Source organism: Lactuca saligna, chromosome 8 (genome assembly GCF_052625555.1).
Source record: "Lactuca saligna cultivar CGN05327 chromosome 8, ASM5262555v1, whole genome shotgun sequence".
NCBI lineage: Eukaryota > Viridiplantae > Streptophyta > Magnoliopsida > Asterales > Asteraceae > Lactuca > Lactuca saligna.
Window position 1 is genome coordinate 129,503,763 of NC_136424.1, and position 144,179 is coordinate 129,647,941.

The following is a 144,179-nucleotide window of genomic DNA, read 5'->3' on the forward strand; positions in this document are numbered from 1 at the left end:
TACAACAACAGCTACCACACGAGTATTGACTGTCCTTCATTCGAGATGTTGTACGGACGGAGGTGCAGGACCTCGATGTGTTGGGGTGAAGTTGGCTAGAGGGTCATGGGGAGCACAGAGGTGGTGCTCAAGAAGACCAAGAGGATTCAGTAGGTTCGGAGCAGGCTTCAGACTGGGCAGAGTCGGCATAAGAGTTACGCCGACAAGCGCCGATCAGACCTACAGTTCCAGGTCGGGGATATGCTTCTCCTGAAAGTGTCGCCTTGGAAGGGCGTCATTCGATTCAGGAAACGGGCCAAGTTGGGCCCGAGATACATTGGACCGTTCAGGGTTGTAGCCAGGGTGAGCAAGGTGGCATATAGGCTGGACCTACCATCCGAACTCAGTAAGATCCACAACACCTTCCATGTCTCCCAGTTGCGGAAGTGCCTAGTGGATGACTTAGTGGTGGTGTCGTTATAAGATATCCAGGTTGATGACAGCCTGAATTACATTGAGTGCCCAGTCGCAATCCTCGACCGGAAGTCGAAGGACCTGAGGAACAAGATCGTGGAATTGGTGAAGGTGCAATGGTAGCACCGGAAGGGTTCGCAGTGGACTTGGGAGCCGGTGGAAGAAATGATGGAACATTACCCCGAGCTGTTTCAGGATCGAGCAGCAGACTTCGAGGACGAAGTCTAAAATAAGTGGGGGAGATTTGTAGCAATTGGTTCCTGGTACATATAATCTATCCAAGTGATTTAAATTTTTAGCCTTGAACTCGGCGAGTTGTAGGACCGATTCGCCGAGTAGTGACGAGACATTGATCACGTTTAAGTTGGCGACTCGGTGAGTCCACATTCTGGACTCGGCGAGTCCCCGCTGTTTGGATAAAACCCTAATTTCAAGGGTTTGCACCCTATTTAAACCAACCTTATGCGCCCCAAGCCCGACTCCTTCACTCTCAAATCTCCCTATATCGTCCTAACCCCTTTTTCTTGTGAGATTGAAGTGTTTTGGTGTGATTTCTTGAAGATTTTGAGAGAAGAAGAGGAGTATATCAAGAGGAGAAGAAGGAGGTCGAATATCTTGGTGATATTTCAGTGATTCATTGAGGTATAACTCAGTTCCTTCTATTTTTATGCTTAAAGTCCCTTAGAGCACCATTAAAGTCCTTCTTGAACCATTTCCAAGCTTGAGTATGGATTAGGGTTTGTAATGAGTTGTGTAACCTCTAGATCTAAGCATGTTTGAGCTCCAGAAGCTCGGATTTAGGGCCTTTATGGAAGCATATTTCTTGAATGTTCTAGATCTACCATTTTAGCCCTTATTTGGCCTTAAATCCCCATTCTATGCATGTTTACACGTAAAGTTGGAAACTTTACGTGTAAAACCTACCCTAAGAACTCAGATCTATGTATGGCATAAGTTGGATTCAAGCAAAATCGAGTATATAGTAATTGCATGTGAATGACTCGGCGAGTCGTTCATCGGACTCGACGAGTCGAGTCGCGAGTCCCCGAGTTTTCCCCCTTTTCGTGTTTGTTGAGTGGAGTTGTGAGTCATGGGTGGACTCAGTGAGTTGGAAGCCAGACTCACTATGGAAGGACTCGGCGAGTCAATGCCCTGACTCGGCGAGTCCAAGGCAATCATCTTACCTCAAGAACAGACTCGACGAGTTGTTCTTACAACTCGGCGAGTCACAGGCTAGAGTGTTCTTCGGATGAAGACGAACTCGACGAGATGTTCATACAACTCGGCGAGTCGGATGAAGGATCATTGGTCATCAGTTAGAAGGATAACTCGTCGAGTCATCGCCTAACCCGACGAGTGGAGTTGTGTATGAGGACAAATGGGAAGGATAGGGACTCGGCAAGCCAACTCGGCGAGTCAAGTAGTTGACTTTGACTTTGACTTGTTCAGGGGTAAAATGGTCATTTTACCCCAAGGGCAGTTAGCAGTGTTTGATTGAGTATTTTGTGGGAAATTATAGTAGGAGGATTTCCGGAGCAGCCGTAGCAGCAGACAGACAATTCCCACACAGACCAGCAGCTACTACGAGGTAAGTTACCTTCCAGTAGCGGTAGGTCTACAACCACAATGCCGGCCCACTAGTAGGAGTTGTATGTTAGATGATTGTCTCTGTGATATTCATCTAAGGTTGCTACTACCTGTGCTATGTTTATGTACTAGTATGATATGATGCTATGTGTTAGTGACAGTAGGGGAGATAGTCCCCAGATTACCGGTCGATAGGGCCGAAGGGGCAGTCATGTCCAGCCATGCTAGGTAGATTATGTGATATGTGTTATGTGGTGGTAGTAGGGGGTAATAGTCCTCAGTATCCGGTCGAGAGGACCGAAGGGGAGGCCAGCACCCAGGTATGCTAGTCAGTATCCGGTTGAGTGAACCGAAAGGGAGGCCAGCACCTAGATATATCTAGTCAGTACCCGGTCGAGAGGACTGGAGGGGTAGTTCGGGTACCCAAATATGCCTGACAATATATGTATGTTATGTGGTTATATGGTATATGGTACAGTGGGGGAACTCACTAATCTTCGTGCTTACAATTTTCGGTTGTTGTTTCAGGTACCTCTTCTGTCAAGGGGAAGGAGCTGGCGCGGTAGTGGCGCATCACACACACACGCTTTTGTTTTCCGCATCATAAGTCATTATGGGATTTTGTACTCTGATATTATTATGTTTTACGTTTTGGTTTACGGTCACGAGATATGTTTCATTAACAGTTATTATCGTATGATGTTTTGTTACCAACGTTTTGCAAATCACTTAATTAAAAAAGAAATTTTTGACCCGTAATTTTTAGGATGTTACAAATATTATCCACAAATACAAAAGAATACTTCAAGCCTCCTTGTCATCTTCTATGGAAAGCATTGCACCCTAACATTCTCCCTTTCAATGCTTGAAATATATTATATGAATCTCCAAAAATGAGGTTTTACACTCCGAACTGGCAACTAGCAAAAATGTGACATATACGTGATATACAATAGCGAAGCCACCAAAAATCTAGCATCTCCGTAGTCTCCAAACCATCATTTGGGATATATAACATTATAAAGCAAGCTCCAAAGGGCATAATCATCCTTGAACTCCAAAAATTAATACCAAAATAATCATATAAAATTTGAACCCACCATGAAATCACACTTCATAATCAAACTTTTGAATCACTTCTTAACAATGAATAACTCTCTCTCAATGTCACACCTATCTACAAATAATACATGAATAACAAATGTTAATGGCGTTATCACCCAAAAACGCCATATAATAAATCAAAATCTCCATAATCCTTTCCTGATAAAACAAATTAAGCCATTAAAGCGTCTTAGTCATTAGAGCAACTAAGCTTCAACGAGACATGAAGTTATACTCAACTCCAATAATCCTTTCCCCAAGTTTAATACAAAAAACATTGACTTTGAAAAATTACAGTCTTTTTGCAACTAATCAATACACATTCTCCCCATTTTTATGATCGAAATAATATAAGATCATAAAACATGTAGTTGTCGTGAGAATGTGTTGGATTAGATGAACACTATCAAACTCACCATCGACAGGTGAAATATATAAATAAGCTCAAATTAGAAAAATTAGAAAATTTTGAAATTTTATTGAACTTTGAACTATTCAACCTTTGAATTTGACTTTAAAATCGGAATTATACGTGTACTATTCATCTCTTGCACGAGCTAAATTCTTTTGTTCACATTCATACAATAATCAATTAAAATTAATTTGAAATTGACATTTGATCTCTAATCCTTAATCAAAGATTATATTTAGAAGACTATATATAAAGGAGTCAAAGAATTCTCCACAAGCACAATATTCCAAACCTTCCTCCCCAACATAACCAAATATTATTTTTTTGATTTCATCTTAATGCAAGATTTCAAACCTACTACAAGTATAATCGAAATATTATGAAGCCAACAAATAAGTCAAATAATTGGGTGTAGTAACATGATGAAAAACATGCATATTTTATCGGTTAAAATTTATTTTGTAAATAATCTATTTATATATTCTTCGAAATTTTATCTTTTAAAAAAATATTATATAACTACTGAACAATCAACCTGAAATGAAATTGTTCTTTTACTTCAAAACTATTATTATTATTATTATTATTATTATTATTATTATTATTATTATTAGATAAATTACATAAATAGTTCATGTTATTTACCAAAAGTTACAAGTTCAATCCTTAATTTCTTTTCAACGCACATATGGTCCCTGTGATTTTAACTTCTTGCCTAGTTGGTCAGTTACCCATGTAAAATAACTTATTTACCATTTTTACTATTTTTTTTAATCTTTTCTATTTATTTACAATTTGAAATATTAAATTATACTGTCCCAACATACCCACCTACCCACCCTTCTTCCTCCAAGTCACACGTATAACAACAACCTTGTTGCCCTCAAAGAACTCCAGATCTTGATTAATCTTTTTTCATCCTCATGAGGTAGTATCATTCTCCTCGTATTTATATGGATGATGGTGGATTTGATGAATCTGTATAAATTCATGTAAATGCATCAAAACCAAGTTCATTTGTTAGATTGTATAAAATGACAAATATACCCATTTGGTTGAATATCAATATATATTCAATATCAATAGTGGTAGTGGACTTGTAAAAATTCCTGTAAAAACAAGCTTCATTTGTTAGATTCTATAAAAAGGAGAAATATAAACATTTAGTTGAATAGTAATAGCAATATTGTTATCCATGGTCATGGTGATGGATTTGATAAATCTGTTAAAATTCATGTATTGGAGGCATCATCTACATGCATAAAAAACCAGGTTCAGTCATTACATTGTGTAAAAAGACAAATATTCCCATTTAGTTTAATAACAATATCATTAGCAGTAATGTCATACCCCCAAACCAGAACGGTGGAAATGTCTGAGGGTGGATGACTTTCATGTATAGTATCATAACAAATGAATAGTAGTGATCAAAGCATTACAACCATCATATTGATAAATAGTAAGTTTACATTGTATCCAAAACATTGTTTACTTGACAACATATACATATGACCATAAATAAATGACGTAACGTTGCGACGTCCCGTCCTCAAAACCGTTTCGGTTACCTATCTACTGATGTCCTGAGAATACAAGTGATTTTGAAAAGTGTCAACAATTAAGTTGGTGAATTCATAAGCGTTTTGTATGAGAGAAATCGGTAGCATTTCCTTGTGAAAATGATAGAGTGTGCTTTCAGAAAATCCAATATTTTCTTTAAAAATGGACTGTAAGTCTTAAACTCAAGACTAAAAATGTAAGTAATGCTGTACTGGAAAATAGTGTTATGAAGTTTTATCTTTATATAAAACTACTTGAATGTATGTTAACCCCGTAAACCAAATGTTTTGTTAATACCCCATGTGAGTTATCATAACCATATTAATGGCTAGTTGGCCTGCTACGACGCTCTTTAGGCGTCAGAATGTTATGACATTTGTCACCCTAGACTAGCCTGTCTAACTGTAGCTAACAGCTTAGGTGCGGGGTTGTTAATCATGTATAGATCTATATACAAGTATCACGCTATCCTTACAAGAGACTCAGGACTTAGTATGTACTTTGGTAGGTACGGTGAAGCCAAATGTCTCACAAAATTGTATCAACCGGTTTACGTGTACTGAAAACCCATTTTTCTTGTAAATGAATGCATTACTCTTCCATAGTGGTTGCATAGTGTAAAAATATTATACCTTTAAATAATTATATGTTTCTTCCGTAATGATAGCGTAGTGTTTGTGACTCCGAAACTGTACCAATTATAGTTTATTATGTTTGTTTGTTAAGACTATTTATATAATCATTTATATAAATATATAGTAGTTATCTTGGCTAGATGTCTATAAAAGATTATGCCATGAAAACTTACATCCAATACAAGTATGATAAATTTATATGAAAAAGTCCATTTAGAGCTTTAGCCCCGCTTTTAAGGGTGTTTTTGTCTAGTTCCAAAATAAATGGTCAAAGCATCATATTTTGGGTAGTATCCCACAAAATAATGAAATAACTAGAATGTAACCCTTTTTGTTAGAAAAACTATATTTTTGTAAAAAGTCTCAAAATACATTTTTTATGTTTTGTTTTTGTTACTTTTGCGTCTTGAAACTAATATATCATCAATAATTGTCTAAAAACTAGTGATAACCATATTTCAGGCAAATAATATTTTATATTTAACATAGGGATGACACATACAAGTATTTGTGTGACAAACCAAATTTTACTTGTATTCCTCCCCCCTCCCCCTCCCCCCTTAAAACATGAAAAAATCGAAAATATGGGGGTATGAACTCACCTTGAGTGTGGTTGTTGTTGGATAAAGAGATGATTGTGAAGATCTCCAAGCCTAAAACACTTGAATGTGGTTGATGAACTCTTTGAAGATGATATTATCCTAAGAGTTTTAACACATGATAATGTGTGTACATAAGATGAAACTAACATGAACGTGTGTAAAAACACTAGATAATCAAGAACCACTTACCAAAATTCTAGGAATCAACTTGGAGAATTTTCCCTTGGAAGTTTTGGACTTGATTCTTGAGAGAGTATGGAGTAAACAGAAGGAGAAATGGAGATGGTGGGGGTTTGTGGGTGTTCTCGGCCAAGATAAGGAGGGAAGAATGAGGTGATGAATGCTTTGATATTTTTTGGACAATTGCATTGATACATGCTGAATAAAACTTTGTGTTGGAAAGGATGAAAAATCAAGTCATGAAGTCAACCCTCTTTTCCCTTCTTTCCTACCGAAATCCATCCTAAAACCACCGAAATCACATGTGATTTCGGCTTAGCACCACCGAGATCACCTATTGATTTCGGTCCATACACAAACCGAGATCACCTAGTGATTTCGGTCCATGTAACAACCGAGATCACATGGTGATTTCGATCTAGGTGCCAACCGAAATTACAAGGGTTTGGGTCCTAACCGTTGACTTGTGGACTTTATTTGATTTTTGTTGGCTCGTTTAACTTCTGGTGGATCCAAAATTGCCCGTTGTCATAAATAACAACCTTTATCTAAAACAATCTTATTTCTAACTTCTTTCAGTTTCTTTAAAATTTTCCTCGGAGTCTTATCGAATTCATCCATAATTTTCCTTTGTATATCCAAGGGAAATGTCGAAAATTGTTCACACAGGTCTCCATCAATCACAACCTGCACATAAATGAATGAAATATATTTATTCTTATTTTTTTTATCAATTTATTATTAGATAACCACTTCATACAATTACGGATAACTTGGAGAGTTTTAACAATTAAAAAAGTTAAATCCAATCTATAGTTTAAATAAGAAAATATATCAAATTAATTACATTTTTTTAATATTATGGTGTGTGAGTAAAGCAAACTGAAAATGTGTGTTCGACTGTAAATTAATTCATGGTTTTATGTTTTCCGTAAATAAGCTATTTAAATTTAAAATATAAAAATTTAATCAAAACTAAGAAGACAATTATATATATATATATATATATATATATATATATATATATATATATATATATATATATATATATATATATATATATTCAAGAACATACTTTGAACAAAACAAAAGATTTGACGTATATCTATAATTGGGTAGATTTGTCATACTACAATCTTATAATGTGAATAAATGAAAGTAAAATGCTATAAAAGAATTAAAATGTAATCTATTATTTTTATATCGATCGAATCGGCCACTGAACGATTATTGTACTAGTATTAATATAAAAGGATTATTATACATAAAAGAACACATGCTTATAATATATAGAACACTATTTTTGGTGTAAAATTTATCAAATACTATAACTTATTAACGTTTTTAATCAAAGTATTTGACTATAATAAATCAATAAAACTTTAAATAAATCATTCCAAGCACCCTTAAAAATAAGGTTGTAAACGAATTGAACGAACATCAACGGGGGCTTGTTCATGTTCGTTCGTTTAAATTAGTTGAACAAAGAAATGAACATGAGCGGATAAACGAACGAGTTTCTTGTTCATGTTCGTTCGTTTAACAAATTACATTGTTCATGTTCGTGAACATGCTAAACGAACATAAACAAACAAAGATAAACAAACATAATTAAATCTATATGCACATATAATATAGACTATATAGTAATGCAATCAAACATAATTAAACATATATGAACATAAAAGGAACTTATATAAATGAACGTACACAAACGACATAAACAAATGTTCAAGGATACAATTGAACGCACAGGACCATTGCTCATGTTTGTTCGTTTAATTAAACGAACAAAAATTTGTGTTCATGTTCGTTTATTTATTAAATAAACGAACTTTCCGTTGAACAATTCACGAACAGTTGGATGAACTTTCGGTTTGTTTACGAGCCTGCTTAAAAATGTAATATGCCAAACAAAAACCTTTAGACAGCTAGGATTGGGCAACGGGAGTTGTCGTTATTCCGATGTGGACATGCAAAAATGGCGTTATAAACACTCGAAACAGCACGCCCCACATGCGTTATTAGGCGTTATGATATAACGCGTTACTGTGGTAACACGTGAAAACAACATTTTTTCCGATCCAAATATAATTCCAACGTATACATTTCGATTTTGAGCCGTTGTAAAACGATCAAAATGTAAAACAAAAAAATAATTTTTTCAATCTTTTTACCTCATTTACACCTATATATATATATATATATATATATATATATATATATATATATATATATATATATATATATATATACACACACACACACATGTATACATCTACTTTAGTTTTTATATCATATCAAACCATATTTCAAATCTTCAAAAAGTTTCTCTTTTCAATATTATGGATCAAAACCTCAACACTCCTCCTCCTAATCCAAATACACCTCCACCTGTCGGTTTTGCACGATACGAAATGTACACGAACATCCTCAACACTCAAGACGGCTGTTTCAATCCCGCCTTACCCCCACCACAATTCCCTACAACCATTCCAAAAAAACCTTTTCAACCCATTTGCTACAATGCAGCAAAATACCATACAACCACCGTCCACCCAACAAATGGTACCCGAGACGTAGGCAAGGGGAGCGGGAAAAAAACGGCCAAAAAAGGGAGAACATGAAGGAAAAGGAAAGCGGTTGCGGTCGTGTAATCGGAAGACGAACCTCCAACATGGTGGACCGCGAAGGAGGAATACGCATTGGCGGTGGCTTGGTGTGGGACATCAAAAAATCCAACGCAAGGAAACAATATGAGAAAAGTTGCTTTTTGGGAAGTCATGATCGGGAATTTTCGTATCATTTTGAAGAAGGATCAAAAGTAACGCAATCACGACATGTTGAGTAGCAAATGGACTCAAATAAGCAAGAAGTACACGAAGTTCAATTCCGTCTACAACAAACTTTCCTCGCACAAGCAAGGTGGTGTGACCAATTTTGACGTTTATGGAGCGGCGATGGACCAATATCATGTTGAGACCGGTCACGTTTTTGAGCACGAAAAGATTTGAGAGATTGTCAAGGAAGACCCAAAGTGGAATAAAACGGACATATTTACGGAACAACAATCGAAGAGGTCGAGCGGCTCGCGTTCGATCGATGTTTCGGACGCACGCACGAACATCAACCTCCATGCGGACACAGATGGGATACTGGACGATTTGAACAACCTTGAAGAGATCTCACCACCTCGACGACCGATAGGCCGCGACAAAGCGAGGCGTGCTCAACAACACGTGGAGGAAGGCGGAAGTAGACGTCGAGAGCAAGCCGAAATGAAACAAAAATTTAACGATCCCAATGAAATCGCGATAAAAGATATGAGTTGCAACGGGATCATTTGGAGTTCCTTCGTCGTGAAGTCGAGGAAGATCGCATTGCGAAAGATTTGATAATTTTTCAAACTAGCAAGGAGAATTTGCCACCAAGACAGTTGGAGGTGCTCCAAAAAATGAAGGCGATGATCGAGCAAAAATATTTAGACGAACATTAGTGTTTTTTTTCGTTGTAATGTTGTTTTTGGTCAATTTTTTTTTCGGTCAATGTTTTTTTTCGTTGTAATGTCATTTTCATTTTTTTTTGTTGTAATGTCGTTTTTTTTTTTGTTGTTGTAATGTAGATTTTTATTAGTATTTATTTTAATTTGTATGTTTTTTTAAAAATTATTATGATATAAACTAAAAAAAATAAAACAAAGTAGAAAAATGTAAATTAAAAACATCAAAAAATAAATAAAAATAAAATAGAAAATTGTAACACTGTAAATTTCCAAACAATATTTTTCATTTTAAAAATACATAATTCTCATAACATATCTCACAAAAATCTCATTTATTTAATTTACAAAACGTAACTCCATAATTGTTCGATTAATAATCCAGGATCCTCAAAACATAACTTTTTCTCTTGTGTGTACAATCAAACCGATGCCTTCTCGCGATCCTGAGAAGAACCTGAAACACATATCACATAATACGGTAAGCACAAAGCTTAGTGAGTTCCCCAAAATACCACACATATCTCAGTAGCCTCTCATGACTATACTCAAATAAGACCCTCCGGTCGATGTGTCTTAGTGGGACCCTCCGGTCCCAAAACTCGGGTGTACCCTCCGGTACCAACTCAATAAACTCATAATAATAATAATAATAATAATAATAATAATAATAATAATAATAATAATAATAATAATAATAATAATAATAATAATAATAATAATACTCAGCATAAATCACAAAGATATAATGCAGAATATCATAATACACAGATAAGCACATAAGACAGCTCAGTCACACATAGATATCACTCATGGTAAGTATAGTGAGAAGACTCACCTCGGATGATGAACAACCCCTATAAACGTTGTTGCTATGCACCGGTCACTAACTCTGTGCCAAACCCACAATTTACCCAATTAGGAACTAAGTCCAAACTCTCACTCATTAGGTCTAAAGGTAGTCCACTAACCAGCTCATCAATAACCTAAAACCTATTGGGCCCACCAAGGCCTAATAATAAATGGGCTCTCCCGAGGCCTAACTCTCAAATCTAAATGGCAAGCCCAACTCAAGGGCCTAAAGCACTTATATATATTCCGCTGGTCCAAACTCTATTGCAACAAGCCCAAACTCTAGTCTCAACACTCAAGGCCCAAAATGAGACTTAACCCAAAAGTCCACAGTGAGGTTATGCGGGGCGTACCTCCCTTGGTACGCTCAGCGTACTCAAGAATCCAGATTGGCCATTGGGGACACTGGGGCAGTATGCGGGGTATACAGGAATTACGCTCAGCGTACTCCCCATATTCACTCTTTCTACTCATTTGGTCTTAATCCGTTAAGACATTAACTCAAATCCTAGATCTGGACTCCCTAATGGCTCTTACTCCATAAAGTTAGTGACTTTAAGGCTTTGCATGGCTGATCAAGTCCCCAAACCCAAATACACTCACTATTTACTCCCAAAAATGCTCATATCTCATGCATGGAGAGATCTTGACAACCAAGATTCAAACTTTATGCTTTCTGGAGCTAGATCAAACTGAATAGGGCTTGGATCCACAAGCTCCAAGCCAAGCAATGCTTCCTCAAGGAACTCCTTCCACAACATGCACCAAAAACTCACTAAATCACCAAAATGCTCAAAAATCACTTAAATGGAGGCTTGGGTTCGATTTCTAAGGTTTAGAGGGATGGAGGTTGAAGATCTTAGGGGTAGATTATGAGATAAAGAGCTTAAATAGGGTCCAAGACCCTAGGTCTGATCAGCGTATGCCCAGCGTACATATGGTACACCCAACGTACTCCGAAGAACATTTGCGACCATCCCTGGTCAGTACGCCCAGCTTACTCCAAAGTACGCCCAACGTACTTCCTTCTGCACTAGTATGCCCAGCATACTCGGCTAAGCCTGCAACCATAAAACTTCTGAAAGCCATAACTTCTTCGTTATAAATTCGTTTCTAAAGATCTTTATATTCACAAAAAGGTAATGAGAAGTCCTAAACTTCTATCAACTTTATTCCTCCTGAAGCCCACTCGAACTCAGATCTAAAATTCATAAAAAACCCGCACCAGTGCCTTTAACAATACATTTGGGCTCTAAAGCACAAACCGAACTCTTTTATCACACAACCTACCCTACAGATATCCCAAAAGGCCTAAACCTTTATCCTTCAAAGACTCAAAACCTCCTCATACTCGGAGTAAGGCCCACGGGCCTTAAATCACAAAACAATCTGGAACAGGATGTTACAATTCTCCCTTACTTAAATTAGATTTCGCCTTCGAAATCATTCTTTTACTTCGCATAGATCGAAACAAATAACCCGAGAAGCACAACCGGAAAATATCTTAACATTCAACGATCCTTCTCCCACAACATCCAAAACCAAAATAGAAATTCCCAAGCCAAAGAAGGACGGGCCCCTTTTCTCGTGGAGGTATCTGCTCTAACTCTCAAGAACTGGAAAACTATAGTGGTATGTCTCCCCGTTAGACCACTGATGCAGAATATCACCCTGATAATTACTCATCGAATAACATACTTCAATAAAACACTCCCAACTCTAAGTACCAGGTCAGCTCCCGACCCAACGGTTGAACCTCCAACGGCTAGCCCTTGCACACCCAATAAAATGAATTTACAACCCTCCTATTCATAATATCTATCTCAACTCATCGCGACACACAAGTCACGTAGTTCGCTTTACCCCAAGAAAATCCTACAAATTATCTGAAATCATCTCACCTTTGACCTTTGTCGTCTACCAACCACTGATTCCATGCATTTCACGGTTCTTCCCATACCGACAAACTAACTCACTCAGGTCTAATACATCTGATGGAGAACAATACTTCTCAAAGTGAACCCATCTACGAATCTGAAACCTCATCTTGTCTACTAAACACACGAACGAATCCAGACTCAAGCTCTAGAGTTGAATTCAACAACAGAATTGGAACCACTCAATTCCAATATGGTACTCAACTCATGACCCAAAATTTGCAATCCACGTGTACATCACTTCTCCAATTCCATTCGGTTGCGATAACCACGACTTAACTCAGAATATAACAATTCCTGACAAATATGGAGACCTCGGTCTCTCCCTTGGTTCAACCACCAAGATCCTACAGACTGAATTTGACAAGGCTACACAAACCTAGGAACTCTCCTGTGTCATGCCCTGACTAGTGGATACTGCGGCTTCACGTAGTATTACCATACCCTCTAGCTGACTGGTGAATACTACGGCTCCCCGCAGTATCACAACACCCTCTCGCTGACTGGAGAATACTACGGCTCCCCGCAGTATCACAACACCCTCTTGCTGACTGGTGAATACTATGGCTCCCCGCAGTATCACAACACCCTCTCGCTGACTGGTGAATACTACGACTCCCTGCAGTATCACAACACCCTCTTATCACCTCACAATCTAATCCTCAAGTCGACACTACACTGCATTCACTAACTTATGCTCCGTGGTCCCATATAGATAGGTGCACATACCTACCCAAATTATGCATCACTACTCCTAACGACAACCACCATGTCCAACACTTTCCCTTGATGCAATTAACATTCTTAGATAATCTCGCTTAAAGTCAATTAGCTAAAAAGACCCCCACTGGGACCGTAGACACCTGATACGCCACTTGCCATCTCATAAATAATCTTCATTTCACACAACACCGTATCTTCGAAATATTCCAACTCTCAATTGAAACACAGAAGAATTCATCATCGGCTGAAAACATGCTGACGAAAATCAAAAGCTCCACCCTCTACTGATCACCGCCCATACGAACTACTCATACCAACTCTGAAATTGGTTGACAATTCAACTGTTGCCCCTTCTGAAGTATAGATCACAATCTATACCTATACCCGCAAATCTCAGCTATTGCACCCTGAACTCAACGACCCAACTGCCTTGATCTCAACATTGCATTAATTTTAAAACACACAAAATCAAATACTAAAATATTTAAAAAAAACAACAAAATAAAATCCTAAATTACTTATTTATCCTAAAATACTTTAAAAAAAATCCTAAATTACTTAAAAAAACACACAACATAATAACACAAACATAAATATTAGAACCAAATCATCATACTTAGCACAGACATGTTGTTGGATTTTGAGAAATATCGCGAGATTTTCGAGGTCAAGATCCGGCAGGGGCTTCGAGTTTATGATTTGAAGATCGGTAAGAGTGATTTTTTGGCGACGAGATTCCTCCGTGGATTCGTATTTTCTTTCTAGAAAACTTAAAGTTTTATCTATGGATTCCATAAACCCGTTGTCGCTAGTTGCGGTTGCTTTCCCGCTTGAAAATGTTGTCCGTTTTGCTTTGTCCCTTCCCGATGGTCAACAAAGTTGGACTTCAGGTGGATCCTCTCCCTCGGCAACATCGACGTCATCATTGAGGTCTAGCCCAAAACCCGTGTTCGAATCTGAAGTTTTTAGTCTTTCGTTGGAGCCGGTAGTCGAGTCCAAATGCGATGTCTCTGGATTAAAGACCCATTTTGGACCTTGACGGCACACTTCCCATGCTTTTTGGTGACCAAATGGTTTACCATTGTTGGTCACTTTGAATTGGTAGCACGCGGTTGATAAAATGTAACACTCTGTTTATAAAATAAATAAATAAATGCATAGAAGCCCTAAAATCAATAATATTTGAGCAAGGCGTTAGTTTCGAGGGTTAATTGTTACAATTTTAGAAGTTGGGGGTTAAAATTGTAAGTTTCGGATTCACTTTGTAAATATTTATGAAGTCGGGGGCTTCATAGACATTATTGGGACCTAATTTGATAATGGAATTTGATTTGAGGGACTGGAAGTGATTTATGGCCAAAGTTCCCATGTGACCGCGTATAAACCCGTCACTTCCTCCTAACCCTAACTGGTAGCACTAGCCGTCATCCCCACCTTATCACCCCTCCTCCAGCCGCCATCATCGACCCTTCCCCCTTGTTTCTCCGATCAGTCACCGACGAGTAAGACCAACGAAGCCATCAACCTTGCCCCACCTTTCTGACCAAGAGCTTTGTTGGAGACCAAGTCGGAGCAAAGGTCCCCAGACGCCGCAACCATGGGAATGACTTCAATCGTTGCTGCTTCGCCATGGGTTGCCGCCGTCGCAGCCTCGCTGCCGGTAATGACGTGTTTGTCGTGATAGCCGCCAAGATCGACGGCCGAGTGGGGTTTTGCTGCTGCAAGAGGTGTGAGTGATCAGAAGATCGATGGTGAGCCCGTCCGCCGCCATAGAGTCGCTATCCGTTGATGCTGTTGATCTTTGTGCCAGTCGATCTGCAACGCCCCTCTCCGCCTCCTTCCATCGCTTTCCCATGTCGATGTGCTACTATTGTTGCTGTTGGAGGTTATTGCTGCTGTCGGACCACCGTGAGCCACCAGGTGGGTGGGTGGGTCCATAGTGCAAATGATAATCATGTGTGTGGCGTTGTATTTCCATATTTAGTGTGTGATATGTGTGTGTTGTCTAGCTGGAATTCCCAAGAACAGCCGCCGGCCACCGTTAGGGTGGTTATGTGCATGTGTTATAATTAGTTAGTGTGTGTGTGATCATTTTGAGTTAAGTACTGTAATTGTAATGAGAAAGATGAATAATAAAAAGAAACTCAAAACCACCACTGTAAGGTGGTGGCCGTTTCCGTGTGCCGCCATTGACCACCACTACCCGAGGTGGTAGTAGGTGGTGCCCCACTAGCAAACCCTAATGGGCATAGAGTTTGGTTTTGGGCCTATTGGACCATGTTTCGGTGGAAAACCCTAATTATGAGTATTAGGCCTTAGACTTATTGGACCCACTTTTGGTCCATTGAGATTGGATTGAATATTAAGCCCAATTATTCCATGTCATTTATCTAGTAGAGTAAAGGACTTAATGGACTAAGTCCTTAATGGGCTAATTGAGAAAATCCTAATATTTGAGAAATTATCAGGACACACACGAGAATTATTTAATAAGTGAAATATTAAATAATAATCATTGGTAGGATTAATCTAAATAATAATGGACTTAATGGATTAAGTCCTTAACAAATTAAGTACTTAGTGGGATAAGCCCTTAATGGGTTAAGTGAGAAACACTTAACCCTAATTTTCATTTTATGTGAAACCCTAATTTCACTTGGGCTTTGTGTTAGGCCATCCAAGAATAATTAAATGGACTAGAGTAATTAGTTGAGCTTTAGGGTAAGGCCCATATGAAGGATTGGGCCCAATTTGGAAAATTGGGCCATAGTTGGGGCCTAGATGGTTGTATGATGTTCGGCCCCTAGAATGAGACATGTTGGACTGGATTGAACAATTGGGCCTTAAGGGAAGTCCATGTAGACATTTGGGCCCAATTTGGAAAATTAGGCCATATGTTGGGCTTTGATCCCTAGTTGACTTTGGGTCTATGGATTGGGCCTTGGGCTTGGGTAAGCCAAGCTAGGGGTAATGTAGTAATTATCCAAAGCATGTATTTTTTTTAGTTATGTGTTAGAACTCAATTATTAATTGGGTGTTATTTGGTGTTGACAGTTCGGGAATCTGTCAACCAGCAGCTGGGGTGGAGTCTGCGGGACTTCAGCAGTGTGGGATTGTGTCTGCATGACATCAGCAGTGTGAGGTGAGTTTCCTTCCAGTAGGAACGGGTCTAGGGCCACAATGCCGGCCCGTTTAGTAGCAGTAGTTTCCGGACTTTGATGGGATGCAGTTGTTAGTTTGTTTGATGCCTTCGTGGCTTAGACAGGATTTATGTGTTAAGTGTTATGGGCTACAGCCTGACGTAGTATGCAGTATATGAGTTTATGTTCATGTGTGTTATGCTATTTGATATGTGTTTTTGCTATGCTATGCTATGCCCAGTCAGTTCCGGATTTCGGTCCGATGCAGTTAGTTCCGGACTTCGGTCCGATGCAGGGGACAAGGTCCCAGTCAGTTTCGGAATTCGGTCCGATGCAATTAGTTCCGGACTTCGGTCTGATGCAGGGGACAAGGTCCCAGTCAGTTCCGGACTTCTGTCCGATGCAGGGGACAAGGTCCCAGTCAGTTCCAGAATTCGGTCCGATGCAGTTAGTTCCGGACTTCGGTCCGATGCAGGGGACAAGGCCCCAGTCAGTTCCGGACTTCGGTCCGATGCAGTTTTCGGGCTTCGGCCCGATGCAGTGGGTAAGGCCCAATATGTGTTTATATGTTATTGTATGGTATGTGGTGGTTTGGGGGAGCTCACTAAGCTTCGTGCTTACAGTTTCAGTTTTGGTTTCAGGTACTCAGTTTTCAAAAGAGGAGCTCGGGAAGATTGCAGTGCACACACCATTTGTTCAGCCTGGGATGTTTATACTCTGATATATTTGACAGTTGTTATAATATTTTGAGATACATTGCTTATGATTTCTATATGAGGTTTATTGACTATAGTTTTATCATTAAATTAAACGAAATTTTCAGACTGTGTTTTTGGGATGTTACAAGTTGGTATCAGAGCCTTGGTTTGAGGGATTTGGGCACACTTTTGGGTGTGTCTGAACTCAAACTAAGGAAGTGGTATAAAGTTTTCAAGAGAAAAACCATGTTTAGAAAAAGATTTTAAGAACAGAAAACAGTTTTAGTAAAGGTATAAGGAAAAGAGTTTTAGAAAAAACGAAAAGAATTTTAAAAAGAGAAAAGGGTGTGGTGCATGCAATCAGCCGAGCTCAAGTAAGTACTCCCAAATTACCCATACAAGTTATGTTATGATCGCCAATTTTAATTTCAGTAGAACAGCATGCTAGAATAGGACTAAGGATCTAGGAGGATGCCTTATGTGCCTGCTATATGTGTTTCAGCTTTATGAGAATTGCATGCTAGTATTGAGTAGACAGCAGTAGGATAGCCTGTTTAGGTTATACCTGATATTATGAGCTTAGCATTGTATGCTAGTACAGTTTCTTGTTATGAGGATAGAGTTGCTTGAGTAGTCTCTTGTGTCTGAATGTTGCTTGCTTTGTGCTTTGTGGGACTCAGAGTGATGGGAGTTAGCCATTAGGTGAATACGTCACATCGCATGTGATCAGCGTTGAATAAAGCGCGATTGGTTGCGAAGGGCTTTACTCAAACTCCCGGAGTTGACTATGATGAGACCTTCTCACCAGTTGCGAAGATTAAATCTATTAGAGTGATGCTAGCAATTGCCACATTTCATGATTATGAGATTTGGCAAATGGATGTCAAGACCGCTTTCCTTAACGGAAATTTGGCTGAGGATGTTTACATGGCTCAGCCAGAGGGGTTTGTGGATCCGAAGCATCCGAATAGAGTGTGTAAGCTTGAGAAGTCCATTTATGGACTTAAGCAAGCGTCTCGCAGATGGAATCTTTGCTTCAATGAGAAAGTCAAAGAGTTTGGATTTGTACGAAGCGAAGACGAATCTTGTGTATATGTCAAAGCCAATGGGAGTATAGTAAGCTTCCTCGTTCTATATGTCGATGACATATTACTCATAGGAAACGACATCCCGACTCTGCAGGAGGTTAAGTCCTGGCTCGGGAAGTGCTTCGCTATGAAGGACCTCGGAGAGGCTTCTTACATTTTGGGAATAAGGATGGTAAGAGAAAGAAGTAGGAAATTAATTGGACTTAGTCAGAATACTTACTTGGAGAAGGTACTAAAACGTTTTAGTATGGAAAACTCAAAGAAGGGAGAACTACCGATACAAGGAAATGCCAAGTTGAGTAAGACTCAAAGTCCGAGTACCGAAGCTGAGATAGCAGAAATGAGCCGAGTACCATACGCTTCCGCAGTTGGCTCAATCATGTACGCTATGACTTGTACTCGCCCTGATGTAGCCTTCGCTTTGAGCATGGTTAGCAGATATCAAGGGAACCCTGGCAAAGCACATTGGATTGCGGTGAAGAACATCCTTAAGTACCTTCGGAGGACGAAAGAATGGTTCTTAGTCCTTGGAGGGAGTGATGACTTGAAGGTGCGAGGGTATAGTGACGCCAGCTTTCAGACCGACAGGGACAACTACCGTTCGCAGTCGGGCTGGGTCTTTACCCTAAATGGAGGAGCAGTGACATGGAAAAGTTCCAAGCAGGAAACTGTAGCTGATTCAACGTGCGAATCAGAGTACATCGCAGCAAGCGAAGCGTCGAAGGAGGCAATATGGCTGAAGAACTTCATCGGTGATCTTGGAGTTGTGCCAGCCATAAAGGAGCCCATGGAGATTTTCTGTGATAACGAAGGTGCGGTTGCCTTGACCAAGGAACCGAGGGATCATGGTAGATCTCGACATATCGACAGAAAATATCACTTCATTTGACATCGTGTAGAAGAAGGACAACTCGTAGTGAAGAGGATATCATCAGAAGATAACCCAGCAGATCCGCTTACGAAGGGACTGAGTAGGGTTAAGCACTTGCAGCATGCTAGGAGTATTGGGCTGAAGGATGATATTAGCATAGATTAGATAGTATTAGAAACGTATAATAGATAAATGTAATTAACATTTGATGATTAAATAAAGGAGTTTTATTTATGAGTAAAGTTACTGTCACATGTTAGTTGTTTAACTATTGTTTCACTTTGCATGTTTTGACTTCCAGAATAATTGAGTTTATTAGGAATAATCGAATTATTCAAATGGTCCACAATCGTTCATATGTTGGGAGTAGATATGAATGAAGATTGTCATGAATTGGTGTGTAGAGTGTCTAAATGGTGTTAGACATAGCAAGGGTTGCTGCAACGTTCATGAGTGCTTATGAACTGGTTTTGAGCATTGGAATAAACCCGTGCTTGCTGGAATCACCTTATGGAATACGATATAAAAGGTGATCGCAAGACGATAATATCATATGGTCTTAAAACCTAGATATATGGTTTATTATTTGTTAATTGATTGTGCATTGATAATGCGAAAACGCATCAGTAACTTGATGTTATAAAACGCATTGGTGTGTATAGTTGGTTAATGAATAAGTAAATGCATATAAGTCGAAGTTTATCTGTAAATTTTATCCTAAGAGGGTAGAAGAGATATCTTGGCCACTCGATGATTTGATTTGACTTATGTGCCGGGCCCGGTCAGAACTGAATTGATGTGTTCGATTAAGTTCTATGTCAAATAAATCGGAAATCGAGAAATCTAAATGCTAGACTAACCATTCCATAGGATTGTCAGCATGATATCTAACAGAGGACTGTACGATCCCTTATCTAAAGGACAAGATTGATTAGATCAGAGTTGACAGCGTCTTTGAGAGCTACGATTGCAAACCGTATTGTACTTGTATAGTTACTAGACTTATCCAAGTGGGAGACTGTTGGAATAGTGTCTAAGGCTATAACTATATTCGGTGGTGCATGGTCCTTTTGGGTTGCCTTCACCATAGCAACTTGAAGGATGATTTATTAAGAGAGAGTAAATATTATAAGGAATAATATTTAGCTATTTGATTAATATAAGTCATAAATTAATTGGTATTAATTTGGTGACTTAAAGAGATTAATTAAATAAGAGGGTATAAACTGTCAATTGTTTGATAGTTAGACTTTAGACTGTAAATCCATTAGGATATACCTTGGACGGATTCTAAGAGCTTTAGGATAGCTCAAATCGTCCATAGGGTTATCTATGGAATGGATTTGGATAGCCTTAAGAGAAGATTATCCAATTAGGGTTTAGGGTGAAACCCTTAAGGAGTCTAATAGTATAAATAGACCCTATGGATGAGGGAATTCGACACACAACCTTAAGCAAGGAACCTCTGGTCGAATTCCTCCCCTCTTCTCTCTCCTAAATCATCTTGCTTGCTATTGGTGTTTGTAAGCCATTAGAGGAGTGACAATTGTGACTCTAGAAGCTCCAAGACAAACAAGATCAACAAGGAATTCAAAGGTATGATTCTAGATCTGTTTTAATATTGTTGTTTAACCTAATTAGCCATTAGAAGTCTTGGATTCAAAAGCATGTTTATTAGAAAGCCTAGATCCAAGCAATAGGGTTTTGCATGCGCACATAGGAAAGTTCTTATGGCTAAAACCCATCAGTGGTATCAGAGCCTAGATTGGTTTTCTTTAAATTGTTGCTTGAATAACTGGAACAAACCTGCAAAAATCGATTTTTTGGGTTTTGAGTCACTAACTCGGCGAGTTCCAAGGTGGACTCGTCGAGTAGGCCTGACTCGGCGAGTCCCCTTGTGCACTCGGCGAGTCCAGGCGTCAGGAAGGGCCAGATTCGGGATTTTTTCATAATTATCTTATGGAAACTTACCTTAATCATATTAGATCAATCTAAATCCGATTTTTTGATAAATATGACTATTATCTTGATCTAATTAAAGATATTTATCATCTAATAAAATATTTAATTTCCTTATATGATAATGATTAATTATTTTGGTAATTATCTTCAAAGAAATCAAGATAAATCAAATAAAGATAATTAGAATATTAATTGTTAATTGGAATTATTTGATCCTTCATGTTTTAAATGTTTAAAACCTACCCTAAAGTTTTGAAATTTATATTTGTGATTAAAAGTTTTAATTTAGACAACTTAAATTTCAAACCCTAGATTTTGAAAAGTTTAAAATGCAACCCTATACTTATATGATATTACTAGAATAATATATATATATGTATAACTAAATGCTAGTCTTACCGCTAGTAGGCCTCATTCACGAAGCCGATCTATAAGGTGGGTATAAGGTTGCGACCTATAAAATGGCGCTTAATGGGTGTACACTCACACCCACCGCTTGCTTGATTGGTGGAGGGTCGTTAGCCGAACGGGTAGGATAGGGCAACCTTATCCTCTCATTAAAAGTATAATAAGAAATACAAAGTAACTAAACTTTTTTTAAAAAAATTTCCCAATCTTAGTTACTTTAGGAAAAGTGAATTGATGCAATCCCATGAAATTACACTTTGCACCTTGCTAAGATGTTAGTGGAGCGTGTGTGGTTTACCGGCACACTAATTGGTTCTAAGCGAAGGTGGCAAAGGGTGATTCATTGTTCATCATAGTTCGATGGAGCGTGTGTGGTTTACCGGCACATCGAATAGGTGATCGTTACAATGAAGGCACCATGTGAATTTGCATGGTAATTCACACCCGCTTTGTGATCCTCGGCATCCCAGTCACAAACAAGAGGGGCATATCGAGATTTAAACATGCCATTGAATAGTTCAACGAATCTCATCTGAATCTAGGAATTCTCAAAAACACTTAGGACTAATAGTTTAAGTTTTGTAATGGAGAATTAGTGAATCGTCATTCACTTACCTTCAATTTATTTGCATATTGGATTACGGCATCCCTTTTCTAGTATGTAAATGTTATTGTTGGATCCTAGCCCTAATTTTTCTTATTGGGTGATAATTAGGGATTCTTGTTCTAATCTATCTTTGTCCTTTCTATAGATGTCAAACGCAAACAACGCTGCTGCTAGCTCTTTCACGTTGATGAGCCTTTGCCAAAAGGTCACCTTCGATGGAACGAACTTTAGCGAATGGATAAGATACATTCGCACCATTACTCGCTATGAGGATAAAGAGTATGTCCTCGATGAGAAGCTCGAGAAAATCAACCCCGAAGTTGCTACTTCCGAAGAAATCACCGCCTTTGAAACTCATGAGCGAGATGCAACGAAGGTACATTGCATCATGATCGCCACCATGAACTCCGAATTCCAAAAGTCCTACGAGGACATGTATCCATACGAGATGCATCAAGACTTGTTGGAGAGGTACCACCAAAACGCGAGACAAGAGCGTTACGAGATCTTCACTAACATGATTTCCGCTAAGATGGGTCATGGAGAATCTCTTACCGTGCACTTGCAAAAGATGCAAAGGTATGTCGACCGCCTTCGCAAGTTAAATGTTGACTTCGGCGAAGACTTGGCGATCAACATGGTGCTTCACTCTTTGCCTCCGATGTACAATCAATTTAGGATGACCTACCATATGAACAAATAGGAGGTCACCCTAAGTAAACTCCAAGGTCTCTTAAGGGTTGCTGAGAGCAACTTCAAGGACAAGTCTGTTGCACCAACTCCCAATCCATCCGCTGCTCCTGTCTTAGCTATTGGTCAAGGGAAGGGAAAGAAGAGGAAAGCTTCTTCAAATAACTATCGAAAGGTGAAAGCCCGAGATGGTTCCTCTTCTAGTGAGACCAAAGTTGATCCCTCTAAGCCCTGCTCTAACCCGAAGGAGGCAGAGTGCCACCACTGCCACAAGATAGGACATTGGAAGAGAAGCTGCCCGGATTACCTGCAAGCCATCAAGGAAGGAAAGATCAAGCCATCTTTCGCAGGTATATATGCAATCAAATCTAACGATTCTAATCATGCTATTTCTTGGGTTCTTGACACCGGTTGTGGTTATCACATTTGTTCTAATCTGCAGGGACTAAGAAGAAGTAGGGATGTGGAGCAAGGAATGATCAATCTAATCATGCGGAACAGAAGATCATCGCCTGTGACCAAGATTGGAGTGTATTCTTTAGTGCTTAAGAATAGTTTAGTTTTAGATTTGAACAATTGTTTCTATTCGCCAGAAATGGCTAGAAACATCATTTCATTTCATGGTTTATATAGACAAGGATTTAGATTTTCTTTTAATAATGAGAATGGTTCTATTTTGGCTTATCTAAATGGTGTTTTTTTCTTTGAAGCTATACCATGTAATGGAATATATGAAACTGTTATGATTGTTGATAACTTAGGAAATGATGTTTTGAATATAGATTCTTCCACTAGTATGGATAAAGCATCCTTGTGGCATTGTCGTCTTGGACATGTCAACAAGAAACGCATAGCCCAACTCCAAAAGGATGGAGTGTTGGAGTCATTCGACCTTAAGGAAGATGACACATGCGAGTCTTGTTTACTTGGAAAGATGACTAAGTCACCCTTCACGAGTACTTGTGAAAGGGGTGAGGGGCTATTAGACCTAATACATACCGATGTATGTGGACCTTTTAGATCAACCACGAAGGATGGGAACCGCTTCTATGTAACTTTTACCGATGATTATAGTAGATATGGGTATATCTATTTAATCAAGCAAAAGTCAGAAACCTTTGAAAAGTTCAAAGAGTTCAAGAATGAAGTGGAGAATCAATTGGGCAGGAAAATCAAGATGCTTCGATCCGATCGAGGAGGAGAGTACCTAAGTCTTGAATTCCACGATTATCTCAAGGAGTGTGGAATAGTTTCGCAATTGACGCCTCCTAGGACACCGCAGTTGAATGGTGTGGCAGAAAGGCGTAATCGAACCTTATTGGATATGGTTCGCTCTATGATGAGTCGTGCTTCACTACCTATCTTCTTTTGGGGGTATGCCTTGGAGACTGCCGCCCATATCCATAACCGAGTCCCTACTAAGAAGGTTGCCAAAACACCTCACGAGATGTGGACGGGGAAAGCTCCCTCGTTGGCACATATCAAGGTTTGGGGTTGCGAGGCTTTCGTAAGACGAGATACTCACGACAAGCTTGAACCTCGAAGTGAGCGATGTATTTTCATCGGCTACCCGCAAACTTCCTTTGGATATCTCTTCTATAGACCGAAAGATAATGTTATCTTTGTTGTGAGGAGAGGAGTTTTCCGAGAGCGAGAACTCATAAGCCAAGGAGACAGTGGGAGGCAAATCGAACTTGAAGAGATTCAAGAATCGATAGATGAAGGAACCTCTACCGCTGGCATTCAACCCGAGGAGGAAACTCCGGTTGAACCGATTGACGAATCCTTACCTCTTAGACGTTCCGATAGAGTTAGAGTTCATCCCCAGTTTTATGGTTTTCATATTACTACCGAAGGGGACACGTATATTAGTAATGGTACACTAGTAAATCTTGATGAACCTAATAGCTATAAGGAAGCCATGGCAGGCCCGGAGTCTGCAAAATGGAAAGAGGCGATGGATAGCGAGATCCAATCCATGTACGATAACCAAGTTTGGAATTTGGTTGATTACGTGCCCGAACGTAAGACCGTAGGGTGCAAGTGGATCTTCAAGAAGAATACCGACGTGGATGGGAACGTACACACATATAAAGCGCGATTGGTTGCGAAGGGCTTTACTCAAACTCCCGGAGTTGACTATGATGAGACCTTCTCACCAGTTGCGAAGATTAAATCTATTAGAGTGATGCTAGCAATTGCCACATTTCATGATTATGAGATTTGGCAAATGGATGTCAAGACCGCTTTCCTTAACGGAAATTTGGCTGAGGATGTTTACATGGCTCAGCCAGAGGGGTTTGTGGATCCGAAGCATCCGAATAGAGTGTGTAAGCTTGAGAAGTCCATTTATGGACTTAAGCAAGCGTCTCGCAGATGGAATCTTTGCTTCAATGAGAAAGTCAAAGAGTTTGGATTTGTACGAAGCGAAGACGAATCTTGTGTATATGTCAAAGCCAATGGGAGTATAGTAAGCTTCCTCGTTCTATATGTCGATGACATATTACTCATAGGAAACGACATCCCGACTCTGCAGGAGGTTAAGTCCTGGCTCGGGAAGTGCTTCGCTATGAAGGACCTCGGAGAGGCTTCTTACATTTTGGGAATAAGGATGGTAAGAGAAAGAAGTAGGAAACTAATTGGACTTAGTCAGAATACTTACTTGGAGAAGGTACTAAAACGTTTTAGTATGGAAAACTCAAAGAAGGGAGAACTACCGATACAAGGAAATGCCAAGTTGAGTAAGACTCAAAGTCCGAGTACCGAAGCTGAGATAGCAGAAATGAGCCGAGTACCATACGCTTCCGCAGTTGGCTCAATCATGTACGCTATGACTTGTACTCGCCCTGATGTAGCCTTCGCTTTGAGCATGGTTAGCAGATATCAAGGGAACCCTGGCAAAGCACATTGGATTGCGGTGAAGAACATCCTTAAGTACCTTCGGAGGACGAAAGAATGGTTCTTAGTCCTTGGAGGGAGTGATGACTTGAAGGTGCGAGGGTATAGTGACGCCAGCTTTCAGACCGACAGGGACAACTACCGTTCGCAGTCGGGCTGGGTCTTTACCCTAAATGGAGGAGCAGTGACATGGAAAAGTTCCAAGCAGGAAACTGTAGCTGATTCAACGTGCGAATCAGAGTACATCGCAGCAAGCGAAGCGTCGAAGGAGGCAATATGGCTGAAGAACTTCATCGGTGATCTTGGAGTTGTGCCAGCCATAAAGGAGCCCATGGAGATTTTCTGTGATAACGAAGGTGCGGTTGCCTTGACCAAGGAACCGAGGGATCATGGTAGATCTCGACATATCGACAGAAAATATCACTTCATTTGACATCGTGTAGAAGAAGGACAACTCGTAGTGAAGAGGATATCATCAGAAGATAACCCAGCAGATCCGCTTACGAAGGGACTGAGTAGGGTTAAGCACTTGCAGCATGCTAGGAGTATTGGGCTGAAGGATGATATTAGCATAGATTAGATAGTATTAGAAACGTATAATAGATAAATGTAATTAACATTTGATGATTAAATAAAGGAGTTTTATTTATGAGTAAAGTTACTGTCACATGTTAGTTGTTTAACTATTGTTTCACTTTGCATGTTTTGACTTCCAGAATAATTGAGTTTATTAGGAATAATCGAATTATTCAAATGGTCCACAATCGTTCATATGTTGGGAGTAGATATGAATGAAGATTGTCATGAATTGGTGTGTAGAGTGTCTAAATGGTGTTAGACATAGCAAGGGTTGCTGCAACGTTCATGAGTGCTTATGAACTGGTTTTGAGCATTGGAATAAACCCGTGCTTGCTGGAATCACCTTATGGAATACGATATAAAAGGTGATCGCAAGACGATAATATCATATGGTCTTAAAACCTAGATATATGGTTTATTATTTGTTAATTGATTGTGCATTGATAATGCGAAAACGCATCAGTAACTTGATGTTATAAAACGCATTGGTGTGTATAGTTGGTTAATGAATAAGTAAATGCATATAAGTCGAAGTTTATCTGTAAATTTTATCCTAAGAGGGTAGAAGAGATATCTTGGCCACTCGATGATTTGATTTGACTTATGTGCCGGGCCCGGTCAGAACTGAATTGATGTGTTCGATTAAGTTCTATGTCAAATAAATCGGAAATCGAGAAATCTAAATGCTAGACTAACCATTCCATAGGATTGTCAGCATGATATCTAACAGAGGACTGTACGATCCCTTATCTAAAGGACAAGATTGATTAGATCAGAGTTGACAGCGTCTTTGAGAGCTACGATTGCAAACCGTATTGTACTTGTATAGTTACTAGACTTATCCAAGTGGGAGACTGTTGGAATAGTGTCTAAGGCTATAACTATATTCGGTGGTGCATGGTCCTTTTGGGTTGCCTTCACCATAGCAACTTGAAGGATGATTTATTAAGAGAGAGTAAATATTATAAGGAATAATATTTAGCTATTTGATTAATATAAGTCATAAATTAATTGGTATTAATTTGGTGACTTAAAGAGATTAATTAAATAAGAGGGTATAAACTGTCAATTGTTTGATAGTTAGACTTTAGACTGTAAATCCATTAGGATATACCTTGGACGGATTCTAAGAGCTTTAGGATAGCTCAAATCGTCCATAGGGTTTTCTATGGAATGGATTTGGATAGCCTTAAGAGAAGATTATCCAATTAGGGTTTAGGGTGAAACCCTTAAGGAGTCTAATAGTATAAATAGACCCTATGGATGAGGGAATTCGACACACAACCTTAAGCAAGGAACCTCTGGTCGAATTCCTCCCCTCTTCTCTCTCCTAAATCATCTTGCTTGCTATTGGTGTTTGTAAGCCATTAGAGGAGTGACAATTGTGACTCTAGAAGCTCCAAGACAAACAAGATCAACAAGGAATTCAAAGGTATGATTCTAGATCTGTTTTAATATTGTTGTTTAACCTAATTAGCCATTAGAAGTCTTGGATTCAAAAGCATGTTTATTAGAAAGCCTAGATCCAAGCAATAGGGTTTTGCATGCGCACATAGGAAAGTTCTTATGGCTAAAACCCATCAGAGTGATGATGCGGTTAATGCTATGTCATGAGATGACTTTTAGACCAGATTCTGGACAGAGTGTGCCAAGGCAATTGAGGCGCAACAGTTGGCGCAACAGTTGTTAGATCTCCACCAGACGACTGAGACTGTGGTAGAGATCACTGGCAAATCTCGGGAAAGAGCTTATATGGTACCACAGTATGCAGCAGATGAGGAATTTAAGAAGGTAAGTTATCAGAACATATTGTAGAATGATAGCCAGGAGATCGTGAGTATCTCGGGGTGCAAGACCCTGAATGATATGAATTCTAGAGCTTGAGTTCGGGATATGGACTTGGTGCACATTGGTAAGAGGGAACCAAATCAGTGCTTATAGTGAGGGGTCTCGGGTGGAGACCGTAGATTTCAGATTAGCTTTCGAGAGACCAGCAGGACCCGATTCGGTGCAGCACTTGCAAGAAACTGCACAAGGGAGCCTTTCGTTCCATCGACTGAGTAAGTGTAACCCTGATTTAACCTCAGTTTATGTCTGAATTATATTTTTTTAGAAGAGATTTCATATGCCAATTGCATACCGAGAAGCATTAGCGAGTAGTGATAGACCAAATCCCCAGATTACGGGATTGGGAAGTACAACGTCATCTTGGTTTATTCCAAGACTGAGGAGCAACACGAGAAGCACCTGAGGGAGGTGCTAGAGACTTTGAGGAGGGAGAGAATTTTAGCAAGGTTCTCCAATTGTGAGTTCTGGTTGCACGGGGTGCAATTTCTTGGGCACCTTGTCAATCAGAAGGATATTCCAGTCGATCCGGCCAAGATAGAGGCCATGATGCAGTGGGAGATTCCGAGGTCTCCAATTGAGATTCGGAGCTTCTTGAGTCTAACAGGTTATTACCGGAGATTTATTCGGATTTTTATAAGTTGTGTGATCTTTTGGATTAGCTGGTGTTGAACACTAGCAATGGTAAGCGTGGTTTCTAGCAGATTGGTCATGGGTGGTGAGAAAGATTAGGAATTCTTCCAGTTTTGTGTGTTATAGGGCATTAGCTGAATCAAAGTGGGGGAGAATCGGCCGAGGATTCAAAAGCAGGAGCAGTTTTGAGACTAGGATAAGTTTTGCATGCTTGTTTGAAAGGAAGACAACCCATGTGGCTGTATGGTTCGAGGAGAGTGTGAGATGGAAGTTTGAAAAAAAAAAAACTTGCCAAAGATGATATCGCATTCTCGGAATGTTTACTAGCAAGCTTTAGGGAATCCGGTTGGGTATCCCAATCAGGACATGAGTTCAGCTGAGTGCAGGTCAAGCTCGTGTTAGATCCAGCATAGACAGTGATAAAGTGTTGTGATTCTGCGGGTGTAGCCGTAGCATTCACTAGGATGGTAGATAGCGTGAGTACGCTTTTGGGATGCGAGAAGAACAGTAGTACCCACCAGTTCGGGTGTAGCAGTGAGGATATGGAAATCCATGGATTGGATTTCGGAATTACCCAGATGGATTAGACCTGGTTAAGATAGTGTTAAGACGGTAGAAGCACCACTTTAGTTATGGGATTAGAAAAGCAATGGACTGCTTAAGAACGTGTGAGATAAGGCTACCATGGGTCTAGTGGCAATCGCTTTTAGCATTGGGTTTGGTGACGTCAGGATTCGACGTATGGAATCAGTTAGATAGATCAAAAGGTCGTTAAGGCCACAGTGACAAGATAACTAGTAGCAACTAGCTCCAAAGAGTGATTTCGTTCCGAAGTCATGAAAGGCGACGAAGTAAGGAGTCTTTTGGCTACGTAGTCAAGCTGGAAAACGGTATTGCAGATGATTGACGGACCAATTGAGACCGGGAAGGTCTAGATAGATTTCGGGAGGCAGCCATGTGGCAACATACTGCTTCATGCAGTTCAGTGTTTCGGGCGGTTCAAGTGTTTCAGGTAGTTCAATATTTCAGGCATTCCAGTGTTCATGCAGTTCAGTATTTCAGGCAGTTCAGTGTTTCAAAAATTTCAATGCTTCAGACAATTCAGTGTCTCAAGCAGTAATGGTATTTTGAGATTTCATGTATGGATAGAGTCACAGATAGCTTGGGATATGCTAAGTCACTCACAGCGGGATTATCAGGACGTTGGCCAGTTATAAGTGAATAACATGGATAAATGGATCCGTGATTCTATTTTTCTAGTGGGAGCCTTGAGATTTCAGGAGAGGAGTGGGCAGCTGAGAGACAAGTAGAATTGATTCATCTATAATGATTGAGTATGAGTGGTCTGTTAGGGATTCAGATCATCTAGAGACAACAAATTTCAGACAGAGTACAGGTAATCTTGTTGCGAGAAGTTCGTTCACCTGAGGGTTTTAGGGCCTTGCAAAGATTGGTCATGGCTACCCTAGGAGGGCTAGGGTGTGCCAAGGATGGTGACCATTTTACTAGAGTGGTTGGGCGTGAAGGGTATGGTAAGGAATGATTTCGAGAATGAAATCTAATTTAAGTGGAGGAGACTTGTAACACCCTTTTTATAAAATAAATAAATAAATGCATAGAAGCCCTAAAATCAATAATATTTGAGCAAGGCGTTAGTTTCGAGGGTTAATTGTTACAATTTTAGAAGTTGGGGGTTAAAATTGTAAGTTTCGGATTCACTTTGTAAAATTTATGAAGTCGGGGGCTTCATAGACATTATTGGGACCTAATTTGATAATGGAAGTTGATTTGAGGGACTGGAAGTGATTTATGGCCAAAGTTCCCATGTGACCAGGTATAAACCCGTCACTTCCTCCTAACCCTAACTGGTAGCACTAGCCGTAATCCCCACCTTATCACCCCTCCTCCAGCCGCCATCATCGACCCTTCCCCCTTGTTTCTCCGATCAGTCGCCGACGAGTAAGACCAATGAAGCCATCAACCTTGCCCCACCTTTCTGATCGAGAGCTTTGTTGGAGACCAAGTCGGAGCAAAGGTCCCCAGACGCCGCAACCATGGGAATGAATTCAATCGTTGCTGCTTCGCCATGGGTTGCCGCCGTCGCAGCCCCGCTGCCGGTAATGACGTGTTCGCCGTGATAGCCGCCAAGATCGACGACCGAGTGGGGTTTTGCTGCTGCAAGAGGCGTGAGTGATCAGAAGATCGATGGTGAGCCCGTCCGCCGCCATAGAGTCGCTATCCGTTGATGCTGCTGATCTTTGTGCCAGTCGATCTGCAATGCCCCTCTCCGCCTCCTTCCATCGCTTTCCCATGTCGATGTGCTACTATTGTTGCTGTTGGAGGTTATTGCTGCTGTCGGACCACCGTGAGCCACCAGGTGGGAGGTTGGGTCCATAGTGCAAATGATAATCACGTGTGTGGCGCTGTATTTCCATATTTAGTGTGTGATATGTGTGTGTTGTCTAGCTGGAATTCCCAAGAACAGCCGCCGGCCACCGCTAGGGTGGTTATGTGCATGTGTTATAATCAATTAGTGTGTGTGTGATCATTTTGAGTTAAGTACTGTAATTGTAATGAGCAAGATGAATAATAAAAAGAAACTCAAAACCACCACCGTAAGGTGGTGGCCGCTGCCGTGTGCCGCCATTGACCACCACTACCCGAGGTGGTAATAGGTGGTGCCCCACTAGCAAACCCTAATGGGCATAGAGTTTGGTTTTGGGCCTATTGGGCCATGTTTCGGTGGAAAACCCTAATTATGAGTATTGGGCCTTAGACTTATTGGACCCACTTTTGGTCCATTGAGATTGGATTGAATATTAAGCCCAATTATTCCATGTCATTTATCTAGTAGAGTAAATGACTTAATGGACTAAGTCCTTAATGGGCTAATTGAGAAAATCCTAATATTTGAGAAATTATCAGGACAAACACGAGAATTATTTAATAAGTGAAATATTAAATAATAATCATTGGCAGGATTAATCTAAATAATAATGGACTTAATGGATTAAGTCCTTAACAAATTAAGTACTTAGTGGGATAAGCCCTTAATAGGTTAAGTGAGAAACACTTAACCCTAATTTTCATTTTATGTGAAACCCTAATTTCACTTGGGCTTTGTGTTAGGCCATCCAAGAATAATTAAATGGACTAGAGTAATTAGTTGAGCTTTAGGGTAAGGCCCATATGAAGGATTAGGCCCAATTTGGAAAATTGGGCCATATTTGGGGCCTAGATGGTTGTATGATGTTGGGCCCCTAGAATGAGACATGTTGGACTGGATTGAACAATTGGGCCTTCAGGGAAGTCCATGTAGACGTTTGGGCCCTATTTGGAAAATTGGGCCATATGTTGGGCTTTGATCCCTAGTTGACTTTGGGTCTATGGATTGGGCCTTGGGCTTGGGTAAGCCAAGCTAGGGGTAATGTAGTAATTATCCAAAGCATGTATTTTTTTTAGTTATGTGTTAGAACCCAATTATTAATTGGGTGTTATTTGGTGTTGACAGTTCGGGAATCTGTCAGCCAGCAGCTGGGGTGGAGTCTGCGGGACTTCAGCAGTGTGGGATTGTGTCTGCGGGACTTCAGCAGTGTGAGGTGAGTTTCCTTCCAGTAGGAATGGATCTAAGGCCACAATGTCGGCCCGTTTAGTAGCAGTAGTTTCCGGACTTTGGTCTGATGCAGTTGTTAGTTTGTTTGATGCCTTCGTGGCTCAGACAGGATTTATGTGTTAAGTGTTATGGGCTACGGCCTGACGTAGTATGTAGTATATGAGTTTATGATCATGTGTGTTATGCTATTTGATATGTGTTTTTGCTATGCTATGCTATGCCCAGTCAGTTCCGGATTTCGGTCCGATGCAGTTAGTTCCGGACTTCGGTCCGATGCAGTTTCCGGGCTTCGGCCCGATGCAGTGGGCAAGGCCCAATATGTGTTTTTATGTTATTGTATGGTATGTGGTAGTTTGGGGGAGCTCACTAAGCTTCGTGCTTACAGTTTCAGTTTTGGTTTCAGGTACTCAGTTTTCAAAAGAGGAGCTCGGGAAGATTGCAGTGCACACACCATTTGTTCAGCCTGGGATATTTATACTCTGATATATTTGACAGTTATAATTTTTTGAGATACATTGCTTATGATTTCTATATGAGGTTTATTGACTATGGTTTTATCATTAAATTAAACGAAATTTCAGACTGTGTTTTTGGGATGTTACATAAAATGTTGACATCGTTGGAACCATTTTTATGCATATTTTTTTGGTTTTTCAAATATGTTATTAAACTTTGTGCAAATCGCGCGAAGATCACAACATTTTCCGTTGACCGCGTCGTACGACCTATACGTTTTCCTTCCAAGTAGCGCGTGAAAGTGACCCAAAACACGATTTCCAAAACTTTCTCCAGATCGCGCGTTGCCTCTCCTCGAGTCACATGATATGAAAATCCAAGCTTTTGCTAAAGCGTCTTCTTCTTCTTCTTCTTCTTCTTCTTCTTCTTCTTCGTTCCAAGCCATTGCTTTCTTTTCCCTTTTCCTTTTGGTTGCCTTCTTCGAGATGGTTGTGGTGTTTCTTGGACCATTTCATCATCGTTGTCGAGGTTTACAGTTTGAGATTGAATTAATGGGACTTGAGATGATTGTGTTTGGAGTTGTGGAGAAACTTGTTGAAAACCTTGGAATTGGGGAATGAATTGAGGTTGAGTGAATTGTTGTTGTGGTCATTGTTGTTGGAAGAATTGTGGGTTGTATGGAAGGTTAGTGAATAAAGGTTGTTGTTGGATTGGAGAATTTAACAATTGCATATATGCTTGATAATCAATTGGAGTGTTTGGAGTGAGTGAAGTATTTTGATTGAGATCCATTTATTTTGAAGAAAAGTGAAATAAAGTAGGAAGATTTTTTTTGATTTAGAATGTAAAATGAAGAGTGAAAGTGTAGTGTGTGTGTGTGTATATATATATATATATATATATATAAAAGATGTTATTTAAATTTAAAAGTCAGTTTATTTTTTTTTGGTAAACTCCAAACAGTCAAGAAAGAGCCGTTTACACACACTCTCTCTCTTTCATTCGTCGCCGTGGTAGACACTACGCTACAAGGCACATACGTGCATCTGGGACGGTGTTCACGCGTAGGTGATCTTGCCACGTAGGGCCCCACGTGTAGCCACCAAAACTTCATGATGCAAAGCACCAAAAGTATGAATAGAAAGATGAGGGGACATCGGCCTTAATGATTCATGAATACACAACTATTCGACGCAAACTGAAATTTGGGCTCGTAACCTTATTTTCACCGAAAGGCTATAAACGATAACGGCCCAGAAAGAAGAACGTTCCAGACACTTGGATCAAATCCTAGGGCTCTCTTACCTCTTTGTCATTTTCAATCGGAAGCTCAATTAGATTGAAAGAGATTCGGAGACCTATTTGATAAAGATCGGAGCAATCGACGATGGGAAAGATTCCGGTGAAGGTAAAGGCTGTGACGTACGCCCTGTCTCCGTTTCAGCAGAAAGTGATGCCAGGTCTCTGGAAGGATTTCACGCATAAGATTACTCACAAGGTCACCGAGAACTGGCACAGCGCTGTTCTCCTCGTCGGCCCGGTTGTCGGCGTCTACGCGTAATTCACAACCCTACTTTATATATCTAAACGATGTTAGCTATATCTAATCGGTTTCAATTTTTATGTTTTGCAACGTTTCAATTATCTGATTATTTACAGATCCATATCTAAGCATAGTTGTGCCCATCCATTGCTTTATGCTCATGATTTGACCTATTGTCGTCTCTAAAGTTGTATATGATTGTGATGAGTTGACTAGGTCAACATAGTTATGGATCCGTATAGTTGTAATGCTCACTTTTTTTTTTCTACTCTCTCGACTATAAATTGATTCAAATGATGAGCATATATTGTGCATTTGTGCTTGCTTTGTTTTCCTGAGAGATCAATTTATGAACTTGTTTAATGACAAAGATAATAATGGGTTAACTGTTATATGTGAAGAGTTCTTGCTCTTCTTATGAAATGCCTTCATTCTTACTCTAGATTTCATTGATGACCACATATTGCTCTTTAGGAAATTGGGTTGTAAGTAGACAAATGGTTTGTTTAGGTGCTTGCTAGTTAGAATGTTTTCCTATATCATTTTATAAATCTCTGTATCTCTCATTACCTTTTATACATAATACCAATTTTGATTCAGATTCTGATTATAACAAAAAAACTCTTCTCATTTTTAGCAATGTTTTGATATGAATTTTGTCAAAAACAGACAACCATATTGATTTGGCAATATTTTAAGAACATTGTTTCATTATTTTGTTTAAAGGATTTTTATGCTTAGTTAATGTTATAGTTATGGCCATATGAAATAATCAATAATTTTGTTTATTGGTTCATGCAGGTATGTGCAGAGTTACCAAGAAAGAGAGAAGTTGCACCACAGATACTAAATCAAACTCAATTTGGCTTGTTGAAGAGAGAGGAAGAATAATAATATGTTTTGTTGTAGTATATGAAGATACTGGTTTATGTGTGTTTCTTTTAAACAGGATATTTCTTTTGTGGTGTGGATTGGACATATGTAATGGTGATTTGAGACATATATCACCTTGTTAAAACATATCTTTCCTTTTTCTAATGTCATTTTTCTGTTTAGAGTTTGATTGTTTGTTCACCTCTCATGACATAATTGTTGCTAGTGTTTTGTTTTTTCTTTACCATTTGCATATATTCTCAACTAGTTAGCATTGATGTTACACTTTAGAATTCCTTTTTTTTTTTTGTAGCTTAAGTAGATGGATTTATATGATGTATATATATGTGTGCGCTGTATGAAAGAGGAATTTGAGGTAGAAAATTGGAACTAAAAGTCAAAATACCAACAAGGAATCGAATTTGAGGTAGAAAATGCTAATTTGCAACTGTAAAATGGAGAAACAGCGGTTGTGGTCAATATAACAATATTCATGAAAATTGCTTACTGAGTTAATCCATAGAGTAGTAAAATATAAATTGTACAAAGGAAGCTTTCGAATTAGAATTATTAGATGCAATACATTCTCATTCTCGTTACAACAAAGAAGCAAACGAGTATTGAGTTTTCCAAAATAAAAAACATTTAAACATGACTGAAATATAGTTTATTAATTAACAAAATCCACTTTAAGCAACAGCATTTATAAATGCTCTTCCAGGTTGACGATTTGCAAGGGGTCCATGGCATCCAAGAAGCTGCAAAATAATTATTAAACATTATAAGCATACAATCCGAGACTTAGAGATCAAAATAAAATTAAACAAAATAAAGATTAGTATTTGTAATCAAACGCAAAAAATAAACACATTTCTCATATGTTATAACAAAAATAAATACCTTGGCATTAACACCATCAGACATGATACGATTCTCAGATTTCCATTGCACATAATCAGTTCTGCTAAACTTGGTAAATCCCCTGTAATTAACAATCAATATTAACATTAAAAAAAACATTTCTTAATTATTAAACAAATTAATCAAATTCTTATACTTACCATTTCCTGCTAACAATGATCTTTTGTCGACCAGGAAACTTGAATTTAGCCCTTCTCAATGCCTCTTGAGCATTTTGACTATTCCCATCTTTGCATCTAACAGAAAGAAGAACTTGACCAATGCTAACACGAGCACATACTCCCTGTGGTTTACCAAAAGCACCCCTCATGCCTGTTTGAAGCCTATCAGCACCAGCACATGACAACATCTTGTTGATACGCAACACATGGAAAGGATGAACCCTAACTCTCAAATGGAAAGCATCTTTTCCTGCAAATTTTGTCATGTATTTGTTGCAGGCAATTCGAGCAGCTTCAAGTGCTTCACTTGAGACATTCTCTTTCTCCCAACTCACTAAATGGACACAGAAGGGGAACTCATCGACTCCTTTCTTCTTCATTCCAACATCGTAGATTCTGATTTTGGGATCAGGGACACCTCTGCAGTATCGTGATTTGGGATATGGCTTGTTTTTGATCTGTCTGTAACACCTTGCAGGTCCTGCACGATAGAATTTCGTGTTGGTTAATTCCACATCAGTTTGCAGGATAATTTCAGTTTTATATGTTGCAAAATGTAAATCGAGGATAAGGTATATGTAACAATTATCATCGAGCTATAAAATAATGATTCTGTAGAATAACGTATTCATTTCGAAGACAAAAGCCCTAAATTATTGAAAAAATCAACAAAAACAGTTTTAATGTGCGTGGAAAAGGAGATTTGGACTCATGTGATTTGATCTCAGATCAGAACATTACAATCAACGTACTAATTGAATCTTAATAATTAAACATAGAGCATAGATGTCCTGAATTTGAATAAATTACAGAGACGAAAGAAGAAACTAGAGTTAAAAGACGTACTTCTTCCCATGGCGAAGTTTTTCTTTGATCGTTTGATGCTGTGCAAAGTTACCAGTAAAATCCTAACAAACGTATGAAGAAGTGGTATTTATAGTTTGCGGGACGTGGAGATCAGTGGGAATGGGTCGGGTTTACGCATGGGCTTACGTCAGCTAGCTCGGTGCAAATGGGCAGCTGTTCGTGGTTTCACACGTTTATCTTGACTTTCTAGAAGCACCCACACGTTTATTACTTGATAAATCAAATTCCCTCTTACTTTTTTTTTCATTTAACTTATTAGATCAAGTGTTAATTCGAATATCATAAGCATAATCTTATAAGTAAAAAAATAATAGGTGGATATTTAATTTTGGCAAAATTTCATAATTGCTCCTTGATTTGCAAAATATTATATTTTGAGGACTTTTATGAAAAACGTAACATCGTTGATCAGTATGGTTTCAAAAATTATATGAATGATCATTTTGATGTTAACTTCAACTTTTAACCAATTAATTTTTTTCTAAATGATCAAAATGCATTTGGACGAAATTTGAAAATTATGTATACCTCAAAGATCAATTATGAAACTTTTATATATATATATATATATATATATATATATATATATATATATATATATATATATATATATATATATATATATATATATATATATATACACTTTAGTTTTTTTTCAACAACTTGATAAAAAAATTATCTTTTTAAAATTTTTATTTTTAGTTATTTATGGATTCAATTTATTTTTATTCAAGTAAATGAATTTAAATTCGATAAATCATGTTGAAACCATTTTTTTAAAATTTTTTCTTATTTGTGAATAGAATCAATAATGTTTTTTGTTTTGTTTTTTTTAAGGTTCATATTTTTTACTTGGATGCTTCACCAAATAAACGAAATTGTTATTTTTATTTACTTAAAATAATTATTAGGTTAAAAGCTTATATTGAATTTTGTGTTTTAAAATTTTTCATAGTAATATACACTAATATATTCATATATTTTATATTTTTTGTTTTTTTTTTAATTTCTTTTCATACTTTTAAGTTTTTTGTATTATTTTTAATTTTTTTGTATTTTTTTTCTTTCTTTTAATTTTCACCAATTTGATAACTTTTTTTTATCTTTTTCGAAAACAGTAAAATGTATGAATATATTGGAGTATATTGCATATTACATATTTCATGTTTGAGGGTTTTTTTTTATTTTTTAAAAAAAAAAATAGTTTTGGTAATTTACGATTTTTCTATTCTTTTATGTTGATTCAAGTAAATAGGAATATTATATTTATATTTTTAATTCCCGTCCAACTTTTTTTCTTTACATTTTTTTGTTATTTAGTGGCTATTATACTTATGTTACGACCAATTAAAATAAAAAAATAAAATTGACAATTAATGTTTTAATATGCCATTTTGCGATTTATAATTATTACAAAAAGAACAATAGCTAAAAAAATTTAAATGTAACTTGCAAATTAAATACCATTTCTATATATGATATCAATAGTTCAAAATTCAAGATAATATTTTTCAAGATAATATAAACTTTTGAGCTTTCATTTGGTCTTATTAAGATATCATACTTTGAAAACTGTATCCAATTTCTACTTAGTTTTTGGACGATGTTGTCATATTATAATATATAAATTCATAAAAGTACATTGTTATTTTTCCCATTCAATCCTTTTTAGGGTTCCAGCTAACAAATTAACAACGATACATCGCTATATTTTAACTTAATCCTTTCCAAGGTTCCGTGATAACGCACGGTCGTGACAAGTATAAAAACACAATATTAGTTTCTATATAATAAATTTTCGGATACACTTCAATGTTGGTGTATATGTAACATCCCAAAATTCAAGACTAAAAATTTCGTTTTAATTGAGTTATTATATAAAACCAACAGTATAAAAACATTCATATTAATATCTCATGTCAAACCAAAATGTCAATAATCAAAACATATTATCACAAAACCATATCAGAGTGTAATCCCAAAGATCTCATGTGCGGAAAACATAGTGTGATGCGCTACGATCGAGCCAACTCCTTTCCTTGAAAACAAGGTACCTGAAACCAAAACTGAAAACCGTAAGCACGAAACTTAGTGAGTTCCCTAGATACCACATACCATACATACCAATTGGTCCATACATGCCATACATAACCAAAAAATCCATAATCATGTAAGGTGCTATGTGCCAAACATAGTCTTGCTAAGGTGATATGTGCCAAACATAGTCTTGCTAAGGTGCTATGTGCCAAACATAGTTTTGCGGTTATGTCACGGGCCGCACGTGGTCTTCCTGGTCAAGCCTAGGGCCACTCCCTCGGTCTTACAGACAAGTGCCAAGGACCACCCCATGATTTACCATGCAAGTATCACCAAGACAACTATACATACTACTCTACTAGGTAACTCACCATATAGTGTGCCAGGAGCCACCTCCGGGTCTTTCATACATAATAGCATACAGTGCGACAGGAGCCACCTCCTGGTCTTTCATATATATTGCCTAGGGCTAACCCCAAGGTCAATCAGACGTAATAACATATTGTGTGCCAGGAGTCGTCCCCTGGTCTTTCATGCATAATGCCTAGGTCTAACCCCCCGAGTCTTCCTATCATACATAAACTAAATGGGTCGGCATTGTGGTCGTAGACCCATACAAACAATGAGGAGACTCACCTTGAACTGCTGAAATTGCTGATAACCCTCTGGCTGTTATCCACAACTCTTCGAACTGTTGCTCCTCCAGCTCTCCGAGCTACCAATACTAAAAATAGCAACACTTAGCCTAACTGTCCTCAAGAAGCCAACTAAGTCAGCTTTGGTCAAAGTCTGGTCAAAGTCAACCTTGCAGTTGACTCGACTCATCGAGTTGTTCTGCCAACTCGCCGAGTCCATGCTCCTTAAGTCCCACAATAACCCCGACTCCACTCGTCGAGTCTAGCGAGAAATCGACGAGTTTTCCTTCATCTAACACTTCGGGATTATCTTCCACCGACTCGTCGAGTTCATCCTTGAACTCATCGAGTTCATCTTCATAACTAAGAAGATTGCCTTGGACTCACCGAGTTCCTCTTCAACCCGTCGAGTACTATGACCTTCAGGTCCATTATAGACCCAGACTGGTTGAATCCTTTACTAACTCCACTCACTGATCCGAATCACAAATCGAAGGGTTTGGGTTTGCGACTCGACTCGCCGAGTCCATGAACTGACTCGTCGAGTCCACCTTGTGACATCTCTATTCTGCCGATTACAGTCCATTCCAACACCTTCAAACCATAGATATGGACTTCTAATGCCAACATTGCACGTAAAGTTGCTAACTTTACGTGCATGCAAGGTGCTATGGAGCTAAAACTCTTAATCCAAGCTAAAATGAAGGTCTAGGACATGAAATGGAGCCATAGTTTGATATAGCTACCTACACAGAGCTCCTCAAGCATAGAAATACCCAGATTTGTAGTCCTTTTTGTCCTCAAAGGCTCAATACTCAGATTGGCTTTAGAAATGACCCAAAAGGGGGAAAATACAAGCTAGAAAGGGAATCTAGATGATTAACAACCAAGGTTTAAGATTTATACCTCCAAATGATCTGCAATGCTACCCCAACTCTGGATCTATAGCTTCTTCTTACACCACCAAGGTCCTTCTTCCTTCTCCAAGCTTCAATTCACTCTCAAGGTAAGAACTAGCTTAACAATGGAGTTAGGTGGCTAGGGTTTTGAGTTCTGGACTAGAGAGGCCACAAATGAAACCCTAGGGAGGAGAATAGGATGCTTAAATAGTGCACCAAGTCCCGAAATTAGGGTTTCCAAAACCAGACCAGACTCGCCGAGTTGGTCACTTAATCCGCGACACGGAACCCGCTCTGAATCGTTGAGTTCCTCCTTAGACTCGACGAGTTGACCCCTTTCACTTAGGGTTTTCTTTCCTTTCCGGGTCTTCTGGATTCTGGGTGTTACAGAATATTTTAAGTTCTACCGAAAAAAGTTTGAAGAACTTTTATGTTAGACTACATAGATCTGAAAGATATTTTAACTTCCAAATTATAAGTTTCAAGCTATAAGTTTATTGTTTTTTTCAACTACTTGTTAAAATGACTATTTAATCTGTGACATTTTTGTTTAGCTGATATTTAGAAAATAGCATGGACGACATGTCATTTGTATTAAAAATAACTATTAAGAATATTATTGAGGGAATATTTACATACTGATATAAAACATTAAAACAAGGTAAGATGATGTATTCATTTTCCTGACTTCATAATCCATTTCATCTACAATGCAAATAAAAAAGAGCTTAAAAAGATAAAATTTATCAATCAATCAATTCTCGATGGTCTCAATTCACAAGTTCTTACCCTCTATAATTAAGAAATAGTCGTGTAATGTTATTTAAAAGCATCTGATTACCATAAAACGCTTGTTTACTAGCCAAACATAAAATAAACATTCCTCTCTTCCATTGGCAGATATACATATTGCACGATATATTAGAGGCACTTTGTCACATGCATCAAAAAGCGATGAACAAAAGGCTACATAGGGCTAAACCTCATCATGACTTCACCTTAAAGTAGAGCCAAGTGTGGGACGGTTTTTGGGAAAAACTAAACCCGAATCATGAAACTCAGTTTGTTGGGTTTTTAGGTGGTTTTCGGTTTCAACACCACACCAAATCAACATCATTCAAGCATTGTTTAGAGAATATCATAGTACATAGCTATAAACGATATAAGACCGAAACCAAATTGAAAATACATTGCTATAAATTATAAATAAAATTCAAAAGCCTAGATATCAAAGTATGTTGCTAAACCAAATTTATGGTTGCTAAAATTGTAAAGCACACAACCAACTTCTATATGCTCCAACTTGTCTTGTACTTGATTCAAATAATCATGGCACTATGATGCGTGAACCATTCTAAAACCACATCCCATATGATGTGATGCGATTTTCATGATGTGTATAATTTTCTGGATGTGTTGTCATACGTGATGTGTACGCTTTTTGCAACTTGCATGAGATGAGTTGTCTATTTTTTTTTTTTTTTTTTTTTTAATATTATGAAAGGGATTTTAATGGGTTTTATTGGCGACGTGGAGTTTAGATGGGTTAAATCAATTCAGTTTTTTCTAACAAAAAGACTTTTTAACCCTTAAATGTCGGTCTCTCTAAGTCTTGCCACACCGCATCACTTTTGGTCCTCAATCAAGCGAATCAATTTCAAGACCCATGATTCAACATCGATCATGTACTTGATTCTATAGATCTCGAGACCCATGTTTAAGCATCGTTCCTCAATCAATTACAACATGTTTTCCTTAATCAAATTTAGCATCAACAATGAGTTTTTTCTTTAGCTTTTTGTTAACTATATAATTCTCAAATCCCCTACTTCAAGTTCTTTCTATTTGATTACTGAATTTTAGAATTGACAATGGGTTTTTTCTTTAGCTTTTTGTTAATTATATAAATCTCAAATGCCCTATTTCAAGTTCTTTCTATTTGATTATTGAATATTGGCAGTGGGGAGATCAATAATTTGTTTTGTTTTTCGTGAAGTCTGATTATCATCAATTCATAACTCTTTCTGATGCCTTTTTGCTAAATTCTACAACTCTGCATGCCATTAGTTTCATGTTGTTTTGGAATTCTGAATTCTTACTCATTGTTTCTGAATTAAATTGCTTTTATTTATACTCCAACAAAAGTATTTTTATGGTTAAGTAAGTACAAGGTAAAATAAGTTATGTGGAATTAAAGTACAAGTATTTTGTCAATATTGGACGCATCGGGTGCATAATGCCTTGGCTTCCAGCCCTTTAACGCATCAAATCGCCTCACTTTCTCAAACCAAGGTCTTTTAATTCTTTCAAAGCTCTAGCCATCATGACTTGAAATTGAATATCAATCAGGGTGGACTAGGGATGTTATTTGGGTCAGAACCAGACCGAACCGACCCAAACCTGAATAACCCGAAAATCGAATAAGGGTAATTGCATGAACCGAAAACCGAACCGATTAACCAATATGGGTTCGGTTCAGTTCGGGTATTAATCACTTCGGTTCAGTTATTACCCGAATAACATGTATAAGATGATTAATGTAATGCCCGTCTCTCGAGGTATTAGTTATTTAATTTTTCTTAAATTATTGTTGGGCTTAATATGGAAAGAAAAGAATATTGTTTTGGGTTTATGCTTTGGTCCAAGTATTGGGTAGCCCATAAGACGTACGCTGGGTGTAGCCTGGGGGTACGCGAGGCTTAATGGTCTATGATGGAAGCGGGGACACGCACACTTACGCACAACGTACCACTAGGTACGCGCAACATAAGTGAGCAGATAAGAAAACCTTAATTTAAAGGTTTAAGACCTATATAAACCCCATGATAGCCTCCCTCTGGATTCTCACCAGCCTCCTCACCCCCAAAGAAACCCTAATACATCCTTAACTTCTCTTTTGTGTGATTTTGCTCCTTGTGAGGGTTTTAGTGAGAAGTGGTGAAGAAGGAAATCAAAGGTTGGAGAAGAAGCTTGAGCTTAGGGATCCGGTCTAGACTCACTCTTTTGTCACCAAAAGAAGGTATAAAGTACTGAAGTTTCTTCCTCATATGCTAGATCTAGAGTTATTGAAGTTTTAGACATTTTTAGGTCCAAAGGTTGGACCTCGATCATGGAGTTTTGTTTTTGAGCTTGGGATTGCCATCCTTTGGGCTCAAAACACCTCATTAGCAATAAAGTTTCGATCTTGGAGGTTTGCATGAGGCCATGCAAGAGATCTACACATTTCTTTAGAGTTAGGATATTGCTTTTTGAAGTTTAAGCCTTTGAGTTAGCCAAGCCACCAAGTAAGCAACTTTATGGCTTAGGACAGAGAATAAGACATGGATTTGAATTTGTAGCTTCTTAACCGAAGGATTAAGCACTTAATAAGAAGGTGGCTTAACTGGGATGTACGTTGGGCGTACAAGGAGGTAAGCACGGCATACAAGCCAACAGTCAGTACGCCCAGTGTACCTTGGGGTATCCCCCGTGTATGCGATGAGTTTAGGATTCGAGCTTTTGGGCCTCGGTGTGGGTTGTGCCTTGGACGTAGAATCATTGGGCCTTAGGAGTCATTAGAAGTCAATGTATATGGGCCTTATTTAGGTGTTGGGCCTAGAGTAAGGCCCAATAAAGAGATTTGGGCCCAATATAAAAAATAGGTGCCATTAGTGGGCCTTTGGTGGGCCATTGGAGGACTTAGAAGGAATTGAGGGTTTGGGCCATATTTGTGACCCACTACATAGCAGGGGTAAAATGGTCATTTTTTACCCCGAGGTTTGTTATCAGTATTTGATTTTGTATTTATGGGATTTGTAGCCGAGGAATTTCGGAGCGGCAATCAGACAGTTTCAGATTTAGCATCTCAGTAGCCAACGTTACGAGGTGAGTTTTCCTTCCAGTAAGAACGGGTCTATGGCCACAATGTCGACCCGTTTAGTTAGTAGTAGTTCCGGACTACAGTCCGTTGCAGTAGTTAGAGTGCTTGATGTCTTTGTGAATCAAGCATGTTTTGTGTTATGTGTTCCAGACTCTGGTCCGATGCAGTATGCAGTATATGTGTTCATGCTAGTTGATATGTTTATGCTATGCTATGTTCAGTCAGTTTCCGGACTTCGGTCCGACGCAGGGGACAAGATCCCGATCAGTTTCGAACTTCGGTCCGATGCAGTTTCCGGACTTCGGTTCGATGCAGAGGGAAAGGCCCTGGTTAGTTCCGAACTTCAGTCTGATGCAATTTCCGGACTTCGGTCCGATGCAGAGGGCACGACCTTGGTTAGTTCCGGACTTCGGTCGGATGCAGTGGGCAAGGCCCAATAGTTGTTTATATGTTATTGTATGGTATGTGGTAGTTTGGGGGAGCTCACTAAGCTTTGTGCTTACGGTTTAAGTTTTTGGTTTCAGGTACTTCCGCTAGCAAGGGGAAGAGCTCAGGTTGATGGCATCGCACACATCACAACTTCATTTTTATTTAGATATTTTGATATGAATGATACGGTTTGTTTTGACACAGTTACTATGACTTTTGAGTTATTCATTTCATGGTTTTTATTATATATGACATTCGATGATGTGATTTTTAGTAATATTCAAACAAACATTTTTGGGTCATATTTTGGGTCGTTACAATTAAGGACCTAATATAACCGAAAAAAACAAATAAACTGTATTAGGATTCTATGTCTTGAATAACCCGAATAATAGAATAACAACGTACTTTTATACATCAACGTAAAACATTCAAAGACTAACATAATATAATAACACATTGAAAGAATAACATTGACATAATATATTAACATAATGATAATTAATTTGTTATTTGAGTTTCTTGAGTTGGTGCCTAATTTTTCATGACTAGACAAAATAAGAATTCATGAATCCTTAGAGACAATAGGAATGGTCAATTTTTGGAAGTCTAAATCAAAAGGAAGGATCAACAGAAGTGATTATGAGTTTGGAAATAGTTGAGAAGATTGGTCAATTTTGAAACAAAGAGAATGAGCATATGGTTTTTTTTCGGTTATGAACGACGAGGACAGAAGTGTGAATCGTGATTTTGATTTATGTCGATAAGAAAAAGGCGACGATGAATGCTTATTTGGGTCGGGTATTTAGAACCGAATAAGCTCTTATTTGGGTAATTCGAACCGAATAAGCATAATATAGATACCTGAAACCCGAATCAAATTGATTATTCGGGCCTAATTTGGTTCGGTTCGGTTCGGGTTTTGGTTCGGTTTAAGTTTCATAGCAAACTTTTCATCCCTATGGTGGACCATAGCAAATCTTAGATGCAATTCAAAGCATCTGCGATCAATATGGTAATAGAGCTTCTAAACTGATCAATCATTATCCTACCAAAATTTAATTAAATTCAGACTCTAATGCAAGCAGTAGAAATCGGCAGTCCGAACACATACGTTTCCACCAACTTAATACCTTAAAATTGTCTAACCCTCTTTATCATTTCATCCGATCAATAAATCTCTACCTCTATCTTATTAACTACGTGCCCATGGTGTTCCAAAATCTTGCGAAATCATCTTCCATATTAACCATGTGCCTACTATCAAAATAACTAGGATCACTTGTAAAAAGATTAGGCAAAATGACAATGTAGCTTACAAACTCTTGGCTTATGTTTTAAAAAGTCGCTTATTATTTTTCTTTAGCATTATAGGGGCATAAAGTCCAACTTTTCACTTAAAAAAAGTCATTTCACCCGTTATGATAGATATCAGTGCCACATAGGATGTTTATTGGTGATTTGGACGCCTAATCAACGCATCAGTGGCAACTGACTAGGCGACACTGTTGCACTCATGGTACCCAAGCTTTACCGCATACAAAGGTGATCTCGATATAAAGATAAGAGAACGTTAAAGTAGTTATTCATTCAAACATTGTTACCCTTTTCAATCTCTCTCATAAACTATCAACTTTCTCACCTTTAATACCACATGAGATCCAATATGGCTTCTTCTACCAGTTACTCATATGTCAGATTTATGATCCGAACCTAAAACTTCCAACCAACTATGAGTTATTGGAAATGGAGACTCAATTCGAGCTTGAACAAATGATGGGAGAAATGTAGCAGAACTCACATTAATATAGGCAGAAGTTGGGTTTGTAAAGAAGAAGTTAAAGGTGTTCTAGTTGGTATGGATTGGCATTGTTGCACTAGTTGGGGTTTTAGTTTTTGTTTGAAGGTAGGGATGGGGTTCAATGTTGCCAAAATTACTGTTTTAGGAGTTCGGGTTGTTAATTAAATTTGTTGTTAGGTTTAAATTGGATATATGTTTGTGTTAGGGTTTGTTTTGGTTATTTTCTCCGGTGACGTTTTTGTGGGTAATTACTATTTGTTTATTTGAGGATTTTTCAAAGGTCAAGGCCACTATGTATTTATTATTAATAATCTGGCTCAGATGTTCTAGATACGTCTCACAGAATCTAGCATATAAGTAACCGGTAAAAAAGTCACATTTGGATTTCAAGTGAGAATTTAAATATGAGAGTCATCAGTTTATGAGATAGATCAAAAAAGATAACAATGTTTGAATGCAAACTAGTTTAGGGTTCCTTTGTCTTTTTATATCGAGACCATATACTTCTGTGACAAAGCATGGAGACCAAGGGTGTAATAGAAGCGCTAGTGATGCACTGATTAGGTGTCCATATCACCAATAAACATACTACATGAGACCATTATTTGTTATAACAGGTGGAATGACTTTTTAACGGATAATGTTGGACTTTATACTCCTATTACTACTAAAAAAGGATAAAAGACCTTTTACAACATAAGCCAAGAGTTTGTAGGGTACAATGTTATTTTCCGGAAAAATTGCACTCATTGTCTTTTTAGAATTTTCTCTACATTTTGTTTTTGAAGTGACCAAATAACTCCTCAAATATGTTATCCACACGCTCCAAAGTCCAAAATATCTTCTGTTTTTATAGAACTCGTACCATAAATCATCTTTAGCTAATACTCTAGATAACACATCTTGTTGTTCATATCTAAAACCATTGAAACATGCAACAAAAAGTTCATATCTAATGTTGTCCCAATAATTGTGGTATTTTTGTTGAATCAACATCACCATGTGTTTCTTTTTCTCGTTACTACTTGCACACATTTGTACAATGTTTGTTCGCATAGTCATAAGTTTATCAAAATTTCGATCCATAAATCATTTTTGCCACGTTGAAAAAAATTCCTTAAATAGTCAACAAATTAATTGTTTTTTGCTCAAATTAAACACAAAATATATTTAACTTGCTAAGATATACTTTTTGGCCAAATTAAATGTTTTTTTATTCTTTCGATAAGTATTTTATTGGCTTCCAATATGTTTTTTTTTTTTTGCTAAATAAAACGAATCCCAATGCCGATGAAACAAAAATACAACAATTATAAGCAAAGATTGTTAATGTGATCCATTTGTTGCATGGTGCGGTAGTTTTAAATCCCAGCAACAAGATATGTTATCCAAAATATTGATTAGAGTTATTTTGATAATAAGACAATGCTGAGAGAAAATGATAATAAGACAGTTATTATCGTCTAACCATTTCCACAGTTATTTTGATAGTGATGCATGTTTAATTAATAGGAGTAAGATTATTTCGCAAAGTTTATAAAAAGTGAGAACATGGTTAGTAAGACAGATGTAAGATTTATTTATAGAATGTAATGGAATTAAAGGTTAGACAAATTTAAGGTCTTAAGTTGTTGGAATTTTGTGTTTTATCCTTAACACTTTCAAGTTTTGTTTTGTTTTGAAATTTTTATTGAAATTAAAATTGAATTGTATCTACTCTACCATAGTAGAGTAGAAATTGCAATTTTGGTTGTGTTTTATAGTTTTTTATAAACCATAAATCTGGTTTAGCAACATACTTTAACAGTTATGTATTTAGTTTGTTTTCAGTTATATTTGATAGTTTATAACAATGTATATTCAACATAGTTTACATCTAATATCATTTATAGCTACATATTACAATACTCTCTAAATATTGGTCAATAAGTGATTTAATTTTGTGCTAGAAATTGGGTTCAACAATGGGCAACCAAAAGTACAAAATTTCCAACCCGACCCGGCACCGTTTCACCAGTAAAAACCTAATTTCCAACGACTAGATCTGATTTTGGATTAGAAATTGAAAATATACGAGGATATTAGTGCACATAGTCGCATAATAAGAGCAACACATGCAAGCATATACCGCTCGAATCTGTTTATAGGCAACGGAAAAAAACTCGTGATGAATCAACTCGCATCACAAGTCAAATAATAGTTCAACATTGCCAGTAGCATTGATCATATTAACATTAAAAACGATTTACGAAATCTAAATACCACAAACGTTTTGGAATCACTGCGAAGCGACTTCAAATCGTTACAAAAATTTACAAATCAAACACGAAAAACAGAACACGCTCGTTGTATCCGTTTAGAAAGCTTGGAAATCGCAAGATAAAAGATTTTGAACGAATTTATAAGTTGAAAGAAAGATCGGAAGCAGTGATAGCAAAAGTCGATTAAGCACGATTGATGCTGGTTGCAGAGTGAAGGATGAACATCTGAAAGTCGAAATCGAGATAGAGAACAGCTTGATATAAATCCAGCAAAGTGCAAACCCTAATATGGCGTCTTCGGCTTTTTAAAGAGCTGGGCTTAATTTTCATCTAAACTGACAACTCTACCGACGTAAGTATATTGGGCCATTTGGGCTAATTTTAAAGAGTTGCATTTATTCGTTTGTGAAGAATTATTAATTATGGTCCAAAAGAGACATAAGCCTAGAAATTCAAATTAAACTATTACATTTTTTTTTTTTTTTTGAAAATAGACAAATGGTTTTCGTATATATAAAGTCGCTTTTAAGATTTGCTTTTTCTTGTTAATTATCGTGAACTTTGTTCAAAACCAAACCATATTGAGAATCATTACAAAGCATAATGTGATTGTTAGTAGTAGGGACTAACGACCGCTATAAGTAAGGGGCTAAAACCAATGTTTTAAAAGCCGATTTTTTAGTTGAACCGGTATGGTGATCGGTTTTCGGTTCGACCAGTTTAACCTGTCCGACCGCTGAATAACCGGTTTCTATAATTTTCATATTTTGTTCATGTTTTTCTATATATAAATACATACATAAATAAAAAATTTGATGTCTACAAGTTCAAATATGAAAATAATTTGTAGATCAATTTAAATACATTAAAATAACACATAACTATAAATTTTACATCAATCCACGTGCATTAAAAAGAAAATTAAAGTCCTAAATGAATAGAAACGCATAAAAAACTCCATAACATTTATTATTTGCTTTTATTCAGAAAAATCTTAATAAATATGAAAAAATTGCCAAAGTATATTATGCGAAAGGTTTTAATTTCACATGTTTTTATTCGGTTTAATTGGTTCAGCTGGTTTAATTGAACCGGTTCAACCGAATTTTTGTAAAAACCAACCGGTTCAATCCGATTCAGAAATAGATATAAAATCAGTGATAGTTGAACTGCTTTCTTCCCCGGTTTTCGGTCAAACCGGTTCAAACTGATTTTTAAAACATTGGATGAAACTATAAATGAGTTATCAATCTTTAAATGTGATTGATTCATTTTGTGATTTTTTATAAAAAAAAAAATATATATATATATATATATATATATATATATATATATATTAATTAAGATTTTATTTTAAATAAACATTTGGTTCACATAATATTTCTTAAATAATTAGAACTTTTTAGTTAAATTAAAATTTGATAAAATAAGTAAATATATCACATGATCTTTCTTTTACTGTTTTTTTTATAGGTCAAAATATTTGAAATCTTAATAATACCAACGTTATCGAATCTTAGAATAACAATATATATATATATATATATATATATATATATATATATATATATATATATATATATATATATATATATTTTTAATGTAAAATTTTAAAATAAGAAATGAAGAAATATATTTATTACAATTTAATATCATATATATATGATATTCAATACTTTATATATATAAGTATGACTTTAATTATAAAAATTGAATAAACCAAAAATTGACAAGTAGATAATATTTATTTCAAAAATACCACAAAATGACAAGTGTCAAAACTCATGAGAGATTGACATGTGGCAAAAAAACCTTCATTTATTAAGGAGGATATATATATATATATATATATATATATATATATATATATATATATATATATATATATATATATATATATATATATATATATATGATCATTTGGGAACTTAAAGTTTCCTGATAACTGAAAACTAAATGTGGAGCGTTAGATCAAAAAAAAAATGTCAAAATGGAATGTTGCGTTTTTGTAAATAAATAGATAGATATATAAACAAGGGTATCTTAATTAAATAAAACTAAGGTTATTATAGGAAAAACAAATACATAATTCAATTATATTCATATTAAATTACCATATGATATTCTAATCAGTTTACAATATGAGAAATAATTTCTCTCTCTCTCTCTCTCTCTCTCTCTCTATATATATATATATATATATATATATATATATATATATATATATATATATATATATGTATGTATATATCAATGTATCATGTTCTTCACCCACTTCGCTCACTCTCTATCGACTCCCCTCCCTCCGCCTTCCATTGAAGATCCCCGACGATTGATAGATTGAACAACGCGGTGATTGCATCCTTGTTCCTTCTCTGAGTTTGGTGCCCTAATTAATCAACCAACGATCGTGTAAAGATGTTGTAACAGGTACGATGATTTTTCGATTGTCAATTAATAGAGATCGAACCAGCGGTGTTTGCTACACATGAAGGAGTCGAGAACGCAACTGATTCTTCATCAGATTATTCTGCTTCGACTGTTCCTATTAATAGCAATAATATCTCGAGCAACAGGTGTGATGATGACAATGACAAAGAGGAAGATGTTTGTCGGATCTGTCGGAACTCAAGAGACGTCGGCAATCCTCTCAGATATCTTTGTGCTTGTATCGGGAGTATTAAGTTTGTTCACCAAGACTTCTTTCTCTAATGGCTCAATCACAACAACGCTTGATAGTTTGAGGTTCATTTACCTTTTCGTCTTATTATTATTAGCTGATTGTTTATAGTCTCTTCCTACGTGCTGAATTTTTTGCTTATAAAATGTATTAGGATATTAGGTTGATTATGTTTTATGGTTCTCTTCGTTTTTATACAAAGAATTCTGACAATTATAGACACTGAACCAAAATAATGTTGTTGGTTGTCTTCTCTTCCGTGATTATTGCTCTGCTTCTTACTTTTTCCCACAAATTTCTCACAGGCGAGGGTAATTTCACTCTCCTGCTCCCCCTCCCCACTTATTCACCAACAATTTCAACTTTTATTTTGTTGTTAAATACTTAAATTCACATTTATGAATTCCTTAGTTTGTGGTTGTTTCTCTAGGTGATTTCACATTGTTGTCAAAAGGAAAAGTAAAGCGCGGAAGTTTTCAAGATAAGGTATTCAAATCTTTACTTCAAAATTGTCTTTCTACTTTGGTAGAAGAGCTGATCTGAGACATTGGAGCCTTGCATGCACGTAAAGTTTGCAACTTTACGTGACAAGCATGCCTAAGGAGGTTGGATCTACAATTTGGGGCCTTGCCATGGCTTAAAAGTTGTATGCATAATAAAATGACTGAATGGACTTGGCGAGTCACATGAAGATGGTCGTGAACTCGACGAGTTGGAAGAACAACTCGGCGAGTCCGATGAAGATTGCCATAAGACTCGACGAGTTGAAGAACAACTCGGTGAGTCGGATGATTTTTAACGAGGACACGTTTGCGTGTATGTTCGTCGACTTCAAGGAGGGAACTCGACGGGTGGCCTTAAGGGTTGATTGAGATTCGAAGAAACTCGATGAGTCAGCCCAATGACTCGGCGAGTTGGAATGTGCTTCAGAGAACTCGGAGAGTACCCAAGGGTACTCGGTGAGTTCAGGTCAACATGGACTGTTGACCTTGACTGGGGACTTTGACTATGACCAGGAGTTGACTAGTGGGTTATGGAGCACCTTATAAGGTGAAGGACTTTTGAGCATGTCATATTATGATAATAGGTGGTGGAGTCTTTGGCAAGTGATCGGAGAGCTTTGATTATTTACCGAGCTGACATCTACGAGGTGAGTTATCCTCACTATACTAAAGGGTCTAAGGCACCAAGGCCGGCCCATTGGATTTGATATCCTAGTAGTTATCGATATGATAAGTTGAGTTAGTAATGTATGCCAGTTGATATGCTAGTCAGGTAGATCTGTAGGACTGCCTGTGATACTGATTGATTACCGGTATGTGCATTTATCTGTTACATGTCGACATGTTATGTGTGGTGGATTGAGGTTGTACCGCTCCGTGTGGTAGCCAACAAACCCGAGAGTATTCTAGATATGAGTTGAGGGCCCGGTAGGCATTCCAGACTCATAGTGAGGACTCGGGAGCATTCCAGATACGAGCTGAGGGCCCGGTAGGCATTCCAGACTCGTACTAAGGGCTCGATGGCATTCCAAATACGAGCTGAGGGCCCTGTAGGCATTCTAGACTCGTACTGAGGGCCCAGAAGGTAATCCAGCTTGTAAAGTTGTGGGCCCAATGCATGTTGTTCTGTTTTATTGATATGATATGCTAATGTTGATATTGTTATGTGGACTGTATGTGTATTGATATTTTGGGGTAACTCACTAAGCTTTCGGGCTTACAGTTTCAGTTTATTGTTTTAGCTACATCAGAGGATCGCGGCAAGGCGAAGACGTGATCGTACTACTACTCCTATTACATTTATGTTTCTGCGAAATACTCTGATAACCGATATTTGGAAAACAAGGTTGTAATGTTTTGATGAACTTGACATTTATAAAAAGTTTAAATTGGTTTGAAATTTTTGGGTGTTACAGAAGAAATGATAACACTGTGAATCTTTGTAGTTTTTTATTTAATTTTATTTTGTATCGAATAAAATACATATACTATTATGTTCATAGATTGATTAATAAAAATAAGTTTTTTTATATGATTTACTTACGAATATTATAGTATAAGAAATATGCATATATAGCGATGATTAATAAAATTGGAGGTTTTTTTTTTGAACAAATAGACGGTTTTTTACAAAAATTGTAGTTTTTTGGAAAAACAATGCAACTTTTTTTTTTTTTTTTTTTTTTTTTTTTTTTGATAAAAATGCAGATTTTTTTTTAAATTGTTGTTTTTTGAAAAAAATTTGCAATTTTTTTAGAAAAAAAAATATAGTTTTTTTTGAAAAAAAATAGTTTTTTAAAAAAGAATTGCAGTTTTAAAAAAAATTAAAAAAATCTCCATTTTTTAAAAAAATGTTTTTTTTTTAAATAAATCCTAAATTTTGAGTTATTTTGTTATTTTTTAGGCATTTATATTAATATATTAAATAACACAAAAAAATTAAAACATTAAATAAGATTGGTAAGATGACGATCATGTCCTTAACGAATTACTTTCGATCCAATACTCCACTTTTAGTTCTCGGGTTCTTAGGAAACTTTGAGTCTCAACCGATCTCAACCATATATATATATATATATATATATTATATATATATATATATATATATATATATATATATAGAGAGAGAGAGAGAGAGAGAGAGAAATGGGTAAGTTCAATTGAGAAAAACAAAGGTTGAGAATGAGAGAATCATTCTCAACTACTCATTTATTTTTGTCACAAAAGTCTCCATTGTACCGGCGGAAATGGGGAAGGAATACGTTTGTGTTTTCCAACAAAAAATGTTTCCTTAAACTATGCTAATCACTAACTTAATGTGTGTATATATATATATATATATATATATATAATAGTTTTTTTTTTTGTTTTTTTAAATTTTAAAGAGCTATTTTTATCGAAAAATGATTTTAAATATATCAAAATTCATAAATTTTTATTTTCTACAAATAAACATTCATATTGATATAGTTTTAAGATAAATTAAAATTTTTATTTTTTTATAGTTCCAACTATCATTATTCATAAGTTAATAGAAATATATAAGATTTTTACTACAATACATTCGTTATGCACTTAGGAATAAAAAAATATTTTTAATTTTTTACATTTTAAGTATCATTAATACTACTTATTCATATATGAATAACAAATTAACTGTAACAAAAATCTGATAAATGTTTTATTCAAATATGAATATAAAATATGATGACAACTAATATACGTTTTATTTATACATAAATATAATATATGACAAAAGATGATGTAAAAAATATATTTTAAGTAAGAAAACTTTATTACGTGTTATATTCATATATGAACGATACTCAAACTATAAAAAATAAGTTAAGCATACATTTTATTCATAAGTGAATAACAAATGTATTGTAATAAAAATCTGATGAATTTTTATTCGTTTATGAATAACGAGAGTTGAAACTTAAGAAAAAATTGGTTTTATCTTAAAACTATATCAATATGGATGTCTATTTATAAAGAATAAAAAATTATGAATTTTTATATATTTAATATAATTTTTCGATAAAAATAGCTTTCTAAAAATAAAAATAAAAAAAAGTATGTTTTTGGGTATATTAAGGTTATGATTAGTATAGTTTAAGGAAACATGTATGGTTGGAAACACATGTGTATCCGTTATCCATTTATACCGGTACGCGTAAGTGTTTTGCGGCAAAATAAATGTTATCCATTTCCGTGAGTACGCCTAAGTGTTTTGCGGAAAAATAAATGTGTGGCTGAAAATGATCCCCGCATTCTCAACATTTTTTTTTCTTCTCATTTGAACCCTCATATGTATATAGCCGTTACCAGCACAATGCGACGTGTGGCAAAATATCGTTCATCATTTAAATATCTTTAATGTAAATTAACAGCTGTATGAAAATTTGAAAATAATTTCATTTATAGTTTAGTATTTAGGGTTTAGGGTGTGACCAACATTACTCACATAGTTGTTAGTGCTGTGGTTGCAGGTGGGACGTCTCATACGTATATTGAAATGATTATTTTAGTCTCTTGAAATGGTAATTATGTCATTTTGTATGAAAATTTCAATAGTTAATCTAGTTTTTAACTGGTTCATTATTAAAATGTTTAACTTATTTATCTTTTTGTATCTAGACTATAATCTTGTTAAATCTGATTGGATTCCACCAAGTCGCACCAAATTCAAAAATTGATATGATGTTGTTAAAGGGTTGATATACTTGTTACTCGATTTTCATCTTGGACCGCCAATCATGATTGATATATAGACCTCGAAAACGACAAAATGATGAATAGGATTCAGATGCAATTTAATTAAAAAAATATTAAACTTTCGAAAAAATATACATGTAAAAGATAGGACGGAATAAGTACCAAACAAATTTATGTATAACCAATTTACAAAATAGATATCATAAACACTCATTTTTATAGGAGGCAAAAAAAAAAAAATTTTGTTTATGAAATTAAACTAACGATTTTAATTTTTTTTGATTAACTACACTTGTTCATGTCATGCTTAAATCACATTCCATCAGCAATTCGTTTTAGTGTGTTTTAAAATTGGACAACATGACAAAAACGAAAACAAAATAACATATCTAACTTTTAATGAATGTTTTACGTTGCTAACTTCACGCTTAAAATGATAGTTTTGTTAGTATTATATAGTTAGTCTTAAATCAAATTCATGTATCTCATTCACAATGAATGTTTTTTATTTGTAATTAAATTATACATATTAGATCAACGAAAAGTATAAGGAACATGATAAATTGATTGTAAGTATATAAATTATATTATAATATCTTCTAGCATCATCTTAAACATTCCTTCCATTAAGAGCTTCACCAACCTCGAGATTAGCTCTAAAGACTTTTTTTTTTTCTTTTTTGACTTGCACACACCACACCACCCCATTATTAAAATCCATTAACCTTATAATTGAGAAATGTTTATAAACCGATGCTAAAATATGGTCAATCAAGAGTCTGTATGTTCCATTTCTTGTTGCTCTTAGCCATTATGTCTTACATTAAAATAAATTTGTTAGAAAACCAAAACCAAGACTTTTAAGGTGGAAAAAAGATTACCAACATAAACTAAACCAAACTTCAGAAATAAGCTTTTTGCTTTGAACTCGACAACAAAATAGCATCACAAGTAATTTACTTTGAACCTGGCAACATCAAGAATTTAACTGGCTTATTAACACATATTCTAATTTTAAGAAAATGTCAATTGAGGGTATTTTTTTAGGCACCAAACAATTTGACACGGTTATAATGAAGTCGTGCAACCGAAATTATGAAAAGCCTTACCACCGTAAATACATAAGTATGCTCCTTGTGGTCCTTCACTAGCAAGACTGAAAGCTCGTGTTAGATTTCTCATCCAATTACACATTTGTGGAATTGATATATCACCTTCCAAAAGTACAAATCCAGAAAGAGATGTCAGTTGTTATTGATCAAAAGCCTTTGAAAAAATAGTCTTCAGTTAAAAAGATCAACCCAACAAATAATCTAGTAAATATCAGCAGTGATGGGTTTTATACAAAAGAACAATCATATGTGCTCATGCAAAACCCTAATGTTTGGATCTATGTTTCTCTATTGTACATGCAATTCATCCAATACTTGAATATCCTATTCTAGCATACTATTAAAATCAAAATCTATAATAAACTAGTTTAGATAATACCTTTGAATAGTTGCAAGAATCCTTTGATCTTCAAGAAGCTTAGTCTCACAGTGCAACACCTCTAATGGCTCACAAACATCACAAGCAAGATGATGATATAGAAGAGAGAAAGAGAGAGAGGCTAATTTCGGCTATAGTAACTCTAGGGTTATTGGTGTAGTTGAAACTTGAAGCCCTGAGGTCCCTTATATAGCTGAGCAACTAGGGTTTCAGTCAAAATCCTAATTGGATGACTTAGGCCCTAAGCAACTTGGGAATCTTCTGAAATAATGCCTCTATGGCTGAAATTAGAGTGGGCTTCCACTCCTAATTTCGTCCACCTCATATCCAGGAAGATCCACAGCCCAAAAACCAACTATATCAATATGGATATCTATTTATAAAGAATAAAAAATTATGAAATTTGATATATTTAAAATCATTTTTCGATAAAAATAGTTCTTTAAAAAAAAAACAAACAAAAAAAGCTATGTTTTTGTATATATATTAAGGTAACGATTAACATAATTAAGGAAACATGTTTTGTTGGAAAACACATGTGTATTCCTTTCCCATTTCCGCCGGTACGATGGAGGTTTTTGCGGCAAAAATAAATGAGTGACTGAAAATGATTTCCCAATTCTCAACTATTTTATTTTTTCAATTGAACTTACCTCTCTCTCTCTCTCTCTCTCTCTATATATATATATATATATATATATATATATATATATATATATATATATAATCTCATCTATGCAATATTTTTAAATATACCTTTAACACGAATTCCAGTTAACAACAATTAATTCACATATAAAATATATTATTAACATAACATACAAATAAAAAGCTTTTAGCATAATTTAGAACTTTTCAAGTATTTAATAATTATATTAAAAATGTGCTCATAAAAGTAATATGCACTCACTTATATAGGTGGAAGACTCGCGAGAAATTCATCTCTTTGATTGACACTTCAGATTTCTCTTTAAAAAGACCTAAGTACGAATATTACAAAGCCAAAGTATTATTTCGTATTTATAAAGTTTAATCGTTATAATGTTTTTATCAGATTTATCAATAATTATAAAAAATACTGACATGTAGCTAATAAGGAACAATCAAGTAAGATCATATTAGAGGTAAGATCCGTTTGGTATATAAAGATATACTGTTTGAAAAATCCACTTTAAACGCCTTACAGATCTGGCCTAGACAACATTCACGTAAGTAGATTGATCAGTATACCGACTGATATTACTGATAAATCTTATTTATAATTTCAAAATAATGATTACGAATATAAATATAAGTTATACTTAAAGTACGATAAACATAACTCAACTTATAGGATGTTTAGGGAAAAACGTGAAAAGTCGCAGGCATAACTTTGACTTTGAAAACTTCTTTTTGTCGGGCTCTCTGACATTGTAGATCCTCGCTAAATTACTCTAAAAACTAAGAAGAATAAGACATGATGGAAGGGAGGAATCCAAAGAATTTGAAAAATTTGAGCAAGAAATGAAGAAGAATTCAGTTGGTATTTATAGACTTTTGGACATTGGGTATGCGTATGTATCTTCCGCGTATGAGCTTCGTTCTTGATGTTCTTTATATCTCTGACTTTGTATCGACGAGTAATATAACTTTCATTTAGACTTCGTTAGCTAATTCTCATTTTAATTCAAGTTTACAAATTTACAAAGATGTCACCGTGTTAGTAACTTTGGGACCAAGTTTCGTTCATATCTTTCGCATACGAACTCCGATTTTAATGGTTTTTATATCCCCAACTTTGTATCGACGAATACTACAACTTTCATTTGGACTCAGTCGGCTAATTCTCATTCTATTACGAATTTACAAATCTACACTGATTTCGTCGCACATGAAGAGTTGGGACCAAGTTTCGCTCATATCTTTAGCATACAAGCTTCGTTCTCGATGCTCTTTATGTCGACAGATTCATATGCATAAACTTTCGTTTACATATTTTTGTCTAACGAGCGAACGATCTTTTCTTCGTACTTTGTGACATACTATTATATTGTGTTGTTACGAAAAATTATAACTTCCTCATACGAAGTTAGATTTGAGAGTTTTTGTTATGAATGATCTCATACTTACGATGACTTCGGCTCTCCTTTACATTAATTTGGCTAAAAGGCAACTTATCTCCGGTTCGCTTTTTATGACGCATATTAACGTATTAGGTTGAACACAAAACTTAGATAAATCATAACTTTTTTATACGAAATTAGATTCAGCGTTCTTTATACATAAGGAATCGTCATCATGACTACTACAACATTTGTTAAGATTATTTATTAATAATAATCTTTTATTTTTACACTTATTTTATCGTTCAACAACAAAATTATAAATAAAAGGATTTTCTAAAAATATTATATTTTTTATAATATTCGTCTACGAAACGTGTATATTTATAAATATGTATATTCTTCGTAGCATGTACGAAGAACAATTATCATATTTTTATCTAATAAAATGTATAATTATTATTATTGTACTTTAAACGTTTACAACGAATTTGCGGGTGTTACATACACTTAAAGCGTAATAAGTGCAACTTAATTTACAAAGTTTTCTGACGAAAGTTCGAAACGTAGCGGGCAGAACTTCGAAACTGAAATCGCCTCGCTAATGTGCTCACAAATTTAGAAATATCAAGCTCGGGGTCAAAGAAGAGTTTCCATAGAGAATTGGAAGATTTTCTTTGTGAAATTAGCTAGATTCGGTACCTGTTTATATAGGGCGCGTCACACTTCATCGATGTGTCCAGATCCATATTGTGTCATGTGACGTACATTCGTTGGTCCACGTTGCCTGGTCGGTCGCGACCTTCAGCCTTGCCACATGAAAACTCGTGGTGGAGCTACACCATCATCGAGACTTGGTCTCTGGACTTGCCACATGGCACCCTCCAGGTGCTGCCACGTCATCATTTTTCGCAGGTATTTTTCGTAATCTTTGAAAAATCATAGCTTTCGTATACGAGATTCGTTTTTGATATTCATTATATCAACCCGTTCGTATCGACGAGTACTACAACTTTCCCTTAGACCCCAACAACAATTTATCATTTTTTTTTAACTTCGTATTTTTATAGAGATTACACTGTTAAAATCCGTGCAAAATCATAACTCCTTCATACGAATTCCGCTCCCGATGTTCTCTATATTGATGAATTCGTATTTACGAGTACTTCAACTCTCGTTTACATTGCTTTGGCTAACAAGCAACTGATCTTCAATTCACTTTTTATAACATATCGTTGTGTCGGGTTGAATGAAAAAATTAGAAAAATCACAACTTTCTCGTACGAAATATGATTTAGGCGTCCTTTATGCTCATATAATCGTCATTACTTCTACTATAACTTTTGTTTAGATTTTTTAATCTTATATAATGTTTTATTTTTAATCTTATATAATTTTTATATTAAGATTCTTTTATAAATATTATATATTTATAATATTTATCCACATAAAATATGGGAAGTGATTCGTACACAACAGTTTTTTATCATACACAACAATTTATACATTATAGAGTTGTACAATACAACACTTTAAAACATAAATTATTGTGTACAGAGAAAAAGTATTGTGTACGAATCAGTTCCATAACATATAATCAAAAATTTAGTAAGAGTAAACATTTTCACATAAATAACATTTATAGAATCATTTATTCTAACGAGTACTCGCATGATATAACGGATGTCTAACCTACATCCAAATATAGTCCTTACAATAACCCATTGATCTTTTAATATTTGTAATTGCGATTTACCAAACCTTTGCTTTATTCTTTCTAAAATTGTGATTAGATAGTATGATCAAAACTTAAAGGTGATTCTCTTATTTATACTAAAATGTAAACCGACTTGTAGAAATCTCCGTACCGTACAATTCTCAAACGTTAGACATTCACCAAAATACATGTATACCGTTAATTAATCAATTGAATGGTACGGATTTCTGAATTTGATGGACATATATCATTAATTGCTTCACGCCCACTTCAACCACAATTTGCATTCCTTATCTACATGGTGCATGTATCATCCATGCATACGTTATTTAGTTTGATAAACTCTTATTATTTATTTTTATTTGAACGGTACATATACATAAATAATTGTTTAGAGTAATATCAGATAAAATGTTATTTGTTTTATAATTACACTAGTTATGAAACTCGTATATTATACGAATAAAAATGCTAAGTACGACGATTAAATAGTAAATTTATTTGAATTTAAAATTTGAAATAAGTGAAAATTATGAGAAAAAAAACATGCAAAAAATAAATAAATTAAAATTATGAGTTTAGTTATCAAACTCGTATACTAAACTGGTTAATTATTGAAAAATGCTAAACACAAATGTTTAAATTGTAAATTTATTTGAAGTTGAATTTGAAATTTAAAATTTAAAATTTGAAATTAATAATAATTATGGTAGGTTTAATTTATGGAAACTAAATTAATGATTTTGCCATATGTCCTTGTATCATGCAGTTGGATACATATCATTTTATCATAATTTTAAGTATAATTTAACCATATGAATCTAAAATTTGCAATTGATAGATACCAAAATAACTCCTATCTACTTCTTAGGATAGATTTCATCCTCCAAACTATGCCAAGTATTAATAACTTAGAATAATGTCGCTTGGCTCATTCAACTAAACTTTCAATTTGACGACATATTTAGATATCATCAAGCATTTATTTTTTATAAGTTGTATATACATACTTAAGAACTTATTAAAATATCTTATATTCTTAGATTACCATCTCAGTTCATTATGAAAATTTAGGATGATATCGTAACGATCTATTTTGTTATCTTATTGATAAAATATATATTTCATTAAATTTCTTGTGATTTGATTCTATCATACCAAACACACCCATAATATATTTTCACCATCAATATATCCATGTTAGAATATTCATGAAATCCATTTTGTCAAAAGTTGAATATTAATTCGCTAATTCACGATATTGTTTTCACAAACTGAGTGTAATCATTTTGTGATATATGATGAATGTTGTCGTTTGGTATAGTGTGATTTTGATTTGTGATAACTCTTAAAATGGTCTTTTTATACAAGTAGATTAAGCACACTGTCATTCTGATTTGTGATCCAAAAAATGGTACTTAAAACGATCAATATAACGAGATATTAAAAACGTATTAATTGCTTGAAATATATTCGTTCTCAGAGTAGTTGAGTGTTGAATGTATAGATCATTTATGCTCTATGATACAAAATTCAAAAGATTCTATGGATTTCTTTGAGTTGCACATGGTAGTTGCATTTAAATGAATTATATTAGGTAAATAGTAAAAAAAAAACCTTGTAGTTTGGTTACTTTTCTTAAAAAACCACCCAATGTCTTGTTTCTAATAAAGTATTTTGATATTTTTCTACTTTTGTCCAAAATGTCGGTTTCACGGTCATCAACAGGTAATCTCATGTTGAGTTGGCGGATGTGGATGCTTACGTGGCATTTGACTTGGTCAATACTTATAAAAAGTCAAAGGCTTGTTAATTTCATGACTTTCATAATCGTCCCTCTTGAAATCATCAAATGTGCCATCAAAGTCGGTTGAATTTTAAAAGTTTGGAAGTGGGTGTACTGTACAGATATATATGATGGGGTGTGGGACTTCTTTTTTACATTCTGCATTAATGAGCCTTACTTCATACTAGTGAGATTTTCACATAATAATCAAGATATGATTGCGAGATGCTATGAAAGCTTGTATAAGATTGTTTAAAGTACAAGTGTTGTGAATGACTAAACCTTGAAAGTGTGTGTAACAATGTAATATATGTATGATTATTATTTAAAACCAGATTTAAACCTTGTTGTTAATATTACTATTGGAAACAAACTTATTATTAATTTAAACAAGATTTAAACCTTGTTGGTAATATTACTATATATTGGGAACAAACTTATTATTTTATGAGATTAAAGTATTAAACCGATACACACTTGTGTTTGAGCCTTAACTTATTTTAGGTTTATTGCAATTTAGTATTTGCTGATGTCATACAAGTAGCTTATCGTAACTTATAAACTAGTTATAGGGTTATAACCCAATGAGATTTTGCTTTTATACTCACCTTGGATGATGATGAAAATCAAAAAAGGAATGTAAAGTACACGTGAGTGTGTACCTGGTTTTCAGGGAGCTTTCATTGTTTATTTATCATTGTGTGGCATCTCATTAAGCTACGTGATACGATATCTTTTACTTATTACTACTACCTCTACGTATAATTATTATGTAGGCCAATATGCACCACTGTCCTTTTATTTATCCTATTTATTACTATTTACTACTTTACTACCTCTATATAACCAAAGAAGACCAATAGATCATCTCCATATCGTAACAAGTAACAACTCTCTTTCTTTAACATATCGCAAAAATGGCGACACAGGTCAAGAACACCGACAGGCTTTCTCTTGATACGAATACGACTGAAAAGGGGTATTCATCAACAACTACACCCACCAAACACCCAATTTAATTATCAAAAAAAAAAAAAAAAAAAAAACTTATTTCTCTCGTTTCTTTCTACTGTTTCAGGGTTTTGTCTGAAGATATACCAACCGACATAATGGTGCATGTTGGTGAAGTAAAGTTCCCACTTCACAAGGTATGAATATGATCATAGAAAAGAATTAAGACCAATCTATCAAATCCTACAGTGATTTTGCATGTGCATGTGTATATTAACTAACTAGTTTTAGTCATGTATTATAATCGCAGTTTATGTTGGTAGCGAAGAGCAACTACATAAGAAGCTTAGTTGTAGAATCGGGTGTACCTGATTTGGAGATGATAGATCTATCTAATATCCCAGGAGGAGCTGAGATCTTCGAGAAAGTAGCAAGGTTTTGCTATGGCGTCAATTTTGAAATCACTGTAAATAATGTAGCAGCTCTCCACTGTGCTGCAGAGTACCTCGAAATGAATGATCATGGCAACCTTGCGAGCCGGACGTATGCCTTTCTCGCGAAAGTTGCCTTAACTCGCTTATGTGGCGCCATTACTGTTTTAAAATCATGTGAAGATCTTCTTCCTATAGCTGAAAAGCTCAACATCGTTAATCAATGTGTTGAAGTCGCAAGCGCTAAGGTATATATATCTTTGATAAATATTCAAAATCGACGTTGAATTTGACGTTTAGATAGTAACTGTTTCAGAAAAATGAGCATTCATGGCTTCTTACCTCGAAACTAATGAAAAGCTTGAATCGATGTTATGTTGCAGGCTTGTGATGAAGCATATTTTCCCAGTCGTTCACCTCCGAATTGGTGGACGGAAGAATTATCAATCGTCGGTATAAACTTCTTTCAAAAAATCATCCATTCGATGAAATCACGTGGAGCCAAGGCACTTATAATCGCCGGAGCAATCATAACCTACGCCAAGCGAACGCTGCCGGATCTCGTACGCTACCATTCCATCGCCGCCGTAAAATCTCCGATTTCCGATCACTCCTCCGTGTCCAGAATCAAACAACGAAACCTACTAGAGTCAATCGTCGCTCTATTCCCTATCGAAAATCAACAAGCTGTTTTCTCAATTAATTTCCTATGTTGCCTCCTCCGGACAGCGATCTTCCTCGAAGCCAATGTCGATTGTAAGAAGCAGCTCGAGAAGCGGATATCAGTCATTCTAGATCAAGCAACCATCGACGATCTACTCGACCTGTCATACACGTTTGACAGAGAGAGGTTGTGTGATATGGAGAGCGTAAGGAGGATCGTGACAGGATTCGTGGAGAAGGAGAAGAGTGTGGTGGTATTTAACTCCGGTGACTTTGGAGAGTCTCCTTCGCCGGCGATGCTGAGGGTTGCGAAGATTATCGACGCGTATCTCGCTGAAATCGCCAAGGCTACTGAATTGAGCATTTCAAAGTTCAATGGAATTGCTAATTTGATGCCGAAAAATGCTCGAGAAGTTGACGATGATCTCTACTGCGCCATTGATCGATACCTCAAGGTAACATGATCCCCATTGTTGATTTGCTTATCTAAACGTTCAGCTCCCAAAATGCAATATTTTTGTGACATGAATATATGATATGTAGTCTTCATAAAAAAATACACAATATATAGTCTTCATTTTAATAGTGTAAGTACAAGAGATATTTTAATGAACACTAATTTCTAATTTCCAGAGTCATCCAAATTTGGATGAAATCGAACGAGAGAAAGTTTGTAGCACGATGGATCCACTTAAACTATCTACTGAAGCAAGAACACATGCTTCCCAAAACAAAAGACTTCCATTACAGATAGTTTTACACACGGTTTATTATGATCAATTACAAATAAGAGGTGATATCGATGGACAAAGCACACCCGGTGCCCAAAGCATGAGGTGTCAAGTGCAAGCAGATGTGGCATTGGCCAAAGAAAATGAAACCTTAAGATCTGAATTATTGACGATGAAGATGTACATATCAGATCTACAAAAGAATCAAGTGGAAGCGACATCTAGTAAAACGAAGAAAATGAAGAAGCCTACTATCTTCTCATCAGTGTCCAAGACTTTGGGAAAATTAATAAATCCTTTTAAAAGTGGATCGAAAGACACGTCGAATATTGACGATGGAATAGATCATGTAAAGCCTCGTAGGAGAAGATTTTCTATGTCGTAGATGTGATTTGTGAGGTCATGTCTTGATGACACTTCTACGAAAGTGTCCATTTGGTTTACATAAAGTCACTTTAGACCAACGTTGTATTTTGTTTTATAAACACTTGACTTGGTGTATATGTTTTGTTTGGTTGGCTTCTATAGTTTTATTTTGTTTTGAATTTGATCTCAAAAGGATATTTTACCGTTACTAGATATCATATTATCTTTTTATTTTCCACTTCTTTTCCTAATCTACATATTAATCTAACATATATATCTATATCTCTTGTAAAGGAAATTATTCAAAACATTGAGGTTCAAGATAAATCATTATTCTTACACCATATCCATTTGAAAGTTACATAACATTTCAACTATCACCCTATTAATCATAACCACTCAGAGTTCTATAACTTAATAATCATAAGTACATAAAAGTAGTCTAACTTATATCTACTTATGATTTGTTACGAGTTCTAATGATTTTAACTTTAAACTTATTAATTATTATCATTCAAGAGTTGTTTTGAAGTTATGACTATTAAATGATACTTTACTTATGATATTTAATTGGTTAAGATAAACGTATATATAGTTCACACACATAGATGACTATATTTAATTGGTTAAGATAAATGTATATATAATTCACACGCATAGATGAGGTTACTAGACTTCAGACAATGAGATGAAGAAAAATATAATTTGCGAAGACACCAAACTCTATTATAGGGAGTACCTCCTCAAGTATGCCCTCACATAACGAACTTCGTTTAGTACACAACATACTTGAGTTGGTATTGCCTTCACCATCCCAACAAAATGTCAATCAAAGTGTTTTGGTTGTAATTAAGGGGGTACTTTTTAAAGTTGTTATGTTGTAATAGTTATGGACTTTTGCTACAGACAATGGTTAGAAAACCTGTGATCATGTGTGATGTTTTGATTATAATTAAACAAAAAATAGTTATGTAATTATATAGTGATCGTTGTTTTGGTTATAGTAAATCATGAGTAGTAATTATCAATAGATTTTTATTTTCAGATTGTATTGTTCATAATAAACTATCATGAAAATTATGTACATTGATAATGGTTAATTATGCAAATTCAAAAAATCAATTATGAATTACGCCCACAAATTTAAGGGGATATAATCAAAATTTTAAAAAGTGATAAAAAAAGAATATGTTAAGAAAATGGACATTCATGAAAGATAGAGGAAATATGATCATATTAGAGAGAATATGGGAATTTATAGAAGAGTAATAATTTTAAAAACTAAGAAACTTTAAAAAACGGTTTAATCATTTAGACACATGTGACCATTTTAGTATTTGTTTTTCTTCTTCTAATTTATTTTGTTATATGTTGATTATATACTTGTCAGTTGATGTTTATTCTTTAATGAAAAAATAAAATAACTCAAATGCAATCTTCTTATTTTTTTTTTAGTGAGACATGAAATAATCGTTAATTGTATAAATCAGAAATTATAAAAAATTTCATTATTCAATTTTTATCTTTTGAATTATGTATACATTGTTTGAGGATAATATGAATGTGTGGTTATTCTATTTTATAGTATATAGTTTATAAGTTATTTTTTTTTTGTTAAACTACATTAAGCGTACAAATCAATTATACAGAATACTCTAAAGAGTAAATTATACGAATGGTCCCTATGGTTTGGAATAATTTGCATGTTTAGTCCTTAATATATTTTTTTAACTCGGAAGGTTCCTACTATTTGTTTTTTTAAACGCTTGGTTCCTCATGTTTGTTTTTGTTACGCGCTTGGTCTCTGTTTTACCTAAAAAAACTATTATTTAAATGAGGAAAAATGGTAGGGTAGGTAAGGTAAGGTAAAGGGGGTAGGCTTGTGGGTGTGTTTATTTAAATAAATTAAAAAGTCAATGACAAAATAGTATTTTTAGATAAGCCAGAGACCAAACGTGTAACAAAAACAAACAGTAAAGACCTTCCAAGTTAAAAAAATAAGTTAGGAACTAAACGTACAATTTACCTAACCATTCATGTAATTTACTCTATTCTAAATTGTATTTGTTTTTGTTACCTAAAAGTAATGTTTAGAATGATATTAAAATTTATAAAATATAATTATAATAGTTTGATCAAGTTTTACGATAGAAACTTCGTCATCGATGGATAACTTTTCCTGTACGATTTTTTTTTTTAATTCAATTTCATATTTCAATTATATCTAAAATTTATACGTTTTCTTATCATATTATATTAATCATGTGCAACGCATGAATATATGTCTAATGTATTTATAAGAGAGTAGTGGCTAGAGAGATTAGATGAGGATATTTAGAAGACCACATTTATGAGTGTCAATTTATGACACAACACGAAACGAAATCGAGACGCAATCACAATTTGAATTTGTGTTCAAATCGTGTTCGTATCAAGTTTAAAAAACATGATGTCGTGTTGTGTCGTGTTTGTCTTCACAAATCGACACGAATTGACATGATTAAGCACGTGTTTGTCGTGTTTTTCGTGTTTGTCGTTTTTTGGTGTGTTATATATGATTAAGTATGAATTAAATAAACTAATAGTTATGTAATGTTGTCTTTGTAGTGTTGTATCGTGTTGTCGTATTTTAACTGGTTCGTTCTCGTGTTAGTTAAAAAAAACACAACTGTATCATGTCGTTTTCATGTTATACAAAACTTTGTCGTGTTATGTCGTGTCAGACAAAAATACAACACGACTGCCTTATTTGACAACCATAACTAGGGGTGAGCAATTGGACTGGACCGGATCGGCTCTTGGACCGAACCGGTTTTAGAAAATATTGTGGACCGTAGACCGGACCGGATGAGACTTGTTGGGTCCAGGTCCAGGTCCATTATTGGTTATCATAAGGCTTTAAGCCTTGGGGAAAAAGAGATTTAGGCCCTTTGGTTGGGGATAATATAGTTTGAGTGATCTAAGTGTTCGTTCGCATTTTGGAGCTCAAGGGTATAATCGTAGTTTTGATAGTTCGGGCATTTATGAATTTTGAGTATTTGTCCGGGAAGTTCTAAGGCAAGGGGGAGTTCTTAGAAGTATAGGGCTTCTCGTCACCTTTCAATGGATATAAAGTTTGTTGGAAACAGACTTAAGACGGATAAGTTATGGCTAATTGAAGTTAAGTGTAGTGGAGGATCATCTAGTACGTGAGGTGTAGTAGTCGTATATGCAGGGCATACCGAGTAACTTGGTTGCGGGTCCTCCTTGAGTACTCCAAGCATACTAATGGGTACGCGAGGCGTACTTCCTTCAGCATCAAACCCTAATTTTGAGGTTTTACCCATATATAAGCAACATTATATCATTCCTCTGGATATTTTAGGTCAACCTCCATCCCCTTTAGCCTATATAGAAACCTTAAAGAGCCTTGAGTGAGTTTTGGTGCTTGGAAGAGTGTTTATGGTGGTTTGTGCAAGAAAAGAAGAAGCTTGACGAAACATTTTTTGGAGGACTTTGAGATCCATCATTAGCATCTTCTTTTGATGGCTTGGAAGGTATAAAGTTCAAACATTGCCATTTCATTTCATAGATCTACTTGGCATATTTTTGGTCATTTTGGTCTTTTTGGTTGGTGATTGGGAGTTATCAATCTTATAGATCTGGATATATTATGGGTTCTTTGGGCATAAAGATGCAAACTTTATGGTGGTTTTGGTCCAATGCATGTAGTAAGTTAATTATTAAGCTGTTGTTGAGAAAAAAAATATTGAAGATATACATTGTTAAATAAGAGTTATTATTATTATTATTATTATTATTATTATTATAATTATTATTATTATTATTATTATTATATAATAATAATAATAATAATAATAATAATAATAATAATAATAATAATAAAATGAAATGGTAAAATAAACAAATTACTATTGGAAATGTTAGATAATGGAGTTCTAACATTTATATGTGAAGAAGGAGTTCATTGCTTGTTTTGACATATTTGTACTTGATTTAGATGCCAATACGTTTTTATTTAGACGGACAACTCCTTTGAATTTGTCTGGAAAAAAATTGTTATAAGAAATGCAGAAATTATTAATATTTTTTTAATATTATATGAAGATCAATATTGTTAAAGAGATGATATAAAAATGACGATGAAAGAATTTTTTATTTTATATACTTAAAAGAAGCATAAAAAATGTAAAAGCAATTAAATAGTTTACCGTTTTCCTTCATTTTTAAAACATATGATGTCGATGAAGTTGCATTGATTGATTCGGTCATACTTTTTCTTTTTGGTATCCAAGTATACCTTTTTTTTTTCTTTTTCTTTTTTTTCTTTAGCTTGAACATGACAGATGTTCTTATTTGAATCAGTATATATGTAAGATAGTTATAATTGAGATTAATAATTAATAATATTGATAAACAAAGTCGTAAAATATATAACGAACATACCGTTAGCACCTGGGTTAATAACATTTTTAGAAGATCGAATTTGACCGACTGATGTAGTATACAAAGGTATATGTTTTGTATTATCCAGATAAAAATTATTTAATTTTATCTTCTTATTAGTCTTAAAAACGTCCATGCTAATGCTTAAAATCTGAAATATAAGAAAATTTATAACTTTATAAAAAAAGATGATATGTTCAAATTTATAGTAAAAATTTAAGAATGAATACATATGAAAAATCTAAACATATAGGTTGCCATTAAAAGGCTATAAAATCTTATAAATTAAATGTAAAAAAAATATTATGTGTATGTTCTGTTAGTAAATATTTTGATTTTGAAATACCTGTATAAATAAAATTTAAAAAACAGGACAATTTATAGGGGCCATTTTTATAAATTCATTTTCATAACAGGAGTAAAAAATAAATATTTCTTTGATATTTTTTTGGTTTATTATTTAATCGTGTAAATGGTACATATATGAAAGTGAAATTATATAAATTGCCCTTGATTTTTAAAAAAGGCAAATAAACTTATATTATCAATATAATTTGGTATATTTGCAAAAATATAATATATTAATTACAGTAGTTTTTTAAAAATTTTAAAAAGGTAATCTCACTTAAATTATTATGTTTAGATTTGGTCAAATGTTACATTTTGATGATTTATGAGAATTAAACAGTTTTGATAGTTTAATAAAGACCTCTTGATGACATGAAGTTTCTAATAATGTTTAGATACCGGATGGTGTATGCATAGTGTTTTAGTGATTTTTAATTTATCCAAGAGGAATGTTGAATTCTCTTAATTCATACACGAGGACAACTAAAAAGACAAATGTTTAGATTTTGTCAAATGTTACATTTTGATGATTTATGAGAATTAAACAGTTTTGATAATTTAATAAAGACCTATTGATGTGCATTAGGGTTCATATTTGTCAAAAACATGGATTTAGGTATCTGCAGATAGGAAGCATATAAACTTACATAAAGTGATTAGAATCGGTGGAAATTTTTAGAGAAAAGTAATATTTATATTTAAAATAAATATATATTACTATGTAGTTAGTGTAAAAGTGAAAGTACATTACCTAAAATGAGAGTTTGCCTTAATTTTCATATAGTTTGGCATAGTTCTGCTTTAGTTTAAAATGAGAGTTGCCATAAGAATGTTTTTTGACATTTTAGGTAAATAACTTATTTTAAATTTGTACATGTACTCATCAAATATTGTATGTTTTTTTCAATTTTCTTGTAACCTTTTATTATTATGGTTTATCAGGATGAGGATGTTGCAGGGAAGCAGCAGGTGAAGGCAGTAACAACACTTATGTATAGTGGTTAACCCAAAAAAATACATTACCTCTAAGCCATTCACCAGGTCAACAGAGGGCGCTAAGGTAATTATTTTAGTCATCTTAAAACTACATTAATGTGATTGTAAACAAATAAATAGGATATGAAATATATAAAATTACATAAATGCATTATTTAAGCTCTTTTCCAGATCATCTACCAAACACAATGTTTGAAAGTGAACACCATAAAAACTCATACTACCAAACACAAGGTCTGAATAGTGAACACCATAAAAACATATACCATCAAACACAATGTCTAATTACAATCATAACTTAAAAAGGAGTCTTTAATTAAGAAAGAGATTAGCAGGGAAAATAAACCAAGAACTATCAATGTCTGAATAGTGAACACCATGAAAACCAATACTGTCAAAAACAATCAAATTCAAGAATATTGTTGATTCAAAAAGGACAATCTGAAATCATTTTTCAAGCTATGGTATCAAGAGACCTGTGTTGCCATCCACCTTGGAATTCAATCGAGGTACTTTGGTGGACGAATTCACATTATTATACTCATCAACATCAATGGAATCTCCAACGTTTTGTTTTTTTTACCATTGGTGGCAAATTATACTTCAAAGGACTTGTAGCTTCAATTTTGTCAGGATAGGAAGGGGTCAAATTATTACCGGTTTGTGAGATCGCATTCTTAAATCGAAAACATGAAATAGCTTTAGTAAAAATAAAATTAAAAAAAAATAACTTTTAAAAAAAGATTTATATAAAATTAAATAATGTAGATTTATAATATAACCTTGAATGACTTCATTTCGTGAGATGCGATTTCTCTATTATCAACATTCGCAGAATTACCTACCTGTTTCAAAAGTTTTAATATTTATATAATTTGTGGGATTAAGTTTTTGTTCCATGGAGATTTACAATTAATTACTGAAGATCATTATATAAAAGTATGCATCATAAAAAGTAATAGTATAAACAAATAAAATACTAAAATAAATACCTCAACCGCTAACTTTTTTTCCAAAGCATTAATAATGTTATTATCAAGCGTATACCCAAGTATCCCAAACCGATTGTAGTTATTGGAGACGTTAAAAATTTTGACATCTACTTTGAATGCTATCTTTTTATGCTCCAAACATTTAAGGTCATAAGGATAAAATCTCGGATTATCCCCAGCCTGAAAAAATGTGTTATATAATATTGTTATGGCTAAAACACATTAATATAAAAAAAATCCAACAAATAATAGCAATTAATAAAACAAATATTATAATTATGTTATACCTGTTTAATTTTCGCTATGGGATCACTTGCGCGTTTTTTTGATGAGTTTATAAGAATCTCTATCAAACAAAGTTAGTGTGATTGTTCCAGAATCATCGTGGACACGAATAGGTATCTTATACCTATAAAAATTTCTCACATAAATAAATATTAAATATATTTAATGTTTAATAATGTATTTAAATTGTCGATTTGCAATTTTTTTAAATGTAAACAACGTTGGAAGAAAAGATATTTGTTTGTCTATACACTTATCATTATAGCAATCATAAACCACATTTGCATCACTACTTTCTGGACCGCTGAACACATTCTTTGCACCAACTTCCTTTTCACAGTTTGTACACACATCGTAATACCAATCAATATCATGTTGAATGCCATAAATGGTTCCAACAATGATGAATTTCCCGACCTAAAAAAATATAGAATACAAAAAGATCATTAAAATCAATACAGTTATAATATTCGTCAATTAGAAAATAAATACTATTAAGATGACTAAATTATTCACATACCTCTTCTGGTTCTAGAAGATCGACAACATTTTTAACATTGTGTTTCTTTAAAAAGTCATCATATTCAGAATATGATTGAGAGGTATCAATAGTCAAAGAAGAAGAAGAGTTTTGAAGTCCTCGTAGACCAACCAAGCTATTTTTTATTAAGGAGATTTATTATAAAATTAATAAAATTATTAAAAGATACAAAAAACAATGAATCATTAAAATAGTGTGTTACCTGTGAAGGTAACAATATTAGGAAGATCAGCATTTATGAACATCCGAGTGTGGTCAAAATGACTGTTGACAAAAGGTAGTCCTAACGAAACAAAATAAAAGACTCAAAAGAATGATTAATATAAAAGCCTAAAATAAGGTTGATTTGTTTAAAAATTTACCGTTATAGATATTAATTTTTGCAAACTACAATAGAAAAATCACACGACCAACTTGTTTATGAGCTTCAACATAAGAAATTAATTGGTATGTAATATCTCCAAACAATGTCACGTAAACCGGCAAACCTCTCCAAAAATAATAATGGCTAAATGAATATATAATACAAACATAACACATGCAAAGTTTAAAGTAATTAATATAATATAATCATATAAGAAATAATATAAGAAAAGTGATGGTTACTCTAAGCTTCGGATTTGTAAAGGTAGCCTATATCTGGATTTGTTGACATCATGGGAATCAAACATTCTTAATGAAACAATTTCACCAATAACATCTAGAAGAAGATAATACAATATGTCAAAATGATTTAAACTTAAAGAATTAAATATAATATACAATGGAGAAGAGAGGAAAAATTACCAATTCACTCATTAGAGGTAGTTGATGTAGAGATAATTCTTTCAAACGAAACACAAGAAAATCTGTATGTTGTTTTGGATTGAAAGTGTAGAGACTCATTCATAGTTGTTCTTCTATGCAAGTTTAACTTGTCCTTTACATCACTTATTTTAAAAGTGTATATGTTAAGAGTAATAGTAGGGGATCGGATGTAAACAACTTGATCTTCTTTCAGTTTTGATTCAAACTTTTGAAAATCTCTTGGATAGACACTTGCTCGGATTTTAGTACACTATTCACATAGGTTAATAATATTATATAATGTTAAACAGTTGTATTTAAATTAATAGAAATTGGTTAACAATGATTTTGAATAATGTTTTTGGAAATTCATATTTTACCATCTCCTCCATAAATATCATCTCAATTGATTTTACTATAGTGGGGTTAACATCTGAAATTGATCTCCATAGCCGGATGATAAACGCTTTTAGTGTTGAATCATCCTTCATATTGTCCAAGTCTTTAATTAAAGTGATTTTTTTATCTGTCATTGTCACTATAACAGAAAGACACATACAATAATAAGAACAACAATGTGTTATATAATTACACACAAAAAATTACCATTATGTCCCTGGAGTCCTGTATTATTATTTTATGTTTGTTTTTATTTTCTATGTGTAATTATATAACACATTGTTGTTCTTATTATTTTCTGTGTGTAATTATATAATGGTAATTTTCTGTGTGTTTATATTTTCTGTGTGTAATTATATAACACATTGTTGTTCTTATTATTGTATGTGTCTTTCTGTTATAGTGACAATGACAGATAAAAAGATCACTTTAATTAAAGACCTCGACAATATGAATGATGATTACACACTAGAAATGTTTATCATCCGACTATGGAGATCAATTTCAGATGTTAACCCCACTATAGTAAAATCAATTGAGATGATATTGATGAATGAGATGGTAAAATCTGAAAATCCAAAAACATTATTCAAAATCATTGTTAACCAATTTCTATTAATTTAAATACAACTATTTAACATTATATAATATTCTTAACCTATGTGCATAGTGTACTAAAATCCGAGCAAGTGTCTATCCAAGAGATTTTCAAAGGTTTGAATCGAAACTGAAAGAAGATCAAGCTGTTTACATCCGATCCCCCACTATCGCTCCTAACAGATACACTTTTAAAATAAGTGATGTAAATGACAAGTTAAACTTGCATGGAAGAACAATTGTGAATGAGTGTCTACACTTCCAATCCAAAATAGCATACGGATTTTCTTTTGTTTCGTTTGAAAGAATTATCTCTGCAACAACTACCTCTAATGAGTCAATTGGTAATTTTTTCTCTCTTCTCCATTGTATATTATATTTAATTCTTTAAGTTTACATCATTTTGACATATTATATTATCTTCATCTAGATGTTATTGGTGAAGTTGTTTCATTAGGAATGCATGATTCACGTGATGTCAACAAATTCAGACATAGGCTACCTTTACAAATCCGAAACTTAACCATCACTTTTCTTATATTATTTCTTATATGAATATATTATATTCATTACTTTAAACTTTGCATGTGTTATGTTTGTATTATATATTCATTTAGCCATTATTATTTTTGCAGAGGTTTGCAGGTTAACGTGACATTGTTTGGAGATATTGCATACCAAATAATTTCTTATGTTGAAGCTCATAAACAAGTTGGTTGTGTGATTGTTCTATTGCAGTTTGCAAAAATTAATGTCTATAACGGTATATTTTTTTATACAAATCAACCTTATTTTAGGCTTTTGTATTAATCATTCTTTTGAGTCTTTTATTTTGTTTCGTTAGGACTACTTTCTGTTAACAGTCATTTTGACCACACTCGGATGCTCATAGATGTTGATCTTCCCGATATTGTTACCTTCACAGATAAGTAACAAACTTTTTTAATGATTCATTGTTTTTTTGTTTATTTTAATAATTTTATTAATTTTATAATTAATCTCCTTAATAAAAAAAACAGCTTGGTCGGTCTACGAGGACTTCAAAACCCTTCTTCTTCTTTGACTGTTGATACCTCTCAATCATATTCTGAATATGATGAATTTTTGGAGAAACACAATGTTAAAAAAGTTGTCGATTTGCTAGAACCAGAAGAGGTATGTGAATAATTTAGTCATCTTAATAGTATTTATTTTCTAATTGACGAATATTATAATTGTATTGATTTTAATGATCTTTTTGTATTCTATATTCTTTTAGGTCGGGAAATTCATCATTGTTGGAACTATTTATGGAATTCGATAGGATATTGATTGGTACTACGATGCGTGTACAAACTATGGAAAGAAAGTTGATGCAAGGAATGTTTTCAGCTGTCCAGAAAGTGGTGATGCGAATGTAGTTATGATTGCTATAATGATAAGTGTATAGACAAACAAATATCTTTTCTTCCAAGGTTGTTTACATATAAAAAAATTGCAAATCGACAATTTAAATACATTATTAAACATTAAACATATTTAATATTTATTTATGTGAGAAATTTTTATAGGTATAAGATACCTATTCGTGTCCACGATGATTCTGGAACAATCACACTAACTTTGTTTGATAGAGATTCTTATAAACCCATCAAAAAAACGCGCAAGTGATCTCATAGCGAAAATTAAACAGGTATAACATAATTATAATATTTGTTTTATTAATTGCTATTATTTGTTGGATTTTTTTATATTAATGTGTTTTAGCCATAACAACAGTATATAACACATTTTTTCAGGCTGGGGATAATCCGAGATTTTATCCTTATGACCTTAAATGTTTGGAGCATAAAAAGATGGCATTCAAAGTAGATGTCAATATTTTTAACGTCTCCAATAACTACAATCGGTTTGGGATACTTGGGTATACGCTTGATAATAACATTATCAATGCTTTGGAAAAAAAGTTAGCGGTTAAGGTATTTATTTTAGTATTTTATTTGTTTATACTATTACTTTTTATGATGCATACTTTTATATAATGATCTTCAGTAATTAATTGTAAATCTCCATGGAACAAAAACTTAATCCCACAAATTATATAAATATTAAAACTTTTGAAACAGGTAGGTAATTCTGCAAATGTTGATGATACAGAAATCGCATCTCATGAAACGAAGTCATTCAAGGTTATATTATAAATCTACATTATTTAATTTTATATAAATCTTTTTTAAAAAGTTATTTTTTTTAATTTTATTTTTACTAAAGCTATTTCATGTTTTCGATTTAAGAATGCGATCTCACAAACCGATGATAATTTGACCCCTTCCTATCCTGACAAAATTGAAGCTACAAGTCCTTTGAAGTATAATTTGCCACCAATGGTAAAAAAACAAAACGTTGGAGATTCCATTGATGTTGATGGGTATAATGTCACACCCCCAAACCAAGGATGGCGGAAACGTCTGGGGGTGGAGGACTTCATGTACAATATCACAACAACGTGTATAATAGTGCTCAAATTAAAAACAACCACCATAAATATAATTGCAAAAGTTACACCAAAGTATATTTTTACATGTTTCAAAAGCAATTACATTATGATAACAAAATAAATTTGTTGACGGTTTAACGTCCCATCCTCAAAGCGATGAAGTTTTCCTGTTTCACTGATTTCCTGAGAATACAAGTAGTTTTAAAAAGTGTCAACACAAAGGTTGGTGAGTTAATAAGAGTTTTGCTTGAAGTAGAAACCGTTTTTCCTTGTAAAATCGATATAGTTTGATTTCCAGAAAATCCAATATTTTCTTAGTTAAGTATGAATAGAAATATTCCTATATGATGCATTAATGAACCCTAGAATGACCCGTAGAGTTCCTCTATAATCGTCCAGTGTATATAAGTTATATAAGATTTAAATTAGATAAAACGTTGAATATAGTGGGTCTGCCCTAGGTCCACAACCCAACGAGGAACAGGAGATGAGGCGGGCACCACCAATTCTAGGCCAATCAAGACTAAATTCTTATATGACTCAAACATATACGCTCAGCGACTATAGTTGAAGTCTAACAATTTTAGATGAAGAATAGTTTGATTTCCAGAAAATCCAATATTTTCTTAGTTAAGTGTGAATAGAAATATTCCTACATGATGCATTAATGAACCCTAGAGTAACCCGTAGAGTTCCTCTATAATCGTCCAGCGTATAAAAGTTATATAAGGTTTAAATTAGATAAAACGTTGAATATAGTGGGTCTGCCCTAGGTCCACAACCCAACGAGGAACAGGAGATGAGGCGGACACCACCAATTCTAGGCCAATCAAGACTAAATTCTTATATGACTCAAACACATACGCTCAGCGACTATAGTTGAAGTCTAACCATTCTAGAGGAAGTAAAATTTTAATATCATAATAACTTTGTATAGAGACCCGGCACTTTGTATTTGTACCCCTTTTTGTATAGAGACCCGGTACTTTGTATTTGTACCCCTTTTTGTATAGAGACCCGGTACTTTGCATTTGTACCCCTTTTTGTATAGAGACCCGGTACTTTGTATTTGTACCCCTTTTTGTATAGAGACCCGGTACTTTGCATTTGTACCCCTTTTTATATAGAGACCCGGTACTTTGTATTTGTACCCCTTTTTGTATAGAGTGTGTTGAGTGATGTATCACAAACTATACCTATTATAGTTTATCTAAAATGTATCTAATATGTATGAATTCTTTTATGGAAATGTATTAGTGTTGTGAATTTATCAACTATACTTTTATAGTTACATGATACATGTTCTAAATGAATGAATAATATTTAATATGAATGACTTAGTTTCAGTTCATAATGATAAACTAGCAAAGAAACACATTAAAAAATTAGAACTTATGATTACACACTTTGCTCAACATAATACAAAGAGTTTTGATAATTACATGCTGTTGGCAAAATTTAGCAATTCTGCCCTGTTTTGGAAAAATCATAGAAAAATCATACGAAGTCGAAAACTAGATCCATAAATTCTGAGAGTTCAAAAAATGTGTCTAGTTTGCTCATAATTTTTATCACAATTTATAATGACCTCCAACTTGGGTGAAAAAGTCCAAAATCACAGACTGGTCCGGATTGTTGTTTGAAATGATAGGCAGTTTTGTAAAAATCACCATAAATTGTAGAAAAATCGTATGGAGATGTGCAAGTAGCCATTTTAAAGCTAAAAACTTGAACTATTTGCACCTTGTACAGTTTTGAAAACAAAAATGTTTAAGATTCCCAAAACAGTCCGTGAATGGAGTTGAACTTTTCTGATGAAGGCTGTTAGAAAATTTTAGTTATGTTCTTAGTGTTTTAACTTGTATTCCCCCCCTGAAAACTTGAGAAAACATGAAAATGTAGGGGTATGAACTCACCTTAAGTGATTTCAGTAGATAAGTGTTGAAGAAGAGAAGTGTTCAACCCAAGAACACTTGAAGAATTACTTAAAGATTCGAAGCTCTAACGCTAATATGATGGAGTTTGTGTAAGATATTCATGATTTGAGTAGAATGAAGTGAAATAATCATAAGGAGGATGAATTATACTTACTAAGAGTGGAAGAACACGTGAAGATCAGCCTTGAATCTCGAGTTTGGAGTGGAAAAAGTTTGAGAGAAAGTGGTGTTTGATACTTAGTGAAATGAGGGCAAATGAGAGAAAATGAGGAGAGAGGATGTTTGTTCCAGCTCTAAAAACATGGGAATGAGTGTAAATTGGGTGGAAAGGACTTTGATGTGACCTAGGTAAGGTGGAGAGGTGTGGTTAGTCAAAGAGTGGGTGTGGGGTAGTTGCTTGTGACATTGGATAAGGCAAAGTCAACACTCCACCATTAATAATTCACCCATTTCATTTTTATTATTTAAATAATGATTTTCATCAAAATATGTTTAAATTATGAATATTTAGAGTTTATTATGTTAAAATATAATTTCTGGAGAAAATCCCGCTTTAAAATCACGAAAAACGGGCTTAAAATGTTAAAAATATCAAAAATGGGCTAAAAGTGACAAAAATGCGAGTTCTGGCCGAGGCTCGGCCTTCTGGTGCTGAACCGAGAGAGAGAGGGAGGCGGAACCGAGAGGGAAGAAGGAGAGAAAGGAAGGAACCGAGAGGGGGAAGGAGAGAACAGAGGGCGCGAGACAGAGGCAGAGCGAGAAGAAGGGAACAGAGGGCGACAGAGCGGCGGAGTAGCGAACAGAGACAGAGGGGCGGAGTATCGAACCGAGACCGAGAGAAGCAGAGCGTGAGGCGACAGAGGCAGAGGCTCGGTCTCTGGTCTCTTAGCCACCAGAGGCTCGGTCTCTGGTCTCTTAGCCACCAGAGGCTCGGTCTCTGGTCCTAAGAGGCCTCTCACTCCGGTTTCGGTTCCTAAAGCCTATTTTTCTCGTTTTCGCCCCGTTTCAAGCCGTTTTTGACCCGGTTAAGGGCCGGAATGACCCGAGTGATTCTAAAAAGTTAAGGGAAACTTTTGAGAGAGATTTGGGAGAGATTTCTCACACTTGGAGAGATTTGGGAGAGATTTGACATTCTTGGAGAGATTTCTCACACACAGAGATATTTGCGAGAGTTTTCACATACTTGGAGAGATTTGGGAGAGATTTGACATTCTTGGAGAGATTTCTCATATAGAGAGGTATTTGGGAGAGATTTCACATACTTGGAGAGATTTGGGAGAGATTTGACATTCTTGGAGAGATTTCTCATACAAAGAGATATTTTAGAGAGGTTTCACATACTTGGAGAGATTTGGGAGAGATTTGACATTCTTGGAGAGATTTCTCATACAGAGAGATATTTGGGAGAGATTTCACATACTTGGAGAGATTTGGGAGAGATTTGACATTCTTGGAGAGATTTCTCATACAAGGAGATATTTTAGAGAGGTTTCACATACTTGGAGAGATTTGACATTCTTGGAGAGATTTCTCATACAGAGAGATATTTGGGAGAGATTTAACATTCTTGGAGAGATTTCTCATACAGAGAGATATTTGGGAGAGATTTAACATTCTTGGAGAGATTTCTCATACAGAGAGATATTTGAGAGAGATTTCTCATGCTTAGAGGGATTTGGGAGAGATTTGACATAGAGAGAGATAGAGTGAAGACGATTGAGAGAGGATCCATGTGTGACAATTGTGAGTGTCCGACATCGCAATACATGGTTCGTAAACCCTGTTAAGCCTTGTTTAAGGATCTTACACACTCCCGATGAGTATGCATCATTGTTTTATTAGTTTGGCTCGCCATGTACTACAGTTTTTAGGTTAAAGAGATCTAGTTGTACGTACTTTTCGATTTATGTTTTCTTATCAGAATAGCGAGTTGTTTAGTAAATACTGAACGTAAGTCCAAGTACACAAGGGTTAGTTGAGCTGACCGGTTTGACTTGTTGACTTTATTTGACTTTGAATTGACCAGAATTTGACGGTTGTCACATATAATAATGTGAATTCGTCCACCAAAGTACCTCGATTGAATTCCAAGGTGGATGGCAACACAGGTCTCTTGATACCATAGCTTGAAAAATGATTTCAAATCGTCCTTTTTGAATCAACAATATTCTTGAATTTGTTTTTTTTTTAGATTGTCTTTGACAGTATTGGTTTTCATGGTGTTCACTATTCAAACATTGATAGTTCTTGGTTTATTTTCCCTGCTAATCTCTTTCTTAATTAAAGACTCCTTTTTGAGTTATGATTGTAATTAGACATTGTGTTTGATGGTATGTGTTTTTATGGTGTTCACTATTCAGACATTGTGTTTGGTAGTATGGGTTTTTATGGTGTTCACTTTCAAACATTGTGTTTGGTAGATGATCTGGAAAAGAGCTTAAATAATGCATTTATGTAATTTTATATATTTCATATCCTATTTATTTGTTTACAGTCACATCAATGTAGTTTTAAGATGACTAAAAAAATTACCTTAACGCCCTCTGTTGACTTGGTGAATGGCTTAGAGGCAATGTATTTTTTTTTGGGTTAACCACCATACACAAGTGTTGTTACTGTCTTCACCTATTGCTTCCCTGCAACATCCTCATCCTGATAAACCATAATAATAAAAGGTTACAAGAAAATTGAAAAAAACATACAATATTTGATGAGTACATGTACAAATTTAAAATAAGTTATTTACCTAAAATGTCAAAAAACATTCTTATGGCAAACTCTCATTTTAAACTATAGCAGAACTATGCCAAACTATATGAAAATTATGGAAAACTCTCATTTTAGGTAATGTACTTTCACTTTTACACTAACTACATAGTAATATATATTTATTTTAAATATAAATATTAATTTTCTCTAAAAATTTCCACCGATTCTAATCACTTTATGTAAGTTTATATGTTTCCTATCTGTAGATACCTGAATCCATGTTTTTGACAAATATGAACCCTAATGCACATCAAGAGGTCTTTATTAAACTATCAAAACTTTTTTATTCTCATAAATCATCAAAATGTAACATTTGACCAAATCTAAACATTTATCTTTTTAGTTGTCCTCGTGTATGAATAAAGAGAATTCAACATTCCTCTTGGATAAATTAAAAATCACTAAAACACTATGCATAAACCATCCGGCATCTAAACATTATTAGAAACTTCATGTCTAACCTCTATATGTTCTAAATCAGAATCCAAAAACTAAAACAAAATCTGCGATGAAGTAATAACATCAGTACAACAAACAGGACAAGCTAATGAGAATAAAGCCACATATCAGTACAAGACACATGAAAAGAGTGTAAACATTCACGGGATTTTACCTTTATGCCATTTAACAGAATTCACATGTAAGTTAGAAACATCAGTGATAATCAGGAATTACAGAGATTTGCAAATCTCATTTCATATCTTCATCTAATTAGAGAATAACATCAAGATATATCCAAAATAATTAATATTCAACGTGAATTATAACCCATTAATGGAATTAACCTAAAACTATAAAAGCGGGAATCAAAATTTTTCAAAAATATGGGAGATAATTCAACCATTCAAAAATCATACTTAATGAAAGCATATATATACTGAAAGAATATTGTGTAAAGGCTTTCACAATACGCTATTTTCATCATCTTCTAAAAAGGAAAAGCTAATTTCTTACCTATTTTTCATCGGAGGTTAATAGGAGTTCGTCAATTTAATTGTACTAGACAATTTCTCCCACATAACATACAAATCACGACCGACTATGCGAGCCACTGTGCAAGATTGATTCTTCCCTATTGTTGATTTTTCCAAATTGTACCATACCATTTCTCCCAGGTATTATTATTTGGTCTTTTAAGAAATTGTATTGAAAATCGAAGAAAGCGCAGAAGAAATCATTGTATGTAGCGTTATTGCCATCTTTTCTTCAAATCGATTTTCGATTTGATCTTGAACTCCTTGAATAACCAATGATTTTCTTCTAATTCATCATTCATCATACCTAATAATGTCGATAGGATACAGCCATGGTATACTTCATTAATTAATTATTATTAAGTTTTCTTAAAGTTCATCTATTTGTATAAATTGCCCCTGTATTTTAAACTAAAATTATGTTATTCACTTAAAGTTCATCTTTTTGCAGGTTCTGTGTTGTTCATTTTTTTGGACGAAATTTATTTAGGGGCACAAACAAAAAATATTATCATTAAAAACTCATAATTTGTGTTTTTTATCGCCTAATAGCAATGTATTTTTATTTATATGCCTAATAAACCATAATAATTTAAGTGAGATTACCTTTTTAATATTTTTAAAAAACTACTGTAATTAATATATTATATTTTTACAAATAGACCAAATTATAATTGATAATATAACTTTATTTGCAATTTTTAAAAATCAAGGGCAATTTATATAATTTCACTTTCATACGTGTATCATTTACACGGTTAAATAATAAAACCAGAAAAAATATCAAAGAAATATTAATTTTTTACTCCCGTTATGAAAATGAATTTATAAAAATTACGCATATAAATGGCCCCATATTTTAAATTTTATTTATACAAGTATTTCAAAATCAAAATATTTACTAACAGAATGCACATAAATATTTTTTTACATTTAATTTATACAATTTTATAGCCTTTTAATGGCAATCTATATTTTTAGATTTTTCACATGTATTCATTCTTAAATGTTTACAATAAATTTGAACATATCATCTTTTTTTATAAACTTAAAATTTTCTTATATTTCAAATTGTAAGCATTAACATTGACATTATTAAGACTAATAAGAAGATAAAATTAAATAATTTATATCTGGATAATACAAAACATATACTTTTGTACACTACATCAATCGGTCAAATTCGATCTTCTACAAATGTTATTAACCCAGGTGTTAACAGTACATTCGTTATATATTTTACAACTTTGTTTATCAATATTATTAATTATTAATCTCAATTATAACTATCTTATATATATGCTTATGCAGATTCAAATAGGAACATCTATCATGCTCAAGCTAGAGAAAAAAGAAGTAAATGAAAGTTATACTTGGATACCAAAAAAAAAAAAAGTATGGCCGAATCAATCAATACAACTTCATCGACATCACATGTTTTAAAAATGAAGGAAAACGGTAAACTATTTAATTGTTTTTACACTTTTTATGCTTCTTTTAAATATATAAAATAAAAATTCTTTCATCGTCATTTTTATATCATCTCTTTAACAATATTAATCTTAATATAATATTTAAAAAAAACCATTAATAGTTTCTTCATTTCTTATAACAATTTTTTTTGCAGACAAATTCAAAGAAGTTGTCCGTCTAAATAAAAACGTATTGGCATCTAAATCAAGTGCAAATATGTCAAAACAAGCAACGTTAAAGACTCCTCCTTCACATCTAAACGTTAGAACCCCATTATCTAACATTTCCAATGGTAATTCGTTTATTTTACCATTGCATTTTATAATATATATTATTATTCTATCATATTTAACAATGTATATCTTCAATATTTTTTTCCTCAGCAAAGTTACAGACTCCTCATTCACATCTAAATGTTAGAACTCCATTATCTAACATTTCCACTGGTAATTCATTTATTTTACCATTTCATGTTATAATATGTATTATTATTCTATCATATTTAACAATGTATATCTTCAATTATTTACCCCAGCCATGAATATTTACAATAACAGTTTTCAATCACCGTTATCAAATATCAGTCAATACTCTGCATCTTCAAATGGTGTCATATCCAGCAAATCATCTATAGTAACATCAAGGTCATCAATCATGTTAACTAATCCAAATCATAAAAATAAAAGAAAAACAACAAAATTTATCTTCTATTCCAATAAATGATCTGAGATCTGATGAAGGCAATAATGATGGCCAAAATAATCAAAATATACACATCGGTATATCAAAAGGTAATTTTTTCACAAATACAATATTTACATTTGATCATTCAACCTTTTCAATTATATACATTCACATGATTAACTTCTTTATGTCAATCTTAATTAACAGATTATTTAGATCATGGTGATCACAGTGTTATATGTCAAACATGTTTTACAAAATTGTGGAAAAATGATCTGTTAGAAGAAAACAAAAAAATGAGAATATTAATTATTCTTTATGTTGTGCTTATGGCAAAGTTGAACTACTAGAGCTAAAGAATGCACCTCCAAGTTATGAAAATCCTTATAGATTTGGAGATTCTAAAAGCAAACACTCCATGAAGAATATTCGTCGTTATAATTCTATCTTTTCTTTTACGTCATTGAGAGGCAAAATTGACTCATCAATCAATAGAGGAAATGTTCCATACATTTTTAGACTTAGCGGTCAAAATTATCATAGTATTGTAAGCCTTTTACCAAAACATGGATCTAAACCAAAATTCTCTCAGTTGTACATATACGATACTGATAATGAGATCTCAAATAGACAAACATGTCTTGGGTATACTTTTAATAATTTTCTAATTAATAAATATCTTATTCATTATCATTACTTTCTTTATTTATCCTATGTTTATATGTTTATGTTAATTACAGTGGAGAAAATCAACAATCTACATCGTTGATAATGATATTATACAAGATTTGAAGTTGATGTTAGATTCAAATAACATCTTGGTTCAGTCTTATAGAATGGTTAGAGGTTGTTTTTATGAAAACCCTCATGTTGATATCAAGTTGAGAATTATTGGAAGAAGGGAACAAGATGGAAGGACATATAACCTACCAACTACTTCTGAGGTTGCCGCTTTAATTGTTGGTGATATTGGTGATTCAATTGATAATAGAGATATTGTTGTTCAAACGTATTTTGGTTATTTAAGGCATATTAGTGAATTACATCATTCATACCTTCCTTTTCAGTATCCACTACTGTTTCCATATGGTGATGATGGTTACAGAGTTGACATACCACATCGAGGTATTACACCTTCAACCAACATCAAGCATCCCAACTGTACAATGAGAGAGTATTTTTCTTATAGAATACAGGACAAGGATCAATGTTTTTCATTAATTCTTAATTCGAAAAGGTTGTTCCAACTGTTTTTGGTAAATGCTTATACCATGATTGAAAGTAAGAGATTACATTTCGTAAGGAACAAACCACAAATTCTTAGATGCGAGTCTTATGAGAAATTACGTAATCAACAAGATTCCGGGAATAAAGATATATCCAAAGTCGGACAACATGTTATCTTACCTTGTTCATTCACTGACGGAGCACGTTATATGATGCAAAACTACTTGGATGTCATGTCATTTTGTAAATGGTTTGGATATACTAATTTCTTCATAAACTTTATATGTAATCCAAAATGGCCTGAAGTTAAAAGGTTTCTTCATAACACTTCACTACATCCGGAAAATAGACCTGATATCTTATGTAGGTTATTTAAGATAAAGCTTGATGCTTTTATTAAATACATACGGGAAAATAATTTTTTTGGCATCGTTCAAGCAGGTATTTAAACTTGATGTTTAATACATACATTTATGGTCCACAAACATGCATTTGAAGCTTTAGATCAAGCTCTGAAAGGTGTATGTAAGTTTGACAAGTCTAAAATTCCATTTGGAGGGAAAGCGATCGTTTTTGGAGGCGAATACAGACAAATTCAACTTGTTGTTCAAGGAGGTAGTAGACAAAACATCGTTAAATGCTTCTTTAAGTTCTTCATATATATGACAACAATGCAAATCCATAGATTAACGATGAACATGAGGATAACTATTGAAAGGGATCCATCTGATATTCGAGAAATAAAAGATTTCGCAAACTGGCTTTTGGACATAGGAGAAGGAAAAGTTGGTGGTTCGAACGATGGGGAAGCGATTATTGATGTGCCGGATGATATTCTCATTAATGATCCACATTCGTTAATTTAGTTTGTATATCCTTCAATTTTGGAAAACTTCAACGTTACAGGTTATTTTCAAGAAAGAGCTATACTTGCTCCAAAAAAATAAAGTTGTCTAGTTGATAAATGATCGTTTGTTATCATTGTTTCCCGGAAACGAAGTAGAATATTTAAGTTCAAATAATCTCTGCCAATCTGAGTTTGTTCATGATCAGCTTGATGACAATTTATACTCCCCATATGTTTTAAATGGTCTTAAAGTATCAGGTTTGCCAAGTCACAAGTTAAATTTAAAGGTCGATGTTCCAGTTATGTTACTGAGAAACATTGATCAGAAAAATGGCTTATGTAACGGCACTAGACTACAAGTCAAATCTCTGGGTAAACGTGTTATTGAGGTAGTTATCATATGTGGAAGTAATATTGGAAACCGAACCTTTATTCTAAGAATGTCTTTAACTCCTTCTGAAAAAAGTTCCCTTCAATTTTCAAAGAAGACAGTTTCCATTGGCTGTATGTTTTGCAATGACAATTAATAAAAGTCAGTGGCAGTCGTTATCAAAGTTTGATCTGTATCTCAAACATCCCGTTTTTTCAAATGGATATTTGTATGTTGCCTTATCTAGAGTTCAAAGTAAAGAATGATCGAAATTGTTAATTTTAGATACGAATTGTAAGCTTACAAACAAAACTTCCAATGTTGTTTATAAAAAAGTTTTAGAAATTTATTAATGATTTATAGTTTTTAAGTCAAACTATTGTGTTTTATTTATTACATTTGTGTTATATTTTATTTTTTTATATTTATATATCAGTGTCATTTATATTATTCAATGTGTTTCTCTTTGAACTTTATTCAAATTTCTATTCTATTTTATAAATCATTTACAATATACTCAATTTTGTATTATGTTATATATATATATATATATATATATATATATATATATATATATATATATATATATATATATATATATATATATAATCAATACAAAAAGTTTAAAAAAAAAAACTTAACTCTTAATAATAATTATAAATGTATTATAAATTTTTATTTGTTGTTTCCACAAGTTGTAACTTAGTATATATATATATATATATATATATATATATATATATATATATATATATATATATATATATATATATATATATATATATATATATATATATATATATATATATATATATATATATATGAAACTGGTTATTATTTAATGAAAATATGTTAAATATATATTCTCAAGACGATAGTCAAACAGGTCAAACAAGTTACACTTTACATTTTTTTCACATAATAAATGAAACAATATTGAAACTTAAATGGTAAAACATATTTAAAAAAAGTTCAAGGTACTAAGGTGTAACAACTAACAAACCTCAAACTTGATTATTATTTAACCACGTTAGCCATTTATTATTAAATATAATATAAACTTCATAAGTTAACCAAGGGAAGTATATAAAAACTAAATGTCTAAATTACAAATTAAAGTGAAAAAAGTTGGAGAAATAAACGAAGAATGGAGTTTTAAGCCACGGAAATTGGTAAATTTTGATACAGCCATTCTCTCCACAATTCTCTCCTAAAGTTGGATGAAGGAAAAGATGAAAAGGGAATGTTAATGTACATGTTCAGGGTACCTAGTTTTCAATGATCGTTGTCATTGTTTATTTGTCATCGTGTGGTATCTTACTAAGCGACGTAATCCGTTCTCTTTTACTTATGACTACCTCTAATTGTGAAAGCAAAAACATGCACCACCTTTTTTATAATATATTATTTCTACATCTATATCACCAAAGAAGACTAAGAGATCATCACCATAACCTAACAACTTTCTTTCCTTAACAAATTGCAGAAATGGCGACTCAGGTCAAGAACACCAACATGCTTTCTCTTGAGATGAACAGAACTGGACAGGGGTAATCTTCATTCATCAACAACTAATTAAATCTACTAAACATCCATAACCAGAATTGTTTGCTATTATCTTTTAACTTAATCTATATAAAACTTAATTACTCGTCTCTTGTTCTTCGTTTCTTTCTATTGTTTCAGGATTTTCCCTAATCATATCCCATCCGACATGTTGGTTCAAGTTGGTGAAGCAAAGTTCCCCCTTCATAAGGTATAATCTAAGGCCAATTTCTAAAATCCAACAATGACTTTGTGTTTTTGTGAGTTTGTGACTTTGTGTGTATGTATTAACTAATTAATCATGGATAATGGCAGTTAATGTTGGTAGCAAAGAGTAACCACATACGAAACTTAGTTGTAGAATCGGGAGTACCTGATTTGGGGAGGATAGATCTCTCCGATATCCCTGGAGGAGCTGAAATCTTTGAGAAAGTAGCAAGGTTTTGCTATGGTGTTAATTTTGAAATCACTGTAAATAATGTCGCAGCTCTCCACTGTGCTGCAGAGTACCTTCAAATGACTGATGACTACTGCGACGGCAACCTTACCAGCCGGACATATGGCTTCCTCGCCGAAGTAACCTTAAAGAGCCTCTCCGGCGCCATTATTGTTTTAAAATCATGTGAAGATCTTCTTCCTGTAGCTGAACAACTCAACATCGTTAACCAATGTGTGGAAGTTGCCAGTGCTAAGGTATATTTGATAAATTAGATCTTAATTTCGTGCTAAATACCTCAAAATTGCGAATGCAGAAGAGTTGAATCGGACTGAATTAGACTGAAAAATGCTGTTGAATCATTGTTATCTTGCAGGCTTGTGACGAAGCCAATTTTCCTAGTCGTTCACCTCCGAATTGGTGGACAGAAGAACCATCAATCCTCCACGTAACCTTCTTTCAAAAATTCATCGATTCGATGAAATCACGCAGCGCCAAGGCATTCACAATCGCCGACGCAATCACAACCTACGCTAAGAGATCGTTGCCGGACCTCATGCGTAACCATTCCATCAACGGCATAAAATCTCCGGTATCCAATCACTCCTCCACGTCCATAATCAATCAACGAGAGCTCGTAGAATCAATCGTCGCACTATTCCCTATCGAAAATCAACAAGTTGTTTTCTCAATCAGCTTCCTATGTTGCCTCCTCCGGACCGCGATCTTTCTCGAAACCAATGATAATTGCAAGAAGCAGATCGAGAAGCGGATATCAGTCATCCTAGATCAAGTAACCGTCGACGATCTAGTCGCCCTGTCATACACGTTTGACGGAGAGCGATTGTGTGATATGGAGAGTGTACGGAGGATCGTGACCGGATTCGTGGAGAAGGAGAAGAGTGTGAAGGTATTTAACTGTGGTGAATTTAAGACGATTCCATCGCCGGCGATATTTAGGGTGGCGAAGACTGTTGACGCGTATCTCGCTGCAATCGCCAGGACTGCTGAATTGAGCGTTTCAAAGTTCAATGGAATTGCTAATTTGATGCCGAAAAATGCTCGACAAGTTGATGATGATCTTTACCGCGCCATTGATAGATACCTCCAGGTAACTTTCGTGCCAAGGCACAAAAATATTTTTTATAATAAATAATTTTTATTTAAAATACTATGATTGATTTGAATAAATAGAAGAAAAAAATAAGTATGAACCTTTTTATAAAATATTAAATGTTTAAGTATGAAAAACCATAGTTTCATATTTTTAAATAACTTTTAATAAACTTTATTTTATAATTTTAAGGCTCATCCGAACTTGGATGAAATCGAGCGAGAGAAAGTTTGCAGTTCAATGGATCCATTAAAATTATCCATTGAAGGAAGGGTACACTCTTCACAAAACAAAAGACTTCCATTGCAAATAGTTTTGCACACACTTTATTATGATCAATTAGAAATAAGAAGTGGGCAAAGCACACCTATCGCTCAAAGCATGAGGCTTCAGGTACAATCAGATGTGTTATTAGCGAAAGAAAATGAAAAATTAAGATCTGAATTATTCAAAATGAAGATGTACATATCGGATATGCAAAAGAATCAAGTAGGTGCGACATCTAGTAAACCGAAGAAAATGAAGAAGCCTACACTATTCTCATCAGTGTCGAAGACTTTGGGAAAATTAAACCCTTTTAGAAATGGATCAAAAGACACTTCGAATATCGATGATGGAATACATCATACACAACTTCGTAAGAGAAGATTTTCTATATCGTAAATGTGAAGTCATATTTTAAGTTATATACTACTTTCGTTGTTGAATGAGGTTTATCTATGGCAATTTGCATTGTTAAAACACTAAGTATTTACTAATTACGTAATATCATGTTGTAGTGTGTTAATGTGTATCTTTTCGTTCTTATTTTATTCGCAGAAGTTGGAAACTACTTAATTTCAAAAGAAACATAAAAACCTTGCACTCTTGATTTCCTTATGTTAAGTAATGTGATTGCTTAAGGTTTTTGCTATATTCATAATACCATTATGATGGCCGAAACACAAGTTAGATCCTCATGTTCTAGCCATCATTGTGTATGTCTTTTAAAATGGCTCTTCAGAACTTTGAAGAAATGAATAATAATATAACCTCAATGATGGCTCGAATATGAAGAATCAACTTTTGTTCCTATTGGTTTCAGTTTTTATACGAATAACAAATACACTATAATTAAAATATTTATTCTCTCACATATATTTGAGAAGATGATACAATAGGACCGATCCTTCAAGATCCATAAATGTTGGAAACGATTTTGTATGTCACATAACTTAGGAAGTTTGTTTTGTATGTTATCGTTTTCATTTATATTATTGTATTATTTGGAAGGATCAATCCATAATTCACCAAATATAATGATTTTTCCAAAACCCTAATATGGTATCAAACTTTTTTTTGAACAACTATATATTCATATAATCAAGTTCTAGCAATTAACTAGAACTAATAATAAGTTTTCTGACCACCTGTTTCTCTTGCAACTATCTTTCATATAACTATCATATAACTATCATTAAATTCTCTGCATCCAACTATCTTATATGACAACATCAAATGATCCATATTTTTGCATACCAAAACCTATGAGTGTGTATAGGGTGGTTTGATTCAGTTATTAGCTAAAACGGAACCATAACATTTACAATTTGTTAAATCATTTCGGTATCCATAGGTTATGGTTAGTATTAATTATGGTTAAGGTTTTATTTAGTTAAAGGCTTTGGCTAATGGTTAATATTGATTAATTAACCATAATGATTTCCTGAAAATAACTAAATAAATAAGACACATAGATACATTATTCATATTATAAACTAGTATTTTCTTATTCTGTCTTGTATGATAACTACATACTAGAAGTAAGCAAAACCAAACCCGAAAATCGAAAAACCAAAGAAACCGAAAAACCGAAAAAAAAACAAAGAAACCGAAAACCGAAACCAAACCCTAACTGTCGGTTTTGGGTTTATATTTCTTAAAACCGAAAAATCGGGTTGCGTTTGGTTTTGTAAATATAAGAAATTGTGTAAACCCAAAACTGAACTAAATGTATGTGTGTATATGAATTTTGTGAAATAAGAACATAAACAAAATCAAAGTTCGGTGGTTAAGTGTTTGGACCTCCAACCCTTACTGTAACGCCCGCAGATTCGGGCTAGTCAATGCAAGTCCCGAAGCGCCAGAAGACCCCGAGAAGAAGAGCTTTTGACTCAGAAGTTCTGCCCGCACAGAGCCCGGTTCCTCACTAAACCCCCTTGTAAGTGAGTTATGTTTACCATACTTTATGTATGACATATGTTTAAGTTCATTATTGTTATTATGAACCTATAAACAAGATTTATCATTTATTCCAAGTCGTTATACTGATTGGTCTACTTACGGAGATGATGTCTAGGCTGTGATTTAGTGAGGTGTTTAAAGTGAGATTTCCAAACAGTATACTTCATATACCAAATGGACCCTACCCCCGATATGATCCTATATTGTTATTCCTTACTTGATAGATCTTGAAGTAGACTTTGAGTTAATGATGAATCTAGACTAATAATTAGTCTCGGTGAATATTAGACTAAAATTTAGTGATAATAATACTAGGTTACGTCAAAGGAAAAGATAATTGTTGGAAGCGAAGTGTTGCCCGAATTACAAGTCGTCGCTTTAACAAATGAGCGTGTAGTTACTTTCATCTTACACATAGATATAAAGTATTAATATTAATACATGTCATATGTGCTTATTATCTATGCTCTTGATATTTATGATAAATGAACGATTTATACATGTTTTGCGTGATTTGAACTGTATATGTATTTTTATACCTATAAATATATTGGGTAAAGATGGGTAAATGCATGATGAGAGATGAAAGATGATATAAATGATGAGAGGTGAAAAATGATGATAAGACTTGACTTTAACGATGATCCAACCATCTAGTAGAGTATAGATGACGACCACAGACTATTCTAGACAGTCCAATGAAATACTAGCTGGCTCGCAACATGTAGGTGTTTTTGAACTACGTGTTCACTAGATGTACTCTAAAAACATTGGCAACTATGGACTTAATGTCTTATAAATGAACATTGGAAGCTATGGACTTAGTGCCTAATAGATAACATTGACAGTTGTTCCTAATAGATAACATTGGCAGCTATGAACTTAGTGTCTATTGGATAAACACTAGCAGCGATCGACTTCGTGTCTATTCCTCAGGACAATCCTTATGAATAAATAAATGAAGAATATATGGTTCTTAGGGGAGATCCTTAAGAATAAAGAATATAATGGGGACGGAAAATTGGGTTAATTGTTTGATGATTAAACATAATAATTATATTATTGTGGGTTGAAAACCGTATGTACTCACCAAGTTTCCAAACCTGACCCACTCAGTTTATTATATCACATGTGGCTATATGAAAGATACATTTTGCTGAGAGATTCAATGAGTATTATGCCACTAGTTTAATTATTATAAGGCTTGTAATATTTTGTTAAGTTTATGTTTCTGTATTAACAATGACATCCCAATTTTTTAAATAAAAAATACATTTCTTCGGAAATTGTTTGATAACATCTTTATCATGTTTTTTGGGAACAAATCCGCAATACTATTTTTCAAAAATGATACGCTAATTTTTGAATAAGCATAAATGTGACATCCCCAAAATCACGGCCATAAAAGACCGGTTTTGTTTATACTTTATTTCAAAATCAGAGTTATCTTTTAATAAATGGGTTGCGGAATTTGTCCCAAAACAATAATATGATAAAGATTTATCAAGAGCATTTCCACAGAAATGTATTTCATTAAAAGACTCGGGATGTCATGTTCGTACAGATCAAAAGTATAAACCGTACAATATAAGCCTTACTACATTATTTCATATCTACAGGCCTATATCCGTAATCCCTCGTCCAAAACATCACACCTATGCTCATGCGCCACTACCTGTAATACATAAAACTGAGTGGGTTAGGCTTGGGAGCCTGGTGAGCACATAGGGTTTTCAACCCACAATAAATAAGTTTATTAATTTCATCAATCAACAATAACCCGATTACCCGTTCCCGTTATCCTCACTTTACGTCCCTAAACACCTATCATAAGGGATCTAGCCTAAGGATCATCATCGGGATGGACACTACTGCTAAGGGGATTCCTCAGCAATAAATGTCCTAATAGGCAACCATGTGGGGGATGGAGTACACCGGTGAACACATCGTTCACAACACCTACAGGTTGCGAGCATGCTAGTGTTCCACTGGACTGTCTAGAAGAGTCCGTGGTCGTCATCTATACTCCGCTAGATGACTGGATCAACAACAACAACATCGAGGCCTCTCATCATTTTATCACACATCACCTATTACATCTACCCATGTTTTACCCCAACATTTTCCTAGATATAAAATACATATACAGTTTAAATCATTGAAAACATGTATAACAACGTTCATCTAGCATAGATAGCAAGTATTCAAATAATATGCACACATAGCACGTAATTTATATAAAATACTTCATATCTATGTGTAAGTTGAAAGTAACTATGCACTCACCTGATTAGGTGGTGACTCAGCACTCGGACAGCGCTTCGATACTCTCAAAATGATATTTCTTCGATAAAACCTAGTATCGATACCACTAGGGTTTAGTCTAATGATAACCGCGACAAATTAATTATCTGACTATTATTATTATTATTATTATTATTATTATTATTATATAAGCGTTAATAACACTCAATATAACTCATAATAATAGCCCAAATAGTTATTTTAAGGACCTAATAACATTCCTATATTAAAACATAAGCTAAACTAAAGATAGGATAGGTACAGCTCACTTACAGCGGGTTTTTCTCGAAAACCGGGCTTCACTGGAGCAGCGTTCCTGAGCCGAAAGGCTCTTTTCTCGGGACTCTGGGAGCCTCGGGGCTTCCTTCAGGTGCTAGGGGGTTTACCTAGGCTTTTAGGGGGGTTAGGGAGCTTAGAGAGAGAGTTTAGAGAGAGAAAGAAAAGGGTTGAGGGGTGAGGAAATGAGGGAACCCGGCACCTCTATTTATAGGGGAGAAATCTGATGGACTCGCCGAGTAGGGGGGACCTACTCGCCGAGTTGGTCCATGTGGTGGCCTTCTGGTGGTGCCACGTGTCCAATTCTGGTGGTGCCACGTCACCCCCTATCGCGTATCAGCCCTCAAACTTAGAAAAATCATAACTTTCGCATACGAACTCCGTTTTCGACGTTCTTTATATCCACGCGTAGGGAAAATCAAGATCTACAACTTTCGTTTAGACTCCATCGGCTAATTCTTGACCGATCTCAAATTTAACAGTAGGAGGCGTTTAGACTGTTAAATGACCGCGAAGAGTTCATAACTCCTTCATACGGACTCCATTTTCGTCTGTCTTTTTACCGTTGAGTTCCTATTAATGAGATCTTCAACTCTCATCTAGGCCGCGTAAGCCAAAAACCGCTCGAACTAAAATTCGAGTTTCGGGCCGTGCACTGCTAAGCTGAATCTTAGAATAATCATAACTTCTTCATACGAAGTCAGATTTGGGCGTTCTTTTTATCGATGTTTTTAGTTTAACATATTCTATGACTTTTGTTTAGATTGCTAGGGCTAAAAAGTCTTCTATCGTAAATTCACTATTTACGTCTCCCGGTGCCGTGCCGGTTTTGCCGTAAAACTTCGGCGGGTCATAACTTCTTCGTTATAACTCGGATTTCGGCGTTCTTTATATGTATGGAAACCTTGAGACATATTCTACAACTTTATGTAGATATATCGGGATTATCTCACACTTTAATTTTGACGCTCATTTTTATTCTTTATTAATTATACATTTATAATTAAATAATAAACACATAAACACACATAATTCACATAATACTCAAATATTTCATATTTATTACTTCAAAAAGAGTTACAAGAGTTGACCTAGACTATTATATTGACAAAAATGCTCAGCCCTGAAACCCGGGCGTTACAATAAACAAATCGGTGTTTTTGACCATGAAAATAAAAATGTCACACTTATGTCCTGAGTTCAAATCTGCTCATATATTGCACTTTTTTTAAAACAAAGATGCACGTCCCACAAACAGTTTTCTTAAACTTTCCACTTTCACATCCTACATCGCCTGTAAGAATAAACTATACCTGAGGTACCCTCTTATAAAAGAGAGATTAACTACATTCTCTTCTAATCCAACCAAGGTTGTAAGTGGGTTCGAGTTTAAAACCAAAACTGATAAACGAACCCATCAGTTTTGGGTTGGATTAGTTTCTAACAGCGATGAGGGTGTGCAACCTATGCACATGCACAACTCCTTTTCTTTTTAGGGGGGCAATTTTTTTTTTATATACTATATTCAATTTTAGCCTAAAGTAAATGCAGAATAATCGCGAATCTATATTGGGTCATCTGAATGTCACTCATCAAATAAAAAGAATCATTAACAAAATCAAAAGAACCCGTATTACATTAGGAAACTAATAAAGCTAACAAACTCTCTATAAAACAAAACCAAAAATATAATCAAACATAAAATTCTTTTAACTCAAAGATTTGGGTTTAAGAAAACAATGAAGACCTAGAAATTTCAATGTTGAATAACTTCTAAATCTCACCGGAATAACGTTGCCGCCGTGCATCTCCACAATCGATGTCTTTCGCCGCTCGCCGGACCACTGTTGTGCTTATTTTCCGGCCCTTGCTCTTTTTTCTCCGTCGTTCGTAGGCCCTCTCCAATAATTCGTTAGCCTCTCCGGTCTTCTAGTATTATTTTCTCCTCTCGTTTCTCTCTTTCTAGTCTCGCTTCTCTTTCTTTAATTATTTCCCCTTCTTTATGTTTATAATGGTGGAGTGTGTATTTGGTTATACTCTGACATGTTCTGTATGGAAGAAAATAAAGAGTAAAATTAATGGAAACTTTTATCTTTTGAAATAATATGTAATTAAAAACTCGAAATACAATTTCTATGAATGATTAATGATTATTAAAAGCTATAATAATTTAGGGGGTGTTTGGATAGAAAAAAAATAGGTTGCTTATTGCTTATTGCTTAATCTCACCGCAATAAGCAAATTTAAGTGTTTGGATAAGAGTCTTTAAAATTCAGCTTATTGCTGTATGAATAAGCAAAATAAGCTAATTTTAATAAGTAGGGGGGGGGGGGGAATGCTTTAAGCTGTTTTATTTGGGTTGGATTAGTTTCTAACAGTGATGAGGGTGTGCAACCTATGCACATGCACAACTCCTTTTCTTTTTAGGGGGGCAATTTTTTTTTTTTATATACTATATTCAGTTTTAGCCTAAAGTAAATGCAGAATAATCGTGAATCTATATTGGGTCATCTGAATGTCGGTCATCAAATAAAAAGAATCATTAACAAAATCAAAAGAACCCGTATTACATTAGGAAACTAATAAAGCTAACAAACTCTCTATAAAACAAAAACAAAAATATAATCAAACATAAAATTCTTTTAACTCAAAGGCTTGGGTTTAAGAAAACAATGAAGACCTAGAAATTTCAATGTTGAATAACTTCTAAATCTTACCGGAATAACGTTGCCGCCGTGCATCTCCACCATCGATGTCTTTCGCCGTTCGCCGGACCACTGTTGTGCTTATTTTCCGGCCCTTGCTCTTTTTTCTCCGTCGTTCGTAGGCCCTCTCCAATAATCCGTTAGCCTCTCTGGTCTTCTAGTATTATTTTTCTCCTCTCGTTTCTCTCTTTCTAGTCTCGTTTCTCTTTCTTTAATTATTTCCCCTTCTTTATGTTTATAATGGTGGAGTGTGTATTTGGTTATACTCTGATATGTTCTGTATGGAAAGAAAATAAAGAGTAAAATTAATGGAAACTTTTATCTCTTGAAATAATATTTAATTAAAAACTCGAAATTCAATTTCTATGAATGATTAATGATTATTAAAAGCTATAATAATTTAGGGGATGCTTTAAGTTGCAATAAATATTTTAATTTAATACTTGCAATAAATATAGTAATAAATAGATATCAATTTCATTAATATACTTACCTTTTATTTTAAAAAATCTCAAAATTAAAGATTATTAGTTTTTTTTATTTATTTAAATTAGTATTTGTTAAATTTAAAATATAAAAAACATTTCTATTATAATAATTCAATATTTTTCTTATTTTCTTATAAATTCAAAGTTCTCGTATATTTTGACATTTATATTTAATTTGTTTTTTTAAATTAACTCATGTCAGCGGCGGAGGGAATGGAGGGGCTGCCGGATGCGAAACCCTCCAATACAAATATTAGAATGTTAAATGTAGTAGAAGCCCATGAAGTACTTAAAAGTTCATATAATAATATAAAATATATGTATCAGTTAGCCCCTTTTAACTTTAAGATTGTTAGACAATTAATTTAGAACCACATGTTTCATTTATTTATTTATTTTTTGTTTTGAAACGGTGTTTTGGTCAGTGGGTCCTAATTACCTAGAAACACATGGACTACAAGCTAGAAAAGCCCAATTAATATTCGTCTTTAATTTAATTGGTAGAATTAGCTTTTAATATTAAACATAGCCACACAAACCCATAAATTACATATCCTTTTTCAATTAAACAACGACTTCGAATACGAAATACATTTTCTTGTTTTTGCTTCTGCCTCCTGCTACACCAATTAATCAGGTAATTTTTCTTTCTCATTACATTTAGTTTTTCTAGCAATTTGTAATTGATAATACTATCATTTTGTAAATGGGTAAATCGTAAGTAGATAACCAGACAAGTAGTTACATGATATGGTTTTGCTAATTTGGTGTATTACAATTATAAATTTATAGGATATATTATGAGCAGGAAAGAAACCATCGATTTTTTTTTTCAAATGAATAGAAGATGTATGTGATCCACAATTGCATTCGGTTACTGATAATACCAAAGAAGATGATCATAATACACACCCACAACATGAGGGAAATAGTAACATTGAAGAGCCCAATAATATTGAACCAGAAAAAAAAGATATGTCAGCTTTAGGAGAGGTAAAATTAAATTTTTTAATTCGTGATCCATGAGAACAGCCTTCAATCTTGAGCTATCCAAGTAACCAACGTGATGAGATTAGACGATTATACATTAAACTTGGACCATACCAACTTCAAAAATCAAAGTATCCATTCAGTCCAAGTGGTCGTAGCGGGTCTATGCGTAGTTTTCAACAAACTTGGTTCAAGAATTTTTGGTGGTTAGAATATTCTGAGAAAAATGATGCTGCATTTTGTTTTCCTTGCTTTCTTTTTAATAAAAAAAACTATTGGCAAAGTGGGTCAGATACATTTACCGTATCGGGGTTTAATAGATGGAAAAAGGTAAATTGTGGCAAAGATTGTGCTTTCATCGTACATGAAGGTAAAACTCTAGCCTCAGCACATAATTTTTCTGTTAGATGTTATGAAGATTTAAAAAACCAGTTATGTCACATAGAGAATGTGATAGAGAAGCAAACGACCCAGCAAGTTATGGATAATAGACTAAGCCTTAAAGTTTCTATTGAGGCCATTAAATGGCTCACGTTTCAAGGATGTGCTTTAAGAGGTCACGATGAACGACCTAACTCAAGAAATCAAGGGAATTTTCTTGAATTGATAAAGTTCCTTGCTTCTTATAACAAGACTGTTGCTGATGTTGTGCTAGAAAATGCTCCTCAAAATGCAAAATACACATCACCAGATATCCAAAAAGAAATCTTAAGTGTTTTAGCTACAAATGTACAAAAAACAATTCGTGATGAAATCGGGATGTCAAAGTTTTGTTTAATAGTTGACGAGTCTCAAGATGAATCTAAGAAAGAGCAAATGGCTATTGTTGTGAGATTTGTCGACCAAGATGGAAATGTTAAAGAAAGATTTTTGGACTTAATTCATGTTAAAGATACAACTTCATTGACCTTGAAAATTGAGATATTATGTTCTTTATCTTATCATAAACTTAGTATTCAAGATATCCGAGGTCAAGGATATGATGGGGCTAGTAACATGCGTGGAGAATGGAATGGGTTGCAAGCTTTATTAGTAAAGGAATGTCCATATGCTTATTATATACATTGTTTTGCCCATCAACTGCAATTAGCTCTAGTTGCAGCGTCGAAAGATGTGTCTGAGGTAGATAACTTCTTCAAGACTTTAAATTTTGTAGTTAATGTCATATCTTCTTCTTCCAAACGTAATGATCAACTGCAAGATGCTCAAATTGCTGAAATTTCTCATTTAACTGAGGTCGGAGAGCTTGAGAGTGGAAAAGGTACAAATCAAATACGAACACTGCAAAGGCCTGGAGATACTAGGTGGAGTTCTCATTTCAAAGCAATATGCAGTTTGATAAGATTGTTTGGTCCATCTTGTGCAGTATTGAATGACATTGCTTTAAAAGGTTCTACATCTTCTCAAAGAGGTGATGCGGCATATGCACTTACATATGCATTATCATTCGATTTTGTCATTGTTATGCACATGATGAAAGAAATAATGGGGATAACTGACAAGCTTTGCCAAACCTTACGACAAAAATCTATAGATATTGTTAATGCTTTGGCCTTGGTATCTACAACAAAAATATTGATTCAAAAGTTGAGAGATGAAGGTTGGCAATCTCTATTGGATCAAGTGGTTTGTTTCTGTAAGAAAAATAAAATTCTTGTCCCTAACATGAATGAAGCTTATAGATATATAATTCGCCAACGCCGTGAAAAAGACAATGTAACCATAAAGCATCACTACCGAGTTGAACTATTCATTGCTGCTATTGATAGTCAGTTGCAAGAGCTGAATTCCAGATTTAATGAGTCTGCAACAGAGCTTCTCCGTCTCAGTGTTATGCTAGATCCAAGAAATTCCTTAAACGTTGAGGCTATATGTAAATTGGCAACATCGTATTACCTTATGGACTTTACGGAGCACGAAAGGAATTTGTTGAAACTTGAGTTAAAACATTATGAAATAGATGTGCAAAATCACCCACAACTGAAAAATTCTTCTACAATTTCTGAGTTGTGTAGAGGCCTACATGAAACAAGAAAGTCGAGTACTTATCCTTTACTTGATAAGTTGATTCGTTTTATATTGACTCTCTTGTTTCTACCGCGACATCTGAAAGAGCATTTTCGGCAATGAAACTTGTGAAAACACGACTCCGAAATACCATGAGTGATGATTTTCTTAAAAGTTGTTTGCTTGTTAACATTGAGAGAGAGATTGCCGATACATTTCCTACGGATGAGATTATAGATGATTTCTATTCCATGAAACAAAGACGAGCACAACTTAAAGTGCATAAGGTACTATTTTTTATGCTTATATATATTCTAATATTCTAAAATGATCCATATGTATATATGTTCTAACTAATTATTTTAATATTCGCAGGTTAATGGATGAATATGAGTCGATGCTTATAGTTAGTTGAATTGAAGATTGAGGTTAATGGAGACAAATATTTAATTCTTTGTCATTTTTATTTTAAAATTTTAGACATATTACTTTATTCGGATATAACATTATATTTTAATATATTATTATGATGCTATCAGCCCCTTATTTTTAAATCCTGGTTCCGCTCCTGACTCATGTAATACATGAGTCTCACAACTAGTTCAATATCATACATTTAAATCATGAAATATGAACTGAGATATATACCGCCACTTGACAACAAACAATCAAACATGAAACATATACCAGGAGAGCGTATTAGACTGCCAAACATAATATATTCACGTGTTATTATTAAAAGAATTAAGCATGAAACAAATACTGAGACATATATGAGACTTGATAACAAACGATCAATTATGAAACATATACCAAGAGAGCATACCATACAATCAAACATAATATATTAATGTGATTGCATTAAAAGCAAACAATTAAACATAATACATATACCGAGACTTGATAGCAAAAAAAATTGACATTCTTATTAAGATTAGGGAGCATGCAAAACTACCAGGAGGCAAGTATTGAGACTTAGTGCGACTTACAAATTAAGGAGATGGAGAATGAGAAAGAGTTGGATTAATTGAGAATCAAAAACATTAATCATTATGTACGATAATGAAGGAAAGTCTGCAGTTATACGATAAAGTTTGTGCATCTTATTCGTGCGTAACTAATTTAACAATAAAAACTGCCCTTTAATTTCTTTATTTCTTTAGATATTTAACAATTATTTAATATATAAAAAATTCAAACTTTTTTATGTTTATCGGTTCGGTTTGGTTATTCATTGTTCGGTTTTTATAGAGAAAGCGAAAACAACCCACTAGATTCGGTTAATAAAAATCAATTGCATCACCAATGGTTTACTTATATCATTTAATTTGGTTATGGTTCATCTTTTCGGTTATTATTTTCACCCCTAGCAATATATATATATATATATATATATATATATATATATATATATATATATATATATATATATATATATATATATATATATTGTTAGGGGTGAAAATAATAACCATTGTTACCGGTAATCTCCCGTCCTCAAAACATGCTTATCTCTCTTGGATTGTTGTTGACCAGCAAGCTGTTATCCTTATCCAATCATCACTTTTAGAGGAACCAATGACTGAGACACTTGGTCACAAAACAACCTGTGATGTCTAGTGTACATATAACCATGATTTGTTGAAAAGATGCATACTCTCCATTCATCCATTCGTCATCTTCAGAAGTTCATCTATTTTTGCCTAGTTTAGGAGAAAATTTAAGGGAATTTGTGATCAACTCAGTGTTATTGGCCATGGTATTGATGAAATGCACAAGCTACATTAGTTTCTTTGTGGTATAGGCCCATCTTTTGAAACTTTCTCGATCACAAAATGTTTGATTAGACCTGGCTCGTTGTTTCATGATCATGTATGTAGCATCCCTAAAGGCACGTACCACAATATTGTGTGTTTTCTACAGCCCAACACGAAAACTTCATAATGGGTCACCCATTCTAGAATTGATTTCTCCGCGATCACACTTAATTCTAGAGTTCATATGTGATTTGTTGTCCTTACACCTTTAAAACACATTATGACATGAAAGGTATACACACCCCTTAGATTGCAATGCTTAGTTCTTCTTCCCACCGGATTTAAGACCAGGAGCAAGTAGCCACCAACTTTACATAATTTCTTTTGTCCGAAAAAGCTTAACCACAGAGTTCTTATGGGATCTGTTATCCTTACGTCTTTAAAATGTCTTGTGACAAGGAAGATGTTCACACCCTTATAAGGCAATGTTTAGTTCTCCTTCTCAATCCTTACAATTATTAGAGTGTGTAAAGGGGGTGAAACTGGGTAGATACATGAACCTAATCCCACATATAATGGGATTAAGAACTAAACGTTACCTTATAATGGGTGTGGGCACATTCCTTGTCACAATGCGTTTTAAAGTCGTGAGAGCAACATATGTCATATGAAATTTGTAGTTAAGCGTGTACGAACGAGAGCAACCCAGTAAGGACATTTCATTAGTATTCTTTGTGATTTTGGCCATCCATAAAAATATAATGTTTTAGTATGTTTGATTATGTAGTTCAGGAAACTTGTTAACTTCTATAAATTTAATTTCATATTTAGGTAGACAAAGTCGTACCAATTACATCAGACTTACAAAAGTCTTAGATCTTGTAGTTGATACTAACATTTTAATTTGTCATGTTTTATATCGCACATGGAAATCGCATGTTAATCTTTCCTACTTTAAAAGTTCAAATCTTGGTTACTATCCCAAGTCGGATGGTTGGAATTTTGGTATGTTCATCCCATGTCCTAAAAGATAATCCACATATCCACAAATAATGATGGTAGGCCCACTTCACATGGTGAATTTAATATAAATTATTTAGCCCAATCTCCCTTTGGCCCAATAATGCAGAATTCAGCTCCCAATAATTATAAGATTACTTCCAATGATTTTGGGGGTTCTAAATAAATAAAAAAAAAACGGAAGATTGATAATTTAGGTCGCTCGGATTTCTCTCACTCACTTCCTGCTTGAAGTCTTCTACCTGATTTTTACGAACCTCCTCACCCATCATCTCTTCCCACGTACCCTCTCAGTCCTTAATTATCGAACTCGTATGCCCCCTCTCTTGACTTAAACGTGGCTGCAAAATCTTCATCTTTTGTTGATGTGGATGAATGCTCCTCATCCAACGAGATTGGGAAAATCATACATATAGGCAATGATGTGGAATTCCAGATTACTATTGAAAATGTTGGTATTTTGGATGAAAATGACCCCAAAGTGGTCGAAGGAGCTGGGGATACAAGCGGTATTCAATGAACGCCCAAAGTTTAAACATAAGGGGGATAGGTGAATCCTATAAGGTGGAATGGGTTAGAAAGCTCAAGCATGTGCATCAGATTGATTTTATTGGGATTCAAGAAACAAGATTCATGGACTATAATGGAATTCATTTTGTTGGTTGTTGGGGGTCTACACATTTTGACTTTGATGCAGTAAATCCTACTGGTAGATCGGGTGGTCTAGCTTGCATCTGGGAACCATATATATATATATATATATATATATATATATATATATATATATATATATATATATATATATATATATATATTTTTTTTATCTAAACTCAGTAGTATTAGAACAAGGAACTACATCGCGATCTCTGGTCACTGGAAAGGCATACCAGGTGTGACTACATTGGTGAACGTTTATGGACCCCAATCCACCACAGAGAAACGGGCACTTTGGTCTGAACTCACATCCTTTAAAAATGAGAATTCAGGAACTTGGATCTTTTTTGCTAATTTTAATGTTGTCAGATTTGTGTATGAAAGGTTCAACTCTGTTTTTTGTAGATTATCAGCTAGAGATTTCAACCGATTCATCGTTGATTCCGACCTGCATGAATTCAATATGGGAGGTTTGAAATTCATGTATATGCGTGATGATGGCCACAAATTGAGTAAAATTGATCGGTTCCTTGTTTGTTCAAACTTCATTAATTTACAACCATTCACCTGTGTCATTGCATTGTCTCGGGAATACTCTGATCACTCTCCCCTTATTCTAAAACCTTCTGCCAGTTATTTTGGGCCTCCCCCCTTTCGGCTACTTAAATCCTGGTTGCTAAATGACGAGTTCAATGTGTTGCTCAATAGTTCATGGGAATCCTTTCATGGTTTTGGCACTTTGGATCGTTTCCTCGCTGCAAAGCTCAAATTTGTTAAAAATGTCATTCAAGGTTGGAGCAAGAAAAAATGTAATAATGAACACTCTACTTTACTTCAACTCAAAAAGAAGGTGGAAATCTTGAACTTGATTGCTGAATCTCGGGTACTTACTCATGTAGAATGATTGTCAAGGCAAGAAGATATGCATAAAATTATGGAGCTTGAGTGGTGTGTGAAACTTGATCTTTAACAGAAATCCAAAATCAAATGGGTCATTCATGGTGATAAAAATTCTCGGTTCTTTCACGGCAGTCTCAAACATAAGAAACGAAAAAATAGAATTCATGGCCTCAACATAAATGGTGAATGGAACAAAGATCCGCTGACTATTAAAACTAAAAATTTCAACTTCTTTGCTGACAAATTTTGTGAGCGCTGGCCTATCAGACCAAAGTTCTTAAATAATAATTTTAAACGAATTTTTTCTGCCCAATCCTCTTTTCTTGAATCAGAGTTCTCTATTCAAGAGATCAAATCTGTTATCATGCATTGTGGTAGGGATAAGGCACCTGGACCTGATGGGTACACCTTCAAGATCCTAAAAGCAAATTGGGATTCGACTGGGAACGATATAATTCGTTTTGTCAAATACTTTGAATCTACAGGATCTCTTGTTGAAGGTTGTAACTCATCAAATATCATTCTTATCCCAAAGGTGTCTGATCCATTAACCCTCCGTGATTACCACACCATCAGTCTTATAGATTTCATGTATAAAGTGGTGGCAAAGATACTTGCAAACTGATTAAAACAAGTAATCGGGTCAGTCGTTGATGATGTACAGTCAGCTTACATTCAAGGGAGACACATACTCGATGGGCCTCTGGTGATAAATGAACTGGTTTCATGGGCAAAGCAGCAAAAGAAAAAAAATTCTATTCAAGGTCGATTTTGAAAAAGCTTTTGATTCAATTAACTGAGGATATTTAGACTCTATAATGGATGAAATGAATTTCGTGTGCAAATGAAGATAATGGATTCAAGTTGTTTATCCTCCGCAAAAGCTTATGTCTTGGTAAACGGCACACTAACCGATGAATTTCAAATATCCAGAGGAGTTCGTCAAGGTGATCCTCTAACACCGTTTCTCTTTATCTTGGCCATTGAGGGATTAAATATTGCTATAAATAGTGCATGTGAAAAATCACTACTCCATGGGGTCAAATTACCTAGAGATGGCCCTTCAGTTTCACATCTTTTCTACGCTGATGATACAATTTTCGTTGGGGAACGGGTAATTTCATGAAAAACTTATCTCATATCCTGAAATGTTTTCATATTTCTTCAGGGCTAAAAGTCAACTTCTTCAAATCATGTTTATTTGGTCTGGGAGTATCAAAGGTAACATTGTTTGATACTGCTCAGGTTCTTGGATGTTTAGATGGAGAATTTCCGTTTTCTTATCTAGGGGTTCCGGTTGGTGCCAACATGGCTCTGAAGAAGAACTGGAAGCCTATTCTGAATAAAATGTCTTCTAAATTATCAAGTTGGAAGGCCACTTCGTTGTCGTTTGGTGGCCGTCTCACCCTCATTAAATATATCCTGGACAACCTCCCTACATATTAAAAAGAAAATTCACTGGGTTGAGTGGTCTAAAGTTATTGCGCCAAAATCAAAAGGGGGTTTAGGTGTTGGCTCGTTATTTTCTCAAAACATTGCCCTGTTAATCAAATGGTGGTGGAGAATTATGAATGACAAATGAAGTTTATGGAAAGGTGTTATCGTGAGCATTCACAATTTGCACAAGAAACCGGCATCGTACATCACAAGAAAAACATCAAATAGAGTGTGGTGCAATATTTCCAATGTTGTTAGATCTCTTGAAAGTTTGCATATTGATTACAAGGATATTTTTGCCCTTATCCCAGGCTTGGAAGTCAACATCTTATTCTGGAAAGATTCTTGGTGCAGTAATACTCCATTTCTCCTCAAATTCCCTCACGTATATTCAATTGAAATAGGTAAAAAATGTTTATTGGGAGATAGAATTTCTAGCAATGGCTTTTCATGGATGTGGAGATTTGAACCAACTGGTTCAGAAGAATTAAATGAACTGCTACAGTTATATACGGATATTGGTAATCTGAATACCAAGCAAAAATCCAAATTCGGTTCAGTTTTTCTCTTAATCCTAGTGGAGAATATACTAAGAATTTAATGAGGAAATTATTGGAGTCTAAACTGAATCCTTTTAAAGGGGTGGCAATTTGGTGGTCAAAGATAATCCCCCTGAAGGTGCGATGTTTCATATGGAGGTATGTGTTAGGTAGAATCCTGGTAGCTAAAACCTTGGCTGTTAGGGGAATAAATACCTCCAATACCCTATGTTCTCTCTGTAACACAGAAACTGAAACGACTGACCATTTGGTCATTACTTGTGGCTATTCTAGAGTGGTGCAACATTGGATATTCAAATGGTGTGGATTGGAAGACATTATGTTCTCAAATGTTAGAGAATTCATTGATTTTACGACTACTTGGAGAAACTGTCCTATGAAAAAGAAGATCTTAACCACGGTGTTCTATTGCCTTGTTTGGAACATTTGGCTTTCCAGGAATGACAAAATTTTCAAAAATATTGGTGTAAATCCTACTAAAATAGTTGATAATATAATTTCACTCTCGTACATATGGTGCAAGCATCAAAGTGGCACTAGTTGTGGTAATTTGGTTGAATGGAGCGTTTCGTCTTTCACTCATCTTTCATCTTAATTTTCATGTTTGTTCTTTTGTTCCTATTTCCTTTTCTTGTTTGTACTTGGTCTCATTGTAACCGCTTGCTATGAATGCCTCTTATAATGATATTTGTGTTTTCTAAAATAAATAAATAAGTAAATAAAAATATGGGTATCAACCTCATAATGATATGGATAATAAATTCTATACGTATTCTAGAAAGACGACATGAAACTTTCGCTTTTTTTGTAAAATGATTTTGTATACCAACATTGTTATATAATTTCTCGTTTGTATAAAACATGATTTAAACAATTTTAAATTAGAATAAACTTTTAATATGACTTACTTTCAATTCACAATTATGATTCACTACTCCTTTCATGTTGATTAAATCGATCGAGTCCAATAACTTTGTGTTTAGAGTATCATAATATATATGTATAGAGTTTTATAGAAATGTTGAATGAGGTAATATATATAATTGTCATACAATTTTTTTTATTGTGGGATGTCATATTAATTTTTAATAAATACGGAGATTAGTAACTATTGGATTTTTAATAAGAAAAAATTAACATTTTAATTATTAAATATGCTATCAATATGTTCATTTGCACTTTATAAGTTTTTTTGCACTTTTTTATAATGACAAGATGTAAAATCGATTATTGATGACTATTAACAAACTAATCAACTTTTAATTGGAATCTAATCTATATACTACTAATTGCACAAGACAAAGGTACATGAAATTCTCTATAAAAGGGAAACTAAAAGGGAGTATTGAGCACCCAAAACTCCATTATGGCTTCTTTGAACTCTACCTTAGCCACCGTCATCCCCTCTTCGCCGGACATTTCCAAAACAGCCACCAAACGACGGTTGATGAAGACACATGCAAAGCTAACCCACCGCTTCCAAGTCTCATGCAACGACCATGAAAAACCACCAACCACAAATCCTCAACCTGAAAAGCTCATACTACCACCAGAAACATCACTCAACAGGCAGAACGTAGACAGAAGAAATTTGCTTCTTGGGCTCGGCGGCCTCTACACCACCACCAACCTGAACTCTCTGCCACCGGTCTTTGCCAACCCTATCAAAGCCCCATCCTTTGTGCTAGGATGCACGGACTCGTTATGGAACATGGATTTCGAAAGTGGCGTAAGAACTGGTGCGTGTTGTCCTCCGGCAGCCAAGGAACTGGAGATGGACTACAAGTTCCCTACAACAGGTGAAACTCGCATCAGACAACCTGTACACAGAGCTTCGCCGGAGTACATCCAGAAGTTTAAGGACGCGATGCAGAAAATGAAGGCTCTCCCAGATGACGACCCGTGTAGCTTCAAGAACCAAGCTAAAGTTCATTGCGCTTACTGCAATAACAGTTACACTCAAATGGCTAGCGGTTACCCGGAAAAAGTACTCCAGGTTCATTACTCGTGGCTCTTCTTTCCCTTCCATCGCTGGTCCCTTTATTTCTTCGAGAGGATACTCGGAGATTTGATTGAAGATAAAACTTTCGGGTTACCTTACTGGAACTGGGACAACCCTGCCGGAATGGAAATTCCCGCCGTGTTTGAAGACGAAGGAAGGTCTAACCCTCTTTACAATAGCTACCGGAATGTCAATCACCTCCGGCCAGCTGTTATCGATCTGGATTACCAAATGAAAGAACGAAATCTTTCTCCTCTAGATCAAGTACAAGTTAATTTGTGTATTATGAATAGGCAGATGAAGCGCAACGCCTCCGATCCAACAAGCTTCTTTGGTGGTGAATATGTCGCCGGTGATAATCCCATCAGTTCAGTTGGATCCATAGAAGCCGGTTGTCATACGGCGGTTCACAGATGGGTGGGTGACCCTAGAACTCCCAATGACGAGGACTTGGGCAACTTCTACTCCGCCGCGTATGATCCTTTGTTCTATGTACACCATGCAAATGTCGACCGGATGTGGACACTTTGGAAAGGTTTAGGAGGTGAAGGGCGGAAGGAACCCAACGACAAAAACTGGGAAGAAGCATCATATGTGTTTTACGACGAGAATCGGAAACCTGTACGTGTTTACAACAAACACTGTGTGAATTTGGAAGATCTCAAATACGAATACGAGGATTCAGAAACTCCATGGAAGAGTAATCCGCCGAAACCACGTTCTGCTACTTATACAGAAACCACGTCGCCGGAAAATGTGACGGAGTTGGAGTTTCCGTTGAGTATAAGCGAGACTGTGACTGTTCAAGTGAAGAGACCTGAAACAAACAGACCGAAGGACCAAAAGAAAACTATAAAAGAGATCTTGCTACTGAAAGGAATCAATTTCAATGGTGGGAAGTTTGTTAAGTTTGATGTGTTCGTGAATACTTTTGAAGATATTAACAGGATCTCGCCATGTGAGAGCCAGTATGCCGGTGGTTTTGGACTGCTTCCACATAAAAATAGTGAGAAAATGAATTCAATGACCGGAGTGAGAATAGAGTTGACAGAGCTGTTGGAGGAGATAAACGCTGATGGCGATGATTCTGTTCAGGTGACCATTGTGCCAAGAGTAGGGTGTGATGATGTCACCTTTGAAGATATCAAGATCGAGTTGATCGACGTTTATGAAAAGGAATCAAATTGATGACATGCATGGTGAGGTAATAAAATGGAGGATTCGGCAATTCGATTCTGGATTCCTTCCCCAAATGAATAAGCTGTAGTTTGTAAAGGAAGAAAGCGCAACTCCTTTTTTACTTTCAGTGTGTTGTTTATCTTTTATTATATCACTACAACTAGTAATTATTTGTGTGTATCTCTGTCTCTCTCGTGAGCTCACCGTAATTTGGAAGCCTAGGCCTCTCATAATCTCTCTCAGTAATGTTTATTAGAGTAACTAGGGTCAATTTGTTTGAATATTTATATGGTTTTTGATGATTTTGCTCTCGTATAATTACATGGTTTTTTTAACATTACTCTCAAAATGGAACAATTTGTTATCAGGATTAAAAAGTATTAAAATGTTTATTAGCGTAAGTTGCTGTCACATGATTGCTTGAGTTTTTTTTTTTAACAGACAACAGGAACTTGGACTTAATACAATGGGTTCTCAACCCAAGAGTTTTAATCCATAAAAAAACCATTTAATCCATAAAAAAAAAAAAAAAAAACAAAACCTTCACATCATAGGCTAAAGCTAAGAGACTCTTGACCTTAGTATTGGTGTTGAAGATCATTGGTTCCTATATTTCAATGTAGTCCATAAGAATGCTCTTGATATCGCTTCTAAGGTGTCTAAAGACTTGCTTCCCACTTTTAGAGTAAAGATTATCCCAACAAGTCTTCTAAGGAGTTGGATGAGGCAGGAAAATCATTCCACCAAGTATGTATATGCCCTTGAATCTCCGGTGTCTTGGAACAGTTATTGAACATGTGTACCTTGTTCTCTTCGAAAGCATTGCATAAAGGAAAAAATGTGTTAGGAATGTTTACTCCTATCCGTGCAAGATTTAATCTGATAGAAAATTTGCCAAGTCTCACCTGCCATATAAAGATATTTATTTTCAGTGGAATCACCTTGGATTGCTGGAGTATGTAAACAATTTTTGCTAGTGGTTCTCAGCGGTGATAATCAGTTCGGTTTATGGGTTATTCGGTTTCCTAAGTTTGAAATTTTTTTGGTCCAATTTGAAAACCGAACCAAATCGAATTTAAATTCTCTATACCAAACTGAAAACCGAATTTTAATTCGATTTGAAAACCAAGAAAACAAAATATTAACTTAAAAAAAAAAAAATCATTGTTGCACTTTTCCAAACAAAATTAATAAATTACAATGTTTTTAACATAGAAATCTAAAGTTGCATACAAAGGGTGTGTTCGGCAAAACTAGCAGGTAGCGGGTAGCTTATAGCAGGTAGCGGGTAGCTTGTAGCTTGTAGCGTTTTGTTAAACGCTACATGAAGTAGCATTTGAATTTGGAGCGTTTTGATTAAACTAAACGCAAGAAGTTTGTAGTGCCAAACAAAGTTCTTTGTTTTAAACGGAGCGTTTTGTCAAACGCTATAAGCTAGAAGCTCTCAAACGCTCCGTGCCGAACACGCCCAAAAAGAATTAAAGTTTCATACAAAAAACATCCAAAGAGTAAATGGGTTCAAATGATTTTTACTTTATAAATAATATTTTTATTTAATATATAAAATATAAAATATATTTTTTAATTAATTAATTTATGAAATTCGGTTTTTCAGTTCGGTTGGTTTAAACTTCGTAAGACCAAAACTCGAACCAAAATGCAAATTCATAATTCGATTCGGTCTCGAACCAAACCAAAACCGAATTTGAATATGATTTAGTCTGAAATCGATTTCGGTTAGATTTGATTTTTGGGCTTTTTGGTTCCGGATCAAATAATTCTCACCCCTAGTTCTCATAGTGAAACAACATTTGTTAATAGAGTTTTAGTATCGAAATGATTATTAAAGCAATCTAGTGTTATTTTATTTCAAGTATGAAAATGGGTTTTGCTCATTGCTCTTGTAATATGATTAGAGCCTTAAAATGTTTAGTCGAGTAACTAGGGCCACTGAGTATTTTAAAAGTTGTGTTGTCGGAGGACTTAATTTCTATAATATCTTAAATATGACGGATACACGTGGTATCCTTACTTTTAAATAATCTAAAATATGATACTCACCACTTCCTGAAACCTCATTTCACACTCCATCAAATCTAGACCATTCTAAAGGTAACACCAAACTATGGATGACGATGAGTTTATGATACTCTAAGTAGAGACGCAAATAGGGGTGGATATTAGTGGAGGATGTAATCTTCATCCGCACACTCGATCTCCGATCTTGATATCCATCCCCACCCCGCCTCGTCTAATCCCTGAAGGGTTCAGGTAACAAAATCTATGTTGGGTATGGGGAACCGGTGGATATCCGTTTAGCAAAAAAGAGTCAAGTTTTTTATGTAAATCTAAAAATTTATAAATACATAAACAATAATCATGAAAATTAAAATGCTCAACTGTGTATACTTCATTTTCAATTTCTACTTCATTCTCAATTTCTTGAAGATATCAACATAAAAAAGGTGGTTTTAAAGAAGATTAGTGCTCATAGTCATAACAAAGCCCGATAATATTTCTATAAATATGTAACATCCTGATTGATCATTTATGAATTTTGAGTTTCATTTGTGGAGCTTTGAGGCTGTGATGTGTTGCTAGAAGCGTAGGACTTCTCACCACCTTTCTGGGGATATAAGGTTCGTTGGAAACGCACTTGTAACGAAGGAGCTATGATTGTTTGAAGTTCCGGCAAGTTTAGTCATCATTGTGTAATATGTGGCAATTGAGTACGCGGGGCAAAATTTTGTGTATGCTCGGCGTACTCATGTGCGTGGAAGGAACGTAAAGGCCACCTAGTACGTTGGGCGTACCAGGGGGTACGCTGGGCTGTAACGATCCATTTTTCACGTCCAAAAATTTCATTTTTCAATCAGTATTTAGTAAAACCATTTGCAAATAAACATTGTCTGATCAAACCATTTCATAAACATTTACTATGTCTGGAAACCAAAACATGTAATCAATCAAACGTTAGAGTATAAATCCCAGAACAATCCCATAAATGCGGAAAACAGTGTGTGTGTGTGTATGATGTGCCGCTACCGCGCTAGCTCCTTCCCCTTCGACGAAGAGGTACCTGAAACCAAAACTGTAAACTGTAAGCACGAAGCTTAGTGAATTCCCCCATCGTACCACATACCATGCAATCACATAACATACATATTACCAGGCTATTTTGGGGTGCCTAACTACCCGGTACGACCATTCTGGGGTGCCGTCCTACCCGTGTCAAGCCATTCTAGGGTGCTGACAAACCCATCAGTCCTAACAACCGATCCTTGGGGACTATTTCACCCCCATACTGCTACTATCTCGTATATCATAACATAACATATTATCAGACATGTCTGGGGTGTCTGAACTACCCTTCGGTCCTCACAACCGAACTCTACGACCATCACATATAACACATCATGCTAGCACATAACATATCAGGTAGTAGCAAACCTAAATGAATATCACAAAGACAATCATTTAACACACAACTCCTACTGGTGGGTCGGCATTGTAGCCGTAGACCCATTGTTACTGGAAGGCAACTCACTTCAAAGTAGCTGCTGATTTGAGTAGGAAATAACTGACTACTGCTGCTGCTGCTGTTCCGGAAGTCCTCCGGCTATAATTTCCACAAAACGATCAGTCAAACACTGCTAGCTATACTTAGGGTAAAATGACCATTTTACCCTTGACCAGGTCAAAGTCCAAGTCAAAGTCAACTTCCAGTTGACCCGACTCGCCGAGTTGGCTTGCCAACTCGTCGAGTCCCTACCCATTCAATTGTCCTTAATCCCGTCTCTACTCGTCGAGTTAGGCATTGACTCGACGAGTTCTCCTTCTAAACTAATGCCTAAAAGTCCTTCATCCTACTTGCCAAGTTGCATGAACAACTCATCGAGTTCATCTTCATCCGATGAACAGTCTAAGCTGCGAGTCGCTGAGTTGTATGAACAACTCGCCAAGTCTGTTCTTGAGGTAAGAAAATTGCCTTGGACTCGCCGAGTCCCTCCATGGATGAGTCTGGCTTCCAACTCACTGAGTCCACCCATGACTCACGACTCCACTCAGCAAACACGAAAAAGGGGAAAACTCGGGGACTCGTGACTCGACTCACCGAGTCCGATGAACGACTCGCCGAGTCGTTCACATGCAATTACTATATACTCGATTCTGCTTGAATCCAGTCCATACCATACATAGATCTGGGCTCTTAGGGTAGGTTTTACACATAAAGTTTCCAACTTTACATGTATACATGCATAGGATGGGGATTTAAGGTTTAATAAAGGCTAAAATGGCAGATCTAGGACATTCAAGCGATTTACTCCCATAAAGGCCATGGATCTGAGCTTCTGGAGCTTAAACAAGTCTAGATCTAGAGGTTAATCAACTCATTATAATCTCTATTCCATAATCAAGCTTGGAAAATGGTTCAAGAAGGACTTTAATGGTGATGTAAGGGACTTTAAGCATAAAAACAGAAGGAAACTGAGTTATACCTCAAAGAATCTCTGAAATAACACCAAAATATATGGCCTCCTTCTTCTCCTCTTAATCTACTCTCCTTCTTCTCTCAAAATCTTCAAGAAATCACACCAAAACACTTCAATCTCACAAGAAAAAGGGGGTTAGGTTGATATAAGGAGCTCTGAGGGTGAAGGAGTTGGGCTTGGGGCGCATAAGGTTGATTTAAATAGGGTGCAAACCCTTGAAATTAGGGTTTCATCCAGACAGGGGGGACTCGCCGAGTCGCCAACTTAAACGTGCTCAAAATCCTAACTCTACTCGGCGAGTCAGGCCTATAACTCGCCGAGTCCAAGGCTAAAAAATGTAAATTACTTAGATAGGTCATACGTACCAAGAACCAAGTGCTACATGGGCGTACTGGGTCCAGGAAGAAACCCTAATATTTTGGAGTGTCCCTATTTAAGGAACATTATGTCTTCATATACAACCACCATTTTCAGAACTCAACCCTCTCAAACCCTAATTTCCATCCCTTGAGCTTGAGTAACCATTGGTGAGCTTCTATGTGTTCTTGTGGGATTCTTTGAATGAAGAAGGAGTATTGAAGAGAATGGAGTTGGATTCCAGGCTTTGGATCTGAGCTTTTCTGTGGTTGGGGCATCATTTGAAGGTATAAAACTTAATGTTTTCTCATCCTTTTTTATTTGTTCATAATATGGTCCATTTTAGGGTTTTTGGTCCCAAAGCTTGAAGCTTTATGAGTTGTTGAACTCCAAAGCCTAATATCTGTCCCTTTGAGTGTTTTTAATGGAGTGGGTTCATAAAAATGGAGTCTTGGATGTCAAAACCACCCCATGCATGAGTTATGACCATTTTTTGGAATAAAGAGTGAGAGTTTTTGTGTTTGGGACTTCCTCTCCCATGCAAAGGCTTAAAGTCATGAACTTTATGGAGTATTAGCCTTTAGGGAGTCCAGATCTGAGAGTATAGCTATGGTCGTAACGGGTTAAGACCAAGAGAGTGGATTAAGCAAAAATGGGCGTATGCCTAGCGTAATTCCAGTACGCCCCGCGTATTGATCTGGTGTCCCCGATCAGGTTTTGTGTGTATGAGTTGTGCACAATGATCGTACCAAGGGAGGTACGCCCCGCATAACCTAGCAATGGGCTTTTTTGGGCTAAATCTCATTTTAGGCCTTAAGTGTTGGGCCTGGATTTTGGGCTTGTTGTACTAGAGATTATGATCAGAGGGATATATATATATATATATATATATATATATATATATATGTGTGTGTGTGTGTGTGTGTGTGTGTGTGCATTGGGGCCTTGTGTGGGGCTTGCCACTTGGACTTGAGAGTTGGACCTCGGGAGAGCCCATTTATTATTAGGCCTCGGTGGGCCCAATTGGTTTTGGGTTATTGATGGGTTGGTTAGTGGACTACCTTTAGACCTAATGAGTGAGGGTTTGGACTTAGATCCTAATTGGGTTAATTGTGGTTTTAGATCAGAGATAGAGGTTGGGGCGCAACGACAACGTTTTTAGGAGTTGTTCATAGTGAGTCTTCTCACTATACTTACCATGAGTGGTTGAAGGGTTTTGAGCATTCTAACACTCCTATGGTATACATGCAACCCTAGATGCCTTAGATCTATGTTTTCCCTATTATACATGCAAACTTTCAATTTTCCAAGGCATTATCCTAACTAGCATACTATGGAGTATATACACTACAAAAATCTAGTTAGATGACTTACCTTTGTTGTAGCTTTGAAACCTTAAGCCTTTAAGAGCCTAGCACCCCAAGTGTGATGCCTCAAATGCTTCAAGAAACACCACCAACAATGGAGGACTTGAGAAGAGACTGTCTTGCACACATAAAATCGGCTAGCCCTCTTGTATCTCACTTAAGTGCCGATTTTGGTTGCCATGAGGTTTTTTATATAATGTGAGGGTTACACCATGTAAACCCTAATGTGCATGACTTTCCACATTCCTTAGGCTACATGGGTTTTAACCTTCATGGAGTATCCATGGGTCACCACATGGATTTAGTCCAACATAAAGAACTATGGATCATAAGCCCACTTTATAAGAAAGAATGATTTACATAATCAATCCCCATATATTTAATTAGTCTCTTTTGATCACAAAATTAATTCCAAATTAATTCTTAATCAATACTAATCAAATAATATGATTTCATATTAATATATTAGAACTTATAATATATTAATAAATCATAAATGTCCTCTTCTCAAAATTTCATCCTTACAAATTGTTCTGGTGCCATGCAACCCAAATGGACCATGCTACTCTCGGGTCAAGTATATACCAATTATAGTTATGAGCTTAGACACTAAATCCAACAGTCTCCCACTTGGATAAGTCTAATAACTATAACTACATGTATGACTTAAAACACCGACTAGCAATCGTAGCTCTTAAAAGCCTCTGTCGAACTAAGACGCTCCATTTTAGATAAGTGATCGAATAATCCTCTTTTCTCAAGATATCAGCCGAACAAATAAATGGAAAAACGTCATACTTATTGTCCAGCAGTTTGTTTCTCAATCTCCGCTTTGTTTGACATAGAACTTAATCGAACACATCAATTCAGTTGTAACCGGGCCCGACATATAAGTCAAAACAAAATCATCGAGGGGCCCAAGATATCGCTTTTAATCCTCCAAGGACCAAAAGGAATATATAAACTTCGACTCATATGCTTGTACTAATTACTCATCAAATTGTACACAACAAAACGTTTTATAGCATCAAGTTACTGAAGCAGTTTCGTACTATCAATGCACAACCAACTCATAGTCAACAACTCATATCTCTTGGCTTGAAGACTTATATGATATTATCGTCTCACGATCACTCGAGATAAATTTCATGACGTGATACAAGTGAGTGTGGGTTTAATCCAATACTAAGACCTTATGAGCACTCATGAGTGTTGCAACAAACTTTGCTATGTCTAATACAATTCAAACAAATCCACAAGCCAAATTCATGACAGTCTTGATTCAATACCTACTTCCAAAGTATGATCGACTATGGATAGTTTGAATAATATAATTATTATGGAAGTCAAAACATGCAAGTGAAACAATAGTAAATGATTGACATAAGACAATACCCTACTAGAAAATAAAAAGCACCTTTTATTTATGCATCAAATGTCAATTACATTTCAACTATTACAAGTTTCGAAATCTATCTAATCATTAAAACTAATATCATCCTTAATCCCAATGCGCCTAACATGATGTGAATGCTTAACCCTACTCAGTCCCTTCATGAGGGGGTCTGTTGGGTTCTCATCAGATGATACCCTCTTTGCCACCAGAAGTCATTCTTCTATTCAATGTCTAATGAAGTGGTATTTTATATCGATGTGCCTAGATCTACCGTGATCCCTTGGTTGCTTGGCTAAGGCAACTGCACTCTCGTTATTACAGAAAATCTTCATAGGCTCCTTTATAGCTGGTACAACTCCAAGGTCTCCAATGATGTTCTTCAGCCATATTGCCTCCTTCACTACCTCGCTTGCTGCTATGTACTCTGATTCGCAAGTTGAAGCGGCTACTGTCTCTTGTTTGGAACTTTTCCAAGTTATTTCTCCTCCATTCAGAGTAAAGACCCAGCCCAAATGAGAGTGGAAATTATCTCTTTCGGTATGAAACCTGGCATCTCTAGACCCCACCACCCTCAAGTCATCACTCCCACCGAGGGTAAGGACCCGGTCATTAGTCCTCCGCAAGTACTTTGAGAAATGTTCTTTACCGTAGTCCAGTGAGCCTTGCCCAGATTCCCTTGATATCTGCTGACCATGCTCAAAACAAAGGCCACATCAGGGTGAGTACAAGTCATAGCATACATGATCGATCCAACAGCAGATGCATATGGTATTCGACTCGTCTCAGCTATCCCAATCTCTGTACTCGGACTCTGAGCTTTACTCAGTTTGGCATTGCTCTACATCGGTAAGTCACCTTTCTTAGAATCCTGCATGCTGAGTCTTTTCAACACCTTATCTAAGTAGGTACTTTTCCTAAGTCCAATTAGTCTCTTACTCCTGTCTCTCAATATCCTTATCCCAAGAATATAGGCAGCTTCTCTGAGATCCTTCATAGCGAAACACTTCCCAAGCCAGGACTTAACCTCCTACATGGTTGGAATGTCATTTCCTATGAGCAGTATGTCATCCACATACAATACGAGAAAGCTAACTATTCTCCTACTAGCTTTAACATATACACAAGACTCATCCTCGCTTATCGAAAAGTCAAACTCTTTGACTTTCTCATCGAAACAAAGATTCCATCTGCGAGATGCTTGTTTCAATCCATAAATGGATTTGTCAAGCTTACACACTCTATTAGGGTACTTCGCATCGACAAAACCCTCTGGCTGATTCATGTAAACATCCTCAGCCAACTTTCATTAAGGAAAGCGGTTTTGACATCCATTTACCATATTTCATAATCATGAAATGCAGCAATGGCTAGCATAACCCTAATAGACTTAATCTTCGCTACTGGTGAGAAGGTCTCATCATATCAACTCCCGGAGTTTGAGTAAAGCCCTTCGCAACCAATCATGCCTTATAAGTATGTACCTTCCCATCCATGTCGGTATTTTTCTTGAAGATCTATTTGCACCCGGCTGTCTTACGACCCGATACATTGTCAACCAAGTTCCAAACTTGATTGTCATACATGGACTGAATCTCACTATCCATAGCCTCTTTCCATTTAGCAGACTTGGGGCCTGCCATGGCTTCCTTGTAGTTATTAGGTTCATCCATATTTACCAGTGTGCTATCACTGATAAATGTATCACCTTCTGCAATAATATGGAAACCATATAACTCAGGTGGAACTCTAACTCTACCGGAACACCTCAGAGGTACATACTCTTCATTCGACACATCAGGAGTTTCCTTTTCATGTTGATCGCTAGTGTTTGAGGTTCCTTCACTGCTTGACTCTTGAAGTTCTTCAAGGTCAATTTTCCTCCCACTGTCTCCTTGTCCTATGAGCTCTCTCTCGCTAGAGACTCCTCTCCTTGCACGCAAAATACTCCTCTCCTTGCAACAAAGACAATACTACCACTCGGTCTATAAAAGAGATAACCAAAGGATTTATATGGGTAGCCAATGAAAATACACCGCTCACTCTGAGGTTCGAGCTTGTCATGAGTATCGCGTCTCACGAAAGCCTCGCAACCCCAAACCTTGATGTGATCTAATGTGGGAACCTTCCCATTCCACATCTCTTGAGGTGTTTTGGCAACCTTTTAGGTAGGGACTAGATTAAGGATATGGGCGGCAGTCTCCAAGGCATACCCCCAGAATGAGATAGGTAACGAAGCTCGACTCATCATGGAACGAACCATGTCCAACAAGGTTCGGTTGCGCCTCTCAGTGACACCATTAAGTTGTGGTGTCCTAGGTGGCGTCACCTGTGAAACAATTCCACATTCCTTAAGATAGTCAAGGAACTCGATACTAAGATACTCACCACCCCGATCGGATCGGAGCATCTTTATCTTCCTGTCCAGCTGATTCTCCACTTCTTGTTTAAACTCTTTGAATTTCTCAAAGGTTTCTAACGTATGCTTGATTAAGTAGATATAGCCATATCTACTGTAATCATTAGTAAAAGTCACATAGAAGCGGTTAGCATCCCTTGTGGTGGTTATGAAGGGCCGACACACATCGGTGTGTATGAGATCCAACAAACCTTCACCCATTTCATAAGTATCAGTGAAGGGTGATTTAGTCATATTTCCAAGCAAACAAGATTCGCAAGTGTCATTCGACTTTAAGTCGAATGACTCCAAAACTCCAGCCTTTTGGAGTTGGCCTTTGTGCTTCTTATTGACATGTCCAAGATGACAATGTCACAAGCATGCTTTATCCAATTCGTTGGAAGAATCGATATGCAACACATTATTTCCTAAGTTGTCTACAACATTCACAGTTTCATATACACCATTACAAGGTAATGCTTTAAACTAAAAAAAACACCATTATAATAAGCATTTATAGAACTAATTTCATTATCAAATGAAAAACTATAGCCTTGTTTGTAGAAACCATGAAAGGAAATAATATTTCTCGCCATATCAGACGAGTAGCAACAATTATTCAAATCTATGTCTAACTCACTACTAATCAATAAAGAGTAAACTCCAATCTTTGGGACAGGTAAAACATTCCTATTCCCCATGATCAATTTTATCTTCCCATGCTCCATATCCTTAATTCCTTTTAGGCCCTGCACATCAGAACAAATGTGAAATCCACAACCTGTGTCAAGAACCCAAGAGTTAGAATGTGATGAGTCTTTAGATAGAATAGTATAAATACCTACATGGGTGGGTTTAACCTTCCCATCCTTGACATCCTGCAAGTATTTGGGGCAGCTTCACTTCCAGTGCCCTTTGTCATGATAGTAGAAAAACTCTGCTTCCTTATGAATGGAAAAGGGAGCAGCAGAACCAGGCTTGGTCCCACTTGAAGAGGATCCATCAAGAGACTTTCCCTTGTAGATCTTTGAGGGAGCATTCTTCTTCTTCCCTTTCCCTTGTCCAATTTCCAAAATAGGGGCAGTTGTGGTAGGAGTACAAACAACATTTTTACCTTTGAGACCGGTTTCAGCAGTCCTCAAAAGCCCTTGAAGTTTGCTAAGTGTGACCTCCTACTTGTTTATATGATAGGTCATGCGAAAATGATCATAGAATGGAGGCAAGGAGTGTAGAATGATATCTATCCAGCTCCTCATGGAAGTTCACATTCAACTTTAGCAACTGGTCCACAAAACTTTGCATTTTCTGCAAGTGGCCCGTGATGGGTTCACCATCCTTCATCTTGGTTGTTATCATGGAAGAGATGATTGCATAACTCTTTTGACGAGCAATCTGATCGTATCTTTCCATCAGGTCTAGGTGCATCTCAAAAGGGTAGAAGTTCTCATAGGACTTTTGGACTTCAACTGACATAATGGCAAGCATGATACAAGCTACCTTGGTGGCATCCTTCTCATGTACCCTAAACTAAGCAATCTCCTCAGCAGTAGTAGATGACTCATCGATTTCCTTAAGCTCCTTATCTAGGACATATTCCTTGTCCTCATAGCGAGTGACCATCCTGATGTTCCTAATTGAATCATTGAAGTTGGAACCATCAAAGATGACTCCCCTACAAAGGTTCATGAGAGAGAAGGAGCCAGTAGGGTTTGAGCTAGAAGCAGTGTTGGAAGATATCTGAAAAGAAAGAAAGACAAAGTTTAGATTAGATAAAGAGTCCTTAATATAACACCCAAAATGACATATTAAGGCTAGGACCCAACACAATATTTTACAAATTAGAAGAGGGATGTCGTAATCTAACTTGCAAAATATTTGAAGGTAGGTAAATGACGATTTACCAATTTCCACCATGAGAAACGAAATTGTTATTAAGTTTTAATTGGATTGAAATTCCCAGATCCTTTGAGGTTCCTTGAACAATTCAATGGCATGTTTAAATCTCAATTATGCCCTTCAAGTTTGTGACTGGGATATCGAGGATCACAAACAAGGTGTGAATAACCATGCAAAATGTGTTTGGTACTCTCGACTTTATCACCTAATCAATGTGCCCATTAACCACACACGCTCCATTGATCTTATGATAAGCATCGAGCCACCCTTTGCGACCCTTATGAGTCCAAGTTAATGTGTCGGTTAAGCACACACGCTCCATCAAGGACTTGGTAAGGTGCAAAGTGCAATTTTCATGGATTAGCATCAATTTCACATTTTCCTAAAGTAACTAAAATTGGAAATTATAAAAGGTTTAGTTACTTAATAATTATCATTATACTTAATGAGAATTCTAGTCCTATCCTACCCGTCCGGCTAACGACCCTCCACCAATCAAGGAAGCGGTGGGTGAGAGTGGACACTCATTAAACTGCCATTTTATAGGTAGTAACCTTATACCCCCTTATAGACCGGCTTCGTGAATGAGGCCTACTAACGGTAAGACTGGCATGATCTTATACATACATACATATATATATATATATATATATATATATATATATATATATATATATATATATATATATATATATATTATCCTATAATACTATAAAGTATAAGGGTTGAATTTTAAACTTTTAAAATTCTAGGGTTTGGAATTAAAGTATTCTAAAGTGACTTTACAAATTCCAAAACTTGAGGGCAAGTTTTGAAACATGTCAAAACTTTTCATTTCCATAACATATGAGTTTAATGATCTCTTAAAAGAAAAACCTTTCATTTTCCATAACTTGAGGACAAGTTATGGAGTCCATTAAAAACATTTAACCAATTATTTTAATTAACACAATAATTAAATAATTCACACATGATTAAATTAAACTCATATGAAATAATTCATATCAAACAAATTTCATGAAATTAGCCTAATCATATAAACTAATAAAAAACATGAAACTTTGACTATTATCTTTGAAATTGGATGAGCACAATCATTACCACATCAAAAATAGGTTTATTTGTTCAAAAATAGTTTAAGGTAATGATTCTAGTCCAATTCTAGCTTTAAAACTCGAAATTCTGCATTCTGGAGCACCCAATCATCAAGTGCATGAACCGACTTGGCGAGTTGGTTAGGTTTTAGGGTGGACTCGGCGAGTTCACTATCCAGAAAGCAGAAAAATGATTTTTACAAGCTTTGAAAACAAGTAGCATCAAGTATAATGGAAAACAAGCCTAGGCTCTGATACCACTGATGGGTTTTGAGCATTCTAACACTCCTATGGTGCACATGCAACCCTAGATGCCTTGGATCTATGTTTTCTCTATAATACATGCAAACTTTCAATTTTCCAAGGCATCATCCTAACTAGCATACTATGGAGTATATATACGATAAAAATCTAGTTAGATGACTTACCTTAGTTGTAGCTTTGAAACCTTAAGCCTTTAAGAGCCTGGCACCCCAAAGTGTGATGCCTTAAATGATTCACACAACACCACCAACAATGGAGGACTTGAGAATAGATTTTATTGCACGCATAAAATCGGCTAGCCCTCTTGTATCTCACTTAAGTGCCAATTTTGGTTGCCATGAGGTTTATAGTGTGACACAACTAGGGTTACACCATGCAAACCCTAATGTGCATGACTTTCCACATTCCTTAGGCTCCATGGGTTTTAACCTCCATGGAGTATCCATGGGTGACCACATGGATTTAGCCCAATATAAAGAACTATGGATCAAAAGCCCACTTTATAAGAATAAATGATTTACACAATCAGTCCCCATATATTTAATTAGTCTCTTTTGATCACAAAATTAATTCCAAATTAATTCTTGATCAATACTAATTAAATAATATGATTTCATATTAATATATTAGAACTTATACTATATTAAGAAATCATAAATATCCTCTTCCAAAAGTCCATCCTTACAAATTGTTTTGGTACCATGCAACCCAAATGGACCATGCTACTATCGGGTCAAGGACATACCAATTATAGTTAGGGGCTTAGACATTAAATCCAATAGTGGTATCTATGTGTGACCGGAGGATCTTATGTGCTTACTTGAGTTACGTAATATTATGCATTTTATCTGTGTGATATATATGCTATATTCTGTGTTTTACTGAGATAGGACTGGAGAGTCCAAACCGAGTTGTGGGACTAGAGGGTTTCCACTGAGACAGGACCGGAGGGCCCTCACTGAGACACATGACCAGAGGGTCCACACCGAGATGCATGAGACCAGAGGGTCCATGTCGAGTTATAACCATGAGAGGCTTATTATTTGTGTATGGGGTATTTTGAGGAACTCACTAAGCTTCATGTTTACCGTGTTATGTGATATGTGTTTTAGGTTCTTCTCAGGAATGCGGGAAGGCGTCGGCTTGATTGTACACACAAGAGAAAGAGTTATGTTTTGAGGATCCTAGATTATTAATCAAACAATTATGGAGTTGTGTTTTGTTAATTGGATAATTGGGATTTTTGTGAAATGTATTGTGGGAATTTTGTGATTTTAAAATGAAAATTTTATTTGAAAATTTACAGTGTTACAAGTTGGTATCAGAGCCTTGGTTTGAGGGATTCGGATGCACCTTCGGGTATGTTTGGACTCAAACTGAGGATTTGAGAAAAAAAATCAAAAGAAATGATTTTTCTAAAACGAGCAAGGGTTTTTAAGAGAAAAACGAGTTGGAGCTGTGTGTACAATCAGCTAGAACCCAAACGGTGATTTTCCAAAATACCCTACTTATTTATGTTATGAGTTATTATTGAGATATTAGTGATGTATGCTAGAGGATAGGCTAGGTATTTCATATTTTAGGGCTAGAGTTGTCTGATTTGTGATGCCTTAGCCTAGGCGGCATTGTTATCTGTTATGTGCCTTGAGTATGTGCAGATTAAGAGTACCTAGCAGGAATCTTTTAGAGAGGGGTTTGAGTAGTGGACTAATATAGGAGAGATACCTAGATGTGCTTTAGAGGAATCTACTGAGAGGGTAGTTGGATGCCACGAGGGGTAGGGTTGCCTAAGTCGGCGATGCCTTTTTGAGTTGTGGATAAAGTGAGAGGAGTTATATGTCATAGTGGTTTACATGTTGGTAAAGGTCATTCGATGCCTGAATGCTGCTTGCTTTGTGCTTTGTGGAACTCTTGATGATGGGAGCCAGCTACTGAGTGAATATGAAGATATTCAAGAGGTAGATGGTTGGCATCATGAGGAGTTCTTCAGTAGCTGATGGTAGAGAAGTGTGAGAACCTAGGAAGAGCCTAGGGAGTGACTTTAGTCAGTTGAGAATGCTGACAGAGGAGGGTATTCGTTGGAGAGCGATCATGTGTAATGGGATTAGTGATCGAGAAGGTTGAGCAACTACTTAGGAAATATGGGACGATCCATGTGGAAAGTATGGGTAGATGTGGCAGGTAGTATGGGCCCGTACTACTGAAAGCAGAGGACCCATACTCGAAGCAGGGAGAATACTAGAGGTTCTAAATAGCACGTTAAGGGGAGATATCATGGTGCAAGTACCATGATTCGTAGTAGAGTGTACTTTCATCTTTACCAGTTATCCGATGGTGGGTGTTTAGACTGAGAAAGGATACGGTAAACTATGGGGCCAGAGGGCCATGTCGATTAAGCTTCGATAGAGTGTACCTTGTGAGGGAATTGAGTTTAGATCTCGAGTAGTTGACTGTTGGGCAGCCAGTTGGGATATCCGACAGTGTGTTGTTCTGAGGCTTCGAGAAGACTAGAGGCAGTCACATTGGGAGGATTCTGAGATTTTTTTCTGAGTTAAAGGATATTTGGAGTTGCTTGGTGTAACGCCCGTAGATCCGGGCTAGTCAATTTAGAGGCAATATGGGTCGAAAACGAATTTTCGGCAAAAGATTATTTAGAATAAATAATTTTAACCAAGTTATAGTATATGTCACAAGGTTTCCATACATATAAAGAACGCCGAAATCTGAGTTATAACGAAGAAGTTATGGCCCGTCGAAGTTTTACGGCAAAACCGGCACGGCACCGGGAAGCGTAAAAAGTGAATTTACGATAGAGCGAGATTTAGCCTTAGCGCTCTAAACGAAAGTCATAGAATATGTTAAACTAAGAACATCGATAAAAAGAACGCCCAAATTTGACTTCGTATGAGGAAGTTATGATTTTTTCTAAATGAAAGTGCACAGCCCGAAATCTGAATTTTAGATCGGTCGATTTTTAGCCGACGGGATCTAAATGAATGTTGTAGCACTCGTAAATACCAACGCGTAGATATAAAGAACATCGATAATAGAGCTCGTATGCGAAAGATATGGACGAAGCTTAGTCCCTACTTTTCGAGCGCGGCGAATTCGATACAGTTTTGTAAATCCGAGATAGAATGAGAATTAGCCAACGAGGTCTAAATGAGAGTTGAAGATCTCATTAATAGGAACTCAACGGTAAAAAGACAGACAAAAACGGAACTCGTATGCGAAAGTTATGGACGAAGCTTAGTCCCTACTTTTCGAGCGCGGCGAATTCGATACAGTTTTGTAAATCCGAGATAGAATGAGAATTAGCTAACGAGGTCTAAACGAAAGTTGAAGATCTCATTAATAGGATCTCAACGGTAAAAAGACAGACAAAAACGGAGCTCGTATGCAAAAGTTACGGACGAAGCTTAGAGGCTACTTTACTATAAAACTCCTATAAATACAAGGGTGAACTCCTCATATTTTCTTCACACCATAAGCCTCTCTTTCTCTCTCTAACTTCTCTCTAGCCTCCCTAAACCCCTCCCAAGTCTACGGAACCTCCCTAGCACGAGTAGAAAGCCCCGGAGCGCCCGACGACTTCGAGAAGAAAAGCTTTCGGCTTGGAAACGCTGCTCCAGCGAAGCCCGGTTTTTAATAAAAACTCGTTGTAAGTGAGCTACGCCTATACTATATTTAATATAGATTTTATTTAATTATAGTAACATTATTAGGACCTTAAAATAATTATTTGGGCTATTATTATGAGTTATATTGAGTGCTATTTAACGCTTATATAATAGTAATAATAGTTAGACTATTAATTAGTCGTGGTTAACGTTAAAAACTAAACTCTAGTGGTATTGATACTAGGTTTTGTCGAGGAAAATTGTTTTGAGATAACGAAGTGTTGTCTGAGTTCGGAATCACCACCTAATCAGGTGAGTGCATAGTCCCTTTCATCTTACACATAGATATGAAGTATATTAGATAAACTACGTGCTATGTGTGCATATTATCTGAATACTTGCTGTCTATGCTGGATGAACGTTTTATACATGTTTTAAAGGATTTAAACTGTATATGTATTTTATATACACGAATATGTTGGGTATGATGATGGGTAGATGAATGATGAGAGATAGAAGATGACGTGAGTATACATTGGCAGCTATAGACTTAGTGCCTATGGGACAAACACCGGTAGTTATGGACTTAGTACATGTCAGACGTTGGTAGCTATGGATTTAGTACCTGTTAGAAATTGGTAGCTATGGACTTAGTACCTATTAGTTAGACGCTGGTAGCTATGGATTGAGTACCTGTAGGAATTGGTAGCTATGGACTTAGTACCTGTTGAACGCTGGTAGCTATGGATTTAGTACCCGATGAGTAGGATATAGCAGCTATGGAAATAGTGCTTTACGAACTAACATCGGCAGCTATGGATTTAGTGCCAGTCCTATAACCCTGGAAGTAAGGGACTTCGGAATAAACAAATGCAGGATAGACGACTCTTAGGTTAAATCCTTAAGAGTAAAGAAGATAACGGGGATGGGTAATGGGGTTAATTGTTTGATGATTAAACATAACAATTATATTATTGTGGGTTGAAAACCCTATGTACTCACCAGGTTTCCCAACCTGACCCACTCAGTTTATGTATATCACAGGTGTTGATATGAAGTCACTTTACACTGAGAGATTTAAAGAGATGTAGATCACTAGTGTAAATAACTGTAAGTTCTGTTTATGCTTATGTTTCTGTATTAACGATGACATCCCAAACGTTTTAAGATGAATAAAAATACGTTTCTTCGAAAATGTTTTAATAATGTATTTATCTTGTTTTTCTGGGAACAAATTCCGCAACCTTTTTATAAAATGAAGTACTCTGATTTTTATAAAGCATAAACAAAATCGGTCTTTTCTGGCCGTGATTTTGGGGATGTCACACTTGGTCTCTATCGGGAAGATCATCGAGTGTTACGTGGAATGTTCCAAGAGTCAAGTGTGGTGTATCTGGTGAAACAGTCTGTGGGATAGACTGTTGGCATACCAATTAGTGATGGTTGGAACCCTAAGTGAAGGAGAACTAGTATTCTGTTGAGAGGATCGGAAAACTGTGCAAGTGAGGTTAAAGGACGGGTTATGAAAAATTGCAAAAGGGACTTACGAGACTTGGGTTATGGAAGGACAAGGTCAGATACAAAGAGAGATGATGTATGTGTATGTGCTTAAGAAGGTATGAGTGAATCCATGGCAAGTGGCCGTTGGTCAGAGAATTTTATTATGGTCAGGGATTTTCGGATTTCCAGAGTTGAGTGGGAGAGCATCGGTCGTTGAGGTCAGGGTTCAATAGTTGGGATTTTTCCTGTTTGACGTATAGATTGAGATACATACTCCAAGAGGGACAACAGTTGATTTATTAACCAATTTCAAAGTCAATGTGAGCAGTTTCGTAGGGGTGGTGATCAGTAGAGGATGGAACTTCGGATTTTCGTCAACTTGTTTTCTATCATCGATGATTCCTCCATGTTTCAATTTTTGGTATTGGAGTATTTCGCGGTATCCAAGTATGACGCCGTGAGTGGAAGATTAGTGGTTAAGGCAAGACCTCATGAGATCTTGCAATGGTGAATCGCGGTATCTGAGTATGATGTCGTGAGTGGAGATCAGTGGTTGAGGCAAGACATCATGAGATTTTGTGATAGAGTACCAAGGTACCAGAGTATGATGTCCTAAATTTTTGGTCATGTTGAGACTCGAGTTGTGAGATGGTAAGTGGAGTACCGAGTGGCTATATTTCCAGTGAGGACCCATCAGTTAATTGCTGTTGGAGTGGGACTGTCCAAAGGTTTAACTGTGCTGATAAAAGTGCCTTGTCTTCGAGAATTTACACTAGGAGTGGTGGTGCATAGTCTGAGTAGGTGTGCACCTAACTATGTTGGACTGTGGAGTATTCGATAGTGAATTCAGTGTGGTGACGACTTGAGGATGAGATTATGGGGTGATAAGAGTGAACGGATCCGGGTGGGAGTAATCACTTGGGACTGACAGGGAAGACCGTGGAGAGAGCCCATGGAGAGTCAAAGAGAGAGAGAGAGAGTTGTGTGACTGCAGAGAGTTGTAGCATACATGAGAAAGAGAGAGAGAGAGAGTATTGTGTGACTGCGAGGAGTCGTAGCATACGTGAGTCAGAGAGAGAGTATCGTGTCACTACGGAGTGTAGTAGAGTACGTGAGTCACAGAGAGAGTATCATGTGATTGCGTAGAGTCATAGCATATACGTGTCAGAGAGATTATTGTTTTATTGTGGAGGGTTTTATCCTTCGTGAGGCATAAAAGGAGAGAGAGAGAGAGAGAGAGAGAGAGAGAGGGAGAGAGAGAGAAAGAGAGAGTATCATAAGATTTCGGGGAGCCGTAGCATTCGCGAGGCAATGAGTGAGTGTCATAGGACTACGGGGAGTTGCAGCCTTACTAGTTAGAGTGTGATGTAAAGGGGCTCTTAGGCCTGGGTAGCCTTTCCAAATGGGTCCATGGGAACCTGGTGGCCGAACCAGGGGAGAGATTGGGGTCTCAGCAAGTTTCGGAACCCATGGTGTTTTGAGCTAGAGAGAGGTGTCGCGAGTCGGAAGGATCGAGGTGTAATGTATACGCATATTCGTGGAAAATGGGTCATGAGTTGAGTGTTGGGTTGGGACGAGTGGTTCCAACTTTGTATCGGACCAGACTCCGCTAGGTGAGTTTGGCTATATCTGTGTGGAGAACGAGCAGGTGAGGATTTCGGGAGGATTACATTCTAGGAAGGATGTGTTTCCTATTTGATGTTTTGGACTTGGGTGAACCTGTTCATTGGTTAGGAAGAACGACGACGCGCATGAGGTATTATGGGGTAAACGACCGAGGTCGTGTTTGAGGTGAGATTTCAATCGGGTGTAGAAATCGCTTAGGTAAAAGCAAGCTTCGTGTTTGTAGAGTTCAGTGGGCTTGGATGAGTCAGCTTGGTTGAGTAGAACTACTGTGAAGTCCTATTGCCAAATGGGATAAGGTAGCCTCAGAGATTCAACTACTGAGTCGGGAGTCGATCTCGTATTTAGATTTGGTGCCTAGCATTAAAAGGCAGTTGGAGTTATGTTTCCGGCTATTAGTGGATATTTCGGTCAGGCATGGACATTGATTTCGGGGCTGGAGTTGAATCATCCTGGGGTAGGTAGTAAAATGATTATGTCTGACGGGAGGTCGGACCTAGGGTAGAGTTTTGATTCCCAGGTAGATTGGCAGGTCTTCATTTAGTGTTGAGGACCGAGCATTCCGGTTCACTCTTCGTATGGGTTCTGATAGCATTATCGGAGGTTGGTCATTGGTGTGAGATGACCCCGTTTCTTTGGGTTTCGCTCGAAATTGACTGGTGACTCGGTCATAGGTGTTCAGTAGCTATATGTGGTTAACGACTTGTCCCAACAATATAAAAAGAGTTAGAAGTGTTTTATCGAGTCTGTTATTCGATGAGAGATTAACAGGGTGATTTTCTACATGGGTAGTCTGTCGGGGAGACAGACCACTACAGTATCTGAGTTCTGGAGAGTCAGAGTTGGTACTGCAATGGCAAAGGGGTCCATACTCCTCCGGTTTGGAACTTCTCGATGGGTTTTGTTCATGTTGGGAGATCGTTGTATGATATGAGATTTTCCAATTTTGCTTCTCGGGGTATTTGAACAAATCTACGTGAAGATAGGAGCGATTTCGAGGGCGAAATCTAATCTAAGTGAGGCAGAATTATAACATCCTAATTGATCATTTATGAATTTTGAGTTTCATTTGTGGAGCTTTGAGGCTGTGATGTGTTGCTAGAAGCGTAGGGCATCTCAACGCCTTTCCGGGGATATAAGTTTTGTTGGAAACGGACTTGTAACGAAGGAGCTACGATAGTTTGAAGTTTTGGCAAGTTTAGTCCTCAATGCGTAATATGTGGCAATTGAGTACGCGAGGCGTAATGATGTGTACGCTCGGCCTACTCATACGCGTGGAAGGAACGCGAAGGCCACCTAATACGTTAGGCATACCAGGGGGTATGCTAGGTGTACTAGGTCCAGGAAGAAACCCTAATATTTTGGAGTATCCCTATTAAAGGAACATTATGTCCTTATATCCATCCACCATTTACAGACCTCAAACCTCTCAAACCCTAATTTCCATCCCTTGAGCATGAGTAACCATTGGTGAGCTTCTATGTGTTCTTGTGGGATTCTTTGAACGAAGGAGTATTGAAGAGAATGGAGTTGGAGTCCAGGCTTTGGATATGTGCTTTTCTATGGTTAGGGAATCATTTGAAGGTATAAAGCTCAGAGCTTTCTCATCCTTTTTGATTTGTGCATAATATGGTCCATTTTAGGGTTTTTGGTCCCAAAGCTTGAAGCTTTATGAGTTGTTGAACCCCATAGCCTAATATATGTCCCTTTGAGTGTTTTTAATGGAGAGGATTCATAAAAATGGAGTCTTGGACGTCACAACCACCCCATGCATGAGTTATGAGCATTTTTGGGAATAACGAGTGAGAGTTTTTGTGTTTGGGACTTCATCAGTCATGCAAAGGCTTAAAGTCATGAACTTTATGGAGTATGAGCCTTTAGGGATTCCAGATCTGAGAGTATAGCTATGATCTTAACGGGTTAAGACCTAGAGAGTGGATTAAGCAAAACTAGGCGTACGCCCAGCGTAATTCCAGTATGCCCCGCGTATTGATCTAGTGTCCACAATCAGGTTTTGTGTGTATGTGTTGTGCACGCTGAGTGTACCAAGGAAGGTACGCCCCGCATAACCTAGCAATGGGCTTTTTGGGTAAAATCTCATTTTGTGCCTTAAATGTTGGGCATGGATTTTGGGCTTGTTGTACTAGAGATTATGATCAGAGGGATATATATATATATATATATATATATATATATATATATATATATATGTGTGTGTGTGTGTGTGTGTGCCTTGGGCCCTTGTGTGGGGCTTGCCATTTGGACTTGAGAGTTTGGCCTCGGGAGAGCCCATTTATTATTGGGCCTTGAGGGCCCAATGGGTTTTGGGTTATTGATGGGTTGGTTAGTGGACTACCTTTAGACCTAATGAGTGAGGGTTTGGACTTAGATCCTAATTGGGTTAATTGTGGAATTTGCTCAGAGATAGAGATCGGGACGTAACATCAACATTTTAGGACTTGTTCATCATCCGAGATGAGTCTTCTCACTATACTTACCATGAGTGGTATCTATGTGTGACCGGAGGGTCTTATGTGGTTACTTGATTTACTTGATATTATGCATTTTGTCTGTATGATATATATGCTATATTCTGTGTTTTACTGAGATAGGACCGGAGGGTCCAAATCGAGTTGTGGGACCGGAGGGTCCAACCCGAGTTGTGGGACCGGAGAGTTTCCATTGAGACAGGACCGGAGGGTCCAAACCGAGCTGTGAGACCGGAGGCTCCTCACTGAGACACATGACCAGAGGGTCCTCACCGAGACGCATGAGTCCGGAAGGTCCATGTCGAGCTATAGCCATGAGAGGCCTATTATTTGAGTATGTGTTATTTTGGGGAACACACTAAGCTTCGTGCTTACCATGTTATGTGATATGTGTTTCAGGTTCTTCTCAAGATCGCGGGAAGGCATCGGCTTGATTGTACATACAAGAGAAAGAGTTATGTTTTAAGAATCCTATATTATTAATCAAACAATTATGGAGTTGCGTTTTGTTAATTGGATAATTGGGATTTTTGTGAAATGTGTTATGGGAATTTTGTGATATTAAAATGAAAATTTTGTTTGAAAATTTACGGTGTTACAAAATAACAATGTCCTTTTCGGTTACATGCAAGAACAAAATGAAGCAAATCTTAAAATATACTTATTTGAGGGACTTGTTTTGTTAGTTAATTAATAGTAAATAAATGGAATATGGAATATTCCAGAATGATTTAAATTCATTAGGTAATTAATATTATATTCGGTAAGTATCTCTAGGGTTTGTCCTTTGGGCGTGTTAGGGTTTGTATGTGTAGGGTTTATGGTTTTAAATTATTTTAAAAGTCTAGAAATTTGTCTTGATTGATATTGAATCTGATTTTGCTTTAAAACAATGATTTAGGTCGTTATGCCCCTTCACCACAACGTGGCCGGTCTTTCACCACACCGTGATATATACATGGATCGCGACTGTCATCATCGCCATGTCGTGGTCACCTCTTGACTATGTCATGGTTTGTAGCTGAGAACCTAAAATAATAATTTAATTACATTGTGTGTTTTCTATGTATCACGACGTGGCTGATCTTTCCCCATGTCGTGGAACCTGGAGTTCCAAATTTGTCTAAATTCGTTTTTTATTTTTGGTTGCTCATCTCTTTCGATTTTAATCACATACAAACAAGCATTTATACTAAAAGATAAAGTCACATTTGATTTAATTATAAAACTAATTAAAAGACAAAAGATTGGCACTCTTATAATTTAATTGTTTGCCTTTTTAATTAACACAATTAAAAGACACATAATCCACAAGTGTGTATGTATTGTAAAATAGTATTTATATGTATAACACCAAAATAAATGTAATGTCCCAAAACTCATAACCATTTTTTTTGTTTTTATATAAACAGACCATCATCCAAACATGTTTGTCAAAACCATAAGGTAATTAAAATATATCAATAACATCCTAAAAGTACATCAGAGTCAAGTAAGCGGAAAAATCGTGGTGTGTGCAATGTGATCATCCCGAGCTCTTCCCCTTTGAACCGGTATCACCTGACACATAAAATGAAAACCGTAAGCACAAAGCTTAGTGAGTTCGCCAAAATACCGCATACCATACATATATGCCAACTCAAGGTTGTGTCAAGTGTATTTCACCCTCGAGTCTATTTCAACTCATATATCAGCACAAGGTTCTACCCGGTATATTTCACCCCCATCTCTATTTCACTCCTGAGTCTATTTCAACTCATATGCTAGCACAAGGTTGTACCGGGTCTATTTCAACCCACATGCATATAGCAAATAGGCACACAGGCATACCACACATACATCAGGAGTCACAAAAACTACAAGCACATACAATCCTTGTATCTTACAGTATAGTGGGCAAACTCAACTCGCAAAGCATCTCAAAAGCTGACACGTCCTCAAAATCCTACAACAGGTGCTAGACGCCACCAAGATAACCACATGAGGCACATCCTTAGTTTACCTATCAGGACATTAATGGCTAAACAAAATCCACAAATCAAAAGTCAATCTTCAAGGTTAACGGTCAATGTTGACTCCAACTGACCACCATGACGTGGTCTTCCTTGTCCACGTCGTGGTCCGCTGACTACCAAACAATCGGCAAAATCCCCACCACCACACCGTGGTGAACTAGAACCACATTGTGGTTTTCAAGTTTTCCAACAACTTAAGGCATTAAGCTGTTTTCTCCGATTCCAAGAGCTCTAAAGCTCAGATTTGGTGAAAATGTGATCTAGAAGGATAATGTTTCTAACTTTATCCTTTAAGACCACCCAAGAGGTCCAAAACCTAAATCTCCATGTCCCAAAAGGATTGATAAGGCAAGAAGTTAATCAATAATCACATATTACACAAAGTCTGAAGTCCATCCTTTCCAGAAGTGATTCTAGCACAAAAACTAACTCAAAAGTTGGTGCTTTATAAACATGCATGTCCAACGCATGTCTTGTGCCCATATTAGGTAAAAATTAGGGTTTCATGACCTAATCTCATGCATGGATCAAAAACCCATCCAAACTACAGATCCATGGCACATAATACACCAAATGTCCCAGAGATTCATAAAGTTGCAAACTTTATGAGATCTCATCATCTCAACCACCAAGAACAAGAAGTTAATGGGACAAAACTCAAGATCTAGCAACGTAGAATGATAAACATCGAGTCTTGGACACTTACGAAGGTCCAGAAGAGTGCTAGGGTGAAGAATGGAGACTTTCTTTCTTGGTCTTTTCTTCATTCTTTAGCTTCAATGAAAACCAAAAGTAACTCAATAATGGAGGAAAGTGATTAGGGTTTCTTTGGGGATTGAGGGTATTGATGGAGGATGAGGATGAGCAAACCCTAGGCTCCTCATCCCTTTAAATAGGGAGCAAACCAGGAAAAATAGGGTTTGCATTCCAGCCGCCACCACGTCATGGCCAACATTGCCACGTCGTGGTGACTTGAATGAACATGCGACCCTTTTTTCCTTGCCATGTCGTGGTGGTGCCTCCACCACGTTGTGGCAATCCCTAAAATGAGATTTTAGTTATGAATGATATATCTCATGATATAGGCGTTAAAATTCTCCCCCACTTGAATTAGACTTCGTCCTCGACGTCTGCCACCTCAAACAGCTCGGGGTAATGCTCCCTTATCTCGTCCTTTAGCTCCCACGTCCATTTAGAACCCCTTTGATGCTACCACTTCACCTTCATGAGATATACAACCTTGTTTTCCAGAGTCTTAGTCCTCCTATCAAGGATCGTCACCAGTCTCTTTATATAATTCAAGTGATCATCCACATGAATGTCCACCGATGAACCACTGCGAAATCATCAACCAAACACTTTCGCAACTGAGAAACATGAAAAGTGCTATGGATCTGACTAAGCTCCTACGAAAGATCCAAAGGGTAAGCAACCCTGCCCACCCAAGATAATACCCTAAAAGGACCAATATACCTATGGCCTAGCTTATCCCGCTTCCTGAATCGAATGACACCCTTCCAAGGTGACACTTTCAGGAGTACCATATCGCCAACCTAAACATCTAAGTTTGACCGGTGTCTATCTATGTAGCTCTTTTATCGGCTTTGTGTTGTCTGAAGTTTTCTGTGAACCTGTTGAATCAATTTCGTTGTCTTGAGTACCACCTCAGTACTCCCCATGACCCACTGACCGACCTCACCCTAACATATCGGGATCCTACACTTTCTCCCGTAGAGCATCTCAAAAGGAGGCCGATCAATGCTGGCATGATAACTATTGTTATACAAAAATTCCGCAAAAGGAAGATATGTATCCCAACTAAAGGGTTTTGAGCATTCTAACACTCCTAAGGTGTAACCCTAGAAACCTTGGATCTATGTTTTACTAAGATACATGCAAATTTGTTTTTCAAGGTTCTTAATCTAACTAGCATGGCATGGGGAACTTTGAAACATAAAAAGCTAGTGGAGTTACATACCTTTTGGTAGTGGTTGATTGCTTGGAGTTTGAGAGCCTAGCACCAATAATGTGGATGCCTCAAATGGAAGTCACAAATCACCACAAACTTTGGAAACTTGAGAGAGTAGTAGAACACTTCAAGAAATCAGCCTCACCTTAGTTCTCACACACACTAGTGCCATTTCAAGTGCCAAGGACTCCTTTATATAGTGTGATGGATTAGGGTTACATTCATGTAAACCCTAATACCCATGAACTTTCATTTCCATAAGATCTATGGGTTAAAGATCCATGGACTTACCATGCAATCCTAGCCCATTCTAAATAAGCATTAGCCCACACTATATAAATACAAGAGTCCATATTTAATTATTCACTCTTTCGATCACTAAATTAATTCTAAATTAACTTTAGATCAATACTAGTTAAATAATATGATTTTATATTAATATATTAGAACTTATAATATATTAATAAATCATAACTTATACTATTCTCAAAAGATTATCCATATAAATTGTTCGGGTGAAGTGCAACAAATGGACCATGTCGTGTTGGGTCAAGTACATCTCAAATATAGTTATGGACTTAGACATCTTATCCAATAGTCTACCACTTGGATAAGTCTAATAATTATAACTGCAAGCATGACTTCAGGAACCGACCGACAATCATAGCTCTTAAAACTCTGTTGAACTATGAAGCGCCATTTTAGATAAGGGATCATATAATCCTCTGTTCTAGATATCAGCCGGACAAATACATGGAACAATGTCTTACTTATTGTCCAGCAGTTTGTTTCCCGATTTCTGATTTGTTTGACATTGAACTTAATTGAACACATCAACTTAGTTCTGACCGGGCTCGTTACATAGGTCAACACAAAATCATTGAGGGGCCTAGATATCGCTTCTAATCCAAGAAGGGATAGATAAAATTTGACTCATATGCTTGTTCTACTACTTGTTGAATCATACACAAAGGTACATTTTATAACATCGAGTTACCAATGCATTTTCGTACAATCAATGTATAACTAACTCATAGTCAAAAACTCATATCTCTTGGTTTGAAGACTTATATGATATTACCGTCTCACGATCACTCTAGATAAATTCCATGAAGTGATACAAGTGAGCGTGGGTTGAATCCAAATCTCAGAACTTATGAGTACTCATGAGTGTTGTAGTAACTCTTGCTATGTCCAACAACTTAGACATCTACAAACCAACTTCATGAAAGTCTTGATTCATATCTACTTCCAACATATGAACAACTGTGGAGAATTTGATTAATATGATATACCATAACATAATTATTCTGGAAGTCAAAACATGCAAATTGAAAGGATAGTAAAAGATTGACAAAAGATAGCAACACTTTACTTATAAATAAACAACAAATTTTATTTATCATCAAGTGACAATTGCACTTTAAAAATTTCAAAGCTATCTAATTACCAAATCTAATATCCTCCTTTAGCCCTATGCGCCTCGCATGCTGAAGATGCTTAACCCTACTCAGTCCCTTCATGAGGAGATGTGCTGAGTTCTCATCTGATGATACCCTATTTGCCACGAGGAAGTCCTTCTTCTATTCAATGTCTGATGAAGTGATATTTTCTGTCAATGTGTCTATTTGCCATGATCTCTCGGTTCCTTGGCTAAGGTAACCGTACTATTGCTATCACAGAAAATATCCATAGGCTCCTTTATAGCAGGTACAACTCCAAGGTCTCCGATGAAGTTCTTCAACTATATCACCTCCTTTGCTGCCTCGCTTGCTGCTATATACTCTGATTCGCAAGTTAAATCAGCCACTATCTCCAGCTTGGAACATTTCCAAGTAACTGCTCCTCCATTTGAGATAAAGACCCAGCCTGACTGAGAGTGGAAATTATCCCTATCTGTCTGGAATCTAGCATCACTATATCCTACTACTCTCAAGTCATCACTCCCACCGAGGGTAAGGACCCAGTTCTTAGTCCTCCGCAGGTACTTGAGAATGTTCTTTACAACAGTCTAGTGAGCCTTGCGAGGGTTCCCCTGATATCTGCTGACCATGCTCAACGCAAAAGCCACATTAGGATGAGTACAAGTCATAGCATACATGATCGAGCCTACAATGGCTGCATAAGGTGCTCGACTCATCTCTGCTATCTCATCCTCTATACTCGGGCTCTGAGTCTTGCTCAGTTTGGCATTATGCTGGATCGGTAAGTCACCTTTCTTGGAGTTCTGCATGTTAAACCTTTTCAACACTTTGTCCACATAGGTGCTTTGACTATGTCCAATTAGTCTCTTACTCCTGTCTCTTAAAATCCTTATCCCTAGGATATAGGCAGCTTCTCTAAGGTCCTTCGTAGCGAAACACTTCCTAAGTAAGGACTTCACTTCCAGCAGAGTTGGGATGTCATTTCCTATGAGTAGTATGCCATCTACATACAGTACCAAAAAGTTAACTATACTCCCACTAGCCTTGACACATATACAAGATTCATCTTCGCTCCTCGAAAAGCCAAACTCTTTGACTTTCTCTTTGAAACAAAGATTCCATCTGCGAGGTGCTTGTTTTAATCCATAGATGAATTTCTTAAGCTTACACACTCTATTAGGGTACTCTATACTGAAAAAACCCTTTGGCTGACTCATGTAAACATCCTCAACCAACTTTCCATTAAGGAAGGCGGTTTTGACATCCATTTGCCATATTTCATAGTCATGAAATGCAGCAATGGCTAGCATAACCCTAATAGACTTAATCTTTGCTACTGGTGAAAAGTTCTCATCATAATCAACTCCCAGAGTTTGAGAAAATCCCTTTGCTACCATTCGCACCTTATAAGTGTGTACATTACCATCCATTTCGGTCTTCTTCTTGAAGATCCATTTACACCCGATTGTCTTACGACCTGGTACATTGTCAACCAAGTTCCAAACTTGATTGTCATACATGGATTGTATCTCGTTGTCCATAGCCTCTTTCCATTTAGCAGCCTCAGGGCCTTCCATGGCTTCCGTGTAGCTGTTAGGCTCATCCAGACTTACCAGTGTGCTTTCAATGATAAGTGTATCACCTTCCATAGTAATATGGAAACCATAGTAGTGCTCAAGTGCATTCCTAACTCTCGTGGAATGCCTCAGGGGGTATAGAATCACCTGTCGGATCAATAGGAGTTTCCTCCTCATGTTAATTGCTAGGGTTTGAGGTTCCTTCACCACTTGAGTCTTCAATTTCTTCAAGATCAATTTGCCTCCCAATGTTTCCTTGGCTCATGAACTCTCTCTCGCGAAAGACTCCTCTCCTTGCTACAAAGACCACAGTATCACTAGGTCTATTGAAGAGGTAACCAAAGGATCTATGTGGGTAGCTGTGACAACCGTCATATTCGGGTCAATTTGTGACAATCGTCAATCTTGAGTCAAGTCAAGTCATCAAGTCAAGCCAGTCAACTCTATTAAACCTTGTGTATTAGGTCGATGAATCGATAAAGCAAGAACATATGAGTTTTTGATTCGCAATTGGATTGATGATCGAGGGATGATTCATGAAGAAAAACGCGAAGTCAAGGACTATGAAATTGTTGTTTGCAAGAATTTAAAAACTCGATTGTGGAGTTGTTGATGCTCATTTTGCGAAAGTAAAACAATCGAGTGTTCGCATCTATGAATCAATTTGAAGTCAATTGGGTTAATATTCGCATATGGGTTCAACATATGAAAATTTTGATTTCGCAAGTTTAGAGTTCAAGAACTAAACTGTGTTCGCATCTGGAATGAAAAATTTTGTGAATCGCATTTGATTAATTAGGTTAAAATGCGAAGGGATGCGAAGGGTGTAAGAATGAAAATGCGAAGGTGATTAATGCGAAGGGATGCGAAGGGTGTAAGAATGAAAATGCGAAGGTGATTAATGCGAAGGGATGCGAAGGGTGTAAGAATGAAAATGCGAAGGTGATTAATGCGAAGGGATGCGAAGGGTGTAAGAATGAAAATGCGAAGGTGATTAATGCGAAGGGATGCGAAGGGTGTAAGAATGAAAATGCGAAGGTGATTAATGCGAAGGGATGCGAAGGGTGTAAGAATGAAAATGCGAAGGTGATTAATGCGAAGGGATGCGAAGGGTGTAAGAATGAAAATGCGAAGGTGATTAATGCGAAGGGATGCGAAGGGTGTAAGAATGAAGATGCGAAGTATTTCACAGTAGAATGCGAATTGGGGAAGAAAACAGAAGATTTCAAATATTGTCCCTGGAGTTTCGCATTTTTGGAAATAAATACTCAACTTCGCAAATGGGGGTCATAAAATGATGAAATTGCAGAATTTTAAAGAGATACACACACATAGACAACCACACATATATTTAGAAAATTAAACTAAAAATGGGATATAGACTATTATAAGACATTGTTCTTGACTTTTGAGTCCAAAGACGTATGATCCGAACTTTAATTGTGAAATCGTCCTTGATTGAGTCAATTTCCTTTATAGGAGTAATATATTCCATTGTGCCTTGCAAGTTAAAAAAAAAAAAAAAAAAATCAAAGTCACAAGCAACCACCCCACACCCACTCTATGACCAGCCATACCTCCCCACCTTACCTATGTCACTTCAATGTTCCCTTACACTCAAATTTCACCCACTCCCACGTTTTTGAGCTGGAACAATCAACCACACTCCTCATTTTCTCTCATTTCTCTCATTCCACTAAGTAACAAACATCACTTTTTCTCTCAAACTCTTCTACACAAATTTTCGAGATCCAAGGCTGGATTCAAGTGTTCTTCCACACTTAGTAAGTAAAAATTCATCCTCCCTATTACTATTTCACTTCATTCTACTCAAATCTTTGGTTGCTTACACAAACTCCCTAACTATGATGTTAGATTCTCGAAAACCTTCAAGGCATCTCCAAGTGTTCTTGAATTAAACACTTCCATTCTTCAACAATCATCTACTGAAATCACTCAAGGTGAGTTCATACCCCTACGTTTTCATGTTTTCTCAAGTTTTCAGGGGGAGAATACAAGTTAAAACACTAAGAACATAACTAAATTTCTCTAACAGCCTTCATCAGAAAAGTTCAACTCCATTCACGGACTGTTTTGGGCATCTTAAATATTTTTGTTTTCAAAACTGTACAAGGTGCAAATAGTTCAAGTTTTTAGCTTTAAAATGGCTACTTGCACATCTCCATATGATTTTTCTACAATTTATGGCGATTTTTACAAAACTGCCTATCACTTCAAACAACAATCCGGACCAGTCTGTGATTATGGACTTTTTCACCCAAGTTAGAGGTCATTATAAATTGTGATAAAAATTATGAGCAAACTAGACACATTTTGTGAACTCTCAGAATTTACGGATCTAGTTTTCGACTTCGTATGATTTTTCTATGATTTTTCCAAAACAGGGCAGAATTGCTAAATTTTACCAACAACATGTAAATATCATAACACTTTGTATTATGTTGAGCAAAGTGTATAATCATAAGTTTTAATGTTTGAATGTGTTTCCTAGTTAGTTTATCATTATGAACTGAAACTAAGACATTCATATTAAATATTA

General features: G+C 35.6%; 7 protein-coding genes and 1 long non-coding RNA gene across 9 annotated transcripts; 6 read left to right on the forward strand and 2 right to left on the reverse strand.

The window, feature by feature from the left end:
* Positions 1–34,224: 34,224 nt before the first annotated feature.
* On the forward strand, positions 34,225–35,635 carry LOC145008802 (cytochrome b-c1 complex subunit 8-like). The gene is made up of 2 exons (XM_078967412.1): positions 34,225–34,589; positions 35,377–35,635. Exons 1-2 carry the CDS (start codon positions 34,420–34,422, stop codon positions 35,423–35,425), a joined length of 219 nt encoding a protein of 72 aa, XP_078823538.1. The 5' UTR covers positions 34,225–34,419; the 3' UTR covers positions 35,426–35,635.
* Positions 35,636–35,987: 352 nt separating this feature from the next.
* On the reverse strand, positions 35,988–37,533 carry LOC145008801 (large ribosomal subunit protein uL16). The gene is made up of 4 exons (XM_078967410.1): positions 37,377–37,533; positions 36,510–37,011; positions 36,349–36,430; positions 35,988–36,206 (listed from the first exon to the last, which is right to left on the reverse strand). The coding sequence occupies exons 1-4, from the start codon at positions 37,384–37,386 to the stop codon at positions 36,138–36,140; spliced, it is 663 nt and encodes a 220-aa protein (XP_078823536.1). The 5' UTR covers positions 37,387–37,533; the 3' UTR covers positions 35,988–36,137.
* Positions 37,534–64,124: 26,591 nt separating this feature from the next.
* On the forward strand, positions 64,125–66,575 carry LOC145013350 (root phototropism protein 2-like). The gene is made up of 5 exons (XM_078972146.1): positions 64,125–64,233; positions 64,333–64,402; positions 64,516–64,884; positions 65,020–65,754; positions 65,933–66,575. Exons 1-5 carry the CDS (start codon positions 64,172–64,174, stop codon positions 66,413–66,415), a joined length of 1,719 nt encoding a protein of 572 aa, XP_078828272.1. The 5' UTR covers positions 64,125–64,171; the 3' UTR covers positions 66,416–66,575.
* Positions 66,576–75,597: 9,022 nt separating this feature from the next.
* On the forward strand, positions 75,598–78,090 carry LOC145010094 (uncharacterized). Its single transcript, XM_078968679.1, has 10 exons — positions 75,598–75,750; positions 75,860–76,130; positions 76,217–76,283; positions 76,422–76,549; positions 76,631–76,715; positions 76,806–76,941; positions 77,090–77,182; positions 77,565–77,744; positions 77,892–77,954; positions 78,037–78,090. The coding sequence occupies exons 1-10, from the start codon at positions 75,598–75,600 to the stop codon at positions 78,088–78,090; spliced, it is 1,230 nt and encodes a 409-aa protein (XP_078824805.1).
* A 200-nt stretch (positions 78,091–78,290) lies between these two features.
* LOC145011226 (uncharacterized) lies at positions 78,291–90,716 on the reverse strand. The gene is made up of 3 exons (XR_013664064.1): positions 90,462–90,716; positions 82,732–82,851; positions 78,291–78,445 (listed from the first exon to the last, which is right to left on the reverse strand). It is a non-coding gene; the product is annotated as an uncharacterized LOC145011226 (long non-coding RNA).
* On the forward strand, positions 89,936–92,509 carry LOC145011225 (root phototropism protein 2-like). Its single transcript, XM_078969888.1, has 5 exons — positions 89,936–90,093; positions 90,230–90,299; positions 90,404–90,781; positions 90,901–91,635; positions 91,831–92,509. The coding sequence occupies exons 1-5, from the start codon at positions 90,032–90,034 to the stop codon at positions 92,299–92,301; spliced, it is 1,716 nt and encodes a 571-aa protein (XP_078826014.1). The 5' UTR covers positions 89,936–90,031; the 3' UTR covers positions 92,302–92,509.
* Positions 92,510–100,162: 7,653 nt separating this feature from the next.
* Positions 100,163–103,075, forward strand: LOC145012312 (uncharacterized). 2 transcript variants are annotated; one of them, XM_078971105.1, is made up of 3 exons: positions 100,163–100,271; positions 100,427–102,918; positions 103,007–103,075. In XM_078971105.1, the coding sequence occupies exon 2, from the start codon at positions 100,790–100,792 to the stop codon at positions 102,752–102,754; it is 1,965 nt and encodes a 654-aa protein (XP_078827231.1). In that variant the 5' UTR covers positions 100,163–100,271; positions 100,427–100,789; the 3' UTR covers positions 102,755–102,918; positions 103,007–103,075. The 2 variants fall into 2 exon arrangements, with proteins under 2 accessions (XP_078827231.1, XP_078827232.1); XM_078971106.1 differs by having other exon boundaries at positions 100,228–102,918.
* A 7,250-nt stretch (positions 103,076–110,325) lies between these two features.
* On the forward strand, positions 110,326–112,149 carry LOC145010095 (polyphenol oxidase I, chloroplastic-like). The gene has a single exon (XM_078968680.1). The coding sequence runs from the start codon at positions 110,326–110,328 to the stop codon at positions 112,147–112,149; it is 1,824 nt and encodes a 607-aa protein (XP_078824806.1).
* The last annotated feature ends 32,030 nt before the right edge of the window (positions 112,150–144,179 follow it).

Excerpts from the sequence above, each read along its gene's own strand:
- LOC145008802 (XM_078967412.1), top strand. The coding sequence starts at position 34,420 with ATGGGAAAGATTCCGGTGAAGGTAAAGGCTGTGACGTACGCCCTGTCT. Across the intron at positions 34,590-35,376 it reads CCGGTTGTCGGCGTCTACGC|GTATGTGCAGAGTTACCAAG; the intron begins GTAATTCACAAC and ends TGGTTCATGCAG.
- LOC145008801 (XM_078967410.1), bottom strand. Across the intron at positions 36,431-36,509 it reads ATCATTGTTAGCAGGAAATG|GGGATTTACCAAGTTTAGCA; the intron begins GTAAGTATAAGA and ends TGTTAATTACAG. Across the intron at positions 36,207-36,348 it reads CTGATGGTGTTAATGCCAAG|CTTCTTGGATGCCATGGACC; the intron begins GTATTTATTTTT and ends ATTATTTTGCAG.
- LOC145013350 (XM_078972146.1), top strand. The coding sequence starts at position 64,172 with ATGGCGACACAGGTCAAGAACACCGACAGGCTTTCTCTTGATACGAAT. Across the intron at positions 64,403-64,515 it reads TAAAGTTCCCACTTCACAAG|TTTATGTTGGTAGCGAAGAG; the intron begins GTATGAATATGA and ends TTATAATCGCAG. Across the intron at positions 64,885-65,019 it reads TTGAAGTCGCAAGCGCTAAG|GCTTGTGATGAAGCATATTT; the intron begins GTATATATATCT and ends GTTATGTTGCAG.
- LOC145010094 (XM_078968679.1), top strand. The coding sequence starts at position 75,598 with ATGACAGATAAAAAGATCACTTTAATTAAAGACCTCGACAATATGAAT. Across the intron at positions 75,751-75,859 it reads TGATATTGATGAATGAGATG|TGTACTAAAATCCGAGCAAG; the intron begins GTAAAATCTGAA and ends CTATGTGCATAG. Across the intron at positions 77,955-78,036 it reads ATGAAACGAAGTCATTCAAG|CTATTTCATGTTTTCGATTT; the intron begins GTTATATTATAA and ends TTTTTACTAAAG.
- LOC145011225 (XM_078969888.1), top strand. The coding sequence starts at position 90,032 with ATGGCGACTCAGGTCAAGAACACCAACATGCTTTCTCTTGAGATGAAC. Across the intron at positions 90,300-90,403 it reads CAAAGTTCCCCCTTCATAAG|TTAATGTTGGTAGCAAAGAG; the intron begins GTATAATCTAAG and ends GGATAATGGCAG. Across the intron at positions 91,636-91,830 it reads CCATTGATAGATACCTCCAG|GCTCATCCGAACTTGGATGA; the intron begins GTAACTTTCGTG and ends TATAATTTTAAG.
- LOC145012312 (XM_078971105.1), top strand. The coding sequence starts at position 100,790 with ATGCGTAGTTTTCAACAAACTTGGTTCAAGAATTTTTGGTGGTTAGAA.
- LOC145010095 (XM_078968680.1), top strand. The coding sequence starts at position 110,326 with ATGGCTTCTTTGAACTCTACCTTAGCCACCGTCATCCCCTCTTCGCCG.